General features: G+C 49.7%; 1 protein-coding gene and 1 long non-coding RNA gene across 2 annotated transcripts; one reads left to right on the top strand and one right to left on the bottom strand.

Annotated features, from left to right (window-relative positions):
• Positions 1-27,201: 27,201 nt before the first annotated feature.
• On the bottom strand, positions 27,202-117,527 carry Galnt16 (polypeptide N-acetylgalactosaminyltransferase 16). The gene is made up of 15 exons (XM_028876136.2): positions 117,208-117,527; positions 60,367-60,524; positions 57,362-57,460; positions 56,704-56,771; positions 55,791-55,856; positions 53,523-53,644; positions 50,402-50,489; positions 47,969-48,053; positions 47,564-47,667; positions 42,531-42,657; positions 40,706-40,798; positions 39,295-39,378; positions 34,365-34,506; positions 33,634-33,759; positions 27,202-29,393 (listed from the first exon to the last, which is right to left on the bottom strand). The coding sequence occupies exons 1-15, from the start codon at positions 117,382-117,384 to the stop codon at positions 29,256-29,258; spliced, it is 1,677 nt and encodes a 558-aa protein (XP_028731969.1). The 5' UTR covers positions 117,385-117,527; the 3' UTR covers positions 27,202-29,255.
• On the top strand, positions 52,752-56,124 carry LOC114697786. Its single transcript, XR_005092769.1, has 3 exons — positions 52,752-53,589; positions 53,820-53,988; positions 55,128-56,124. It is a non-coding gene; the product is annotated as an uncharacterized LOC114697786 (long non-coding RNA).
• Positions 117,528-137,462: the final 19,935 nt, after the last annotated feature.

The following is a 137,462-nucleotide window of genomic DNA, read 5'->3' as shown; positions in this document are numbered from 1 at the left end:
TGGAAATAGTCCAAATGCATTTAGTACCCCCGACCTGTGGAACATCATAACTGCAAACAACACCCTGGATGCAGTGCCTGCCTTTCCTGGCTGCCTGGTGGCTGTGGCTCACTGCAGCTTCCCAGCATCTCTACAGTGTATTAGACCTGATATCACTAGCTTGGGGAAAGAGAACTCAAAACACAAAATGTTCTCTTTCACAGCATCCTAAGTTGGGAACCCCCTGTAAGAGTCTCTGGGAGGTCCTTGTGCCTTTCTCGGAGTCTACAGCAATGACGACTAACTGCCCACTCTTCCATGGACACTATTGGGGGAGGGAGGACCACAGAAAAAGTACAAAGCCATCCTGCTTGGAGTACGGTGGTTCTGTTATGACTTGACCACACCACACTGTCCTCCGGTCGTTGCGTACACGCACACTCCTAATTCTGTTACTTCTCCAGTGGTCCCCATCTTCACACCATGAGGTTGATGGTTGACAGGGAAGCTTTGGCCGGCCTAATATTCCCCTTTCCCTGCTCCTGTCTCCTCTATTAGACCTTAAGTCTTTTTATGTTTTATGCAAAATCAAATCCAGAAATTGGTGGTTATCTATTGCAGTACTGGGGATGAACTTGAGGCCTTACACATTGAAGTCATGCTCTCTTAGCACTGAGCCCAGCCCTGCTTAATCTTAATGGAAATGTCACTCTACCATAGAGTTGACTAGGGCCCCTGACAGAATTCTGACAGAATGTTCCCTGGGAATTAGCCTGACTCTTAAACCTCCAAAGAAGTAGCTGCAGAGGTAAGTCAGGTGGCTGTCTTCTCGCAGCATCTGTCCTGACAGTTGTATTTCTCTAGTATGGTCTTGGCTTTGTTTAAGGTATATCAGCAGGTATGAAGGGAGCAGGACCCTTCATTCTCCAGCGCAAGGTAGTGTATGGTGATGGACTTAAAATGTCTGTGCCATGTCCAGTGTCACAGGAGAGGGTCCAGTTGGCCTGTCGGGGTGCTAGTGAGAGAGCTCAGCAGGTAAAGGTGTTTGCCATGCAAACCTAGTGACCCCAGTTGATCTCACTAACCAGAGGTGGAAGGAGCAAGCTGATTCCGTATGGCTAGCCTCAGACCCTCCCATTGAAAATACATTTTTTCAATTTAAAATATAATTTCTTTAAATTTAGCCATTTAAAGGTCTGTAATAAAACTTAGTGGTTTGACCCAGCTATTACCACTGCCCAGTGTTGGTAAAGATAGTTACAGTCATTGATTGGCTTTTCTCCATAAGTAAAACCTGTTTGATTTCTGCTGCCTAAGGCTGGAACTTGAAAAATAACTAATTTGCCTTGTGTTATAGACCTGAGGGTTTCTAAACTATTTCTTGATGATGGCTGTCTGTTGTCCGATACCTAATCTGGGAGCCCAGGAGTATTAAAGCAAGGTTACAACTATCTCATTTCCCTTCCAGTTCTCTGGCTTCAAATATTTGTAGCATGGGCCAGGGAAGTAGCTCAGCAGCTGGTAAAGGCGCTTGCTGCCAAGCCTGACAACCTGAGTTCAATCCCCAGGACCTCCACGGTAGAGGGAGAAAACCATCTCCCAAAAGTTGTACTCTGATCTCTACATGCACACTTGTATACCCACACAGATTATAATAACAAATTGGAGGGGGAGAAACCTTCCAGCAAGACACTACTTACATAAACTGTCGGAGTTGTAGTGTTGGGTAGGCGTGGTGGTGAGCAATTTTATGTGCAGCGAGGGATAAGCGGTTTTATACTTGTTATAAAATGGACCAGGGGTTGGAGAGATGGCTCAGAGGTTAAGAGCACTGACTGCCCTTCCAAAGGTCCTGAGTTCAATTCCCAGCAACCACAGGGTGGCTCACAACCATCTGTAATGAGATCTGGTGCCCTCTTCTGGCCTGTAGGGATACAGGGAGACAGAACACTGTATACATAATAAATAAATCTTAAAATAACGGACCAGACTGAATTCATTATCACATCAGCTTACATGAAGGTAAGCTGTATTTGTAGCTGGTATTTGATGATTGGAGTGCGTAGGACAGTTATGGGTGCTGGCAAAGGAACACTGCACTGTAGGAAGACCCTTAGGATGGATGTTTTTGTACCAGCTTGATGAGACGCATTAGCACTTAGGCCAACATTTTGCTGCTTAGGAAGCAGGGTTAGTCTTCATCTCTGCAACACAAGTAGGAATTTTTTTGAGGGGAGGGGTGCATTTTAAATACTTGGTTGGTTTGGTTTTGATATTTTGACTTTGTTTTTCCCTGAGTCAGGGTCTCCCTTTGCAGTCTATCTGATCTGGCATTTGATATGCAGCCTATACTAATATCAAACTCAAAAATCCTGCTTCAGCCGGGCGGTGGTGGCACACGCCTTTAATCCCAGCACTCGGGAGGCAGAGGCAGGCGGATCTCTGTGAGTTGGAGGCCAGCCTGGGCTACCAAGTGAGTTCCAGGAAAAGGCGCAAAGCTACACAGAGAAACCCTGTCTCGAAAAAAAAAAAAAAAAAAAAAAAATCCTGCTTCAGCCACCCAAATGCTAGGATTACAGGCATACGTGAGCATGCTTGCATTTCCGTAAAGGAAAAAATAGGACCACTCTGTATGAGAGACTCACTCTCAGATTACATAGCAGTAGACTTTGCTAGATGGAAAAGACAAGATTTTAACCTTAAAGATCTTCAGGAGCTGGAGATGCCACAAACTGAATAGCTGTAAGACAAATTGCTAAACGGTCTTACTAATTAAAAAAAAAAAAAAAAAAAAAAAAAACCCAGAGCCAGATACTGGGGTGAATTCTGAAAGATCAGAGAGACAGAACGAGCCACAGCCAACCTCACCTCCAACTCCTCAGCTAATTTTGTTTCCTCACTGAAAGCCTCTGAGCCCTCACTGGAATCTCAGCTGAACTGTTTAAAAGCCTCTAGTCCCTGGTTCTCACGCCTTACATACCTTTCTGCTTCCTGCCATCACTTCCTGGGATTAAAGGCGTGTGTCCTTCCCAAGCAAAGACGAGATCTCAAGTGCTGGGGTTAAGGGCGAGTGCCACCACATCCGGCTCTGTTCCCAGTGTGGCCTTGATCTCACAGAGATCCCAAGTGGATCTCTGCCTCCGGAATACTAGCATTAAAGGCATGTGCTACCACTATCTGACCTCTAGTGGCTGTTCTGTTCTCTAGCCCCAGATAAGTTTTATTAGGGTATACCATATATTGGGGGACACTATATCACCACAAGTAGCTGTGAGCTACATAATGTATCTGACTGCTGTCAAAGGGACCTGATCAGATTCACTTAGATGCACAAGCCTGACACTTGTTATACTTAGCACTGGTTTACTCATAAGCACACAGCATACTGACTGAGCTGTCTTACGATTTCTATTACTGTAATAAAACACCATGACCAAAAGTAACTTGAGGACGAAGGGTTCATTTGGTTTAGATGTCGTGAGGCATCCCTTTGTCAGATGCCAAGGCAGGAGCTCAGACTGGGCAGGAACTGATGAGAGGCCAAGGAAGAGTGGTGTGGACTAGCTTACTCCGCATGCTTTCTCATAGCACCCAGGACCTCCTGTCCAGGGATGGCTCCACCCACAATGGGCAAGGTGCTCCCACTTCAATCATCAAGAAAATGCCCTACAGGCTTGTCGACAGCCAGAGCTTAGGAAGACGTTTTCACAACTGAGGTTTCCTCCTCTGAGCTAACTAGCTTGAGTCAAGTTGACAGGACTAGGCAGCATGTCAGCCCAGCAAGTGTTTCTTTTCCGTCTGGTAATGTCAGCCCAGCAAGTGTTTCTTTTCCGTCTGGTGGTTCATCCATCGTCCCAAGGATTATCCTCAGCACAAAGACACAGCTCAGATACAAAAGATGACTTGTGTAAGAGCCACCGTGGCTTAGACACCTCATGCACAAGTCTTACCTCTCAGAACTGTCTAGGTGTCTTCAAGCAAGAGGTGTGCCCCAGTTGTGAGAGTCACTGTTGAGAGAAATAGCTGTTTTCCCTCCTTGAGTCTGTAATTTCTCCAGTTTAGTTATAATTGGCCATTTGAGGGTCTTTACTTACATAATAGGCAATCGTGCCTAGTAGTGCATCATTTCATCCTCAAGAATCAAGGTGAAAGCCAGCCCACAGTCAGGTTTGTAGAGCAGTTGTGTTAATCCCTTAGCTGCAGACACTTGAGCACATCTAGCCAGCTCCATGAAAGAAGCACCTTTTTCTAAGTTAGGGATTTGTTTCTGCAACATTCTCACTCTGTTGCCAAACCTAGCCTCAAGCTTCTGGGCTCACGTGGTCCTTTGCCTCTATCTCCTGAGCAGCTGGAGTCCCAGACTGGCTAGAGGGCAGGCAGTTTAAAGTGGGCTTGGAAGAACAGCAGGAAGATAGGACAAGCAGTGAGGGGATGTGGCCTTGGATAGTAAGCCATCGTGTTTGGAGTAAGGAGACCATTTGACATGGAATAAAAGCCAGGAAAGCTATGGCCACAGTGCCTTAGAAATCAAACTAAGGCTTAGACTTAATTCCATAGGCTGCAGGTAGCCTTGAAATATTTTTCAGTCATAACCTGTCAAGCCTTTGCATGAGAAGGATTAAGGACTCTGCTTTGTAGACAGGATTGGAAAGCCAGAGAATGTAATATCGCCAAAGCCAAGTCAAGGGAGCTTTTCAGTAGGTCAGGTAAGATGAGAATTACAAAAAGACTTGATTTGCATTTCAGGTCTTTTTAGCAGTGTACTATGGAAGACAGCACATTTGTAGGTAAAGACTACAGAGCATGGGGTGTGATAAATGATATATCTGATCCTAATGTTTGGAAAGTGGGGGCATGAGGATCCCCCCCCTTGAGGCCAGGGAGGGCTTCATAGTAACATCTTATTGTAACCATGCTCTCCCTCTCCCCTCTCTCTCTCTCTCTCTCTCTCTCTCTCTCTCTCTCTCTCTCACACACACACACACACACACACACACACACACACACACACACACACACACACGACACCCCTTCCCCTTCGTGAAGGACTATGCCCTCAGCTATGATCCAGTTGCTTTTGCTTTGTCAGGGATTTTTATCATAGCAACAGAAACAGTAACTAATGCAACAAAGTCCATTGAAAACTTAAAAGAGTGGTGATATGGAATGGTAACTTGGGAGGGTGGGCCTGTGTGCATGCATGCGCATGTATGCATGGGGAGGCCTGAGGACAGCCTTGGGTGTCATGCATTGCTCAGGTGCCAGCTACCTTTTCTGAATTTGAGACAAGCTCTCTCGCTGGGCTAGAACTTGCCAAAGAGGCTAGAATGCCTGCCCTGCAAGCCCCGGGGATCCACCCGTCTCTGCCTTCCTGAAGCCGGAAATCCAAGATAGCATTTGTAGACCGTGCATCCTGGGTACTGAACTTGGCTCTCAAGCTTGTCAGGCAAGCACTTCACTCACTGAGCTGTTGCCGGCCTGGATTTTTTTTTTTTCTTTTAATGAGGGAAATTTACTTACATGTAAGCAAAGGAAATGTCTAAGATTTTTATTTCTTTAATCTTTTGAGATTATAATATAATTACATGATTTACCCTTCCCTTTTCTCCCTCCAAACCTTCCCATACACCACTTCCTGCTCTCTTTCAAATTCATGGTCTCTTTTTTTCGTTAATTGTCATTACGTATGTACATGAATATATATATATATTCAAATGTGTATGAATATATATTCAAATATATATGTATGTATGTATGTATTCAAATACAACCTGAGCCAGAGGAACGGGGTTTTGCTGTGTGAATGTCAGAAACTACATCTCTGACCTAAAGTCTCACCAACACGGCTGCCTAAACATGAGCTGAACAAGGACAATAACGAACTGGGCGGCGGTGGTGGTAGTGGTGGTGGTGGCGGCGGCGGCAGCAGCAGCGCACGCCTCTAATCCCAGGACTCCAGAGGCAGAGGCAGGCGGATCTCTGTGAGTTTGAGGCCAGCCTGGGCTACAGAGTGAGATCCAGGACAGCCAGGGCCGCACAGAGAAACCTGCCAGGGGGAGGATGGAGCAGCTGACGGATCGACATTGTGAATGTGTGTAGGGAAAGGTCAGGAGGCCTCAGCCCTACACAAAGAAAGAACTACAGGCTAGTTAACTAAGGAGTTCTGAGAGTGGGAGAAACAGTTCCCCAGGGGAGAGCACAGCAACTGGTTCTCCAGTACCAAATGGTCAGCCCTGAAAGCATATAGGTAAAAGTAACACTATACACACTCAGCTGTTCATTTGTTTGCTTTTAGTATGTTGGTTTGCATGCTACCGTTTTTTCAAACCCTAGAAAATCTGAATTCAGTCAGAGTTTGGGCCAGGGAAAATGAAAAACAAAAATTACCCGGACTTCCACTTCAGCCATAACAGAATAATAAAGCTCAGACCAACAAGTAGCAGTTCCACTTCTGAGATTCTAATCAACAGGGCGACACAGAGCTGTGAACCCCGAATGAGGAGAGACTAGAGGGAGCCCCACACCTCTGCCTGGATGGATTTTTCTGGATGGCGGACATGGGCAGGGTCCTCATAGGGCCAGCCACCTTGAGAGACAATTCCGGAATCTAAGTGAAGCTGAGGCAGCTGGGAGTCACAGGGCAAAGATCTGGACAGGAGGAAGCTGCAAAGAAAAGGGACCCTCAGAGTCTCAGGGAGCAGGAGCCAAGGAGGAACTGCGGAGCCATGGAGAAACTGCGGAGCCATGGAGGAACCGCGTACTGGCTTGTTCCCCTAGACAAGCCTGGACCACCTACCCAAGGACTGCACCGCCCACAGTGAGCTGGGCCCTCCCACATCATCATTCATTAAGAAAATGTCCCACAGAGTTGCCTACAGGCCAATCTGATGGTCACACTTTCTCAGTTGGAGTTCCCTCTTCCTAGATGACTGGTTTGTACCAAGTTGACAAAATCACCAGTCCAGAGAGGGAACTCAGAACTCACGTGGGGTGAGGAGTCTCAGTGACCCGCCCCAATAGGGTCCTATCTGATTCTGTAGGGCATGACTGAAGCCCCCAGTGTGTGGCCCCTTCATAACAGGACTGAACCCTCCCTCAAAGCAAGCCTTCTCCAGACTTTCCCACCAGAGTCGAAACGTGAATCAACCGATCTGCAAATAATTCGTGTGCCAAAATAAAGGCCAACATTTATCAAAGGAAGATGAATAACATTCATATTGGTCCGACGTTTAAATTGCTAGTCAGAGAAAAACTGGGAAGACATTGCTCACAGCCAGAGATGAAAATCAGTCAGCAGAAAGTAACCTCGAAATGACAGGAATGGAGCTACCAGCAAAGGTCATTAAAACAGCCCTTATAAAGACAGATCCAGCCGGGCAGCCTGTGGAGCCTGTCTTTAGTCCCAGCACTCAGGAGGCAGAGGCAGTGGATCTCTGTGAGTTTGAGGCCAGCCTGGTCTCCAAAGCGAGTTCCAGGACAGCCAGGGCTACACAGAGAAAATCTGTCTCATAAAACAAAAATAAATAGATAGATAGATAGATAGATAGATAATAAATAAATAAACATACAGATCCTTAAAGCTAACATGATTGTATTAGAGAAAAAAATAGATCTTTCTAAATTAAAATTATTTTAAACAAGTGTAATTTTTAAAGATTAAAAAATTATATTGAGCTGGAAATCTGCTTCAGCTGTTAAGAGCATGTATTACTCTTCCAGAAGGACTGGAGTTCAATTCCCAGTATCCATATCAGGTGGCTCACAACTGCCTCTAACTCCAGCTCCAGGGGATCCTATGTCTCTGATTTCCATGAATACCCCCCCACATGGTATATACACACATATACACATGATTAAAAATAAAATAAACTTAAATATATATACATACAGATTTCAAATGTAAATTATATTGGTAGGCTTTAATTAAAAACAATGTGCTATATTCCTGAAAAAGCTTACCCCAAATCAAATGTTAGGTGATTCATACGTTAATTAGTTTGATTTAGCTATTTCATAATATATAAATTAAAACATGTTATGCATGATAATTTCATTACTCTATCAATTAAATAAGTTTAAAAATAAAATGCAATTTTAAAGCCATATTTAGAGTGTTCTGGTTTTATTTCTGTTGCCATGATAAAACACCCTGACTAAAGGCCACGTAAGGAAGGAAAGGGTTTTTCCAGGTCCTAGTCAATCACTGAGAAAAGTCAAGGCAGGAACTTGAGGCAGCCCTGCTTGCTATTTCATTTAGTACTGACCAAGCAACTCGCTTCACCATCAAAGAAGCATGGCAGGAACAGAGAGGATTCTACTAGCTGGCTGGCTGGCAAGCAGGCTATGTGCTCAGCCTACAGAATGGTACCACCCACAGTGGGCTGGACCTGCCTACTTCAGTTTACAAAGGACAGTCTTCCATGGACATGTCCATAGGTAATGAATTCTCCAGTTGAGATTCTCTTTCTAGATAATTTTAGGTTGTGTCGAGTTAACAGTTTAAGCTAACTAGGACATAAATAATAAAAATGATATATAAGGAAACACTCATTGCATGCAATTTATAGCAGATCAGACACTATAGAAAAAAAGTGGTGAGCAGTAGAAAGTGAAAGGCTGAAACACAGAATATTGGGAAAAGAAGGAGGAGGAGGTGGGGGTGAAGGGAAGGGCTTTAAGAGTGCTTCCTGCCCTTCCACAGGACCAGAGTTCAGTTTCCAGCACTCACTCAGGTGGCTCATACCTGCCTGTAATTCCATCTTCAGAGAATCTGGTGCCCTCTTCTGGCCTCTGTCGACACCTGTGCGCGCACGCACACACACACACACACACACACACACACACACACACACACACACACACACGCACATCAGTAAATATTAAAAAATAAGTAAAACAAAGGTAAAAGATAAAGACTCTCCAATGATAAATTAGGCAGATAGCAAAGATGGATGATATGAAAATATGTGAATCGGGTTTTTGTTTGTTTGGTTGGTTGGTTTTGTTTTTTGGTTTTTGGCTTTTGGTTTTTCGAGACAGGGTTTCTCTTTGCACCTTTCCTGGAACTCACTCTGTAGCCCAAGCTGGCCTCGAACTCACAGAGATCCGCCTGGCTCTGCCTCCTGAGTGCTGGGATTAGAGGCGTACGCCACCACCGCCCAGCAAATCATTTGTTTTTAAACCAAATACATCTTTATTTTCTAGTCTTCAAAAAGCCAAATTCTTCTTTTCACAAAGTAACCATCATTAACTTAGAAAAATGGATGTCTAGGGTTGAAAAGGTGGCTCAGTGGTTAAGAGTGCTTACGACTTTTGCAAAGGACCCATGATCACATCCACATGGTGGCTCACAACCATCTGTAACTCCTGTTCCGTGGGATCAACGCCCTCTTCTGGCCTCCTCAGGTACTGCACACTTGTGCTCATACATACATTCAATCAAAAACATGCAATCAAAAACATGCATGGAATTTTTTTTAAGAGAAGAAAAATAAGCATTTATCTTCAAAATATTTCCCTTTAACAGGAACCTTGGCTCTATAGAATCTAAACATTAAAAGTTTTAATTTAAAAAAAAAAGGCTACTTCTTTGCCATTGTAAGACAACAAACAGAACCCAGCATAAGCCAAGGCAATTCATTTACACTTCAGGCTTCTCTCCAGGAAGCAGCCTTGTTATACTATTCCCATTTAGCAAAATGTGACCTGATATAGTTAACCCCTGTGTCAAAGCATCATGTTGACAGTCAGCAGTCATCCAGCCCTAGAAGTGTACCAACAATTTCTTCAACATCTTTATCACAATGTGAATTCTTGATCCTACATTTCCTGCCCACAAGCTCTCCTGACAGAAGCTGCAAAGCGGGTGGGTGGCAACATTAGCCACCGTGCGCCATGCGGGGAATATCAGTGTCTTTTCATTTGAAGTCATTTACCACAAAAATAGGTAACATTGTATACTAATTATCCTAACTTAACCATTCTTCAATGTGAGCATGTCTGTATATATGGTTTTTCTTTGTCACACTCTCTTTCCAGTTCTGGGGATCAAACACAGCTTTGCACACGCTAGACTACAAGATTGTACAACCTTGTTGATTTGGAAGCTTTGAGACTGGATATGACATATTCCTGGCTGGTCTCAAACTCACTATGTAGCTGTAGATGACCTTGAACTTTAACCCCAGTACTTGGGAAGCAGAGGCAGGCAGAGCTCTGGGAGTTGGAAGCCAGCTTGGTCTACATGGTGAGTTCCAGGACAGCCAGGAATATAGAGAGACCCTGTCCAAAAAAAAAAAAATTCATGGCTTAAAGTGAAAACATTTTGGGGTTTTTAACAAGCAACTAGAATGTACGACATCATAGCTTTGGCTACAGCTCAGTGGGTGGAGTTCTTCCCTACCTAATCATGCTTGAAGCCTCTGATTCAGTCTCTGGTACTATATAAACGATGTGTGATGGCACACATTTGTAATCCTGGCTCTTGGAAGGTAGAGGCATAAAGATCAGAAGTTCAAGGTCATTCTCAGCCATATAGGGATTTTAAGGCCAACATGGACCACATTAGACCCTGTCTCAAGAATCAAACTCCTAACCAAACAACAAATAATCCACATGCCACAAATGGCTCCTGAGGAGATTCAATGGGTACTTCTTCTAAATGCTGACTGTCTGGGTATGTTACTTATTGGCCTGAGGTGAAGCAAACATTCTACATTTTGCAAAGCTTTCAGGTGACCATACTTTGAGTTGCAGCAGACTCCACATCATACAGCTTCCCAGGAAGTAACAGAAGAAACTGCCTGGTACATTTAGATGCACAGTCATTAGTGACCGGAGCAGACGAAACACGGAAAGACACAGAATCAGCTACAAAGACAGACTGGTCTTGGGCACTGTAGGGAGAGCATAAACTTTAGTACCAGGTGCTGTATCGAGTTGCTGTGGGAGAGGATGTTGGTGTGAGAGAAGAGGACAAGGGAACAGATGACCTGCACAATATGGGAAGGACAGGCAAACAGTAGGCTAGCCATTCAGGTGGAGTGACGGGTGATGGGGTGTGGAGGCGCTGAGAGTCTGAGGTCATCAGGACATTTGAGAGGCAGCAAGGATGGAAGAAGTTTCACGATGGGGGAGGGGACAGTGAAGGAAGCCTTGGGGGGATCGTTTCCTGGTGATTGACTCTTCTGTCTATTCTGATCTGCAGTTTGAGTCAGAAGCCAGCCCTAAGAAAGATGTTTTGTCTTTGAAGACAACAGCAATACTTTCTGTTACATTTCAGGGCCTGTGCCAACTCATCCTCCACACACCTTTCTCTTTTGTAATTATATACTTGCACTGGATGCCAGATTCCAGACCTACTGCGGAAAGGTTGGTCTAAAAGCCTCTTCCTGCCAAAGGTAATTTGCTTTATGCTTCTCAAGAGAACAGGGAGAAGCTAACAAGAACTGATTACATCACTTAGCGGAGACAGGCCCTGGGTCCTTGTCAACAGATGTTAGAATTTAGGGCCTCTGGACTGTAATTTAGGAGAAATGGGATAGATCATGGTTTCTTTCTCAGAAGTCTGGGGCTGGAGAGTTGCCATGGTTATGCTAACTCCCACCTCCACCTATAGGCTTTGGCTGAGGAGTACCTGCTCCACTTCAGGACTCCAGGCCTAGCTGCTGTGGGACAATCTTTGCACACTGTAAATATGCATTGCTCTCATTGTTCATAAAAAGCTGATCGGCCAACAGCTAGGCCGGATTTTCGGGACAGAGAGAATGTTGGGAAGAAGGGCAGAGTCGAGGAGTGGCCAGCCAGATGGAAAGGAAGCAGGACATGCAGGAGAGGTAAAAGCCACGAGCCTTGGGCAGCATATAGATGAATAGAAATGGGTTCGTTTAAGTTGTAAGAGCTAGTTAGTAATAAACCTGAGCTTTTGGCTGAGCATTTATAACTAATAATAAGTCTCTGAGTGGTTATTTGGGAAGAGCTGCCAGGACACAGAGAAACCGTCTACACCTAGCCGACTGTATTGCTCCCGTGGTCTCAGAGAAAGAAAGTGTGGGTGAGCCTTCCTGTGTCTGCTCCGGTGTGTCTAGACGCAGAACACCAGCAACGCTGGTCCCCTCAGTGGCCCTGGCCATCCCAGAGATAACTTTTCCTTTGACCCTTTGTGAGCCCAGATGCCCGTCAGAAACAGCTACCACTGCCACCACGATGTGGTTCCAGGAGGGGCTGCCACAGTCACCCACCACCACTCCAGTCCCAATGGCAGGTCACAGTTTTGATGACAGAGGAGTGTTCGCAGGGCATTTGAGGTGCTGGTACCAAAAGGCCGTTAAGGACAAACATTTTCAAGACTGAAAAGAAACAGCCTCTTTCTTTTGTGTGAAGATGTAGCGCCCAACAGAACTACATGTAAGAGACTTGTGTGGCCTGTGTGACAGGAGGGCATTTCCGTGGTATCACCAGGGGCAGTGTTGGTGGCCCCCAAAGTAGCTAGAGCATGCTGTCCTAGAGCTACCCATTGGAGGTCACTCTGGCATGCCCACACAGACCACCTCCTCCCTTCCAGTGAGCGGTTTCCTGAGCAGCTGCCCTTAGATCTGGTAAGCGCCGAAAGGCTTAATAGAAACATGGGGTTGGGGCTTGGGAATATGATTCAATGGGTAAAGCAGTCGCTGTGCCAGTGTGAGGACCTAAGGTTGCATCCCCCAAATCCACTGAGGCCGGGGTACGGTAGTGTGTGTCTAAAACCTGAGCTCCTATGACGAGATGGGAGACAGAGACACAAGAACTCCTGCAGGTAGCCTGACACGTGCAAACAAGACGGAAGGTGAGGATGGACACCCAAAGTTGTCCTCTGACTTTGCACACACATACTGTGGCACTCACATGTCAACACACATATTGTGACATGATACACAAAAATATATACACACAAAGAGAACGAGGGAGGGAAGGAGGGAGGGAAGGAAGGAGAGAGGGAGGGAAGGAGGGAGGGAGGGAGGGAGGAAGGGAGGGAGGGAGGGAAGGAGAGAGGGAGGGAGAGAGGGAGGGAGGGAAGGACTTGGGGAGAGGCTTTGATGCTAGCCTTCTGGTCACTCTCTGCATTGACATCTTTCTGCTTGGGCTCTAGCCCCCCGCTTGGGGTCATTCCTGCATGGTCCCCCTGCTGACCCTACACATCCACATAGGTGACTTCCCCTTCCTGTGACAGTCATCGGATGGCGGCTGGGCTGCTTCTCCTTGCCTTTGACCGTGGCTTCTTCATCTTTGGGTGGATGGGAGCTCCGTGAGTGCTAACAGAACCATCACACAGCCACGAGGCTCCTGGGCTTTTGTGCTTTATGCTTTACTAACAGTTAGTGCTACTGTTAAGTCCTCCTGAATAAACACAGTGAAGTTTGGGAAGATTCCTATTGCCATCAACTCGCCTCTTCCTCTTAGAGGCCTGGGACCCTCCGGCAGCCCAGCTTCATAGACCGGGAGTCACTTTTCACGTAGACACTTTGTGGTTCTCCCTGCGGCACTGGTTCAGGCCAGGAGGTTTGGTAATCTCTGAGGGCGGCTTTGGTTTCCTACTGTGTCATATCACAAAAGGAAGGGCTCTAAACTAGAAAGGGCTGCCAAGCACATCGGGAAGATCCCCCTGTGCAGTGAGTGCTGTCTTGCCCATCGCCTCCCGAGTGGTTCTGCATCTGCCACACCATCCTGAGAGAGCTTGGAGACGAAGGAGAAGTCAGCATCTGCATCTGGTTGCCTCAGGACGAAGGCTGCTTTGCTGTTGTTGTGAAGCTTTAATAACAATGATGCAGTTATTGCCATTTTTATTGTTTTTTTTTTTACATTTATTTATTATGTGTGCGCACATGCGTGCGAATGCTCATGCATGAATGCACGCATGCCCTACAGCATGCTTGTCGAGGTCAGAGAACAAGAGAACAGGTTACAGGGGTCAGTAAGTTCCTTTTACCATCTGGGTCCCTGGGGATCAAACTCAGGTTGTCAAGCTTGGTGAGCCAGCTCCTTCCTGTCATCTTGATTATTCTCTGTGACGTCGGCAGGTAGAGCCAAGGCAAGCGTTCTACCACTGAGTCACATCCCAGCCCCCGCACGGTTATTATTTGTTATCTTTTAGGAGATACACCGAAATATTTACAGATGCCTTGGCACAATGCCCAGGGTCCGCTCCACACACCCCTACAGGAAGGTGTAGCTGGAGTGGGTCATAAACCGATAATTGCTGACACTAGGTGGTAGGTAATCATCGCTTTTTCGTGTACGTGAGATGTCCCACCTTGACAACTTTAAGAAGGTAAAGAGGACGGACGGTGAAATTGTGCCTGCCTTGGCTGCTGCAGACCTAAGCCTTTACTTCTTACACAACCCCCTCATCCTCCCCTCTGTCCCTCCTGGATGGCAACCTAGCTAGAGGAGTGCTGACTTCTCAGAGCAGGGCCTATGGAAGTCACAAAAGGCTTTGCAGCCGGGGGGTGGGGGGGTGGGGGTGTGTCTTTTTGTTTGTGTTTGTAACAGGGTCTTGCTATGTAGCCCAGGCTGGCCTCGTCCTTGCTGTCCTCTGGCCCCAACCTCCTGAGTTCTGAGATTACAGGCATGTGCCACCACACCTGAGAAAGGGAGCTTTTGCTGTGGACTGTTGGTCTGGCTGCTTGCTGGAGGCACAGACCGGAAGCTGGGAAGCTGCGTTTCTGACACACTCCTGAGCCTCACCCAGGGCTATGAATCACACTAAATCCCGGTGACACTTAGCATCCCCTGTTCACGCCCCTCCCCAGGCTGCCTTTGGCCAGACACAGTGCCTGCCGAAAGGGGCGTTCCCCATTGTGATCTGACGGCTGTACAACGCCAGCTTTTATGATGCCACCAGCGAAGCCCAGCCTCCGTGTGGGCATCCCCAGAGCAGAAAGCCCGTGTGTCCTCTGACCTAGTCTCAAGCTTCTCAGTGTGACTCCCTGGTCTTCTGTGGTCTGGGCAGTACACAGTCACAAAGGGGACTCATAATGTCATCCTAACTTGAGGAACTCCTAACAGAGAACCACCAGTCTCTGGGGTGGTTGGGGTCACTGGTGATTTGCAAAAGTGGGTCTTTAAGACTAGCAATTAATTATACCATTTCATAGGTCACATGGACAGAGCCAGGGAGGCCAAAGACCCGGATATTTCCCATGGAGATTGGGTGATAACCTTATTCCATGGCATCGCCTCTTACCTTGAGAGCAAACTGAGCCCATCACCCCTGTCCATACTGAGCCCACCCAAAGCTGCTGCTCCTCCTGCTTCCTCAGGGGGCAGGCAGCGGCTGTTTCTACTTGATTTCTCACTTTCTTCTTCTTGTCCTCCAGGCCGGTACAGCTAACTCACTTTTGTCTCCCCACTGTGTTGAGTCATCTTACATGAGACAGGACGTGAACTTCTGGGGCTAGGAGGTAAAGAAGACAATCTTTGGGGTCTCCAGTCCCTGCCTTTGCTCTTACGCATCCTCCTACTTGGACCCCAATCACTAGGGCCTTGGCTAGGGCCCCTCATTGGTTCCCAACAGCTGGCTTCCCCCCCCTCAAGGTAACCCTGTGACCTCTAGTCAACATCCTCTTGTCACAAAGGACCAAAGCCCAAAGGAGAAAGGGGGTACAGCTCAAACTGACTCATGTAACCAAACTGTGCCTGAGCATGGGTGGATCTGGGGGGGGGGGTCAATGGAACCAGGGGCCTCCATTTCCCCAAAGCAGTCACTTCCCACTTCCCACGGAAAGAACAGCTTCTTCCTCTCATTGAGGAACGTGGCTGTCCATAGAGTCATCCAATTGTACCGTGTGTGTGTGTGTGTGTGTGTGTGTGTGTGTGTGTGTGTGTGTGTGTGTTGTTTTCCCATGGTCTTAGCGGCTGCACCTGAATCTACGATATTTTAACTGCCCTTTGGCCTTGCAGTCTGCACCCTGCTAACGTCTTGGCCTGGCTGGATTTCTGGTCCCGCCAGCACCAGCTCTACCGCTGCAGCCAAATGTAGTTTTTACTAAGTCTCTTTTGTTCTATCTACCAATAAAGACTCAGGAGTCAGATGTTGGGGTGAAAACCTGCTAGCTCAGAGAAGCCGAGAAGCAACCTAATCTTCCTTTTTGGCCAGAGACCAGCAAGAGAAGTCTCTCCAGCCATCCCAAACCAAAAAAAAAAAAAAAAGACCACAAAATGTAAGTCCCTCCTCTTTCCTGTCTGGGTGTCTTTCTGTCCGTCTTCCTGGCTCCTCAGTAATCTCTATGGCAATTCCTGTCAACTAGCTGCTGGCTCTGCCCCCTGATCCAAGGTTGATTTTATTAACACAGTCTCAGGTTTCACAGTGAGATCAAATATCCCACAACATGGGGGCGGGGCATATGTGACTTGGAGGAGTCTACTCACCTGCCGTGTGGATCCTGGGGACTGAACTCAGTTCATCAAACTTGGCAGCAAGGGTCTTTCCCTGATGAGCATTCTCTCCAGCCTCCTACATTATTTTTGAAACAGGATCTCTCACTGAACCTGAAGCTCACCACTTCAGCTAGGCTGGCCAGCAAACTCCAGGGATCATCCTGGCTCCGAACCCCTTACCCCATACCATTGCTCCCTGCTTTGGGCCAGCGTCGGCCTCTGCCAGGATTTACATGAATGTTGCACTTGGAAGCTCTTGCATCAAAAGCCAATTCCTGCCCCAAGGAGTCAGCCCTACCCCTCGAGGCCACCTTTCTAGTGACTCAGTCCCATCATTCTGCTGTATTTTCTGCCTTTGTATCTCAGAACAACCCTGTACATCTTCTAGTGCACTGTTTTTTTCTGTGCCTCTAGAATACGTGTGTCTGGAAGCCCAGGGCCCTTGCATGTATTGTTTACTATTGTTTTTGTGCCCAGAATAGTACTTGATATGCACTATTGGTATGCACTGGGTGATAAACATGTAGCACTGGGTGATAAACACGTATCATTTTATTTACTTTACCTACAGGCTTTGAACATTTCTCATATACCAGAGTTAGTTCCAGACACCAGGACATAGACGGTGAGCATTCAGCCTGGGGCCTTGCCTCAGGGCTGGCTTGTGCAGCTTTGAAGGGGAGATGCTCAATGAGAAGGCCCCACACTTGGCTTGATTCTCTGTTATTACTTTGAAATGCTCCTTCTTCCCGTGTATGTGTGTATAGTGTGCATGCACGTATGTATGCATGCTTGCATGCATGTGAACATACATGTGTGTGAGTACATATCCCCACGTGCGTGCATACATTTGGAGGTCCCTTGATTGCTCATCACTTTATTTGCTAAGCATGTTCTCACTGAATCCAGAACTGGCCAGTCCCCTGTCTCGCTAGTCAGTTTGCCCGAGAGTCTCTTTCCCCTGCCCTGAGAGCGGCAATTACAGGCTGGCTGCCATGCCTGCCCGACTTTTTGTGGGTGTTGGGCATCTGAATTCAGCTTTCACACTGGCCAGGTCAGCACTTTAATCCACTGAAGCATCTCCCTAGGGCCACTTTGAAATTCTTAAAGACACAAACTCTATGACCTGTATTCTCCTTTGCATTAAATCCCTCCAACACTTTCTGTTCCCAGAGAGTTTGCCGCATGGTCACATTTCAAAATGTCACAGTCCAGGGAAGAGGCAGTAGACCCTGAACAAGACTGTCAACAGTTTTAACAGAATTGTTTAATATTTAAAGAAATGTAAAGAATAGGTGTTTTTCAGAGAAGGTATAATTTAAGAATGAATTCTGGGAGTCAGGTATCTTAGGATTCCAGGCCCAGCCTTTTCCTGGCTGTGTGACCTTGGGTGACTCTCAGAGCCCGGATTTTTTCATTACAAATGGAGATACGCACAGGGTCCAGCCCATTCAGTTGCTACAGAATTAGATGAACTAATGCTATAAGCACCCAGACTGGGTCCTGGGCATCCTAAAGGCAGGCTCTCTCCACCACCCACACCCCCTTTCTTTCCCTGTTTCTTTTCTCCTGTGCACTCTTGGGATGGAAAATCTGGGTCAATGTGAGTTAGCTGCTTAAGTGAGAGGAATATTGACGAGAAAAAGTCAGGAATTATAGCCTACGGGGAAGCAATAACATTTCACTTAAAAATTGTTTGAGCGAAGACTGTAGACATTTGCAATCTGTATGCAAATAAATGAGACTCCTCTGTCCTGAGCTGAGACATCGCCCGGGGCTAAAGAAGGCCCCGCTTGGGCAGAGAAACCTCTGTGAGCTTCTCTCCGCTGCCAGTTTAAAGGAAAGCCTTCTCCACTTCCCCCAATTTGGAAGCTGCAGCCTTCACTGCCTTAGCCCTTTCAGGACTTCATTAGTATGTCAGACAGCTAACTAGCGAGGGAGGCCGTCCTCATGTGGGCTTTGCGCATCTTCTCCGCTGTGGAATCCAGCAACTCACGCTCATTGTCTGTTTAATCAGGTACTGATTTGGCATTAACTTGCACATGACAAGAGTCTCCTGCTCTTGATGAAAAAGAATTTGCACAGGGTCAAACCTCACCTGATTTCATAAAAAAGCCAAGTCAACAAGACAAATTAGAAGAGGAAGCCGAGAACAAGCGGGCGTGTGTCCTCAAACTCTGACTCGCAGACCCAAGGGACTGCAGTGGTATTGTCATGCGTGCCCACGCATTCATTCATCCAGCAAGTGTTTACTGAGTACCTACCGTGGGCCTGGCACTGTACTAGGTGCTGTGGCCATGCCTGTCTTCACGGAGTTTGTAATTCAATGAATAAAAAACAAACGAACAAACAAACCGCAGGCAGCTCTAATACAACCCTGACTCAAGATGAAAGAGCAGATAGCCAGGGAGCCCCCAGGAGGTCCCCTCAGCCAGGTGTCTAGCAAACCTCATGAAACACCTGCCACTTATTTATTCATTTTATTTTTGAGAAAAGGTCTCACCATGCAGCCCTGGTTAACCCGGAACTCATATAGACCAGATTGGCTCCAAACTTGGTGATCATCCTGCCGACTCTGCCTCCCAAGTACTAGGATTACGGAGGATCTCAGACATGACACCCAAGCAGCACTAGGCACGCTTGCCTTATCTCACACCACTTGTCCACCTCTTGGATCCATGGCGGCCAGGCTTCTCTACCTGTGAAGTCAACAAGCTCAATGCACACCTGTCTTTGTAAGAGGAGGCAGGAATAAAATGGTGATATTTTATTTGTACTAAAATGTGATTTGTATGTTAATAAATAAAATTTTCCGGGGGTCAGAGCTAATAGCAAGCCATCGCAGAAGCTGGGCGGTGGTGGTGCACGCCTTTAATCCCAGCACTTGGTAGGCAGAGCTAGGTAGATCTCTGTGTGTTCAAGGATACAGCCAGCATTGGAGACACACGCCTTTAATCTCAATACCAACCATAGAAGACCTGGAGGTCTGTACAGATAGGCAGTGATGAGGCGGTCATGTGGTTGGGTTTACAACCAATGAGAAGGCAGAACAGAAAGTCTTTATAAAGATAGACACACAGGAAGTAGGTCTCTTTCAGAGAGGTAGGACCACCACTAGAGGAAGGGTAAGGTTTTTAGCTCTGAGCTATTGCTCTGACCTCTTGGCTTTCATCTTTGCATTGGTTCTGTGTTTCTTACTGAATAAGACAGTTACTTCTACAGTCAGACAGTCTATGACCCAGGCTACCCTCCGACTCCCAGTGTCCTCCTGCCTCAGCTCTGTAATGCTGGGATTACAGGTGTTTATCACCATGCCAACATCAATGTGCTTGCTCCCTTTTTGACTCCTACAGACACTGACCTGGGGCTAAGGTCAGACTCAAGAAAGATATCCCAGTTTGCCTCCTGGTCCAGCGATAATGCACCCCACAAAAACAGTCTGGGGAGGAAAGAGTTTATTTGACTTACAGGCCAGAGCAGGAACCTTGGAGGAATGGACTACTCTCTGGCTCACTCTCTATGGCTTACTCAGTTTCCTTTCTTATACAACCCAGGACCACCCGCCCAGGGGAAATTGCCCACAGTGGGCTGAGCCCTCCCACATCAGTCATTAATCAAGAAAATGCCCCCATAGACTTCTCCAACAGGCTAATGAGATGGAGGCCTTTTCCCATTTGAGGCTCCCTCTTCCCAGATGACCCAAGTTTGTGTTAACTTGACAAAAAAAAGCTAACCTGCACACGACTTCTTTCTAGAAGAACCCATTTTGCCTTACACGGAGCCTCATTCATTCATTTGCAAATATTTACTGATGAAATTTTTTGTGCCACACTCTAGTGGTCCAGCTGTGAACACGGCAAATATTTTCATTTCCACGCCCCTGAAACAGGTTTTCCTTTGAGTACCAGACTCCCTTCTAGGCATTTACTTCAGTTCACTTCCAAAGGTCATCTACTTTCATCGTATCTCCAAGAATCTCCGGCAGAGGCCCAGGCTAGGACCACAGGCCCTCTTCTTGGCTTCAGGTTAGGGGATGTACATGAGGGAGGGACCAGTTCTGCACCCTCCCTGCCTCTTGGTCTTCCTCCTGGCCTCCATCTGCTGAGGCTATTCAAGGCCTGCTTGGAATAGAAGTTCACTGACCAACTTACTTCTCATGCCTCCCCAAAGATAAAAACAACACTCTAAGAAAGCTTCCTTAGTCAGATTAGCAATGGGCAGCTCAGAGCGGAAGTGGATGCCAGGTCTCTCACATTTTCTATTCCTGGCTGACCTCCACCCCCTTGGGCCACTGTGCCTGAGCTGAAAGGCCTTCCCCTGATGTTTGGGAAGGTCCTAGGCAGCTGGCAAGTCCACATGTTGTGGTTAAGCAGCCAGGGTCATAGAAACATGCCCTGATACACCCGAGACTGCTGTGCAGGCTTTCCAGGGTAGAAGCCTGCACTGTACAGTATTGCCCCACTTCATCTGCCCCCATGCCATGCCCTTTTTTTTGGGGGGGCTGAGGATACTGAGGCTCAAATATCACCAAATGGCTAGGCCAGAGCTGGAGAGATGGTTTGCTTCTGCAAGGCTGGACCTCCCCGGGGGTCCAATCGGTGGTCCCACATTAAAGCAGCCAGGAAATAATCGGGATGGATACTTGGTTCTAATCAAGTAAAGATAAGTACACAGAGCCCAGGTACCTGGTGCACACTTGTTGGGGTGATCCCACTGTGCTCCATGAAACACCTCTGTTCCCACAGGTCTTGGTGTATACAGATCTGAACAAACACAAACTAACATCTGAAGATGGACAGGCTCAATGGCAGGAGCCAAGCTAGGGGAAGGAAGTCTGGCTGGGGTGCGAGGAGTGGAGCTGGCCAGTTAGCCAAGCAGCCTCGGGGCTGAATCATTCAGGCGTTTCACCGTCTTGAGCTCCAGAAGGTACTGATGTCAGGCAGACTGCCAGCAGCCGCTTCTAGCCCTATGGTGAGGGACACGGTGTCCTCGGTTCTAGCCTGATTATTCTTTGTGTCTCTGGGCATTTTAACCTCTCCACTTGCTTCTGCCTATGTAAAAGATGATGTAATAACTGAGCCCGAAATAACTGAATCTTCTCAGCATCCGTCCAGGGAAGGATGGGATGAGGGACCCAGAGGCAGGGGAGACTTCAGTGAAAGTGTGTGAGTTTGTGTGTGGCCTTCAGTGTCCTCACCATGGGGCCAACAGCACAAGCATTCCAGGGTTGATGTGAACTCAGAACCAAGATGCTGTGGGTTGTCACTCTGTATGCTGTGAATGTGTGTTGCTCTGATTGGTTGATAAATAAAACGCTGATTGGCCAGTAGCCAGGCAGGAATTATAGACGGGGGCAACCAGAGGAGGAGAACGCTGGGAAGAGGAAGGGCAGAATCAGAAGCTGCCAGCCAGATGCAGCGGAAGCAAGATGAGAATGTCTAACTGAGAAAAGGTTCCAAGCCAAGTGGCTAAACATAAATGAGAATTATGGATTAATTTAAGTGTAAGAGCCGGTCAGTAATAAGCCTGAGCTAATGGCCGAGCAGTTATAAATAATATTAAGCCTCTGAGTGATTATTTTATAAGTGGGACTGGAGAAACCTTCTGACTACACCAAGACATGAAAATGGTAAAAAGTGAGTATCCTGGGTCAAAACAGTGTTTTTGTTTTATTTGCTTTAGGGTAAGGTCTGTAGCCCAGGCTGGCCTTGAACTTACAGGACTTCTCCCACCTTAGCCTCCTATCATAATATTATTTTTTTTATTTTTTTTAAGATTTATTTATTTATTATGCGTACAATGTTCTGCCTGCATGTGTCCCTGCAGGCCAGAAGAGGGAACCAGATCTCATTACAGATGGTTGTGAGCCACCATGTGGTTGCTGGGAATTGAACTCAGGACCTCTGGAAGAACAGCCAGTGCTCTTAACCTCTGAGCCATCTCTCCAACCCCTATCATAATTTTAAACATTCGTTTATTTTTTGTGTGCATGCAGTGCATATGCATGGCATGTGTATGAGGTCGGGAGACAATATGGAGAAGTCGGTTCTCTCCTTTCACCATGTGGGACCTGGGGCTTCTAATTCAGGTCAGCGGGTTTGACGGCCAGCGCCGTCATCTGTTAATCCATCTTCTTAATCTGTGAGCCACCATGTGGGTACTGGGAATTGAACTCAGGACCTCTGGAAGAGCAGTTGGTGCTCTTAACCTCTGAGCCATTTCTCCAGCCCCCCATCTTCTTCATCTGTTAATCCATCCTGCCGGCCCAGAGCTCATGATCTGAGCATTGACTCTGCTTTCTGTGAATTGGGCAATCTTTAAAATTTTTAAAGAGATTTTATTTTTTATTTTATGTGTATATTAGTGTTTTGCCTGCCTGTATGTCTGTGTACCATGTATATGCAGTGCCCGAAGAGGCCAGAAGAGGCATCAGATCCTCTGGAACTGGAATTATAGATAGTTGTGAGGCGCCACGTGGGTGCTGAGAACCAAATCCCCAGATCCTCCTCAAGAGCAGCCAGTGCTCTTAACCACTGAGCCATCTCTCCAGCCCTCACTGGGCAATCTTGAATGAGTGTGTTAACGCCTTGGGGAGTCCTTTCCTACCTTGTAGATGGTGTAACCTCAAAGAATTGTAAGAAGGACTGAGAAAGTTAAAGTGTGCAACTGTAAGCGTATGCCCAGTAAACAGCAGGACAGCTCTGAGGTCACTGGGTGAATGGGCCCTAGAAAGGACCCACCATGTAACTTACAGAAGCTGAATATGGTGGTATTTTATTTGTACTGAAATGTGATTTTCATTGTATGTTAATAAATCAAGTTGCCCAGGGGTCAGAGCTATTAGAGCCATAGCAAGAGTGTGGTGGTGGTGGTACACGCCTTTAATCCCAGCACTTGGTAGAAGAGCTAGGTAGATCTCTGTGTGTTCAGGGATACAGTCAGCATTGGAGACATATGCCTTTAAGACCTGGAGGGCGGTACTTACAGGCAGTGACGAGGTAGTCACGTGTTTGGGTTTACAACCAATGAGAAGGCAGAACAGAAAGACTATTTAAAGACAGACTTCTCTTTCAGAGAAGTAGGAGCACTGCAGGAGGTAAGATTTTAGCTCTGAGCTCTGAGCTCTCAGCTTTCTCTTTTACATTGGTTCTGTGTTTCTTATTTTAATCTACAGCCGATGGTGTGGCACTGATTCCTTGATGAATGGGTCTTTGGGGTGGAAGCTTGTCTAGGAGGAAGGCAGCCCCACGTGGCTGCTATGGGGAAGAGACTCATAAATCACAGAAAGAAATGCTGGCATGTGGTAGCTGGCTCGGAGGCAGCCCTCAGCCTGGACTCCCGCCCACCCCTGCTCCAGAGGGATCCATCACTGACTAAACCCTGTGGCAGGCACCCTGCTTAGCGTATGTGAGGCCACAGCACACACAGCTCGGAGCCTTCTGCTGCAGGCTGTGGCCCACAACTTCTAGTCAGGAGGTCAGGACTTACTTCAGTCATCAGACCAGCTTACTCAAAAGGAGCAGGCAAACAGGGTACAGTGGCTCCAGCCTGCAATGCCAGCCCTTGGGAAGTGGGGGTTAAGAGGAGCAAGAGTTCAAGGTCATCCTTGGCTACATGGCCAGGTGAGGTCAGCTTACGCTAGATGAGACCTTACCAAAACAAACAAAAACCCAAATCAAACCAAACCAGAAAAGCATGCATCAGCATCTTGCCAAGGCAGCCTGGCAGTGGTGGCGCACACCTTTAATGCCAGCACTTGGAGGCAGAGGCAGGCGGATCCCTGTGAGTTCAAGACCAGCCTGGTCTACACAGCAAGTTCCAGAACAGTGAGGGCTACATAGTGAGACTACTCTTGTCTCAAACAAAAACACAAAAACAAAACCTCAGCAAATATACTAACCCTGTGCTCTCCCTCCCAGTGCAGAGGACAGAAGGCCTGCAGAGGATAGACGCCTCTGATAGAGAGGAATCTGGACCGCTCGTCTAAGGCAGAACCAGAACCTCAAGGGACTCTGAGCGGGTGGTCCTCACAAGGCCTTTATTGAAAGACAACAGCCACAAGACAGGCTTGGTTTCAGGATGATTAGAGGGGATAGGAGAGACCCAGAGAGCAAGGAGAAGACAAGTGTTTCTTGGACTTCTGGATTATTCACCTCCGTTCTCTCCACCCAGGGCCACGGAGTCTCCCAGGCCTCCTTAAAGGAAAAGAGAAAAAACAAAACAAACAAACAAACAAAACAAAACTAGCCACACAAACAATCCAGCCCTGGAGAAAAGATCACTAGTTCAGGTCTGGCCTCTGTAGCTTTCTTCCAGATCCTTCTGTGGGAATGGACTGGTCTGAGCCATCACTACACTGTGTACACAGCAGAAGACGCCCAGGTCACCCAGCAAGGTGACCACTTAACCCAGCCTGGCTTCCCCTAGACCCACCCAGCCCAAGGTGGTCAGTCATCAGCCAGGATGGAACCGGAAGCTGTCAGGAAGCATCATTTTCAGAAGGATAAAGTGTCTCACTGACTCACACTTCTTTAGCAAAGGGGCCTGGTATAGAGCAGGCAGTGTGTGTGTGTGTGTGTGTGTGTGTGTGTGTGTGTGTTTACTGGCTACTCTACCAGCAGCTGCTGGCCAGGAGAGCGTAGTCCCTCTACTGCTCCATGGCCAGGTCTTCACTCCTGGCAGGGAGGTCCACTTACCATGACAGAAACTGCTTGGGTTCCCTCCCTCCTGGAAGAACAGTGACTCAGACACCAGTGTGACTCAGACACCAGGGACAAACACCAGACAGCAGTTGGGTGTGGTCCTAGGGACGTTGTGAACTCTGGCCTTTCCAGGTTTCTTTGCTGGTCCCTGGTGGGAGAGGACCACACCCCAGCCAGGGCTGTGGAAGAATACTGAGGCCTCCTGATGGGCAGTGGAACTGTCTGGATAATTTCTCACAGGTATAAATGGGGAGCAAAAGGAAGAGCCTTATTGAAGACCAGAGCCAAGTGACTGGGAGCACGGGTCGGCAGGGAGCACCTGAGTTCCGTGCTCTGTACCACGGCAGCCAGTCAACAAACCTGCCTTGAGCCAGACAGACAAAAGACAACCAACTGAAGCCAAATCCTAGGACCCACGAACTGCCTTCTGCTGGACAAGCAGGAGGCTGACCCCAGCACAGACACTGCTCCTATGTCCCCAGCCTCAGACTGTCCTGCAGGCTTATGGGAGAACTGTGATGAATGGCCAGTAGTTAGCTGGCTGTGGTAGTTTGAATGAAAATGGCCCCCTAGACTCACAGGGAGAGGCATTATTGGAGGTGTGGCCTTGTTGGAGGAAGTGTGTCACTAGGAGGTGGGCTTTGAGGTTTCAGAAGCTCATGCCAGGCCTAGTGGCTCACTGTCTCTTCCTGCTCTTGGATCCAGACGTAGAACTCTCAGCTACCTCTCCAGCACCATGTCTGCCTGCATGCCGCCATACTTCCCGCCAAGATGATGATAGACTAAACCTCTGAACTGTAAGCCAGCCCTAATGAAATGTTTTCCTTTGTAAGAGTTGCCATGGTCAGGGTGTTTCCTCACAGCAATAGAAACCCTACCTAAGACACTGAGCTAACTAGTTGATGGTAGTGAGTTGGGCTCCCAGAGGGAAAGGAAGGACAAACCAGCCCCAAGCAAAGAGTGTGGCCAGGAGCTTCAGCAAGGACCAGAGACTGTAGCCAACTTGAGTGCTCTGCAGCCAGCCAGGGATTTGCTCGAGGCCCTTTAGGTCTAGGAATCATTTTGAAAAATCCCAGACTAGCTGCCCTGAGGTGTGTGTGTGTGTGTGTGTGTGTGTGTGTGTGTGTGTGTGTGTGTGTGTTCATGTGGGGGGGGAGGGGTTGGTAGCAACACTCTGGTCTGTCCACTGCAGATTATTTTTGTTGTTGTTGCTATTTATTTATTTATTTTGATTTTTTGATACAGGGTTTTCCTGTCCTGGCTGTCCTGGAACTTGCGTTGTAGACCAGGCTGGCCTCGAACTCACAGAGATCCACCCACCTCTGCTGGGGATTTCCACTGCAGTTTATACACACACGGAGTCAGTCCTTATTTTTATCTGGGTAGGCTCAACTTCTGATCACAGAAAAGGTGGAGCTTGTCTATTGGTTTCCATGGAAACTGTTAGGTAGAGCATCTGCTACCCAACCAAGCAAGCCCAGGCTGGTGGGACTCTTCTAGAATGACGTCACTGTTTTTACCCAGGAAGGCCGCCATGCCCAAGTGTTTTCCCGTGTACAGAACAGGAGGATGGGCAGGTCTGAGGGAGTAGGATGGCTCCCAGGGAAGAAGAGAATTGTTGGAAAGTAAGCATGTCAGGATGGCCATAACTATTCTGAGAAGCCCTTGGGTTTCTATTTCTTTCTTTCTTTTTGGCTTTTCGAGACAGGGTTTCTCTGTGTAGCTTTGCGCCTTTCCTGGAACTCACTCTGCAGACCAGGCTGGCCTCGAACTCACAGAGATCCACCTGACTCTGCCTCCCGAGTGCTGGGATTAAAGGCGTGCGCCACATCTGCCCGGCCCCGGGTTTCTATTTCTAAGCAGCAACAGGGCCTGCGTGATGAAGCAAGGAACTTGGGCTCGGCCTGACACTGCTTCCTGGGTCCCAGCTTGCCCCAGCAGCAAGGCCACTAGCTGGCTCCCCTCAGAACAGCTGTGTCAGGGACAGGAGAGCACTCACCTTGCCATGTTCACCTTCATTCACTCTTACGGGACAGGGACCCGATTCCCCTCAGGCCGTGGAAGCGAGCTGAATGCTTGCAAGGTCAGAAGTAAAGGCACCGGCCCATGTGGACATGTAAGAAGTGGTTTTATTCCAGGTGTGTTTCTTCATAAAGACAGCGTCCCCCGGGACAGCTTTAGTGGCACATGCTTTGGTCAAGAAGAAAAGCAAAACCAGAGTTGGACCGAGTCCCCCAGAACGGAGAGCCGACAAGTGCAGAGTCTGGTCTGACCACAGCAAACGGGGAGAGGCCTTCTCAAGGCTCAGCAGCCGTCAGTACATTCACAGAGAGAAGCCCAGGTTCCCAGGCCCAAGGTCCACACGGGAGCAGAGCCCAAGTCTCTAGGGGAAAGCCTCTACCTTGGCCCCGGTTCTGCCCCTTACTTCGGCAGGAGGATTCCCAGGGATTCGGGGGATCCCTGGCCATTTCTGCAGAAAGCAGTGTATGAGACATTGTCACAGGAGGGGCCGAAGCTTGGTCACACGGTGAGAGGCCCCTAGGCTGCGCCCAGGGCGCACACATATTTGGCACAGAACTGCTGACAGGATGCTGGTGAGAGCCAAAGGTGAAGGAGCCTGCTGGAGAACCTTCCAGAGCTGGTACTATAACCCGGGTACTTGGCTCCTAACATCTGGCGGTGGACAAGCCAGGCCCAGCAGGGAGGGTGATGGGGGCCGGCGATGCAGAGAGGTGGCAGATCTCAGCAAGAGCAGAGGATCAGATCCTTTGGAAAGCAGGAAGCCGGGGAAATCCAGGCTCCACCCCCACCTAGGAAACTGCATATGTACGTACACATGCCACATTCTGGGGGATTTCTAGACTTTCTGGAGTCTGTAGATTCCCTATGAATGTGTGACTGTCTGGTCTAAGAAAGACTGGTTGCTCCTGGGGTAAGAGTGGCCTCCTTAGGCTGTCTTGCTTTGGAGGAAGACCCTAAGAGTTCTGGCTACCAATAGTCTTTTACCCAAAATTATACTGTGTAAGCCAGTGGGAGGGAGGCGGCCGGGATTCCAGGACGCTATCAATGTGTGTTCTCAGTAGTGAGAGAAGAAAGAACAAGGAATTCTCTGCAGGGACAGGACCCACTAGCCAGCTTCGCAGCCCACTGCAACAGGAGGCCTTTGGAGAAGGGCCTGAGCGCTAGGTTTGGCCTGGGTGACTCGGTTCCTACTGATTAGGAAATGGTTATACTCCAGGAAGGGGGTCCAAACCTGGCCAGCCACCATGCCCCAGGATGCTGTGCTTACAGAGGCAAAGACCTTTGAAAAAGCAGGGGTCCAAACAGGGAGTGAGGACGAGGGTATTCTAGGGTGTATGACCAGGACCAGTTAGTGCAGACAGAGTTACCAACTGGTCATAAAGGCCTAAGTGTGAGATCTTGGCCTGACTGACGGTTAAGCAGAGGTGGAGTCTGCTTCATAAATTATGCCCCAGATCCCTCTGCAGTCTCTTGCTAAGAATATGGCCACCTGGAGGGGCTGCAGGCGTATGTTGGACTTGGGACCTGGGGCTATCAAAGCATGGACAGGATGATGTCTTGGAAAGAGACCTCATTTTTTTTCTGGTACTTCACGCTGTGTTCTTTGAATCCCCATCCTCTTGTCCCAGGATGCATCCCTCCCTCACCCACCCGCTGGACTGAGCCCCTCAACCCTTCCTGGTTTCTAGCTGCCCCCCGCCTTCAGCCTCTTCACACATACGCTGCCACCCGTCCTCTTGTGTTGACCTCAGGCTAGCCCTGTGACCCAACCTGGCCCCTCGGTAGGCTTTCTATCCTTGTCCCTACCAGGCAACAAGGGGAAGGTCCACACACCACTGTCTGGGGCCCCCAAAGGGCCAAGAAGAAGGGCCAGGAGCAACTGCCGAGTCTCTGGCCAGGACAGCTGCACACTAACCATCTCTGCTCCCGGAGCAAGACTGGGGTGGCACAGAGGGCATGAGCATGCCCCCACCCCCTCTCTGAACGAGCTTCGGAGAAACGCACGCGCAGTAGGGGTGTGTACCGATGATCCAGTAGAAATGTGAAGAGATGGGAAACAGCCCGCTTGACACTCCCCCACCCTAACCCCTTCCAGTCCCCAAGTCTCATGCAGAAGGTCCAGGAGGCTGGGGGCCACCGTCATGTGTGTGGCAGCAGTTCCCATTGCTGGGCCTGGGCATCTGCCTGACACTTGCTGGTCACCAGCTGGGCAGGCTTTGTCTCCAGGCAGAGGCCACTGACGGAATGCTGGATGAAAGAGCCTTTCCTTCTCCATTTCTGGGTAGAAGGGAGAGGGGAAAGGAAGAAGGAAACGATTAAAAAATAACAATTATATGAGCTGGGGGTGGGACTCAGTGATGCAGTGCTTACCCGACATACCCAAGGCTGCAAGCTCTGTGCCCAGCACAGGGCCAAAAAGTAGTCTGTACCTGCGTTTCACGTGCACATACATAATACTGCATATGCCTAGGACACACCACACTCATTTATTTGCTGTGTGTGTGTGTGTGTGTGTGTGTGTGTAACTGTATGCATATGTATTTCCTGCACAGGTGTGTGAGCTTGTACATTCGCAGAGGGCAGAGGTTGATGGCAGTTGTCTTCCTCCATCTCTCTCTCTCTCTCTCTCTCGGGTGTGGTGGTATTGTGTTCACCAAAATATTGTGTACTCTAATAAAAATATCTGGGGTCAGAGAACAGACAGCCACTAGATACAAAGGCTAGAAAATGGTGGCACTCACACCTTTAATCCTAGCATCCCAGAGATAGAAATCCCTCTGGATCTCTGTGAGTTCAAGGCCACATTGGAAATAGCCAAGCATGGTGACACGCCTTTAATCCCAGAAAGCCAGCCTTTAATCCCAGGGAGTGGTGGTAGAAAGCAGAAAGATATATAAGGCGTGAGGACGAGAAACTAGAAGCATTTGGCTGGTTAAGATTTTGGCTGGTTAAGCATTCAGGCTATGGAGCAACACAATTCAGCTGAGAGCCATTCCGGATGAGGACTCAGAGGCCTCCAGTCTGAGGAGACAAGACCAGCTGAGGATCTGGCGAGGTGAGATGACATAGCTGTGGCTTGTTCTGTCTCTCTGATCTACCAGCATGGACCCCAATAACTCGGCTCGGGTCTGATTTTATTAATAAGAACCTTTAAGATTCCTGCTACACTCGGGTCTCTCACGGAACATGGAGTTCATCGATTCAGCTGGACAGGCTGGTCATCAAGTCCCAGGGATCCCCCTGGGTCCTCCTCCCCAGTGCTGAGATTACAGGCTGCACCTGGCCTTTTATGTGGGTGCTGGCGATCCAAACTGAGGTTTTCGTGATTGTACAGCAAACACTTTAGTCTCTGTGCTGCCGTCTCTCCAGCTACGCCCCCCCCCATCTAAAGCAGACAGTGACCCTCTCCAGGGCACTCACTTCTTCTGTAGGATGGCACAGAGTTACTAAACAGATCAAAGGAAGCAGCGCTGCCCACGGGCTGTGTGTTTTACTTGGCTTGCATGGCATCATTTAAAACCCAGCTTAGCTATCGCATAAAAATCTGCATTTCCAGTTTCTCTTTGGAGACAAGGCCCAGTTCTATCAGTTGGCTGGGCTGGGGCTCCCCCGGCTCTCTGTTTCCGGGCAGAGCTCTCCTTCTCCAGCTCTCTGGAGTCCCAGCTTGGTCTTGGTCTTCTCCCCTAGCAGCTTCCCCTAGTCAGTGAGCCCTGGCCTAGGTGAATCTCTTCTCGATGGGGAAAAAAAAGTTTTCATCTTCCTGCAACCCTGCGTGCCTGGCCGGGCCTACAATCATGAGTCGTAGTACCCTGTCCCCACAAGTGGGAAGTGGCCGTCACGTCTACAGTCACGCTCATGCAGTGTGGTGAGGCCGGGAGACTAGAGTCCTCACTAAAGGGATCCTAGCATTTTCTTCTCCCAAGTTTGACAAGGTGAGGGGAGGAAGTCGTTCCCATAGGACATTTCAGAAGATGACGTAGATAGAGGATGGTGTGCTATCTGGAATATGGGGAAAGGATGAGAGGCCCAGGTTTCGAGGTTTGGAGGAGATTGAAGAGCAACAGACGTTTTTATTTCTTGCCCACTTTCCTTCCGTGCAGCCACATCCCTCTTCTTACATCCACCTTACCTTCCTAAGAGGTGACAGAGCTCAGGACCATGAAACTGGAGCCCACAGAGCTCTGAGGGAGACAGTCTGTGTTCTCACTGGGCAGCTCGGGGACAGAGATGAGCCGCACTCAACTGTGGAGACGGTGTCGTTGAAATTTTGCTTTAGCTTCCTCATGCACACACCTGCATTTCCAGTTCCTCTTTGCATACTGGACTGCTCTGACAGCCTCTCACACTTAACTCCGCTGGCCAAAGCTCCAACAACGTCAAGCTGGGACTACTATGGCCTCTTCTCTCCCAGGAGAAGGAGAGGGGCCTCCCTAGCCCGTGCGTGCGTGCGTGCGTGCGTGCGTGTGTGCGTGCGGCTCAGGCTCAGTGCTGCCTTGGCTCTCAACAATGTGGTGGCTGCTCCTTTCACCTCTTTTCCAGCTTCCTCAAGAGCTGGGCCATGCTCTCCCTTTTTCTCTTCTTGCACAGGATCTGTACATTCCTTGGCACATGCACGTGATGAGCAAATGAATAACCCACTGGTAGAATTCTTACTTCTGCTCAGAACTACTAGCCAGCCTCTCTCACTCGCTCTCCCAGTCACTCCATTCTGAGTCTGCGCAGACACAGAGCAGCCCATTATTGTATGAGCGAGGGACCTGGGCAATGGCTGACCTCGAACCTCTGACTCTATGACTGCACAGTGTCTCTCAGGAACCTCGAGGACACGTGAAGCCCAGCTGGCCTTGGTTGGAATCAAGGCTCATTTGGGACCTGGAAGGAAAGCCCAGAATCCAGAAGGTACTGATGCTGGGAGAGCTGTTCACGTGTCCTCCACAGTGGTGAGAGAGGCATGATACCCGGAGTGCCGGGGGAGTGGTGGGTGAGGGCTAGCGGGGCTTGTAGGGAACACAGCACACACAGCTTGCGAACATATGGGTCCTGGGGATCAAACTCGGGTTGTTGGGATTGGCAGCAAGCACCTCTCCAATCCACAAAGTACTTATTGTAGAGGATTATTTGAGTGGGGGCTGCCTGGGCAGACACTGAGAAGCTCTGACCTGAACAGAGGTGTCAATGGGCTCAAGGATTCCCCCCTCAGGACGGGGTCTCGGCTCCAGCTGAAGGGCAGACTGCCCCAGCCCCACCACAGAAAAGAGCAGGGGTCCAGCTAGATCTTGTAGGCTGAAAGCTAGCGGAAGTGGCCAGCCAGTCCAGCAAGCAGGCTATAGAGCGCTTCCCTGCCTCTCCCACCCTGCCTCTCTCACACACAAAGGCTGGAAGGAGAGAACCTGGCTGCTTTTCCAGAACAGAATAGCAAACTTCCACTCATCCCTAAAGAAAGAATCGGCCCAGGCAAACAGAAGAAGCGTGGGAGGAAAGCTCCGCAGGCTCAGTCCGAGAGCCAGCCCCCCCCCCTTGCATGACCTTCAGCAGGCTGTGTTACCAGAGGGGTGGGCATGGAAGGACGTAGCAGCCTGGGTCTTGGGTCCCAGGCTCTGGGGAGCAGGGAGCCCTTTTAACCTGGACGGGTGCCGCAGTGAAGAGAGAGGCTGCCTCCAGAAATCCAGCCTTTAGTGCTCTGCCACTAACTGCTGTGTGCCCCGGACAAGTGACAACGCTTTTCTGGGCATCAGTTTTTGCTTCCACAAGTAAACCTGAGCTATTTCTCAGGACACATCTGAGGCTAGTCATGTGAGCTTGCAGATCACTGTATGTGGACCTCAGATTCCCAGTCAGCCAGCAGTCAAGACATCCTTGTTAAGTTCTGGCTTACGTCTGTGGCCTTAGGAGTCACACTGACCTGGGTTTGAATCCTGGCTAGTTCCGCCCTTTCCCAGCTGTGGGAGCTGACAGCCTGTGTCTAGGGAGCCCTGGCTTACTCACGGCACTGTCGCTGGCGTGGAGCCGGGCGTGGAATGCGAGTGCCTAGTGGGCCACTTTTGGTAAGCAGAACTGGCACTGCGGGATGAACCGAGCGCCGGGTCGAGGCACCCGATGCTAGTTGAGAATTATCTTACCAGGTAGCTGGGGTGGGCGGAGGGGGATGTGGGGGGGGGATGGGGGGGAAATGCGAGGATTGTCGGTGTGAGATGTCTAGCAGTCTGGGAGTCAGCTAGCTCTTATTTGAGCTTTGTGGTTATTGTCAAAGGCTGGGCAAGCAACACTGACAAGACAAATTGCTCTGCCCTCAGACTGGCAGGACTAATGTTAAATAAACACTTAGCCGCCGTGTCCGCTCATGAGTGAAACAATATGCTGGACCCAGATGACGCCGGAGGCTCCTCGGATCCTCATTCTAGAGGGTTTATCTGAGATTACGTGCCTCAAGGTGGGACTCCCCCGGTCAGTGCCTCCCATCCCCGCTCAGTGTCCCTGTGTGCTGTTGGCCCTCTGTAGCCGGGGGTTCAGGCTTTACCTGTTTGCCTTCTTTAGGGCTGCACGCTTGCAGTATTACTGGGGATCCAGGGGAGGACATTAAGGTGGAGGTGGCAGCCAGGCATTTCCCTTGCTGCTGGATGAGGTGGTCGCTGAACAGCCATGCCTGCAAGACAGGGAAAGGACAGCTCTGGCTGGACAGACGTGGGCAGACAAGTGATTAGGCAAAGAGACCGGGGACTTTTTCAGACATTTTTTCACAAATAGCTGTAGAGGCGGAGGGGGGTATGCATCAGAGAGTTTCAATTTTTGTCTCGTGTTTGGAAATGTTCCTAATCAAATATTCAGATGAGGAAGCTCAGCTGGGACCAGCCAGAAGGCAGTCGCTCCAAGGGATGCTGGAGGTAGGGAAGAGCGAAGGGACACAGGACGAGGCTAGGTCCACGATGGGGGTCTCCACTACCTGTTCTAGAGCTGACGTGGGTGTGGCACTCACGCATTTGCTATGGAGACCCACAGCCCATCACACTCATCCGAGCTGTACTCCAGCATAGAACTAGGCGGCACCTCTTCCTTTAGAAGAGGAAGCATGGGGACACAGGGCTGGAAAGGGATGGGCATGTGGCAGGGGCAAAGTGTGAGGAGCCCTGGGAAGGAGGTTTATGGAGGATGCAGACAGAGAGGACAACGAGGAGGAACAGAGAGAAGTCCTAATCCCACTTGGCTCCTGTCCTGTTCTTAGCGCTCACTCCAGAGCCCTAAGCACCTTACCTGAGCTGGTGGAGGGCTCTTAGCCGACCCTCTGCAGATCCCCATTCCAAGCAGGAGGTCACCTGCTGTGTTGGGGCCCTGGGATTCTAAGCAGTTGATGCCTTGTTTAATGACGCCAGGGAGCACTTCCTTCGCTGGGACCCTGAGGAGAAAGGCGGTGTCAGGCTGCTTCTCTGCACACACCAGCTTACCCACCCCTTCCTCCAGAGGGCAGCACACAGTCACTGAGGTCTCTGACTGGCAGGCCTGGCTGGGCGGTAGAGGGATGGGGATATGGAGGGTATGGGGGGAGATTGTTAGGGAGTGAGCAGGATTGTAAGAAGAAGAAGGAGCAGCCTCAGCTCTAGCAGGTTCTTATGGGAGTCCCAAGGCCTCCATTAGAGGCCAGGCCTGAGACCCAGGGGGACCCCGAGAGGACACTCAGGCCTGACTCACAGGACTCAGCCCAGAAGCTGATACCTGGGAACCTAAAGGTGACATCAACACCCAATCTCAAAATAACAGAGAAAGAATGATTTTGGGAGTGGATAACTTGAAATACCCAAACACACAAATATGTTCCGTCTCACTATAATTAAAGAATGCATGTTAGAGAGCAATTACTGCTTGTTTCTCAGATATCTGTGTGAGAGAATGTGCATGTATGTGTGTTTTAAACAATGCCCAATGTGTTTTAAACAATGCCTATAAGGCTGGATCTTGTCCTACTGCACCAGTTGAGAGTATAAATTGGGGGAAAGCATAAGTATGAAATTAAGCATGAAAGTCCTTAAAATGGGTACATCTTTGTCCTTTGGAGAGATGGCTCAGAGGTTAAGAGCACTGACTGCTCTCCCAGAGGTCCTGAGTTCAATTCCCAGCAACCACATGGTGGCTCACAACCATCTGTAATGAGATCTGGCGCCCTCTTCTGGCCTGCAGTCATACATACTGTATACATAATAAATAAATCAATCTTTTTTTTTTTTTAAAAAAAAAAAAAAGGATGCCAGTTTAAGAAATTTATCCCATGGGGGAGAGGGGGCAGGCTCTGGAGAGATGGCTCAGTGGCTAAGAGCACTGGCTGCTCTTCCAGAGGACCCAGGTTCAATTCCCAGCACCCACAGAGCAGCTCACAACTGTCTGTAACTCCAGTTCCAGGGATCTGACACTCTCACACAAACATACATGCAGTCAAAACACCAATGCACACAAAATAAAAATAAATTATTAAAAAAGGAAAACCTATTCTTTAAAAAAAAGAAGAAGAAAAGAAATTTATCCCTTGGGAATAAGCTTGGTGCGTTCAAAGATATTTGTATCAGAATGACTGATACTGAAAGCATTGGACAGTTCTGGTTATCCGGCCAACAGCTGGGATGCAGATACAACCACAGGATAGAAACCCTGCACCCTACAAATGACGGCGAAAGACAACCTGAAAACACTTGCCCCGCTGCTGAGGTAGGCTTCAAGCTATCCCATTATTAAAACATCTCACGTGCCAGGAGAATGCTTACATACATGTACACGTGGGCATACACACTGATCACCTCTGGCCAGCAAACCTAGGGAGGCTGCCATCTCCAGCTGACACAGGCTTGAATACTTGGTTTGGGGAGGCCCGTGGATTATGCAGCCATCACAAAGCAACAGGGAGCCAGGAGTGCTCAGAATCCGACCCCAGGCCTGATGCCCCCTGCTCCCTAGCACCTCTGTCCAGAGAGAGCCTGGACCCAGGGAGGGGACATGTCTGCCATTCCTTGATGCAGAAACCCTTGCAGGATCTCAGCCACAGCAGGTCTCCTCCAGGCTGTTCAAGAGCCCATGGATTTCCCCAGAACTGACTTGCTCTCAGGGAGCCTTGGAGAGCTCACTTCACTCCCCATCACCCGCCCGGGACTCCGCTTCAGAACCAGAGCTGTTGTACAGATCCAGAACAGAGGCTGCAACTGCAGGTCCCGGGCTGAGTGTGGCCATCAGACACATTCCGTCTGACCCACACAGAGGGGTTACTGCTGCTTTTAGTCAGTGGGAAATTTAAAAATGAGGGGGCTGGCGAGATGGCTCAGCAGGTAAAGGCACTTGCTGCTGCACCTGACAACCTGAGTTCAGTCCTAGGGACCCACGTGGTGGAAGGAAAGAACTGACTTCTGCAACTTGTCCCTATGAGCATCTAAGTCCCCACCCACATTCAATAAATTAAGGTATGTTTGAAGGCTTAAGGTGGCTCCGTTGAGGAAGCACATGCCATGCAAACAGCAAAGACCCATGCAAAGCACCCGTATGAAACCAGGTATGGTCACTTGTTTCTGTAACCCTAGTGCAGGGATGCGGGGGGGAGACAGGCAGATTCTCAGTATGCTAGCCAGCCCCGCCAGTCTAGCCAATTGGTGACTCCCAAGGTCAGTGAGAGACCCTGTCCCCAAAGATAAGGTGGAACAAAGCAGCAGAAGACATCCAGCTCTGACCTTACTCACTTCCACCCACATCTGCATGCACTTCTGCGCGCGCGCGCACACACACACACACACACACACGCACACACACACACACACACACACACACAGAGAGAGAGCTTGAGGAAGGAACTCATGTTGGGCAGCAGTGTCAAGAGCCGATGAAGCTCCTGATGTGTACCTGCCAGAGCAGTTCTAGCTGGCCAAGATGGCCGTCATCATCATCATCATCATCATCATCGTCCTCAGCTGCCCAGCAGAGCAAGCCAGCCTGTCCTGTTTACGGGTGGTCCTCTGTGTTTCCCTCAGTGGCTTTCCTCTAAGCAGGGCTGCCATTGGACGGCACAATGCCTTTGTAGAAATAGCAGTAGCAGCCACTGCTCACGCTGCCCGACTTCCACCTACTAGGAAGTTGTTAGAGCAGACTATTTTGGTTAGAATGCTTCCTGCCATCTGCTTGAAGTTATTGTAATGAGTCTACAGTGGCCACTGTGTGACTGGCACCCTTATGAAAGTGCGATTCAGTCTGCGCTGCTGTCCGGGACAGTCCTAATAAAAGTGATGGAGTAGCAGCTCCCGAGGCCCGCTGAAGCTAGGCCTGGACCCAGAGCAGAGCTGTGGCGGGATTGTAGGCAGGCCTAGCAAAGCGGAAGCTCCTTTATCCTTCTCAAACTGTGGTGACCACCTGAGACATGCAAGCAACCTAAGGATCCTCGGTGTGGAGCGGCATTGACATCACTCTGACCCACCCCTGGCCCCGTGACCTTTGAGCCCCCTAGATGGGAAGGAGCCATGGAATGAACAGCAGGGGAGTGGGGAGAGGGGGGCATTTTCTCCTGATTGAACACTGCACACTTAATATGCTGCCCTGTCTTGGAATGGATCCAGGTTTGGGCTAGAGCATTTCTAAATGGGTTCTAAAAGGACCCATTTCCATCTTCCCCGTATCCCTCCCCACAGGCTCCTCAGCTCACGCTGCCCGAGTGTCCAAAATGCCCTCCAAATGTAGAAACCTTGACAGCAGGTCAAACACCGCTACTCTCTCTTCCTCTGCGTCTCAGAAGCGCCACATGAATGAGCATATGCTCGCACTCCAGGACGCTCACTCGCTGCACTCTTCAGTCAATACTCCACACTTCTCAGCTAGGGGCCAGAGGGACCGAGGCTACTCGGCCGCCAACTTGCTTCCAAAGAGGCCGGTGCACGTTCGAATTGTTTGTTCTGGAGTTTCTTGGAAATTTCCAGCAGTCGGTCGGGGCTTACTGCTTTCCAGGCAGGCTGTATTTGGAACCTGGAGTCGTATTATCTGGGCTCAGCAGCTAGCTGTTTTCCAGGACTTGGCTGCAGCCTAACAGTGGGAACTTTGCAGGCAGTAGATAGGCCCTCGGAGAACAGAGGTCCCCCTCCTTGCAGAACTTGTAGGCAGCGAGGGGTGGAGTGTTCCAGAAAGCCAAGACAACATCATGAAAGAAACCAGCCACGGGATGAGCAGGCTCCCCAGGGGAGACTGTTCTGGAGGAAGGGGGTTAACTCCAGACACTCCCAAGTCTTGCTCACTAGAATTTATTTGCTCAAAAATATTCCTTTTAAAATATTCCTTTTACCCAGTGTCTACTTTGTGAGAGGCACTATTTTAGGGGGCCAGAGGAGAGCCCTGGACAATACAAGCCATGGCTTCTGCCTCCGTGGCTTCTAGGCAAGTGCAGGAGATGACATCAAATTAACCAGCCAGGAGTATATGTGAGATGCTGATGTAGGTTCCAGAGGGATGCTGCTATCAATTTAGTGTTCGGACAACGTCTCCCCGGGGAGGGTACAAATGAGTCCAACTCTGAAGAGCGGGAGGAAATAAACCATGTGACCAAGACACCAAGAAGGATTTAGAATCGGAGGAAGGAGCCTGTGTGCCCGCCCCCTACCCCACCCCCACCCCCGTCACAGCCATGGCCCTTTCTCCCTCAGTTCCCTTCAGAGCACACACAGCCACAACCCTGTTTGCATTTTGCTCCCTCTTTGCTAGAGCAAACATTTCCCTGTGCTTTTTTGGTCTCTGTGATTACATACTAATGGATGCATAATATTTGTTTAAATAGCTGTATCAGTGATCCACTGGGCCAGCCTAAGTGTTAGCCGCATCTCATTTTCCCCCAGCAGCCTGGCTCAAAGGCTCTGCGGTCAACAGCTCTGTGCTCTGATGACTTTATCTCCTTGGGATGAGCTTCCAGCAGAGAGAGAGAGAGAGCAGGGTCAAAGGTGATAAAAGCAGCGTGGCCTCAAATGTGTAATGAAGTGTTGTTTTCCTAGGGAGACAATATCCATTTCTAGTCAGGGAGCCAGGGTAAAAATGCAGCCGCACCACGCCTGACTGATAACTCGTGGTAACGCCGCCTCTGTTCCCTCAGAGCCTTTGAGGGGAGATGAACTCATGGCAGCTGAACGGTGCAGACTCAGGGCATCACAGGCCCCCAGCTCTGGAAGGGGGCTGCACTCACGTGAGCTCAGGATAGACATTCTCCAGGTACCAGCGGAAGGACTTGCAGTCCATCTTCTTCCTCTGCTCGATCCGTGTGGCCACACTGCAGGGAAAGACAGGGCCCAGGAAGGGCCGAGCTGTGAGGAGGAAGGCCCCGAGAGACCACAGAGGGAGACTAGCCCCCACTTCCCACGTATCTCAGGTAGTCTATACGAACATCTGACGTGATCACTTAGTTCTCCTGTATCTCCTGTGTCCTCTTTTTAATTCCTGCTGAGCTCACAGGGGCCACACTTCACCCTCAGCCTCTTACTTGTAGAGACTCCTGTTAGCACGTACAAACTGTCTTCATTTTTTTTTTGCAGAGGGTAGAAGATTTTGTCAACTTCCAGTTTAGGAGACAGGGTCTAATGTGAACATTTTTCCAGAGTTGGCGGGTCACAACCTTCTGATGTACCCTTGGGACATGTGCCTCAGTCTCCTCACCTTGCTCAGCTACACCAACCGCAAAGGCTACCGAGGACCCGGGTAACCACCTATCCAAGTAAACTGGGACTCCACCACTGACCTTGGGGTTTTGTGAGGATCAGGAGGGGACATGGGGTGCTTAGCTGAGGGGAGATCCTCAGTAAATGTTAAAAGAAGTACTTCGTGGCTTGCTGTTTTGCTTTTTAAGAATAGATAGAAATAAACAGAGGAGGGATGATTCATTTGCAATTGATCACTGACAACGTTTTCAAACTTTTCTGACGACAACATTAACTAGGTCAGCACACCTCACATCCCACGGCTACACAGGCCGAGGACACACGGGTGGGTGCACAGCCATACACAATGAAATGAGTTTCATAAAACGATACTTACCGTAGACTGCAATCAACTCTGATTTTCTAGTCTGTTCAGCACTAAACTCACCTCTGGTGTCTTTCTCATCCTTTTGTGAAAATGCTGATAATGATTCACTAAATTGGTTTCATTATCCATCTGCATTTTTGGAAATGCTTTAACCAGACAATGGTCATCACGGGCCATAACAGGAAAGCAGGCTGACAGACCTCAGGTTTGGATGGGGGTGGCGGTACCCTGCATTGTCTTCGGCAGACAACTCTGTCGTAACGACTACCTCAGACGCTGCTGTTCCTGAAGGCAGCTTTGAATGGGCTGCACTTTAAACCTTTGTGGAGAAACTTCTCTTCTTGTCTGTCTCTAGGCAGTATGTAGGACTAGGGTCTTGGACCAGGGTCTGGTCCATGCATCACACTCCCTTCCAGGGCCCACAGAAGCCAGAAGAGCCAGGACTCGGTTACTAGGGAGACTGAATGGTCTCCCACTCAGTCCAGTGTGTGCTGTCCAGTGTGGACCTACTTCATATTTGCTGGGCTATGCAAACATTGAGTGGAGGGAGGCAAATGGGATTTGGAGGGACCCACCTGCCAAAGGCCTTCCCAATGGCTGAGGGCCGGGCCTCATAGTAGTATTGCTTGTATTCATCCATCCATACCTCTGCAGTACGCTTTGTATTCCTAAAAGCAGAGAAGCAAAACCAAGTTACCAGAGAGGGGAAAGAGAGGAGGTAGGTTCTTACAGTTTTCAGGCCTGTGCAGTGGGAATGCCGGCAATCCAGGCGAACAACAAGGGCTGGGGGGCAATGAATCACCACAGTCGGTCTGGAGGGTGATCTGTCAGGACCGGTGGCAGGCTCCCCACTCAAAGGGATCTCTTCTACTGCAAGATCTGTGATGTGCAAAAAAGGACACCCACGAGAATAGCTGCTTAGGAAAACACTGGCAGCAAAATAAATGCCCTTCAGTAGGAAAATGTTTCTATACAATGGAGAGTGAGGCAGCCCTGAAAAAAAACACCAGGGCTAGGAAGGTGGAGGAGAAAGGATGGCTGTGGTATAATGCCAGAGAGGCATGCCGCTGGAAGAGTGTATGACGGCAACCTGCTAACGCAAATCCATGGCGGGTGGGGCGGGGCATGTCTCGATATACAGACTACACACGAGAACATGATAGAGCAGCAACCTACTCGAGCAGGTAGTTCTGGTTAAAGGCTTTAATGCTAAGGATGCTGGTAGTTGCTTTTGAAGAGATGAGTGGGCAAACAGGAGAGAGAATGAGTGGAGATGACTTTCGCTTTCTTCTGGAATCCTATAAAGAATAATTATCGCAAATGTGATGCTTAAATAACATCTGCATGTAAAAGTTGGTGTTGGTCCTGCCTGAGTGTCTGCAGTAAATCTATATGACTTTTACTCTAAAAATGGAATGTCAGGGGGATAGACAGGTGGCTTGTTGCTCTTACGGAGGACTTGGGTTCAGTTCCCAGCACCCACATGGTGGCTCATAACTATCTGTAACTCTAGTTCCAGGGATCTGGCACCTTCCTCTGGCCTCCTCAAGCACCAGGAATGAACATGGCATCCTACATACATTTGGGCAAATACATATATCTATATATAATATCGATATATGTATCTATATCTATATTATATATAGATATATGTATATAAATGGGGTAGGATACCAGGTGTGGTGGCATATGCCATTAATCCCAGCACTCAGGAGACAGAGGCAGGTGGATCTCTGTGAGTTTGAGGCCAGCTTGGTCTATAGAGTGAGTTCCAGGACAGCCAAGGCTACAGAGAGAGAGCCTTGTCTTGAAAAAAAATGGGGTAGGAGAAGTCAAACAAAACTTTCGGTCATTCGTTAATTAGATGTGGACAGCATTGCTCCAACCTATGCAAGCCAGCACGGCTAGGCAAGGGGGAAACAGGTCCTTAGGAGGGGATGTGTACTCAGGAGAGTTCCCCTTCCCCCCAACTCCTCCATCAGGACCATGGGTCATGGGCCGGTCTTCCAGGACACTGCTCACTCTCCTGTGAGACCAAGTGTACTCTGCAGCTGGGAAGATGCATGGTCAGGTACCGGGCCCAGTCTACATGGGGCATTGGAAACCATGACCACCAACAGAGGGCCAATGAGGACAGCAATATGTTGGTCACCTGACCATTTGTCCAAGACTGGTGGACAAGGTGAATCAAGACAAGAGAGACCTAAGGGCAATGCTCCCATTTCATCCTCTACCCTCAGAAATGCCCCAAATGTCAGACCTAGGGCAGCAAATGGAGAAACGGAGGCCTGAGATACAGGCTGGCAGCCCAAAGGCACATACATGGTGAATAACTAGCTGGGGGTGTCTAGAGTGATGAAACTCCATGCTTCCTCCAGGGTGTTTCCCATTGGGACCTACCTGATATAGGTGAGGGCATTGCCCTCGGGGAAGTTGTAGGGGTGCCGCTTCCTGAAGACATGGCCCACCCGGCTGCAGGGTACAATCTCCAAGCTGCCACCGCACATCCATACCCTGAAGGAGAGTTCTGCAGGAGATGACAGTGTCAGGAGAAGGGGGGGGGTCCCCTCCAGGTGATGGCGGGAAGGCGGGAAGGTGGGAAGGCGGGAAGGCGGGAAGGGGATGGATTTCTTTCTCTTCGGTGTCTCCCTGAAGGTATATGCTGGGATGTGAGCTCTTGTGCCAGATAAAATGGGGGTGCTTACACTCCTTGTGCAAGCTCATATCATGTATGCATACATGCATGTGCATATACATGGCACACACGCACACACACACACACACACACACACACACACACACACACACACATGCACACAAGAGCAGTGGAGAAAGCTTTGACATAACAGGAACACAGGCAGGAGATATGCAAAAATGCAGCATCTTTTCCAGCTTATGCGTACAGGCTCCAGCCAGACGTGAGTTAGGAAGACCATGCTTGCTGGCTGACTAGATCTGAGCACCTCTGAGGGCCACCAGTGGAACTTCAGGCTGCTCTACCGGTACCAGGCTGGCCCAGGCCTGCCTCTAGGCTCAGGGAGTGTGTACCAGGCTACTCCTGATCTTCCTGAACTGCATTATCTTCTGAAGGTCGTGGCAGAGTCGTAAGCGACCGAGGTCCCCCACTGGTGTCAAGAGATGCAAGAAGTGGCCACTCTGCTTCCCAGAGGGACATCACTTCTGTTTTCTACTTACCAGTCTCTTTTCCTCCACCCACCTGGCTGAGACTTAGTCTCCCTTCTGACTTCCTACTTTCTTTATATTAATTCTCCATTTGGATACTGTGTGGTGCTAAAATATCTCCTTCCTTGCACAGAAAATCCACGATTTACAAAAAAAGAGAGGGGCTAGAGAGATGGCTCAGTGGTCACTTTTGCTCTTCAGAGGACCTGAGCTCGAGCTCGGTTCCCAGCACCCACATCAGGTGGATCACAACTGCCTGTACCTCCAGTATCAGGGGATCTGATGCCCTCTTCTAGACTGTTCGCACTTTACACACACACACACACACACACACACACACACACACACACACACACACACAACACACACACAATTTGAAAGAGAAAGAGAAGTTGATGCCAGGCATGGTGGCACACACCTTTAATCCCAGCACTCAGGAGGCAGAGGCAGGAGAATCTCTGTGAGTTCGAGGCCAGCCTGGTCTACAGAGGAGTTCCAGGACACCTGGGGCTACACAGAGAAACCCTGTCTTGAGAAAACTAAAGGAGGATGACAGTGTAAGGTCCGGTGTGAAGCTTCACAGCTTCAGAATTGCTGTTCCATTGTCACAGAAGGTCACTGAGAGGTGTAGATGTTGGGTCTGGCTAATCTTGATGTGTGATGTTTACGTGCAAGTCCTTTACAATAAAGTTTTAATGGGGGGCTATGTTGTAGTCCCTGGACAGGCCTGGGGCTCTCACTGGCACGAATGCTTGGGCCCCTCCCAAGGACTAATACTGGCCATGGTAATGTGGTTTCCTTAGGTCCGCCCATAAACTGCCAGACACCCATCCCCTTTCCCAGCCAGATCTGCAGCTAACCTCGGTGGCTGAGGTTTAGAACTGGGGATAGATGACTAACTTTGTTATGTTAGTGAGGACACCTCATCTCACTCAGCCCATAGGGTACAAACGTGTTACAAATTAATATTATCTACAATGGCGATGACAGCGTCAGTAACCACCATCCACTTACTGAGTACCTGCTATGTACCGTGATGTGAGTGTCTGATTCTCACAGTAATCCAGAAGTCAGATATTATCTGTATCTTCCTGCAGTCTCCCTATTCCTTCTCCTCTCCCTGTCCCCCCTCTCCCTCCTTCCTTTCTTCCTTTCTTTGTATTTTGAGATAAGGTCTTGCTGTATATCCCTGGCTAGTCTGGTATCCTCCATGCAGCCTGTAGTCCAGGATGGCTTTAAACTCTCAGCAATCCTCCTGCTTCAACACCAATGCTCGGATTACTGTGTGTGCCATTTTTCCTTGTTTTATTTGAGATGGGGTCTGTGTTGCTCAACTGGTCTTGAACTCCTGAACTCAAGTAGTACTCCTGCCTCATCCTCCCCAGTGCTGAGACAGAAGTGCACATCATTGAACCCAGCTCTGTTTTTTTTTTTTTTTTAAGCCTCTCTAAGGTCACTGGATTACTAAATTCCAACATTGCAATATAAAGTTCACACTCTGTCAAGCAAGCTACACATTGTTTTCTTTCTCTCTCTGACTTGTATGTGTGTGGCATGCATGTGTTTGCGGCATGCATGTGTTTGCATCTGTGTGGGCACAGGGGTTTAGGTGCATGTGTGTGTGCATGTGTGTGTGCATTGTGTGTGCATGGGCTCCAGGGGTTGATGTCCACAGTCTTCCTCCACCGCTCTCTAATTTACTCACTAAGACAGGGCTTCTCCCTGTTACAGCTACTGGGACTAGCCAGCTGGCTCCAGGGATCCCACCTCTACCTTTCAAGGACTGAAATTACATGAGGGCCATTACACTCACTTGGCTTTTATGTGGGCTTCGGGGATTTGAACTCTGGTCCTCACAGATGTGTGGGCAAGCACCATGTGCACTCCCTAGCCCAAGCCACTCTTGAGCGAAGTTCTTTCGTTCATTCGGCCAATGTTAACTGAGCATCTTTTTTATGTGTCATACACTGTTCTGGATTCTCTTACGTGTATGTGTGCACACACTCACATGTTTATGTCTGTGCATATGTGTGTCTGTATTGGGGGTAAAGTTCATGAAAGTGGGAAACAAAACCCACAAGTAAACAAGAACATGTGTAGCATGTGGGGGTGACAAGTACAAGGAGAAAAACGCAGCTGGGTCGGGGGCTGAGCAGGACAGTGGAGCGGGGGTGGGCACACTACATTTTTAATTAGATTACTCAAGAATTTTTCTTATTTTGTTTTGTATGTGTATGGGTGTTTTGCCTGCATGTACGTCTGTGTACCAGATGCATGCCTGATGCTCGAAGAGGCCAGAAGAGGGTGTTAGATCCCCAGGGACTGGAGTTATAGACGGTTGTGAGCTGCCATGTGGGTGCTGGGACTCGAACCCGGGTCCTCTGGAAGAGCAGTGCTCTTAACCACTGAGCCATCTCTCTAGGACCCGACTTGAGAAATTTTCAACTGAAAGGTCATGCAACTCTCAGGGGAAGGATTTTCCAGAAGGGCGTAAACCCAGAGGTACAGGCATGGCCTGTGAGTTTGGGCATCAAAGGCCTGTGGAGACAGGGCCAGAGGAGAGGGAGATGAAGGTGGAGTTCATGTGTGGGTTTCCAGGAAGAACCTAGGAGCCAGCAGGAGGCCTCTGGGTGTCCTGTGAAGGACATGGGAGTCCCTGCAGAGTTTGAACAGAGGAAGAAACCTAAGGTGACTTTTAAGGTTTTTGGATCTGCCAGCCCCACTCCAGGTGGCCTCTGAGCTCCTGCCTCTCAGGGGACACAGGAGCATGACTCGGTTTGGGTGGCTCCTGTCTTTCAACAAAGGAATTTAAAAAAAAAAAGCTAAAGCCATCAGAGATCGGAGTCTCGGGGCTCAAAACTGGCCCAGCTGCTGACCCTCTGAGGGCCACAGCCAGCCTAGACACTTCTTTGAATTTCTTCTGAGGAACAGAATCCTGGCCAGAACCTCTCACAGCTCTGCCTTTCAAGTTCCCCAGCCCGGGAGCCCTTGCCTTAGGCAGAGTTTGAAGTGAGCTATTTGATCATTCACTGGTTTCTCTGTCAGTTCCCAGCCTGAAAAAACAGAGAAAAGAAAGGAAAGGAGAAATGTCTACCTGCAGGAAGGCTGGGCCTTTTCCAGCCTGCTGGGCCGGCCGTGGCTTCACAGCAAACCTGTTTTGCCAAAGCTGCCTTCCGGCGGAGACCAGGACACAAAGCAGGTCACTAGGACTCCAAACGCAGGAAATGGGATGAGGATGCAAGGGTCACTGTGCCCCAGCTCACAGAATTTACTCCTGTGAGTGCTGCCTGTACACTTTTGAGAGAAATCCAAGAGGAGAAAAATCCTGTGCCTATTTCCACTTAATTAGCCTCTCTGTGCACCTTGTTTTCCTGGGGAGGCGAGAGAGGACACCTTAGTGAACAGCCATGCAGCAGGGCCCTGCATTTGAACCCTGCTGAGGCCTGGCCAGATATACCCAGTCTCATGCCCATTTCACCAGGCCCCTGGGAAGGAGGTCCCCCCCAACCCCCCCCCCACTCCCGCTTCCTTCCTTGTTTTTGTTTTTCCCAAGTGAATAAACTGAGGTTCCCAAAGTTGACTACTTCTCCCAGTGACCCAGACCACCTGTGCTGGAGCCTGGGCTCTGACCTCACTTGGTGACCTCTCCATGGTGCTCTGGGGCAGGAGAGCAAACCTCTGGCTCTGTTCCATCTCCCTCTTGCTGTTCCAGGCAGCCCAGGAGTTCTCATCTGCAGGGTTCTGATGGTCTCACGCACAGCAATAATGGCCACAGCTTCAATCACTACTCAACAAGCTCTGGAGGAAGCTGGGTCCCAAAGAGGTTCAGTTTGCCCAGAATCAAAAACAGATTGAAGAAGCCAAGCCGGGGCCTGCATCCAGGCCCTCCCTGCTCACACGTGACCATTATGCCTGGTTGTATTCCTTCCTATCCCTTTTGGTAGAGAAACAGCCACGTAGTTAAGCTGTATTCAGTCATGTGTTCCTAACACACATGTCTGGCCATCTGGCCACATGCTCCCCTAGACACACTAAACTTTTTTGTCTACCTGAGTGGACCTGAACAAATAGCTCTCTGTGCCTGTTTGAATCAGTAAAATGGAGACAATTGCCTCAGAGGGTCCTTATGATGATTAAAGGTCTCAACAAGTGTCACATCTTTACAGACCAGGACCTCAAATGTAGACTGCTCTCCATCTGAATTATTGGTATGGCTCTTGTCTTTTCACTGTTATTATTTATCAACTCACCGAAATTCTCTCCTCCCCAGATGTCCATCTGGGCGTCATACTTCCCCAAGTGATTAAACCAGGACTTGTCAATCACGAAGATTCCTCCAGCTATAACAGGTGTCCTGGGGAGACAGAGAGGGAGGGTGCAACCATGAAACATGGAAACCAGGAACCTCTCTTCTGGCCCCAGCTCCCTACCTGCAGAGTCACTGGGGCAGGAGGGCTGGCCAGCTCTCAGGGCCCTCACAACTGCTCCCACGATCTCGGTCCTCTCTGTCCCTACGGGCAGGTCTGATGGCCCAAACAGAGTCAGCACCTAGACTAGGAACCCTTGGGAACCCTAGTGATGATGCACCCTCCCAAGAGCCTCCCAGACCCCTGATCCAGGAAGGAGAGAGCTTCCCAGAGGCCAAGCAGCCTGACCTGATGGGTTTGGTGGGGTCTGTCCGGGTCATCTTCTGCTCCAGGGGGATCTGTTCCCACTTGAAATGCAGACTCCAGTCGAATCCTACAGGAAAGCAGGGTGGGGGTGGGCCCACTGAGGGCTTTGGACCTTTTCCTCCACCCATCAATCTCTTCTGATCAGAGCAGGGTGGTAGAAGCCACTATTCTGTCATTCACATGGAGACATGTGCCTCCCTCACATGCTGTCAGCCTACTGACAAGACAAAGACTAACAAGTGTATGATGTGCCCATAGAGATTGACAGTGTGCTAAAAACGAAAACTAAGATGAGGTGTCCATATTATAGTAAGGTTGGTCAGCAAGGCTCACCCACAGGTTTGATTTTTTTAGTAGGGATCTGAACGAAGGATGCAATCCATACAGACATCTGGGGAAAGGGAATTCCAGACAGAGGCATCAGCAAGTGGGTGGCGTTCTGAACGAGAATGACACCAATGGGCTTATGTATATCTAAATGCCTGATCCCCAGATGGAACCGTTTGGTAAGGATTAGGAGGTGTGGCCTTGTTGGAGGAAGTGTGTCACTGGGGGTGGGGTTTGAGGTTTTAAAAGTTCATGCCAGGCCCAGTCAGCTACTTCTGCCTCTTGCTTGTGGATCAGCTGTAAGCTCTCGGCTACTGCCCCAGCACCATGCCTGCCTGCCTGCCTGCCTGCTGCCAAGCTTCTCACCATCATGGCTATGGACTAATCCTCTGGAACCATGAGTCCCAAATTAAATGCTTTTTTTTTTTTTTTTAATAAGTTGCTTTGGTCATGGCATTTTGTCACAGCAATAGGGAAGTAACTGAGACAAAGTACAAAGGCCCTGAGGTGACTTCTCAGACGGGAACTGGCTGGCTTCCCTTAGAATCTTACCCAACTCCAAGGTCTAGCTCCTGGCTGGGTCCACTTAGTGGGTTACCAGGCCCCAAGGAAGGACTGTCCCCCACGCCCCCTAGCTCCCAGTACCAGACTCTCGAGAGCAGTGGCATCCAACAGAACTTTCTGTAATGACAGACATGATTTGGATCTATAGGGTTCAGTGGGGACACCAAAACCTTGTGTGGCTGCCAAAGCCTCATGTGGGTTAAGCTCTTAATATGTAGCCAGGACACCCAAGGAAATTAACTGTAAATCTTGTTTAATTTTAATTAATTTAAAGAGCCACATGGGGCAACTGTCATCTGGATTGGGCAGCCCAATGCCAGGGTCCATACTTGTCCAAAAAGGATGATAAGGCAAGTGAGCCACCAACTCAAAGCCACATACATACGCCACGTAAAATAGTCCAGAACGGTCTAGAGCGGTGGTTCTCAACCTTCCTAATACTGTGGCACTTCCATACCGTTCCTTACGTTGTGGTGACCCCCAACCATAAAATTATTTTCACTGCTACTCTATAACTGTAATTTTGCTACTGCTGTTACAAATCATGATGTAAATATCTGATATGCAACCCCAGAGGGGTTGTGGCCCACAGGTTGAGAACCACTGGGCTAGAGAGATGGCTCAGCAGTTAGGAGCATCTGAGGTTCTTCTTCTGTGGACATTGCATGCACATAGTCCACATAAAATATAAATAAATGAATTAACTAATATTTTAAAAACCAGTCCATGCTGGGCGGTGGTGGCGCACGCCTTTAATCCCAGCACTTGGGAGGCAGAGGCAGGCGGATCTCTGTGAGTTCGAGGCCAGCCTGGTCTACAAAGCGAGTTCCAGGAAAGGCACAAAGCTACACAGAGAAACTCTGTCTCGAAAAACCAAAAAAACAAAACAAAACAAAAAAACCAGTCCAGGAGTTACATGGGGTAAAAAAAAACAACATGAGGTTAATTTGAATAAAACAGTCTTAAGACCGTCCATCTAAAACATTTCAAGCATGCAATCAATACAAAACACCCATGAGATAGTTTACATTTGTCCGCACTAAAATCCTGCCCACTCCTGTGGGTATGATGTACTTAACAGCCCATAGCAAATCTGACCAGCTGCTTCAAGGCTCGCTAGCAAATGTGGCGAGTAGCTGCTGGGACGCGCCTGTGGGATGTGTGTGAAGAATTCAGGCAAGGCCACAGGCTCTTGTTCTTCCTGTCCAGACAACGTCTGCTCTCCAGAAGACTCCCCCGGGGCCTTTGGCCAAGCGCTCTGCGCCCGCAGTGCCGGGAGCGATGTGCCCATGATGAGGGGAGGGAATGAAGAATGACCAGCTAGCCCCACCTCTGACCATGTGAGGCACTTCCAACCCAGGGCTCTCCTTGTCCTCCTCTTCGGGGCGGGGGGGGGGGGGGGGGAGGGGGAGGATGGGCAGGGCGAGACTCAGGAGAGCCCTTGAACCGGGGCTTTTGCCTGCTTCCGCCCTGCCTCTTTTCAAGCCTAGACGCTGCCCTCTCGGAGGAGCAGGAAGGACCCACCTCCTCGGAGATCCGCAGATGCTGCGAGGTAGGCGAAATTGTCCAGGCTGATGACATCAATGATGGGGCTCACCACCCGGGTGTGGTCCTAGGAGGGGAGGGTGAGAAGGTGCGAGGTCAGGAATGTCTGCACAGAGGCCCCCCCCCCCCCCCCCCCCCCCCCCGCTGCCTGCCCCGAAGAGGAAACCTCTGGAACACGGGGTGCCACAGCCTCCCCAGGCTCCTGGAAGACCCTAGGGGCTGGACGAGATCACCACACACCCAGTTCCAGGCACAGCACTACTGACCCAGCCTCTTCCTCCTGTGTCATTTTGAGCCCTTCTGGGATGTCACCCGCTGGGATGCCCTCACCACCAGGGTCTAGACGGGACAGCCACTCAGCCGCTGTCTGTGCTGGCTCTTCTGCGGCAGGGTGGGCCCTTCTGGTTCCTGTTGTTCATCTCTCTACCTTCTGGAGTTGAGGTTCCCCAAATGGGCACCGACAGCTTAAGGCCAGGGACCTTATGGTCCCTGTATAACACAAGCCTCCCTGATTTCTTGAGTTGGGGTAAATCATGTTGTACACCCCAGGGAAAACCTAATCCCACTTGGGAGACCCTTTTAACACTCCACTGAGGGGCACAGATTACACACCCCCCCCCCCCCCCTTTCAACTCCAATTCCCTCTTATCCGACCCAGATGTGATGATACACACTTGTTTACTCCAGCACTCAGAAGGCTGAGACAGGAGGATGGTGTGTTCAAGGCCAGCCCGGGCTACCCAGCGAGACAACAATAACAAAGCCACTCTTCAGAAAATTCTCTTACACTCTAAAGGTTAAAACCACCTTAAAAGCTGATGATGAGAGATGAACAGGAATGACCACACAGGAGTTAGGAAAGAAGATACTAAATAGCCCTGGATGAAAGTTTTCTGCCGGGCGGTGGTGCCTTAAATCCCAGCACTCGGGAGGCAGAGGCAGGTGGATCTCTGTGAGTCGAGGCCAGCCTGGTCTACAGAGCGAGATCCAGGACAGGCACCAAAACTACACAGAGAAACCCTGTCTCAAAAAAACCAACAACAAACAAACAAAAAACAAAAAAGGAAAAGAAAAGAAAAAAGAGAGAGTTCTCCAGAGGAGAAGCAAGAAATAGCCAGTGAGAGCAGAGGTGGGTGGGGAAAAAATTATCTTACAGAGTCTGGAGACTCTGTGGTTAAGAGCATTGGCTGCTTTTCCACAGGTCCAGGGTTCAATTTCCAATAACCATATGGCAGTTTACAACTTTCTGTAACTCCAATTCTAGAGGATCTGGCACCCCCACACAGACATACATGCAGGCAAAACACCAATCAAAATATTGAATCAATATTGATAAAATAAAAATAAATTAATTTTAAAATTCTTTTTACATATATTTTTATCTGTCTAACTGCCCTACCTACCTACCTACCTACCCACCTATTCATTTACGTGTGTGCATGAGCATGCCGTATCATGTATGTGGAGTCCAAAAAATTTGAGTCAGTTCTCTTCATCTACCAGGTGGGTCCCAGGAATTGAACTCAGGTCCTCAGGTTTGAGGACAAGCAGCTTTACTCACTGGCTCCCAAGACCCGCTGTGCATAATTGGAAGTCCCTTAATTCGCACATGGCTCAGGTATTCAAAGCCTGGGTAGTGACCAGGGAGGTTGCCTGGAGCTTTTCTGTGCTCCCCAGGGAACTAGATAGAATTAATACACTACAAAATTGATATATCATATTTGAAAGTACAATTCAGAGGACTTCTATGTTCACACAGTAGACTAACCATCACCACCTTATTCTAGAACACTTTCTCTCTCTCTCTCTCTGTTTCTTTCTCTCTCTCTCTCTCTCTCTCTCTCTCTCTCTCTCACACACACACACACACACACACACACACACACACACACAAAGAAACTAACCTACTTTCTATTTCTATGAATTTTCTGACTTTAGACCTGTTCTGCAGATGGCATCATATAATATATGGCCTTCTTGACCATCTTTCTTTCATCTCACAGGTTTTCAAAGATAATATACATTGTAACACATATCAGTACTTTATTTGTTTTCCTGGCTGCATAATATTCTACTATATGGATATACCACAGCCTTTTGGCTATTTTAGCAATGAGCACATGTATAGTCTTTGTGTAGTCATAGTTTTTTTTCCTCCAGGGTTTATTTGAGCAGGGGAACTTTGCCAGGCTGTCCTCTAAAGTTCCTGTATTATGTCACACCCCCACCAGCACTGCGGGAGGGTTCCTATGAACACACATCCTGCTGGCACTTGCTATTGTCTGTTTGACTACGGCCATTCTTGCAGGTAAGCAGCACTATCACGGTGGGGCTAAGGGACGCCCTTCCCGAACGGTGGACAGATGAGCACTTTTTATGGGTGTGAGATGTAAATCTTCTTTAAACAAGTGCTCTCTCGAATCCTTTGCTTGTTTTAGAAATTGGGCTGCTTTTCTCCTCTTTGTCTCCCCTTCCTCCTCCTTTCCCTCTTCCTCCCTTCTTCCTCTCACTATTTAGCCCGGGTTAGTCTGGACTCATGATCCTCCTGCCTCAGCTTCCCAAGTGTTGGGATTGGAGTATAGGCACCCATCACCACACCCCATCACCACACCCCATCACCACACCCCATCACCACACCCCATCAGCACACCCCGCTGGGGCTATCTGCCTTCTCATGGTTCAGTTGTGCCTGCCTCATCCTTTTCTGCCCTCCCATCCTGATGAACAGCAGACACATGGCAGGGGCCTCCTGCTCCCTCTTCTTCTTTCTTGAACTCCAGTCTGTCCTGTTTTCATCTGCCTATCCAGCCTGACCACAAACTCCCCCTCCCAGGACCCTGTCTTCCTGGGGAGACGAGCGGCACCCATCACAGTCTGAGCGTCTTGGCTCACCAAACTTCCATGCAATGTGACTCTCACACCCGCAGTGGGGACAAATATGACAATTGTCCCCACTCTCGGGTGAGACAGCTGGGTGGGGTGGGGTCTCTCAGGGAAAGCAGATCCTGAGGCCTCCCACAATGCCGGCCTAACTCCTCAATGCCTGGAGCGCCGAGGGCATCCCCTGAAGGGGTCCAGCTCCCACAGACAAGCGACTCACCTCCATCACCCGCTGCAGCATGGGCTGCAGCCACTCCACGTTCACCTCACAGTGGCTATCGAGAAAGGTGAGAACCGTGGCTCCCGCCACATCTGCCCCGCGAACCCGGGAGCGGATCAGTCCTGCGAGAGGAAAGGGAAGGGCTGAGCCAGTAGCCTACCAGTGTCCCCCCAAGTCCCAGGGCGCTCCCTGCTTCAGGGGCTGAGGTGCTGAGCTACAGTGGCTGGCCTCTTCTTCGTGCCTCCATTTCTCCCCCCGACCCCCGTCCTTGTCTCCCTCACCTTCATGGTCACCCAGGGTCATTCCCCGAGTGCCCTTGATGCTCTAGATACAGATGGGCAGTCAAGCTGAGTGAGTGGGGCTGGAGTTTGCTACTGACGGACCGGATGACAAAATCTATCCCCTTGAGACCCTTCGTGGTTTCCTCGGGCCACACAACCAGATGTGACCGGGAGAGAATCTTAACGTGAGTCTGTGTGCCAGCCCTTCACGCACTTTGAGTATGTTGTTTAACCTGTCTGAGCCTCCGTTTCCTTCCCTCCCTTCCTTCCTCCCTCTATCCCTCCTCCCCTCCCTCCCCCCCTCCCCTCCACCCCTCCTTCCTTCCCTCCCTCCTCCATCCCTCCTTCCTTGCCCCTTCTTCCTCTCTTTTCTTTCTTCCATCCTGGGGATCAAACACAGGTCTTGTACACGCTAGATAAGCATCCTTCCACTGAGCTACGTCGCCACCCCTAAGCCTCCGTTTCTTACCTATAAGATTAAAAACCACATAAGCCAGCCTGTCACAGCAGAACGAGAGCGCCTGGTACCTCAGAACCTACGCCTTAGGTTTTCCTCTCTCCTGTCTCCGTTTCCTGATGGCGTCCCTAACTGCTCACTAACTGACTTTGCTGTTGGCCCTTCTGCTGAGGGCTGGGACGCGGAGGTGGGGGGGGGCGCTGTCTGTCAGGATAGCAGAGGCCCAGCTGGTTCTGCCCTGGTCAGAGCAACCGCCCATGTCCTGTGAGCTGTGGGAAGGGAAGGGCCTCATGCTGAAACCGCTGGATAGAGGTCACTTTCTGGAGAGACTTCCCTGACCACACCTTTGCTCATCACTCTGCCTCTAACCAAGCAACTGCCCATCAGTCCAAAGGGCCTGAGTCCCACCTTTCTACTTAAAGGTACGGGGAAAGCATCTGCTGGTAAATTCTCATTCACTGTTGGCAAAACCCCAGGACAACTTATTCCCAAGTCTGACAGTCCCTATTTTAGTGGCTGGAGAGGCATTTCTCTTGAAGACTTCACTCACCAATATCCTTATGGCTCCTAGGCTTAAATGGCCTTTCTTATATAATACCTAGCACATATTTAGTTCTCTCACTCTGGCTCCCTGTTATCTGCCGTATCAATTCTAAGAGTGGTCTTCTGGCTTTTCAAGGTCTGCTTTCATTTCAACCCACCCGTCTACTGCCCCCGTTGACCAGGCCTGGGTTCTCACAGGAAGGAACAGTACAGAAAGGGACTAAAAGACTGGCCTTTGAAGATGTCTCCCAGGCCGGAACCCTGGCTCCTCTATTCACTACCTTTGGCAAATCACACCACCTCCGTGTTCTCCGTTCTCCGCAGGCAGAATGGGAACAATGGCTGTCACGGCTAAGTTGGAGACTGTCAGCCAAGCCGATGCCTGCCACAGTCCTCCAGCGAAGAAGGGCTGCGAGCACCATGTACCTGTCAGCTCCTGCCTTCGGCTGCGGCTGCTCGGCCTGCCATGTCCTCCCTGGCTCTCCGTCACCTGTCTCAGGAGGCGCCGGCTACTCCTCCCCACACTGAGGCCCGCTCCTCCAGAGATGTCCTTCCTGCTCATCCCGCTCCCTCTCCTCTATCTTCACACTTTTCACAGAGGCATAACCTGCCTGTGGTGAGGGTCATTCTGATCCCCTGGGCACAAACTAAACATTACTAGGACAGGAACCGCACTTGGGGCTTCTCGTGCCCCAAGCTGGACACTACACTGCGCTATCACAGATGGTCTGAAACACCCTCTGATTGATTGGTCATGCCTTTCTCCTTCCCTTTGTTTTTTTTCCGGAGCCCTCTACCACTAGCCTCTTGTTCATCCTTATAGCAACCTTAGAAGGCAGAAAAGTGCCAGCACTGCCCCATTTCTCAGAAGAGACAACCAAGGCAGCCAGACAGGCTTTAGGATAACACAGTGCCCAATGGGAGTGGGGGAGGTGAGAAGATCGCCATGACCCAGCTCCAGGGTAGGAACTCAGATCCAGCACTCACCTTCCCGCCTGTCATTTCGAAGGCACTTGACCTTGGGGATCCTAGTCAGAAGCAAGCAGTCTTCAGCTGAGGGCAAAGAGGGGGGTGGGTAAAACAAGCTCATTTAGATATGGGCATCAGATCACAGCTGAAGGGTAGCCCTGTCCCCACTCCTTGGCCAAGTGAGGAACACCAGGGCCTAGGAACCCAACTCTAGCCCAGCGGGCACCAGAGAGCACCTGCCATATTTAAAGGGACTCTTCTTCCTATGTAACTATAAAGGATGCTGTGGATATTGTTCCAAGGGTGTGTGTGTCTGTGGATATTGTTCCAGGGGTGTGTGTGTGTGTGTCTGTGTGTGTGTGTCTGTATCTGTGCAAGTGTGCTTGCCCGTGTGTGTAGGCATGGAGGCCAGAGGTCAACCTCGGATGTCTTCCTCTTTGTTCCTGACCTCTTGACCTTATTTTCTGAGACAGCTTCTCGCATTGCACGTGGAGCTCACAGTTTAGGAGACTGCCCGGCCAGTGAGGCACCCACCACCTACCTATCTCCCTCCTCTGAGCACCGGGTGGCAGATGCACACTCTGGCGCTTGGCTTTTTATACGTGGGTGCTGCATGTCTAAATTCAGGTTCTCATGCTGTTCGATCAAGCGCTTTATTTACTGAGGCCTCTCCTCAGCTCCCTCGTTTCAGTTTGTTTATTTGTTTGTTTGTTTTAATATCATATCACGAGTGTATCCTTAAACAGTGCCGTTCTTTCCCTTTGTTGGGGGCCAGGACGGGGAAGCGTCCTAGGAAAGACCAAAGACTCCCTTCTTGACAGAGAGGTCAGTGTGTGAGGACCAGGGTGGCCGCAGAGAGCTCACCTCAGCGTTTCGGGGAACGGATAGGGTGAGGCGTGGAGGGGCACACCACCGGGAGGTGAATACTTACGGTCGGAACTGAAGTCGTCCACCAGAATGATCTCCTGGATCAAGCTTGCAGGAGTGCGGTTCAGAACACTGGAGCGGCAGTGGGAACAGAACACTGGAGTCAGCCGTTCGCTCTTACACATCCCTGGAAGAGCCCCTCCCGCCATGGAGGCTCCCGCTGCCCCCCCCCTCGAGGTTGGGAGGGGTGTCTGTCTTTCTCGGGGAAAGGCTATCCAAGCCAAGAAGTGCCACTGGGCACCCCTCAGGAAGTGGGACAGGTGCAGGTTAAACTGGCCCACCGGCCCAAGCTTAGATGGGGGCAGCAGGGACATGTCTCTCTGATTCTGTAACAGGCACCTGCTGTGTTGATACCCACCTTTCTAAGGCCTCCTGTCCATCGCTGCCTCCCCCCACTCAAGAGACTGCTGCAGGTCTAACCCTCATTTGACCTTGGGTTTGCCTGCTGTGGCCTTTCCCGGGTCTCCCAGAACATTCACCAGGCCTAGCATCTCAGAAGGACAGGTCTCACCCTCCCTGTGCTCACTGGTGTCCGCCCCCCCACTGCCTGGACACCATCCCTAGCAACGAGGTCCTGTTTAGTTAGAAACTCCACGGGCCACCCGAGAGACCTCATGGGGCAGAGCCACGGAGATGACAGCCCGTGGGGGTGAGGGTCTCACCTCTTCACCGTGCGCAGGAGTGTGGAGCGAGCCTCGTTGTGGAAGGTGATGATGACACTGGTGGGTGGCAGGTCCGAAGAATAGGACAAGGAGGGGCAGCTGGGAAGAGACCGGGAGTCAGGGACGAGCTGTGGGGTTAGGCTTAGGCAGGTCCAGCTGCCTTCTCTGTATCCACTTTGCTGTGCCCTGGGACAGCTCTAAGGCCTACCTCCCACAATGAGGTGCTCCATCCCACATGGACCCAGCACCCACATGCAGCTTGGCTCAGGGTGGTCCAGGAAGGAAGCAGCAGATGGAGGGGTCGTCCCAAGTCTGGGGCGTTCCATGCCAAAGACCTAAAGCACCAGAGCACACACACGCACTGCCTCTTGGGGAGGGATGGGGTTTATGTATAGGCCCCAGGATACAGCGGGGAGCCAAAGAGCAATATGGCTAATGGGACAGGCCAGTGGTCCACGGTGGTGGAGGGGGAAAAACCACCCTCCTTTTGCCTTCTCACACCCTGGTGCTTTTTTCCTTCCTGTCTCCCAGCTCTGGTAGGATCTGGCCAGAAATTCCTCCCACTCTGCCTGCAGGGTGGGAGTAGAGAGACTTCCCTCCCTTCTCCTCCCTAGCACTAACCAGCTCTGCAAGGGCCCTCAGACTGCAGCAGCAGCAGCAGCAGCTAGCCCGCAGGATAGCAGCTTCCCAGAAGACACCAAGGGCAGTTCCTGACAATCAGCCCCCGCCTCAGCAGCCCTGGGCTCCCCCACCTTCAGTACCCTGTCTTTGGACCCCCCGACCCCCGGTCCTCAGGAAGGGGAATTTAAAATCCTCATTCTGTCAGCCTTCCTCCCTGAATGTATTCATTCCGGGCCCCACACCGCTGGAAGGCAGCCGCCTCCGCTGGTTTTCCTAAGCGATGTTCTTTATTACAACCGCTCCAGACAACCCCGGCAATGACTATTTTTTCATTACAGCGTTCACCCCGCTGACAGTTGCCCACAGTCTGAATTCCCAGGCCCATATTCTGCCCTGCAGAGGAGCCGGGTTAGACAGGCAGGGAGTCCCGCTAGGGTGAGACCTCAGGGAAAAATCCCAAGGAGCTTTCAAGTAGCTCTCCTTGAGGGGGCTGTGGGGGAGGGGTGCTCTCTGCCCCCAGAAGCCAAGCTGGCTGTCCAAGTGCCTGTTCCCAAAAGGGCAGGGGTCAGGGGGACTGACTTGCGCTTGACTAGCTGAAAAGGAACCTCCTCCTGGTGCCAAGCCTCGGAACACAGACCTGGGCCCCAGTTCTCTGCGCTTGTCCCCTAGCCATTAGATGTCTAAGGAGAGAGACTGGATAACAACGTCTTTCTCTCCTTGAAGGAGGCAAGCCTCCCACACTTTTCTGGAAGGCGGGCTTGAACTTCCCACGGCGGGTAGGGCTACCCAATTCCCAGGAGCCAGGAGTCATCCAAGAGGCTGTCCCATGCCTGTGTTTGTGGAGGTTTTCTCATGGTCCTAACAAGTCAGTCTCGCGTAGTTTGTTTCCCTTGACAAGAGCACCCTAGACAGAGGCCAGGAGCAGGAGCTAGCCTGCAGCAGAGTCCAGCAGAAGCTGTAGCCTGGGAAGGCAGGGTTTGCACCAGCACACTGGCTCTACCAGGCCAGCGCCTCCTTTGCTCCTTCTGCAGGAGTGTGCATGTGCACACACGCACACACCACGATCCACCTCAGCCCTCCGAGAGGGCCCAGCAGCAGCACATGGCACCTCATCAACCCACCACCACCCTGGATATGATCGCTCCAGCACCATTCAGTCTTTTAGCCATCAGAGAACAGTGACTGAGGAGGTCAAGGTGGGGTGCAGTAGGAAGGTGGGCAGAGATGGTCCAGGCCAAGCCCTCAGTTTACATATGAGGTCAAGGCATAGATTCCCCAAAGACCTGACGCCTAGGTTAGCCATGATGAGGGCTGTCCACCAAAGGCCTTGAAGAGCAGCACATGAACCTATCATTGCCTCAGAGGGGAGAGGGGAAGTTGCCCCCAGGCTGGTTGACAAAGGACTTACACACAGGAAAGAAGCCACAAATGTCTGCTCAGTACTTGAGAACTGAAGCAGGGAGTGAGTTGCAAGCTCAGGGCTAGCCTGGGGTACATACAGTGAGTTCCAGGCCAGCCTGTGCTACAGTGTAAAACCTTGTCTTGCACCCCCCCCCACCCCCCCACACACACACCAAGGAAAGGAAAAGGGGGAAAGAAGGACACAGGAACATCCCATGCTAACTGAGGGGTAGATGAGACCAGGCACGAGGGACCGGGTCTCTGCGGAAGGAAGAGGATGAAGGTGACGGCAGGAAGTGGGAAGAGGTGGAACACATACTCTAGACAGGATAACATGGGAAGAACTCAGGAAGAGGGCTGCTGCCTTGCCGGGGTCCAGTCCCACTGAGCTGGGGACTTGGGGGAAGTCTCACTGCCCCTGGTCTGGGATGTTGCCCACCTCCCACAGAAGACTAAGGAACAAGACCGGGCTGTATCTGCAGGAGCTGCTGGGGGAGGGCGGAGGCAAGGAGGAGATGGGGTAGTTGTGCACAGCCTTTCACTGCTAAAGGGGGCAGGGCTGAAGACGCCCTTCAGCTGTGCCGCTCGCCTCCTCGGACGTGCTTGAAGTTCCCTGGCAGGCTATCCTTGCTGGGATGCCTGACCGAGGGACTGAGGAGCTCATCTGGCTCCAACTGGGGGTTTCCTTGACCTTCCCGTTGAATCACAGAGGGCAAGAGAGTGCTAAGGGTGAGGTCGACTGAAAGTCTAAGTCACTAGATGGAGAATGAGGGTGTCTTCCATATTTGTAAAAAAAAACAAAAAAACAAAAAAAACCCCATGTGATTTGCATGTGTGCATGTTCACACACAGAGAAAGACATGAATAAAATAAATAAATGTAAAAAAAAAACCAATAGAGCATACACAAATAAAATAAAAAAAAAAAAACAAGCCAAACCACACTGGTCTTTGCTCAGCCCTTCCTTCCAGTGGATGTCCTACCTGTAATGGCGGGTGTCCCGGATGGGTCGGTCCGGGCTCAGCTTGTCACTCTCCAGCTGGTTGAAGGCATGCTGTCTGTATGGGTCCTCTCCAGGCTTCAGCTGCTTGGCTGACAGGTACGCCTTCTCATCAAAGCCTTTGGAGGGTGTTCCTGTCACCTGAGACAAAGCTCAGCATCAGAGAAGGCCCAGGCAGGAGGGTGCCACTGGTGGTGACTGGGGAAAGATACAGTGAGTCCACGCCAGGAGCGGGCCAGTGGGGCCCTCTCATCTCTACCCTGCCTCCCTTAGAGAACCGGTAAATTATAAATCTGGATCCAAACTAGCTGTTATTATTTTTTGGGGGGGCGGGGAGGGTGCACTTGCTACTGTGCGTGTATACACGTGTGTGGAGGCCAGAAGATGGTGCTGGGTACTTTTTGAGACACCGAATCTGAACTGATCCGGCCATACAGGTTGGCCAGTGAGCTTCAACTTGTTTCTGCCTCTCCTGCGCTGGGGTTACAGGTGTGTACCACTACATCCAGCTTCTTTATTCTTTTCTCTCTCTCTCTCTTTTTTTTTTTTTTAAAAAAAAGATTCATTTATTTATTTATAGTGTTCTGTCTACATGTGTCCTTGCAGGCCAGAAGAGGGCACCAGATCTCATTACAGGTGGTTGTGAGCCACTATGTGGTTGCTGGGAATTGAACTCAGGACCTCTGGAAGAGCAGTCAATGCTCTTAACCACTGAGCCATCTCTCCAGCCCTATTCTTTTCTCTTTCTTTCTTTTTTTTTAACTTAGGTTCTGGGGGTCTGATTTAAGGTCTTCAAGCTTTGTGTGGCAGGCATGCTATTAGCTGAACTATCTCCCTGGCACCCAAACCGGCCCTGGTTCTAAAGTCAATGCTCTCTGCTGGATGTGGAGAGGGTATTTCCCAGAGAAAACTCAGTCACCTGGGATGAGGTGTTTTAAGGAGACTAGAAACTAGAGAGGGTACTCTGCAGATGGACTGTCTCCTAAGAATGCACTTGAGGCTGGCCCTGGGTTGGGCACATATTAGGCTGCCTGTCGATAACAGCTAGGGCTTGGACAAGCTGCTGCAGAGAGTTCCCATTCACATCAAGCCATTACACACTAATGCCCCAAGCTGGCTGGACCAAATGTGTTAATACAGTGCTGGAATTCTCTGCCACGTCTGCTTGCTGCTTCAGTGGCCCCACGTCCGAGGCACTGGGCCCGCTGGTCTAAGTACTAGAGAGAGAGAGGGATCACTGATGGACCCGCCTCATACTCCTTAGCCACATCCGACTCTGTGCAGCCAGAGTCCCCAGGTACAGGGGACGACACATCAGAGATGAATGGATGGATACATGCATCCTGACATCTCATCATTGGAACCAAACTGTAGGCCAGATGTTTCCAGGAGGGCTAAGACACTCCCAACTGTGGCTGCATCCCAACTCTAAATCGGCCCAACCAACAGCCCTGGAGGGAGCAGAAAAGGGAGCAAGAATTGTCCACTCACAGATCCAAAGACTGAGGACTCTATTGCATGCCTCATTCTACCTTTTAAACAACTCTTTATTGACTCTTTGGGACTTTTACATCATGTACCCCAATCCTGTTCACCTCCCAGTCCCTCTGTATCCGCTCCTCACCCCTACAGCATGCCCCCCAATTAATTAAAAACAAAAAATACCAACAAACAAACAAAAAAAAAATCACCTTGCTCCGCCATCTTTCTAACACCTCTTCATTCATCCTAGGACCTAGAGCTGTGGTGTATCACGCAGTATAACCTTTTGGTCCAGTCAACCCCATCCACAAAATGGTCCTTGCAATGAGTCATTGGTCTGGCCTCTGGCACACCATCATCACTGGACCCTCGCTGAAACTCCTCTCAGATGTCCTGGTGTGGCCGTAGTCATGGAGATCCTGCCGATACCATGCGGCAGGACCAGTCCCTTCACGCACTCCAGCAGGTCATAGATGGGGTAGATGTTAGCGTGGGCCAACCCGAGGCCCAGGATATGAGTCTGGGTGGTGGCTGAGCTGGTTGGTCTGGGCCACGGGACTGTCCCCATTGGGCGAGGGGCAGAGCCAGCTCTCCTTCGCCCGTGGTGAGGGGTGGGGCCATCTCTCCAAACATGCCTCATTCTAGAAGGGTGGCCCCAGTACAGCAGCGGAACCCGTAGAAAGGGGGACTATTTTGTAGAGTGACAGTCAGGTGTTTCATCAGCGGATCAAGGTATCCATGTTCCCTTGACAGCTTGCCCTCAACCTCCCTGGAAGAAATGCTGAAAGACCTGGAAGGCCCCAGCTCCTAAGCGCTACCTCTCTGTGGCACTGCCACGCTCTCCAGTGGCCTCTTGTCCTAGGAGCCTGCTTGGGGAGCCTAGGGTTCCGAGGGCAGGTCCGGAGAGGGAAATCTTCTTTCCTCCAGGCCTTGTCCCAAGCTGGGTTCAGCTGCTTATGGTGTCCGCCCAGAGGTGGCACAGCTGTGGCCCTGACATTCTAATATTCTGAGTCAGCACCACGCCAGGAAATGAACAGAAGCAACAGGTACCCCCCCCCCCCCCCCCCGTGGGCTCAAAATCCATTTCAGCCAAGAGAGGAGGTAAAGAGGAAGCAGAGAGAGGGGGAAGGAGTGTTCCGGCTTGGGCCCCGAGTTTCTAGATCCCGCCTCAGCTCTGAGAGTGAGAATGGAAAAGCAGTGAGTGGCTTGTGTCCTTCCCACCTGGGACAAGGATGGTGCTGACGCTGGTCCCTCCTTCCCCCAGCTCTGCGTCAGGGGAGTGGAAAGAAGCTGCTAGCTCATGGCTGAGGAGCTAAAATTAAAGACAACCGCAGAGGAAGAGTTTTTCAGACTCCCAAAGGGAGTGTATATCACCTCATTATCCTGAAAGCTGCCTGGGGGGCAACAGCCACATTTATTTATTCAGGACTTTCAGCCACTCTGTGGGCTTAGGAAACCTCTGAGCCTGATCCCATGCTCACCTCCTGCTCATCCGACACTGACTGGGAGCCATGTGCCTACCTGCACCCCTCCTAAGGTGCAGGGCTCGGGATCACCTGGGCTTACGTTTATGAATGTCTGAATCTACCCATTCACTCACTCATTCACTTCTCCAGTCCCCAGAGCACCGCCGGGTACCAGAAGAGGGAAGGACACTTCTGAGATTGCTCCTTGTCAGCTGCCTTCCCATGTCTCACCCAAAGCCTTCCTCAGGCCTCAGAGAATGTTCTGGAAGAAAGCCCAGTTAGGCTAAAGCCCTCTAGACTAGAGGCCTCTCAAGTTAGTCTCAAAGCGTTCTTCAGAAATGTCTTCTCACACAACCCAGAGCTACTGTGTGGCCCGGTCCAACTCCGTATGGACCAGGGTCTGGGGTGAGACCCTCTTCCTGAGAGAGGGATTTGCAAAGAAGGAAGCCACAGAACACAGACCCGCTCCTCCCCAGAGGTCTCTGCCGTCCCAGCAGTCCCCCGGGATGTGGCTGGAACATCAGTTGTCCCTGAACCAACCAGGTGAAGGGAGACCGAGGAAGGTAGGATGTGCCTTGTGGCAACACCACGATCTCTGTAGGGCTTCACTTTCTTTATCCTCAGAGCACCCCCAGCTGCCATCCAGATACCACCCCAGCCTTTCGACCTCCGATGTCGAACTCCTAGTTCGGCAGCCCAGACCATTACTCATTTCCTTGTGGCCCTCCGACTCCTGCTTTGACCTCTGATCTTGAGACATTCAAGCCTTTTCAGGTTCTGTGCCTCTAAAATCGTGTCTCCATAAGTCCCCCCACTCTCTTCATACTCCACGCGCTTCTCTGTGCTCTCTGTAGCCGAGACAGGTGCTTCCACCTCGGTCTGCCAAGCTACAAATTCAGGGTCATCTTGGTGCCACCGCAATGCTCTGCAGTCTAATTTAGACCTCTGCCTTGGATTTCTCAGTGGTACCCTACGGCTGTACCACTGGCACGAATACACCGAGTACTGTGAGAGGCTGGGCATACAGAAGTAGAAATAGAGCTGTGAGGGTGGCCCGGTTGGTAACGGGCTCGCTTTGCAAGCACAAGGACCTGGGTTCAATTCACAGCGCCTGTGTAAAAAAACTGGGTGTGGCTGTGTGCCCTTGCAATCCCAGTGCTAAGGAGGTGGAGACTGGAGGATCCCTAGGGCTCACTGGACAGACACTCTAGCCTAATTGGAGAGCTCCAGACCAGGGGGAGACCCTGTCTCGAAGCACGTTGCGCTCCAGCATCCACACACACACATGTACATGCATTTGCACATGCACCTTGCCCACCAGTACCCAAATATACATATATAATCATTTTAAAAGGCTTTTGGCCAGCAAGATAGCTGAGAGGGTAAAGGAACTTGTCTCCAAGCCCGACAATCTGAGTTCGATCCCTGGAACAGGTAAAGACGGAAGCAGAGAACAAACTCCACAGAGTTGCTCTCTAACCTCCACATGTGTGCTGGGGCATGCACACCCCCCCCCCCAGCAACTAATTCAAAAAGAGAATGAGCAAAAGGAAAGAAACACAGAGCAGGGCAGCCCCCCGAGAGGCACCTAGTAGCCATCTGGTTCTTTTCTTGTTCACCTCATGATAGGCATGGCTAAGGAGGGTCATGAAGAAGAAACCCCTACTCCAAGGCAAGGATTTATAGCAGAGCGGCTGGTGAGATGGCCACAGAACCTGGCCGCACAGCAGGCCAGCTGGGCAGTGACCATGCTATTTCCTGCCTCTTCCCTCCTACAGGGGAACTGCAGTGACTATCCACGCTTCTATCCCCCTGACTTCTCAAGCACAGCAGGGCGGAGGGGAAATGCATCTTTTGGTCCTTGGCTACAAGGCCATCGGGAGCTATCACCCTACGAGCCTGAAACTGCAGGTCCTGGGCATGGAGCCGTTTCCAGAGCAGGTGAGGGCGCTGTGCCATGTGTGGAATTCTTAGGTCAGCCTGGGCACCTATCACGGGACACTGACATTTGTGTTCTTCTACTAAAGGGAGGTGCTAATGGATGGGGAGGGCCTCATGAGGCCCCAGATGGCAGTTACTGAGGGAGAGAGGACTGTTCTTCTTTGAGGGTGCAGCCATAGGTTACCCATGTTCCAGTGGACAGCCCCACAAACGTGCGCAGTGCTAATTGGACTCTGTGAATTATTTGTTTAACGAGGACATAAAGTTGGGAGGGGGTGTTTTGGAGAGCAGGGGGGAGGTGAGTAGGGGGTAAGATCAAAATATATTAAATACATATATGAAATTGTCAAAAATAAATAAACAATGCTATTTTTTAAGTGCTGCTCATTGCCAGGTGGTGGTGGCGGCGGCGGCGGCGGCGGCGGCGGCGGCGGCAGCAGCAGCAGCAGCAGCAGCAGCAGCAGCAGCGGCGCACGCCTTTAGTCCCAGCACTCAGGAGGCAGAGACAGGCCAATCTCTGAGTTCGAGGCCAGCCTGGTCCACATAGCAAGTTCCAGGACAGCCAGGGCTACACAGAGAAACCCTGTTTTGGGGCAGGGGGCGGGGGGGGGGAAGTGCTGCTCATCTGTGAGTTCTCTTACATCTGGCATATAGTAGGTACTCAGCAGGTGCTCACTGAAAAAAAGGAATGGATGAATAACTGAATGAAAAATAAATATTTAAATACTGTCCTTGCTCTCAAACTGATATAATCTCCCCAGCATCCACATGGCAGCTTATGACCCTCTGTAACTTCAGTTCTGGGGGATCCGACGCCCTCTTCCAGCCTCCATGGGCACCAGACACCTACAGCATCCATGCAGGCAAAACACTCGTACATGGAAAATAAGAATTTCTTTTAAATTAGTATAATCAACCAGGAAAGAAACTAGCAAACGAATGTGATCCTTGGATACTACAGAGCCCCAAGGGGCAGGGTCCTGTCTCTCCCTGGACTCAGTCTCTCCTGCTGCTCCCACAGGCTTTGCTTCAGCAGCAGCAGGGGCTCTCCTCCCAGTCTGCAGGTCTTGTTCCTCGGCCCCCCCTCCACCCCTCCCTGAGCCGCCTCTATCCACCCCGTATAAAAGCCCAAGGCCACTCCATCCTACCTTTTCCCTACCTCACTCACCACCACGGGGAATTCTGTATGTATTTTATATTTTAATCTTCTTGGCCACTTCCTGCTATAAGAGTACAAGTTTCACCAAAGCAGGGCTTGCCTGTTTTGTTTAGTGCTGGAACCTAAAGTCCACAGTGGTGTGTAGTAGGTAGCCATTCCAGCTTTGATCTGGAAGTTCCAACCCCCATTGAGGCTTCGGTAACTGTCACGCCTACAAGGCAGGGCCAAGAGAGGGCCCTGAAGACCCGAGATCTGGATGCGCTGGCTCTCTTGGTTCCTGGACCCTGGACGCTGGAGGTAGACTGAGTAGAGTTCTCCAGAGAACACCGCTGGACTGCGCCACACCTTTCCCAGACCCTGTTACCTATCCCTTCACTTGTAAATTACCCTACAAAATAAACCTCTCTTTTAACTACGTGGAGTGGCCTTAATTTCACCAATAGTGGTGCCTGGGTGATCATAGGCGCTTTAAAACAACGGCTAAAGAACACGTGAGTAAGGAATGATAAGTCCATCTCTCCAGCCCCTCACCCCACATTTGGACAAACACCACACTTTGGACAAGCAGGTAACAGGGTAGCTCTGACTGCTTTATGTCTTTCTTCCCCATTTTCCCAGCCAGGCTGTCACTTCCTTTCCCTGTCCCAACACCCCAAATATTCACACAGGAGTAAGCACAGGACTTTGGGTTAGGCCAATCGTATTACTTCACGCCTAGGTACATCAGTAGATTAATGGGTTCAAGATTGGTCGTTTGACTCAATCTAGACCAAACAGAACCTTCCTTGAGACTTTTCTACATGATGAGCTCTCTAGCATATTCCTTCTCTCCCCCTCCCACACCCTCTCCAGTTAGTTTGAATTGGCTGTCCTGTTCTAGTAACCGAAAGTTCATCGACAGCAGCCCTTCAGTCCTTTTGATGAACAGAAAAACAATCTCTAAAAGGAAAAAAACAAAAACAAAAAACCCGAAGCCCAGCAAACGAGCCACTGATGTCTACGACACAGCGTGCAGCTGTCCATCCTGAGACATCAGGCTGGTCTCGGTCTTTGGGCCAGTGGCTGTGGTCCAGGGCTCGGTGGGGCATTCCCACCATTCCCTAGAAGGCAGGGCCGTGTTCAGCTTCCAAGATGGAGCTTCCATATGGACCACCCTAGAAGCCCTTTTGTGTTGCCATGGTAAGGCATGAAGGCCGAGTGAGGGGCTGATGGGCTTCTCATTGCCCTCCAGCCCCGGGCAGAGGGTTCCTGGCTGGAGTGTAAGCAACCACCCCTTTCTTCAGTCTTTGTCCTTTTATGGAATGCCAAACCCGGCCCTTGCTCGCTCGGTAAGGTCAATCATGTGAAACTGCTTAAGTTGAAATAGTAGCTGTGCTGGAGAGAGAGAGAGAGGATCCCTCATCTTGGAGAGCCTTCGCCTCCATCCATCACTTTGATTAAACTTTGAGACTTGCCTCCCTCGCCTCCGTCTTTTTCCATCAAAATTTGCTTATTGCTTCCTGCTGCTAAAATTAGGACACACACGGCAATGGGCTGGGGGGAGGTTAAAATAAGAAGGAACTATTTTCCATGTCACTTTCATCAAGAGCAGTTCAGGCCTCCACCCGAGCCTGGCAAACCTTCCCTTCAAACATGCACAGACCTCCACATCTTCAATGTAAACAACTTCAACCCCCTTTAAACAACTGCTGCCCAATTTCCTTTAACTACCAGTAAAACAGGCACCTGCTGGGTTTCCCTTTCACTACATTTCAATGAAACTACATATTAAAAGGCGGTGGCCCTGTTTTATGGATGGCTCCTGACTTTCCTGCTATAAACTAAAACCACCTGGTGAACAAAATGTGATTCCTGCTCTCTCTCTCTCTCTCTCTCTCTCTGGCCCCGAGAGACAAATCCCATCTGATGCTCTGACCCCTGAAGAAAGACTGCCATTCATTACCAGAATTGGTAAGCACATCATTCAACAACTCCGCTGCTCAAGGTCTGGGACGGGGTCCCCCAGGGCTCCCCTGACATCTGCCACTACTCTCATCCAACAGAGATGCTGTGCTGGTGGCACAGGACCTGGAGCTGGGGACCCGGGAGCTGGCCCAGACTGGTCCCATCTTCTACTGTGCCTTGCCTCGGAAGCTGTCAATACAGTGGCGGCCAAGCTGGCCTCCCAGTATCCGACTGCCTTGGCACGGCACAACAGCTCCAGCTGCTCTGTGACCTTGGGGACGGACTTACCTCATCTGGAAAATGGGAATTCTGGGGATTACAGGAAATGACTATACGATGCATTTAGCGCGGGGCCTGTGATAATAATTACTACTGTTATTAAATTACGTCACCTGCCATTTTTACCAGTGGTCCCGAACCTCAGCTTTACCACGGAAGCACCCAGGAAGATTTAAAAGGCCCGATGCCCAGGCTGTACTGCAGACCACTCCAGTCAGTCGCTGGAGCCGGGACACAAGCCTCCCGACTCTGAAGCCATTCACTCTAGTGTGCGTGCCCCACAGCACCTTAGCTGTGGCTTTCCATGGACAGCTAACGATGACGAGGGACTGTCGTAAGCTGGTGGGACCCCGGGATCTTATCACTGTGGAGGACGTAGGGGCTACCTCCTTATGGCCGCCCTCACCACGTCTCAGCAAAGCTTGACTTCGGGTTTCCAGTTCTTGGCCTCTGTTTGTATTGACCTGGAACTTCACCACCCACAGAGCCCCCAGCAACCAAGCTTGAGCCTAGTTACTATGGAGACTTACCACTGTACAACAGGTCCACTTCCCTGGAGAGGGGAGACTCAAGATCACTTACCTATCATGGCTCCCCTGACGCCATTTCTTAGCCTGCGTTTCCTATTACTCTTCCAGGGTGCTGCTGACCACAGCTTTATGGGATGTGTGCTCTCACTTAAGAAGAGTTCTAGTGCATTCCGATGGTTCTAGCCATCCAAGACAGCCAAGGGAGGCCCTCTGTACATTCCTTCAAGCACCTGAGCCAAACGGGCTTCTCTGGGCAAGGCTGGAACACGAAGTTACGGCATCAAAACCTTGCCTTACCCTCTCAGCCACAGATGCTGCAGCCCAGGGGGTGAGGGCCACAGGACCTCTTCCACGGTGAGGGAGACACACTGCGGGCCTACTGTGAACCCCAAGCTCTGCTAGGTGCTTATTTCCATTCCCAAATGCTCCTGTACAACACGCTCTCTTCTCGTCCACACTTTATAGGGGGCAAGGACTGGAGAGGCACATCAGCACGGCCCGGTCACAACACACCAACTCAATGACAGGACTGGGGCTGGAGGGATGCCCACCCGTCCGCAGAGCCTCACAGAAAGCCTCTCTGTGCCTTCGGGCCATTCCTGGACTCAGAGGAGCCTGGGGACCCCCTTCTCATGTTGAGGCTCTCAGCTCGGAGGCAGGCCCCCTCCCTGGCTGCCTTCCTCCTTGGCTCATGATCAGGGTATCAGACTGCGGCTCACCCAGGGACATGCCCAATGCTGTCACTCTTGGCCTGCACATGGGCTTGGAAGCACTTCTTTGCTTATGGTTCAAAAGAACATGAGATTAAAAAAAAAAAAAGAAAAGGGGAAAAAACGCAAGAGTTTGTGTTACTTAAACCAAAATAGCCCATAGCCAGACTTTTCTGGATCATTCTGGGCCCTTCCGACTCTTTCCAGCCAGGGACACCCTCAGAATCCTGATAATCCTCAGCTGCAGACAAACTTAAGAAATGACAAAGGCAATTCCCGCTTGGGGTCTGATCTGTCCCACTGTGTCACCCTCCTCCAAACAAGCTGGCCACGCAGTGCGGCTAAGAAAGAGGGAGGCTATGGGAGAAGCTGCTGAGGTGAACCAACCTCCAGGCCCCCAGTCTCCACATAAGCTCTTCCAGGCAGATGATGCAGCCTCTCTTCAGCTTTAGTCACAAGAGCAAAGTGTCAAGGTCTACACAGTATCCTCTCCCTCCAGGTGTGGCACAGTCTGAAGCCACTGAACTTGGACCTGCCAGACATCCACTAAAAAAAGAAAAGCACTAACAGGCCACACAGCACATACGGTGTGAGCCCGGCAATAGAGGTGGCAGTCCCCTGCCCCACCGACTGAGGACCAAGTCAGCTGAGACAGGATCGAATTCAACCAACTCGAACTTAGCAGCAGCCCCGATCAGCTGCCGATTGTCTCAGCTTATAACACTTCTCAGAACAAAGACAACTCGGGGCTGGGGAGATGGCTCAGTGGATAAAGTACATGCCATGCAAGCATGGGGATCCCAGTTCAGACCCCCAGAACCAGTACTACCTGTAATGCAAGCACTTGGAGTCAGAGACAGGGGACCCCAGGGCAGACTGATTAATTAGACTGGCCAGAATCCACGTGCTCAGGTTCAACAACAGACCTCACCTCAGTAAATAAAGCAGAAAGGGATCGAGGTAGGCATCTAGCATCAATGTCAGGTCTCTACGTGCGCATACATGTGCCCACACACAGGAGAACACACATACACATAGGAACGCACAGCACACGTACATACAAGTGCAAAGAGAAAGAAAGGAGAGAAGAGAAAACCAAGAGAGAGACATCGGACTAGTGGCTGATTGGTACCTTACTGGCATGCATTGTGGGTCAAGCAAGACGTGGACTTCTGTGGTCCATGACTAACAATTGAGCTATTAGATTTTATATATGTGTGTGTGTGTGTGTGTGTGTGTATTACATACACACATATAATGGAACATAAAGACAGACTTTTTGAATCAGATGTAGCATTAAGAAAAGGTGAGGGGCCGGGCAGTGGTGGCGCACGCCTTTAACCCCAGCACTAGGGAGGCAGAGGCAGGTGGGTCTCTGTGAGTTCGAGGCCAGCCTGGGCTACAGAGTGAGATCCAGGCCAGCCAAGGCTACAGAGAGAAACCCAGGAAAAAAAAGAAAAGAAAAAAGGAGAGAGAGAGAGAGAGAGAGAGAGAGAGAGAGAGAGAGAGAGAGAGAGAGAGAGGATGTAGCCTGCCTCTGGTGGGTCTGCCATGGTTTGAATGTTGGACCTGTATCCATCCCCATGGTGCTGATATTAAGAAGCGCAGCCTACGAGGAGGGGATGTGGCCCCATGAACGGACTATGGCTCTGGTAATAGAGACTTCAGAGAGAACTCACCCCTTTTTGTCTTTCCACTGTCCACCACGTGAGGACAGAGCATCACCTGTGCGGCAACAATGTGCCATCCTGGGAGCAAGAGAGGGTAGCCCTGGCGAGACACTGAGCCTTGCTCTTTGCCGCCTGCCTTCAGAACACAGAGAGGTGAACTTCTCTTTGTTTCTAGGCTACCTGGTCTGCGGGGTTCTTCTACAGCAGCCCGGGTGGACTAAACCAGGTCTGCTGCTAGCCTTGTCCCCCCAGGAGGAGCATGGACTGGCCCATCACAACCCCCTGTCCGGCCCGCAGCCCAGCATTTTATCTAAGAACAAATGAGACGTGAAATCTGGAAACAGGAATGAAATGAATATTTGTTCTTTACAGACAGAAGAGCCTTTTTATTTCTTTTGGGAAACACCACAGTGTGGTTTTATTCAACAAAATAAATAAATAAATAAAAGTTTTAAATGTTCTGTGTGGTGATATTGTGCCCCCCAATATATTGTGCACCCTAATAAACTTATCTGGGGTCAGAAAACAGAACAGCCACTAGACAGACATAGAGGCTAGAAAATGGTGGGGCACACACCTTTAATCCTAGCCTTCTGGAGGCAGAGATCCATCCGGATCTCTGTGAGGTCAAAGCCACACTGGAAACAGCCAGGCGTGGTAACAAGAGCCTTTAATCCCAGGAAGTGATGGCAGAAAGCAGAAAGGTATATAAGGCATGAGGACAAGAAACTAGAGCTGGTTAAGCTTTTAGGCTTTTAGCAGCAGTTCAGCTGAGATCCATTCGGATGAGGAAAAAAGATCGGCTAAGAAGTTGGCGAGGTTGGGTTGGGGATTTAGCTCAGTGGTAGAGCACTTGCCTAGCAAGCACAAGGCCCTGGGTTCAGTCCTCAGCTCTGGAAGAAAAAAAAGAAAGAAAGAAAGAAAACAAAGAAACAAAAAACCCAAAAAAACAAAACCAAAAACAACAACAACAAAAAAAAACTGTTGCCGGGCAGTGGTGGTACATGCCTTTAATCCCAGCACTCAGGAGGCAGAGGCAGGTGGATCTCTGTGAGTTCGAGGCCAGCCTGGGCTACCAAGTGAGTTCCAGGAAAAGGCGCAAAGCTACACAGGGAAACCCTGTCTCGAAAAACCAAAAAATAAATAAATAAATAAATAAATAAATAAATAAATAAATAAATAAATAAATAAATATAAATAAAAAAGAAGTTGGTGAGGTGAAGTTGGATGTGGCTTGTTCTGTTTCTCTGATCTTTCAGTATTCACCCCAATATCTGGCCCTGAGTTTGTTTTTATCAATAGACCTTTAAATATTCGTGCTACAGTTCTGGTCACAGAATGTCACCGATACACACACAAGGTGTGGATGGACATACAGCCTTCACCGCAGCCACACGTACGCACTTCTCATGCGGTGTCCTTTCTGGATATCTACCCTGTATTTTCTGTGACCTGAAGGGGCAGACACAGTTTACTCTTGAAAGACTCAGGGATGAAAAGACATAAATCCTCCTTGACATAGTAAACAAACCCGGGGCAATCCTGAGCCAGCGGCAGCTGTGTTGAGGGAAGGAAGGGCGTTTCAGCCCTTCTCTCAGAGTTAAATATGAGAGAAGTATCGGGAAGTTTGGGGAAAAAAAAGATGAGCAAATGAACTCGTCAAATATTAAAGACATTAGGAAACCATGGGCTTTACACAGCAGGATTTCCTGGTCTGACCCAAGCGGACCAACTGAAGACACGGGCAGGTCAGAAACAGCCGCCAGAACCGTGCTGGGAGGGGCTTGGCCAAAGTTAGAGGGGAGGGCCAGGAGCCGACCCCATTACGACACATTGTATCCACACAGGAAAATTTCAAAGAGTGAACTAAAAAATATATTTAAAAATTAAAAAATAAAGTTTTTCCCACCAATGACAGTCAATGTTGGAGAGGATGTGGAGCAAAGGGAACACTCCTCCTCTGTTGGTGGGAATGTAAACTTGTACAACCACTGTGGAAATCAGTATGGCGGTTTCTCAGAAAATTAGGAATCGAACTACCTCAAGACCCAGCCATCCCACTCTTGGGCATCTACCCAAGGAATGTTGATTCATACCATAAAGATACATGCTCAGCTATGTTCATAGCAGCACTATTTGTAATAGCCAGAACCTGGAAACAACCTAGATGCCCATCAACGGAAGAATGGATGAAAAAAATGTGGTACATATACACAATGGAGTACTACTCAGCATAGAAAAACAATGAAAGCATGAAATTTGCAGGCAAATGGATGGAACTAGAAAAAATCATCCTGAGTGAGGTAACCCAAACCCAGAAAGACAGTTATGGTATGTACTCACTCATTGGTGGATTCTAGATATAAAATAAAGAACAATCAGACCACAACCCATAGAACCATAGAGGCTATATATATATAGCATGGAGGTCCCTAGGACGACTGTGGCATATAATAAATTTCAGTTTTACTCAATTATTGAAAAAAAAATAGCCAAATGAATGGAAACACATGAACTATGAACCAAAGGCTGAGGGGCTCCCAGCTGGATCAGGCCCTCTGAATAGGTGAGACAGTTGATTGGCTTGATCAGTTTGGGAGGCATCTAGGCAGTGGGACCAAGTCCTGTGCTCATTGCATGAGTTGGCTGTCTGAAACCTGGAACTTATGCAGGGACACTTGGCTTAGTCTGGGAGGAAGGGACTGGACCTGCCTGGACTGAATCTACCAAGTTGATCACAGTCCTCGGGGAGGACTTGTCCTGGAGGAGGTGGGAATGGAGGGTAGGCTGGGGGTAAGGGGAGGGCGTGGGAGGGGGGAGAATAGGGGAACCCATGGCTGATATGTAGAACTGAATGGTATTGTAAAATAAAAAATATATATCAAAAAAAAATAAATAAAGTTTTTCCTTCATTAATTCACACACACACACACACACACACACACACACACACACACACACACACAAAAGGAAGGAAAGAAGAAAAGCCATTGGTGAGCTGACGGGATCTAGGGCTGCCCCTTCACACCCCACTCGAGTGACGGCTATTCCGTGGTCAGTGCTGGGAAACTGCCTTAGACAGTGCAGAACTCGAAAAAGCTGAGCTCACTTCTTAAAGGACTGCCAGGAGGCTCACAAATTTATAATTGAAAAAGAAATACAAAATATAAAGAAAAAAAAAACCTTTTTTTTCCCTCTCCAATCTTGGCCATAAAGACCAAATACTATGGGGGAAAAAAAAGACACTAGATAAAAGATTTAATATTTTTAATAAAACAAAAATGTCTCAAAGTCAAATACAAACCACCCTGTGAAACAACAGTAGCCAAATGATCAAAGGAAAACGGACTAAGTTTCTTTTCTAAAGATTTATTCTTGGCTGGGTAGTGGTGGTGGTGGCGGCGGCAGCGGCAGCGGCAGCGGAAGCGCACGCCTTTAATCCCAGCACTCGGGAGGCAGAGCCAGGCGGATCTCTGTGAGTTCGAGGCCAGCCTGGTCTACAGAGCAAGATCCAGGACAGGCACCAAAACTACACAGAGAAACCCTGTCTTGGGGGGGAGGGGAAACAAAAGATTTATTCTTAATTATGTGGGGAGGGGTGTGGGGGGAAGAGTATGGGAACAAGGGCCAACCTGGAGCTGAGACACAGGAGGCTGAAAGCTGCTGGATGTGAGGGATGGGAACCCAATTGAGGTCCCTGCAAGAGCAGTTTCTGCTCTTAACCTCTAAACAGCTCTCTAGTCCAAGACTAATTTCTTTAGTATATAAAGAGTTCTTATCAATCAATGAGAAAGGACCAAAACTCCAAAAGATGAAATAGAGGCAGGAAGATCAGAGTTCAAGATCATCCTCAGCTACTTAGCAAGTTTGAGGCCAGCCCGGGCTACATGAGACCCTGCCTCAGAAGTAAAACAAAACATACAATTCAAAAGAAACAGACGTAAAGGATATGAAAGAGTTAGAAAAATGAATTTAAATAGCTAATTATAAGTGAAAAGAAGTTCAAACTCATTGATTATTAAAGAAGTGCAAGGTAAAACCAGATATAATTTCTTGCTAATTCATCTGAGGAAGTTCAAGGGTAATTATCAACACTCGGGATCTTGACAGCCCGGAGAAACATGAGTGCTCCTACGTTGGTGGATTATTAATTGGTATGACTGTGATTAAAAAGCTGTTTGGCAACCTTAGCATTTTAAAATTTTTGACTAAAAGAAATTCCATTTTTAGGTAAAAACACACCTGCTTTCCCACGAGACAGTCCCAGGTTACACCTGTGCTCTCAGAGGCCCCCCCAAATTTGCATTTGCTTTGCTTTAGGGGATCAATTATCGCATCACTTAACATCTCCAGGCTTTAAGTCTGCAAATTAAACTGACGAGCGTATGAAATGTACTAGTTCAGCAACCGTAAGAGCTAAGAATGCTAAATGAGCAATAGGAGGCATGGGGTGGGAGTCTATAGCATGGTTCATTTCATAGAAAGAGTTCAGAAGTACATGTATTTGCAGAGACCCCCCCAGTCTGCCTGGAAAGCGAGGGACAGACTGCTATGTGCATTGCCTCTGCAGACAGTACAGGATTAGGGAATAAACTCAAGAGTTGCACCTGCTCCTTTATACGATGGCTTCATGCAAATACATAGACATTCCTTATTCTTCTTCTCCTCCTCCACCTCTTCTTCTTTCGATTTTTGAGACAGCGTTTCCCTGTGCAGCCCTGACTGTCCTGGAACTGGCTCTGTAGACAAAGCTGGCCTCGAACTCGCAGAGATCTGTCTGCCTCTACCTCCCAAGTGCTGGGACTAAAGGTATTTGCCACCACCACCCAGCCCCTCTCCTTCTCTTAATGCTCCATCTGATTAAAAACATTTATTCCTTGGGGGCTGGAGAGATGGCTCAGAGGTTAAGAGCACTGACTATTCTTCCAGAGGTCCTGAGTTCAATTCCCAGTTCAATTCCCAGCAACTACATGGTGGCTCACAACCATCTGTAATGAGATCTGGTGTCCACTTCTGTAAACATAATAAATAAATAAATCTAAATAAATAAATAAATAAAAACATTTATTCCTTTACAATTATTTTTAATGAATCTTAGGCTGGGTATGGTGGGATATGCCTTAATCCTATTACTTAAAGAGGCAAAGGATATATATTTAAACCCAGCTTTGGCTCCACAGCCCATCTCAAAACAGAATCCTTAGCTCCATTTCTTTCTTGTTTATGTGTGAGCCCGTGCATGTCATATGCAGCGGTAGAGGAGAGAGGCAACTTCTCAGGAGTCATGTCTCCTTTCAGCACACTGGTCCTGGAGATCCAACTCAGGCCATCAGGCCCACAGCAGGCACCTTTACCCGCTGATCCAATCTCACCAGCTCCCCCCCCCCCTTTAGCTCTTCCCTACCTAAGACACATTCGATATCTCTATTCTGGGAGGGAGTTTAGGGGATGAATAAACCGATGTGCTGTGGGCCACACCTCCTCAGCTGCTACACCTATGGACAAGGGTGCCTCTCAGAGCAGCTGCTCCAGATGTCCTAGATCAGAGGAGAAGCAGGGCAGAGGTGGGAGGAGGAGGAAGAGGGAGAAGAGAAGCAACTCATGGTGACCGGACCTCAGTGAGGGTGGGCGTGGGATTGCAGGTGGATTCTCTGGTTAGTGACTTCTAAAGTTTAACTGGGACAAAGGGAGGCTATCAAGGGTCTGCATGCCACGTCCACTGTGGCCACGTCTATCCACACTCGCAAAGCTGCAGCATCAACCTGTGTTCACCCACGGATGGAGAAAACGTGGCATGTGTATGCAATGGGATGCTGTTCGTTTTTCACGAAGGAGGAAATTCTGTCACTTGCAGCAACCTGGAGGGAAGTGGTGGGGAACAATCTGCTGGGAGTGGGGAACAAGGAGATGATACGCAAAAGGTACAAAGCTTCATGGGAAAGAAAGAAGTCTGATTTTATTTTATTTTATTTTATTTTTTAATTTTAGCTACCCTATAGCAAGGTAGATAAAGCTAAGAGCCGAGTACTGTTGTATGGAGGGTGAACCTCCAGTGTCCCCATCATGTCAAATCTTGGGTATGATAGGTGGATTAATAGCTTGATTTGGCTATGGTATTAAAAAAATCATAGTGAAAGCCGGGCAGTGGTGGTAATATACACCTTTAATCCCAGCACTTGGGAGGCAGAGGCAGGCAGATCTCTGTGAGTTTGAGGCTGGCCTGGTCTAAGAGTGAGTTCCAGGACAGCCAGGGCTACACTGAGAAACCCTGTCTCGAAAACTAAAACCAAAACCAAACAAATCATAGCGAGTATGTGCTTAGGCAAGTGTGGGGAGTAGTTAAACCACCCGGGACTCCACTCGACTCTGCACATACCCCACTCCAAACAACAAAGCTAGCAACAGGTTGGCAGCCTAGGACCCCCTCCCTGCACCAGGCTGCTCATATGCTTACTTTAAATAATGAATAAGCTATTCCCCTTGGCCAATCATTGATAACACCCTGTTATGAGCTATGAGCAATGGGCCTATCTGGCCTAGTCCAGTCTTGGGTTCCTGTGCAATAAGGCAAACTGTCCTCTGAATGAGTCCCCTCTTTACCATCTCATGCCTACAACTAGTTGGGTGAGCATATGATTAAAATAGGATGCACCAAATCAAAACAACTCTGAGTTACCACCTCACACCTGTCAGAATGGCTACGATCAAAAACACCAATGACAGTCAATGTTGGAGAGGATGCAGAGCAAAGGGAACACTCCTCCACTGTTGGTGGGAGTGCAAGCTTGTACAACCACTGTGGAAATCAGTATGGTGGTTTCTCAGAAAATTGGGAATCGATCTACCTCAAGACCCAGCCATACCACTCTTGGGCAGATATCCAAAGAATGCTCAATTATACCACAAAGATACATGCTCAAATATGCTCGTAGCAGCACTATTTGTAATAGTCAGAACCTGGAAACAATCTAGATGCCCATCAACTGAAGAATGGATTAATGTGGTACACATTCACAATGGAGTACTACTCAGCAGAGAAAAACAATGACAGCACGAAATTTTCAGGCAAATGGATGGAACTAGAAAATATCATCCTGAGTGAGGTAACCCAAACCCAGAAGAACAAACATGGTATGTACTCACTCATAAGTGGATACTAGATATAAAGAAAAGAACAATCAGACTGCAACCCACAGATCCAGGGAGGCTACATAGCAGGGGGGACCCTAGGATGATAGTGGCTTATTATAAGTTTTGGTTTTACTCAATCACTGGGTAAGCCTCAGTGAAACATTTCACTATTAGTATAAGAATTTGTACTGTATCAAGCTGATAATAGAAAAAAATAAATAAATAAAAATGAAAAAAAAAAAGAGAAGAAGAACCTGGAGACTCCATTAAAGCACTATTATTAGAACAAAGCCAGCAAAGCTATGAAATATAAAATCGACTTACAAAAATCAGCATGGCCGTCAAATGCCGATAGTGTATCACCTGAATCTTAAGACAAAAAAAGCAATGGCATCTACAATAAGCACCAAATACCTAGGGATGATGAAAGAGATCAGCGTTTCTGTAGTGAAAACTGAACTGAAAATAATACATCACACACAATGGAAAGACGGGTTAGAATAATCAACACTGTTAGAACATTATTACAACTGGAGCAATGTACAGATTCAGTGTGTTCCCTATCAAAATACTAACGGTGTCATTACACACACACACACACACACACACACACACACACACACACACCCTAAAATATGTATGAAACGTCAAAGACAGAAACAAAAACACATTTAAAAACTTCAAATCTGGAGCTATTGAGAGGCGGGAACCTCAATTGAGAGATTGCCTCTGTTACATCTAGCTGTAGGCAAGGCTGTAAAGCAGGGGTTCTCAACCTTCCTAACGCTGAGACCCTTTAACACAGTTCCTCATGGTGTGGTGACCCCAACCACAAAATTATTTCATTACTACTTCATAACTGCCGTTTTACTACCATTACGAATAGTAATGTGAATATCTATGTTTTCTGATGGTCTTAGGTGATGTCTGTGAAAGGGTCGAGACCCACGAGGTGAGACTGCTGCTGTAGGGCAAATTCTTAATTAGAGATTGATGTGGGAGGATCCAGCCCATTGTGAGAGGTGCCATCCCTAGGTTCGTGGTCCTGGATGCTGTTATAAGAAAGCTGGATGAGCAGGTCATGAGGAGCAAGCCAGTAAGCAGCACTCCTCCATGGCCTCTGCTTCAGGGCTGCCTCTAACTCCTGCTCTGACTCTTTCCTTGAGCTCCCCAGTGGACTGTGATTCGGGATATGTAAGCCAAATTAAACCCCTTCTCCCTGCCCCCCCCAAATAGGATGCAAATCATAGAAGGGGCATGTACAATGAGCAAATACTTCCATAATCCAAGTCTGTTCATCACGAGGGAGCTGCCCAGGCTAGACCCCCTAGCTGCCAAACTCCTACTCTCCTCTCCAATCTCATAAAAGGAAGCCCCAAACAATAACTTGGTTCTTAACTATCTTCTCTCATTGTGGTCTGCTGGCACTCCTGACGGCATATTTGCTGACCTGTACTGTTGGTTAGCTTGAATAAAATTGCCCAGCTACTTTTGCAGTCTGTGTGAGCCTTTATTTCAATTCCTTGAATAAGAGGCCAAGAAATACCCAATCCAGACTCCTGCTGCTGGTAACAATAGCCTCTCTCTATGACCTGTAAATATGTTCAGCTGAAATTTGTTATAAATAGTAACAATATCATCATCATTAGAGCAAGGAGAATCAAGAAGGAATCCCAGTCAATTGTCACGGGGCCTTGCTTGTACTGAAGACCCTGGTCACCTGGCCTGATGAGGTTGGTACTTAGGCAAATGGGTGATTGGTGCCACTTTTTGTCCATACGAAATCACCTTTTGTAATACTTCTGCTGGTGAATGCTTAACTTAGTAACTCAGCCGGAGGCTGTGCACAAGCCACGGAGAACTGAAAAGAGCTCTCAGCCGAGACCCTCAGGCTGGCCCACAAATCATTCTGCAGGCTGGTGAGCAGTTTCCACAGCTGCGGAGGGTGGTAGTGATACTGCCTGGGGATGTGTGAAGCCCTTAAATGGAATCTCAGGTTGGAGTCCCAGGAGGGCATTGAGCAAACAGATCTGGAAGGTTCTGGACCATTAAGTGGTCAGTAATAGCTGCCCCTCATCTCTCATCGGCTCATGCATTTTTATTGCAGGTCAGGAGCAAACAGCACCAGGCCAGGACTGTGGGGAAGGTCACTGAAGAGCACAGAGTTTCTCTGCGTGGGACCTAATTTTGTGCTTGACACTGTACAGGTGCCCAGGCATGTTACACATGACACATTGTGCCCCAGTGGCCTGGGGAGAGTCTCCAGCAGCTCCGACGAAGTGTCGCCAAGATGGTCCCTCAAAGGGTCCTGAACTTTGGACAGCAACTAAGAAAACAATTGATCTCCGGGAAGAGGAGCCCCACTGTAAGTGGCCCCGGCCAGGTGTATGAGCTGGGCAGATGAAGTGTTGGCTTAGGGTTCAGGAGGGACAGAAATCTGTCTTATCATGGTCAAAAGGGCCCCTGTGGAGAATGACTCTGTGGGTTAATGGTGAGAAGTGCTTTTCTTCTTCACCTATTATCTCCAGTTTTACTTTGTTTTAAAGCCCCTTCAGTTAACTTCAGTAGCCAAATTGTTTTAAAGCCACTTCAAACAGATACGAAATTGACACCCTCTGGAAAAGTCTGGCTGTGCATTTTAGTGCTAAGTCCTTTGGCACGGGCCTTTTCCATGCGATTCTGTCACTGCCCTCTCCTGTCACAGCAGAGTATCCCAGACCATATATATCCCAGATACCCACGGGATTCAACTTGAACCTTGGAAAGTGGGAGTGATATGCACAAACGCGTCCTCTTAGCTGGATGCTTTCTCGGTTGTTGTTGTTTTCTGTGCCAAAGATTAAGCTTGGTGTTTCCCACAAGGCAGCAGAGTGCTCCCGGTTCCCAAGGTTCCTGATATTTCGTTGTTTTACGACAGGATCTTGCTGGGTTCTTGGCCGTTGGCCTTGAACTTGAGATCCTCCAGTCTCCATCTCTTGAGTGCTGGGATTACAGATGTGATCAAATACCATGCCTGGCTTGAGGTGCCTACTTTTTAATCACAATTCAAACCACTGAAAAAAATCAGGTACAAAGGTCTTATGTATAGAAAGGAAAACTAGAAAAACACCTAAATACCAACAGCAGGGAAAAAGTAAGTAACTTGTGTTCTGCCAACTAAACAGGATACCTGGCAACCATTCACAGTATCTGCTGTAGAGAAGGATTAGCAGAGAAAGACAGTGGAATCAGATCTGAAGAGAGAGCACCATGCTGATGTTCATTACAGCACAGTGCAGCTAAGAGGTGGAAATCAGCACCCACAGACAAATGGATGAAAATGGGAAGCACACCCACAGCTGAGCATCACTCAGGATGGAGCTCGAGGACATCGCTCAGTGGAATGAGCCAAGCACATACATACCACGCAAAATACTACTTACAGGAGATTCCACTTACACGAGACATCTCACATAAAGTCAACTCTTTTAGCACTGAAATTTCAAAGGCGTGGTTCCGGGACTGTGAGCAGGGATAAGTGGGGATGAACACCCGGGTACAAAGTTCCGGGGAAGCAAGATGAACAGACTCTAGGGAGCTGCTTCCCAACGCTGAGCCTGCAGTCAGCGATGAGGCCCTGTGCACTTCAAACTCTCTTTACAGGGTAGAGTCCACATTGTGTGTGTGTGTGTGTGTGTGTGTGTGTGTGTGTGTGTGTGTGTGTGTGTGTATGCACGCACAGGGGAGGGAGGCAGGCTGTGGGAGTTTGAACGAGTTGGCTCCTACCATCTCAAGCATTTGGATACTTGATCCCTAGTTGCTGACACCATTTGGGGAGGCTGAGGAGGGGTGGCCTTGCTGGAGGAAGTATGTCACTGCACATAGACACTGCAGATAGACTCCGAGGTTCCAAAAGACCCATGACATTTCCATCGTGCTCTCTGTGTCCTGCTTGAGGTCTGAAATGCAAGCTCTTAGCTTTCCCTGCCTACAGTGACTGCCACCTGCTGCCACCCCTTCCTGCCGTGATGGACTTTTATCCCTCTGCAATTGTAAGCCCAAATAAACCCCTTCCTTCCACAAGCTGCCTTTCTCATGGTGCTTTATCACAACAAAAGAAAAGTAATGAACACACACACACACACACACACACACACACACACACACACAAATAAAAATAAATTTGAAAATGGAAAATGCGATAACTGAAATGAAAAGGTTTATATCTTCTTATTCATTGACATGTGATGTATTGGAAGTTCCTTCAATTTCCCGGGTCCCTGTCTCTTCATTTATAAAGTTATATCATCATAGGGTCTAGAAAAAAGTTATGGGGCGCCCTTTAAATGGAATGCATTGCAGTTATTACGTAGAGGACCGGGGATGTAACTCAGTGGCAGAGCACGTGCCTAGCATGCTCAAGGCCCTGGGTACAATCCCTGGCAGCATAAATCTCATCAATAAATAATGCAGAAATGAAAATTTTAACATGGCATGATGTTCACCATGCAGAGTTAAAAAGGGAGAGAAAACAAGCTACAAATTAATATGTGTGCTATGATTCTGTTTGCTTATCTGGATGCTCTCATTTGTCCTAATGAATAATTATTACCTCTGTCAAGGAAAAAACATTATGAATGATATTAGCTCTGAAAACTCTCTGGCAGCTCAGGAAACTACCTCCGAGGTTGGGGGTAGGGCAGGGCGGGACTGCGCACGCTCTTATGGCTGTCGTTACAGAAAAGTTATGGACCTTGACAAGAAAAGCCTAATGAAGGATAAAAACTGTGACTGGTTAGGATGGAAAGATTATGGGTGATTTAATGCCATTTTATGTTATCTGTGTAATTTTTAAGTCAGGAAAGAAAAACTCTTTGGGGCCGGAGAGACGATTTGGTGGTTAAAAGCACTGGCTGCTCTTACAGAGGACCTATGTTAAGTTCCTGGTACCAACATGGGTGACTCACAGCCATCTATAACTGCAGTTTCAGGGGACCTAATACCCTATTCGGACTTCCAAGGGCACCAAGCACATACATGGCACATATGGCACATGCAAACACATGCTTCAGGCAAAACACACATCAAAAAAGTAAATATGCCGGGCGGCGGCAGCACATGCCTTTAATCCCAGCACTCAGGAGGCAGAGGCAGGTGGATCTCTGTGAGTTCAAGGCCAGCCTGGTCTACAAAGCAAGATCCAGAACAGGCACCAAAACTACACAGAGTAACCCTGTCTCAAACAAACAAGCAAACAAAAAGGTAAATATATTATTTAAAAACAAACCCCCTTTCATACTTGTTCCTCTCCAGCTTCCGCTGTCTTTGGAATGACTGTAATGGTCACGGCTGCTCACCACAAACAGTGCTTGCCTGCTTCACAGCTCATTGCTGTGTGATACATAGAAGACATGGCTTCTTCAGCTGGGGCTGGTCCTGAGCCACATCTCTCTCATCTCTATTTCTTACCTCTCTGACCCCTGACCCCAAGCATTCAGGTGTTGTTTTGCTGTCCAGCCCCCCTCCCTTTGGGTTCTCCAGAACATCTGGGCCCCACTGTTTTGGCTTTCTTTGACCTCGTAGAGCAAACTTCTCAGCCTTGAAATTTCACATCTCGGGGCCTTGCTGGAACAGAATGGCAAGTTATTGCCATCTACTAGTAATGGATCCTTGTGTATTTACCTCCCTCTGTGAACCAGGCTCTCAGAAACAGCTCTGAGAGCAGACTCTTTGATGGGAGCCAGCTTTGAAAGGTAGCCAAAGGCTTTTAGATGTTCACAACCTCTGATCCAGCAACTTTGATTCTAGGATGTTACAAGAACAATACAGGTATGATGTGGATACAAAGATAAGCCATCTACCATTCCAAATTGGACTTATTTATTTAGTGTGTAAGGGAATCCATCTGCATGCATGTCTGTGCACCATATGCAAGTCTGCTGCCAGATAGGAAGAGGGTGTGGGAGTCCCTGGGACTGGATTAACAGACAGCTGTAAGGAGCCGTGTGGATGCTGGGAAGTGAATCTGGGTCGTCTGGAAGAGCAGCAAGTGTTCTTAACTATTGAGCAGTCTCTCTAGCCTCACACTTATGCTTTCAAGAGCAAGAAATATTTCAAGCACACGGAAGATCATACTGAATGAGAAATACTGAATTACCATCACTCTTTCATTAAATCTTAACATTTTGCCATGTTTACCCAAGATTGTGTTTTACATTTTTTTTTTTCTGAGACAGGGTTTCTCTGTGTCGCTTTGGAGCCTTTCCTGGAACTCACTCTGTAGACCAGGCTGGCCTCGAACTCACAGAGATCCGCCTAGCTCTGCCTCCCGAGTGCTGGGATTAAAGGCGTGCGCCACCACCGCCCGGCCATGTGTTTTACAATTTAAAGAATAAAATGTTATATATATATGACAAAGTCATATTAAAAATCAGTTTTTGGAGCCTGGGGAAAGGCTTGGTAGGTAAAGACACATGCCGCCTAAGCTTAACAACCTGAGTTTGACCCCCAGGACCCATGTGGCAAAAGGAGAGAACCTGCTCTCCAGAGCTGGTTCTCTGATCTCCATGTGTTTGCCATGGTGTGTGTGTCCCCGTGTGCGCATTGAGGGGCAGCTAGGGAAGGAGAGAGAGAACAAAAGACACTGAAGGCCAGCTGTTGAGCTGAGGATATAGGATGCACAAGGCCCTGGATTTGATCCCCAACAATGGGGTGTGTGTGTGTGTGTGTGTGTGTGTGATTATCTGAGTGTTGGGATTTTGAGTGGTTTTTGGATACTTCCACAATGAACTAATACTTTAACAATCTCTGTATCTGTAGCTCTTAAATCTGGGAGTGATGCATTTTCTGGGGACCCAATGACATTTATGCTCACAGAGTATATTTAAACAAAATGTTGTATATAGTTCCCCCACACACATCTTGTTAAGAAGCCCACCCTAAAGCATGGATTCTAGAATGCACTTCCTTTAGTTGACCCTATTTATATGGCTACTTACCTCATTTCTGAATGGTCCCTAACCATTTGCGGGTAGGTGGGTGGGAGAGATTCCCATACCTGTTCTGAGAGTGCATTTCTTTTTTTGCATTTATTTATTTATGTGGGTGGGTGAAGGATGTATGTGGAGGTCAGAGGACAACTCTAAAAGTCGGTTCTCTCACTGGGTGTTGTGGCACACGCCTTTAATCCCAGCACTTGGGAGGCAGAGGCAGGGAGATCTCTATGAGTTCGAGGCCAGCCTGGTCTACAGAGTGAATTACAGGACAGCCAAGGCTGTTATACAGAGAAACCCTGTCTTGAAAACCACCAAAAAAGAAGAGAAAAAGAAAAAAGAAAAAGTCAGTTCTTTCCTTTAAAACCATGTGGGTCCCTGGGATAGAACGTATAATCATCCAACTTGGTGGCAAGCGCCTCTTCCTAACTGACCCTATTTAATAGGGCTTCAGGGGCCCGATTAAAAGTGACAAACTCTCCCTCAGGACAAAAAGCATCCACAGGTAAATGTAGTCCTCACCCCTCCTCAAGGAAACTTGTCTTTGCAACAGACAGAGACCACCACAGAACACCATACCAATCAAAATGCAGAGTGGCGGAGCTCAATCCCATGGATGTATCTACAACTCCTGTACCTAAGGCTCAGGGAACAGTGTGGACGAGACGGGTGGGAAGACTGTGAGAGCCAGAGGGAGGTTGCTGTGAGACTGTGTCTCCTTGGAGTATCAGAAGCTGCATCCAGGAAGTCTCACCAACATGACTGCCTAAACCTGAGTGAGCAAGGAGGACACCAATAGACACGCCAAAGTGGACGGGGAAAGACCCTGGGGCCTCAACCGGATACAATGGGTTACAGACAACTATAGAATGCCGAGAGCTGGGAGAAACAGGCTTCCCCAGGGAAGAGAATGCCATTTAGTTATCCAATACCAAATGGTCAGCCCTGAAAACATATACATACAAGTATATGTACCGAACAGCTTGTACTTTTGTATTCACACACATATATGCATATAACAACAATTAATGAAAAAAAAAAGGCCATGAGTTTAGGAGAGAGCAAGAGATTATGGGAACAGAGAAGCAGTGTACAACACCTTGCCCTCCAAAAGCACTTTTTGGGTGGGCTCCACAGACAGGGGCCAGCCCGGAATGGAACTCCGGAACTGGTGCCTCTTGTTCCCCTGGACCTGGGCCTTTGGGTGTCAAGAGACAGGCAGGGCAATGGAGGAAGGCCCAGGAGTACTGCTTCAATTCCAAGCTGGCTGGCAGCCCACTCTGAAGATCTCTCCATCAGCGGCATTGGGCACCAGCCTTGTGTATGGCCAATGGCCCTGAGTTCCTTGCCAGCTGACAAGCCAAAAGAGACTTTGGGGACTCGCGGGGAGGAGATCCAGTGGGGGAGGGGGCAGCAGCTTGGCAGTAGTAGCCAGATGTTCAATATGTATCCCCGACTGATGCTGTGTGGATTCCTCAGATAACTCTGGCCAGTCCTCAAGGAGGCATGCAGGATTCCTTGAGCAGGCATCCCTGAGTAGGCAAACACAGACATGCTGTCCTGACGGGTGAGGATGTCACATGGGCCTGGAGCTACACAGCACCCACAGCCATGGCTTCAGGTCACCCTGACTCTGGTCAGCAGTTCTCCTTCTGGGTCTGTATGTGTGTGCCAGCACAGATGTGACCCTGGGTGTGCAGCAGTGTGAGTGGATGGCACACGTGTGCCTAGGTGTTCACATGGTCACAGGCTCTGGTGTAGACATTGGCCTATTCGTGTATCAGGGCATGTGTGCATGTGCACAGGTGTGCTTCTGGATACGGCCCAGATGCACACATATGTACGCACACAAGTGTGCATATATTTTAGAGATAAAAGCTCTTGCCGGACCTGGTGGTACAGTCCTGCATTCCCAGCCACGAAGGAGACTTGGGCAGGAGGATCCCAAGTTCAACATCTGCCTAAGCAACAAAGTGAGTCCAAGGCCAGCCTGGGCAATTTAAATGAGGTCCTCGAGTGATGTAAAGGAGGAGCTGAGAACATAACTCAGGGGTAGAATACTTGTCTAACAAGCACAAGGCCCTGAGTTCAAGTCCCAACCCTGCAAAAATACTAACACTCGCTCATTCAATGGCTCTGTGTCCAGGAAGACACATGGGTTTCACCCTATTAGCTAATGATTCTTTTTGCTTCAAGTTTTTTTATTTGTGTGTGTGGGGGGGGGGTGCATGTGCCATGATGCAAATGTATAGGTCAGGGGACAACGTGAAGGAGTCAGTTCTCTTCATCTAAGTGTCAGTCCCCAAGATCTAACTCCGTTAGTCAGTCTGGGCAGCAAACACTTCCACTCACTGAACCATCCCATCAGCCCAAGATTAGCTCACTTTCTAATGGACTTGGTCCATGAAACGTCTGAACAGCAGGAGGGGTAGCAGGCAGCGGTGGATGAAACGTCTCTCTCCCTAAAGTTTGCACAAGCGCTCAGTGTAGATGCTCGGAGGCTAGAAATGAGACATCGGTTTTTCTGGACTCTGAGGCTTCATTTCGCCCCTGGGGCCACTTAAATTACTGTACCCTCTCGGGGCAGTTCTAACAGGCACGGACGCCTGTGGTCCTAAGAGGAGATTGGTCCCTCTGCTCCCGACACCACCCGCAACCCACCTAGAGCCTGCCATTCCCACAGTGAAATGGGGCCTAGTGCTCGGTCCAGGGGAGGGTAAGTCACAGGGTTGGGCACAAGTTAGAAGAGGATGGGCAGCCAGTCGGGCCATGTAGTGGAAAGGAAGGAGTTATGTGTTTGCCTGGCCTGGTGGTGTCCTTGTGTCTGTTTGGTGAAGGATGTGGGGTTGTGTTTATCAATCCAGGCCCAAAGATCAAGGACAGGAGGCCATCCATTAAGGAACATGTAGAGAGACAAGCGAACACACATGATATATCATCCCACCCTCTGAGGGTTTGCACGTTGCTATTCTATTAAACAAAGGTGACCCTGTTGTGGGCCTTTCAAGACTGGATTCCTGCAGCTTTGTAAGAGGAGCGCAGGGCATGTGTGGGGGCCAGAGACTGACATCAGCATGCTTCCTCAGTGGCTTCTCTACTTTATTTCTTTTGAGACAGGAGTTTTCACTGGACCTGGAGGTCTTCCTCGAGGCTGGACAACCAGCTCCACCCCTACCCCAGAATGTGTGTGGTCTCCGAGACACGCCATTGCCATACCCGGTTAGATGTGGTGCTGGGGAATCTGAACTCGGGGCCTTTCTTTTTGTGGTTGTTTGTGTCTGCTTGCTTTGGAGTCAGAGGTTCCCGTAGCCCTGACTAGCACAGAACTCACACGGAGCTGAGCATGGCTGTGCACCCCTGATTCTCCTGCCTCCATCGCCCCCTAGTATTAAGATTATAGGCATGCATCATCATGTCCAACTCTCAGGATATTTTAATTTTATGTTTTTTTGGTTTTTTTTTTTTTTTTTTTTGGTTTTTCAAGACAGGGTTTCTCTGTGTAGCTTTGCGCCTTTCCTGGAACTCGCTTTGGAGACCAGGCTGGCCTCGAACTCACAGAGATCCGCCTGCCTCTGCCTCCCAAGTGCTGGGATTAAAGGCGTGCGCTGCCATCACCGCGTGGCAATTTTATGTTTTAAATAAAAATTTTAGGACTAGTAAGGTGGCTCAGGGATAATGGGGCTTCGCTGCCAAGCCTGGTGGCCTGAGTTTGATCCCCAGGGCCCGCGTGATGGTGGGAGAGAACCAACTCCTACGGATTGTACTCTGACCTCTATATGGTTACTGTGTCACGTGGGTGCACATGCACACGTGTAATTAAATAAATGCAAGAAATGTTAAGTAAAATAAAACATTTATTATTATTATTAGTAGTAGTAGTAGTATATACATATGCATGTGTGGAGGTTAGAGGACAACTTTGGGGAGTTGGTTGTCACTTTGCAGCATTGGTTCTGGGGACCTAAACAGGTCCCCAGCAGGCACTTGGACCCGATGAGCTCTCTCAGGACCACCATCTTTCTGAGGTGGTGTGCAGCAGAGTTGAGGCTGGGGTTCTGGCCACCACCACAGTGGGCCCGAGTCTCAGCTCCTCACACTGAACAAGATGTAGAATGTCACCTACCCTTGACCTCTGTACCCGAAAAATGCAGACGATGACAGGCAGTCCCTCCCCGTTGAGGGGATCAAGACGACCTCCTGACATAATGGCCACCAAGCACACTCGGTCCCATCATGTCATCGAAAGCCTTCCCCACAACCTGCTCAGAGCTCAGCTCTCCCTTACACCCTGGGCTCTCTCCTCCTGCCAGGAATTCATCCCAAGACCCTGCCCAGAAAATAAATGTGTTGCTGGGAAACCTGTCTCTCCCAGGCCAATTCCTGGGTAAAAGAAAAAAAAAAAAAAAAAAAAAAAAAAAAAACAAAAAAAACAACATCAGAACAAGCAAGATCAATAAGCCCCAGCCCTGGGCCTCTTCCAAGGGTGAGGGCTATGCATGGGGAGATCAGTCAGGTCAGTGTGGACTCCAGAAACTAAGAGTGACAGAAGAGGGAGTGGCCAGCAGCGTCAAAAGTGGCCACAAAAATTGAGGCTGAGGACCGGGAGCTATCAGTGGAGTCTGATTCCACGTGGAGGTCACTGGATTCCTATACAGGAGCTGTTTGGAGGAACAGTGAGGACAGAATACGGACTGGAGGGCTGTGGGTATCGCTCAGTTGGTACAGTGCTTGCCTGGTACACATGAAGCCTTAGGTTTGATTGCCAGCCCCATAAAAACCTGGTGTGATAAAGCATACCTGTAAGGTAGAGGAAAGAAGATCTGGAGGAGTTCAAGGTCAGCCTTGCCTACATATGGAGTTGAAAGCCAGCCTGGGATACCTGACATTGGGCCTCAAAACCCATAAGCAAACACAAATACAAACACAAACACAAACTTCTGACTAGATTCCAGAAAGAATGAAAGGAAAGAGCCTACCAGTCTTCTCTTCCTCCTCCTCTCCTTTCTCATTACCCTCCTCTTCTTTTTCTTCTGTTTTTGTTGTTACTGCTTTGTTGTTTTGTTTGCTCATTCATTCATTCATTCATTCATTCATTCATTCATTCAGAGACAGGACCTCACTATGAGGCCCTGGCTGGCCTCTCTGACTTGGCTACATAAACAACCAGGCTGGGCTCAAATTCACAGAGATCCGCCTGCCTCTGCCTCCCAAGGGCTCTGATTAAAGGTGTGCACCACCATGCCTGGTCTGTTTTTCTTTTTCTGTTTTTGAAACAGAGTCTTGCTAGTTAGTTAGTCCTGGCTGGCACTGAACTTGTGTGTGCCACCGTACCTTGCTACACAGAGTTTTGCTGTTCTAGCCACAGCACCTTGTCAGAAAAACAGGGCTCTCTTCCCCCTAGGACTCACCAGCTGCTGAGACCCCAGGAGGACAGCTGCCCTGCACTCTCGGCTCAATTTCACTGACATCTTTTGGGCTTTGCCCAAATTCCTCATTTGTTCTCAATGGGAAGGAAGCTGGTTCTCACACTCACAAGCTGGTTCATCCTAGTGAAAAGCAGACGTGCCAGCCAGGCCTCAGCCACCAGCCATGCCCCTCCAAGTCTCAGACTCTCTGGATCTTTGAAAACCTAGGGTCCGGATCTCCCATCACTGGACAAAAGTCCCAGCCCCCCGGTGTCACCGACACCTTCCTCCCACACGCTCTCTGGCTCTGTCGGCAGCCCAGCCTGCTGCAGTGCCTTACCAAACAAGATGCCCAATAAAGCCTTTACCGCATCTTCACACTGGGTCCCAGGATTTGGTTTATTAAATTGTCTTCTGCCACAAGGACCACTGACTTACAATAGCTGTTGCCACAGCAACCAAGCAGCCAGCCCGCTGTTCTAGCTAACAGCCATGAACCTCCTGCTGGCAATTTGGCTTAGGGACAGCAGGGGGGGGGGGACATCCTGAAGTCTTCTAAGAGGCTGGAACAAGGAGGGAGACTCAGAAGTGAGGGAGAGGGAAGGGCAAGGAATTCTCGCCACGCGCCCAGCTCAGCACTTGTGGAATTGTTCTACAGCTCAGGGTGGAGAATGCTGCAGGGGACTGGCACCAGAGGAGCCCCGACATCATCCGGTGATGCTGGCCACCCCTCTCGGATACCTCTTTTGTGAGAGGGAAGGGGCCTGGGGCAGGAAAAGGGCCACACAGCAAAGAGCGTCCTGCCAGCACAGGACACCCGCCGACCCAGGGGCAGTGTGCCTTGGGGTAGATCTCGAGAGTCATGACCCCTGTGCCCATTGACCGCTTCCTAGAGAAAGGCTGCTTGTGAGGATATCTCCCATCTACAGTACAGTTTATGAGTAGGGGTTGTGAAGTCCCACGGGTATGAATTCAAGCCCTGGAGTCTCCACTTGCGAACTGTTTAACATTAGGCAAGTAGCTTAACCTCTCTGAGCCTTCCCCTGCTTAAAAAAAAAAAAATAGGGGCGAACACAGTACCAAACTCATCCAATGAATTCAAGGATTGAGGCTAAGTTCGGAAAGGAGGCAGGACCAGGGCCAGGCACACGGCGAGCACATGCTCAGTAAGTGGGAAGATTAATGTTACCACTACTTGGACCATGGACGGCGACTATGTCAATTAGCAAAGTCAGAGACCCGGGCCATAAACAAGAGACTGAAGACACTGAGAAGAACTACAGTGGTCCTCAGTAATGGGACATAGAGTAGAGTGTCGTTTTTTTCATTCTTGCATGTTAAAAATAAAGTTACTAGTGGTTGAGAAGATGGCTCTGTTGGTGAAGCAGCTGCTTTGCAAGCATTGAGGACCCGAGTTCAGATCCCCAGCACGCATGTAAAGCCCTGGTGTAGTCCTGTGTGGGTACGTCACCCCAATGCCAGGGTGGTGGAGATGGGCAGACACCTGCAGCTTGATAGCTGGCCAGCCAGCCTAGCTGAGTCAAGAGCTCCAGGTTCTCAAAGCATACGGTGGGCAGAGACTGAAGAAGACATTTGATGTCAACTTTAGGCCTACACACAAACACACACACACACACACACACTTGCCTGCACGTGTGTACACACCCCACACAGACACACACAAAATTGCCAATGAGTACTTCTAGGTGATGGGGCTGTGCGGTTTATTGTTTTATTTTCGTCTTTGTCTTCTGGCTTTTTTTTTTTTTTAAACAGCTTTTTAAAAATATGTAATCCAGGCTGGCTTTGAACTCCTGATCCTCCTGCCTCAGCCTGTGATGCCGAGGCTCGGAGGGACTGTGCCATCACATCCGGCTCTTTCCAGCTTTTCTGAACTAAACATGTAATAAATACCATTTTGTTTGTTTGTTTCTTCAAGACAGGGTTTCTCTGTGCACCTTTGGAGCCTGTCCTGGATCTCGCTCTGTAGACCAGGCTGGCCTTGAACTTACAGAGATCCACCTGCCTCTGCCTCCCAAGTGCTGGGATTAAAGGCGTGCCCCACCACCGCCCGCGTAAAAACCTTCCTCAAGGCTGCAGGTGAACTAAGCAGTAAAAACCACTGAGGAGGGAACTCTGCTGTATCACATTTATCTGTTTATTTGTGCGTGCTCAAGCGTGTGTGCACGTGTGAGCAGAGCTCAGAGAACACGTTTCGGGAGCGAGTGCTCTCCTCCCACCGTGTGGATCACGGGGACTAAACTTAGCTTGTCAGCCTGTGTGACAGGGACTTTACCCACTGAACCACCCCACCAGCTCTGACTGTTTGATTTGTAGTCCAGGCTGGCTTTGAACTCACTGCCCCTGCCTCCTGAAGGGATTATAGGATGGTGTACCAGACCAATTCAAGGGTGCGCTTTGAATGGGTGAGCTGAACAGTACGTGGGTTAAATCTCAATGAAGCCATGCTCTTTATTTTTAAGCCTTAAGATATGAATCAAGGGATGTAGGAACCATCTCTCCAGTGGTCCCACTGCACCAGACCTGGGCTCCTGCAGTCCCTACTCTCAGGAAGCTGAGGCAGGGGGATCACAAGAGCTCATAAGTTTGAGACCAACCAAGGCAGAACAGTGAAACCCCTATCTCAAACAAACAATCTCATCGTGTGATAGTTTTATACAAACTAGAAAATGAGGCAGGAGTCGACAAGAGGACTATTATAGAGAAGTCTGAGAGGCGTACAGCTCACTGGACTGGGAGGTCACAGGGACCCGAGCTTCCAAACATACAGAGTAGAAATTGGTACAACTGCCGAAGAGGGCGGAGCAATGAAAGTGGTGGTGTTAGACACACACACACACACACACACACACACACATACATATATACACACACACATACATATATACACATACACACACATACACACACATACATACACACACACATACACACACATATACACACACACATATATATACACACACATACACACATACATATATACACACACACATACACACATATACACACACATACCTACATACACACACATACACATATACACACACCACACACACATAAATATACACACATACACACACACATATACACACATACATATATACACACACACATATGCACACAAACATACATATATACACACACATATATAATATATATACATACACACATATACACACACATACATATATACACACACATACACACACATATACACACACATACATATATACACACATATACACACACATACATATATACACACACATACACACCACACACACATAAATACACACACACACACACATACACACACATACATATACACACACACACACTTAGGGCTGCAGCAGCCCTGTCTTCAGAAACCAATGCCATGAATATTCTGTTGAGAGAAGGGATGGATGAGAAAGACAACGATACAGAATGAATTACTTATGCAAGCGAGAGGCTGGAGACAGCCGAATGTCCACCAGGAGCTGGTTGACTGGTTGAGTAACTTACAGTGTGGCCATACAACAAAGAAATATGTAACTATAAAGACAAATGAATAAAGGAACAATTCAGAGTGGAGCCCAGGAGGTAGTTTAGTGGTAGAATACTTGCCTAGCATGTGCAAGGTCCTGGGTTCAATTCCTCAACACAGGGGGGCTGTCGGGGTGGAGATAGAGAGATGGAGAGGGAGAGAGAGTGTCAGTCCTGCAGGGCAATGCTCCCATATATGCCTTAAAAAGTATATATGTATATATATGTATATAAAATCAGAGTATAAACTAACAAAACGTAAAATGTTTTCAGACTGGGTCTGACTATGTAGCCTGGGATTCTCCATCCTCCTCCTCAGCCTTCAGAGCTCCAGGATTATAAGAGTTAACCATCATGCCTGGCCCCCAGAACAATGGGGTAATATGTTTCTTTGTGTAAAAAGTGAGATAAGATGGTGGCTTAGGTTTTTGGTTGGTTCCCCCCCCCCCATTGCTGTAATAAAACACCCTGACAAGAAGCAGATTCAGGGGGAGAGGGTTTCCGCTGTGCTCTGGCTCACACTTCAGGGTGCAGTCTGAGGCTGAGCAGCAGAGAGAGGGCATGATGGTGGAGGGGGCGGGGGCTGAAAACAGCTGGTCACAGTCAAGGAGCAGAGAGCGTGGAGAGTGCTCAGCATCCTTTCTTCATTTCGACAGTCTAGGATCCTCCGGTCTCACACCATTAACATAATCAAAATAATCCCCAGCTTTGTCGCCCAGGTGATCTGATCGGTCAAGCTGAAATGAACACTGTCACATGCAATATGGTCATATTTTCTTACATGCGGGTAAAGGGATGCTGGACAGCTACAGGGCACAGCGGGTGGGGGGACAGTACTTTCTGCAATGACACCAGGCACCTTTCTGTGATCTCTGTCTGGTCTTAGGATCCTTGTTAGCACATTGCCTACTCAACATTAAATAGAAACTCACATACTTCCAGAGGAGTTGAGAGCACAAGGAGGTAGGTAGCTGAGGCTTGCTATAAAAGACTTCGAGAAGAAAAAGTGGAAGTCTTCATGAAGCAGCAACGGTAGAATGTTCATGGTAGACACTGGTGGTTGCTCACAGTTGAAATATTTCATAACGTATTACAATTTCAAAGATCTCCACAAAGGCCCAAGTACAGAAACAATTCAAACGTCTACGAACCAGTGAATGAAAAACAATGCGTCCGGGTGAGAGAAGGCTGGTGGGTAATATGCTTGCCACACAAGCATGAAGACTGGAGTTGAGATCTCCAGAAACCAGGTAAAATCCTGGAGGGCCCTGAAGACGGGAGGACTGCGTGTAATCACAACATGCAGGACACAGAGACGGAGAACCCTCGGAGCGAGCCATCCAGCCAAGGGGTTGAAATGGTGAAAGCCTCGTTCGGCAAAAGGCTCTGCCTCTACATACAAGGTGGACAGTGATTGAAAAAGACACCTGGTTATCAACTCCAAGCCTCCACACGCATGCACACACACACATCCACTCAGACCTATGTATGTGCTACACACATACATGAAGGAAAGGAAACAGTATGCGCTGTATCCACACAGCGGAATTCATCCGCTGGAAGGAATAGAGCACAGAGGCTGAGGCTGAGGCAGGAGGATAGAGAGTTTGAGGCCAGCTTGAGCTACATATTGAGTATGGAGACCCTGGTGTTGTTTGTTTGTTTGAAAGTGGGCTGGAGAGATGGCTCAGCAGTTAAGAGCAATGGCTGCATTTTCAGAGGACCCGGGTTCAATTCCCAGCACCCACACGATGGCGCACATCCATAGCACAGCTCCAGGGGATCCAGCACCTTCTTCTGGCCTCCGTGGGCAGCAAGTGTGCACGTGGTGCACAGACACACACGCAGGCAAGACACCTATACTCATAAAATAAACATAAATCTTTTCTAAGGGCAGAAATGGGATCAGGATCTCAAGGCCAGCCTCAGCTACAAGGCCAGTTGAAGGCCATCCTGGGCCACGTGACCCCCTGTGTCAAACAACAACAAAGGAACTAACTAGTAGCAGAAAATGGATGAACCGTCCAACCTTATGGGGACAAGAAGGCAAGCAGAAAAGCCCGCGGTGTAGGCGTTCACTAACAGGAAGTCCTCCAGAAGTCATCTAGAGACGGTGCATGAGGCCTGCCTAGGCTGGGAAGTGACCGTGAGTGGGGAGGAGGGCCCCTTCTGCTGGACATGTTCGATTACAGTGATGGTTGGATGTCCATAAATTTAGTGAAAGTCATTAAATTGGGCCAAAGCATGGCGGTATACCCCTGTGATCCCAGGTGGGACACTGGAGCAGGAGCATCACAAATTTGACTTCAAGGAAGACGGCGTCTCCGAAAACACAAAGGCTAGTCTGGTGGGTCAGCAGATGAAGACGCTTCCCACGAAAGCCTGACATTCCATCCCCAGAGCCCACAGGGTGGGAAGAAAGAAGGGACTTCCACAAGAGACCTGCACCCCCATAAATAAACAAATATGGGGAATAAAAAAGCAAGGTCACTGGATGGTAGGTATGAGAGGGGGTGGGACCTTCATGACGTAAATGACAACTCAGTAAAACAAACAAGTCCTTCGGTTTTCTTGCGTGTATGGTGTGCTTGAATGTGTATGTATTGAAGGGGGTGACCATAGAAGGGGTACACATGTGTGGGGATGCGTGTTTGTGCCTGAGGTTGATGCCAGGTGTCTTCCTTGATGACTGCACCTTATTCACGGAGGCAAAGTCTCGCAGACGTAGTTCTTATGCTGGTGTGCCAAGAGCTTTAACCACGGAGGCATTTTCCTAGCCCATGGTGGGGGGTTCATTTTGCTTGATTTTGTGTGTGTGTGTGTGTGTGTGTGTGTGTGTGTGTGTGTGCACGCGTGCGCGCGCGCGCGTGAGGGTTGGGGAGGGGATTCACTTTGATGTCCAGGACGGGGTTGAACTCATGACAATCCTCCTGCTTCAGCCTTTGGTGTGCTGGCATTAGAGGCATGAGCTAAGCAGTTTGGGGGGCTGGGTTGTTGCTGATGGTGTTGTTTGTTTTGGTAACGGAATCAGGGCTTCTAAGAGATGACAGTGGTTAAGAACATAAGCCGTGGTCTTGGACTCAAGGGGTTAAAATGCCATCTCTCCTTGTGTGGCTGGACAAGCTATTCCTCCCAATGGCCCCATCCTAGAGTGTCCTGCTGATAATTAACGCTTCTCCTAATGCAGGTACTGTTTCAGGTACTTTGCATATGATAGACCAGTTAAGCCTCACAAATCTCTGGTTACAGAGAGGTTAGAAGACTAACACCCCCCCCCCAAGTCATACAAGTCACCCAGCTAGCATTTACCTCCTAGTGACATCTGACATTACCTAATGCAGGCTGCTGAGAACTGAATGAATTCTCACCAAGTGCTGACACTCATGGCGCCCCGTGTGCGGGATAGGGAGAAAAAGCCACTATTAATGGAGTCACATGGCTTCGGTTTGTCTGATTGTATTTGAAGTGTTCCGGGAGAAAAAGGACAAGCCCACTTTAGAAACAGTATGAAAGAAAAGTGCTCAATTCCACCGGGCAGCTGTAATGAATCCCTTTCTTCTGTGGGCCAGACGTTGAAGGATGGGATTGTACATCGGAGTCAACACAATTCCTAGTGGACCTGCTTCTCTGGCAGGCAGGCAGGGAGGGAGGGAGGGGGCTGAGGATGTGGAGTCCGGGCTCCTCTAGCTGTTTGCCCATCGCATCAGTGAAAACACACCTGCCTCCTGCTGAGACTCAGATTCCTCCTTGTAAAACTGGGAAACAACCCAACAAACCCGGAACAAACAAACAGCTCAGTCGCCCGTGTCCTGAGGATTACATGTGGTGACTGGGGCAGACCCAGCATAGGTTTATGGGATACACTCAGGGCCCGGTAAATGGGCAGTAACCTCCAACTCATTCTTCCTTCTCTCACTGAGGAAACGGAGCACTTCAGAGGGAGATGACCGACTCTCCCGCAATGAGAAAGGATTGGCTAACAGGCCCTCTTCTCATGACCTGGAGGGGCCATGTGGGACCATCTCTCACTGTTCCCAGGAGGCATCTACCAGCCTCCCCTCAGGGTGGCCTGTAAACATGGGCCAGGAGTAGCTGCCCATCTCCCTTGGCCAAGAGGAAGATGAGGCATTCAGGAGCTTAGGATATATGTATAGGACCCATCATTCTCCATCTCCCCAGAGAACAGGGGAGCCACAGGGGGTAGGTCTGAGAGGGAGGCTCAAGGTTGGGCAGGAAGAAACACCTGCTGTGGGCCATAGATAAGGGCATGGAGGGAGCCTGCCTGGTGTCTTCAGGAATGGGGATGAATCTAGCAGCAATCGGGGGTTCCCCTCAAGCAGGCCCCTGGACGCCACTCCCACCCTCTCCCCTGCCCTGTCCTCACCGGCCCTGGTCTCTTCTTCCATCCGGGAACAGAGCCTAGCAGGGCAGCACCCTAATGCAAGGGACCTGCTTGTATCTTGACTCAGGACAAGTCCCACTGGGAAAAGAAGAGATCCAGAGCACAGCAGCGAAGAGCATTAACTCAGAAATAAGACAGCTTGAGTGGGGTGTCCCAGCTCTGCCTCCTACCAGCTGTGCGAGCCAGGGCGGGTTATTTAACCTGTCGGTTCTTCAGGACCTACCCCACAGAGGTGTGGGAGAAGAAAATGAGGTCCTGTGTATGAAATGCTTCTTCATGCCTGGGTACAGTGAACCTTCTCTAACTCACAGCTACTAACCACTCAACTAGCGTTTTGTGAGGCAGAGACAAAGCTATCTACAGGCGGCCTTTCCCACTTGTAGTTATTATCTTGAGGACAAATCCAGAAGCGTGCCCTGAACCCCATCCAGGTCAGCAGAGTCTATGAGGTCATGACCAGAATACCTTCAACAGGAAGGCCATGGCTCCTTCAGCTTTTGCAGCCCTGGATGGCTTATGTATTTTTGGTCTTTTGTTGTTGTTGTTGTTTTTGTCTTTTTTTTTTTTTTTTCCAGAGCTGAGGACCGAACCCAGGGCCTTGCACTTGCTAGCCAAGTGCTCTACTACTGAGCTAAATCCCCAACTCCACCACCACCACCACTGCATGGTTTATAAGGCAACTTGATGTGCATATTTCAACATGAGCTCTTGACTGACCAGCCTGCACACATTACCATAACACCCACTTCACAGATGAAGAAAGGGAGTGTCGGGAAAAGCTAGTGAAGAAGAAAGGGTGCCTGCCCCACATGACCTTGAGCCTTCCTGGCAAGGGTGAGGCTGGTCCTACCTAGCACACACACTCTCCTCCTAAGTTTCTTGCTTGGTGGTTGGTGAGGGAGGAGAGAGTCCTGCAGCCTGGGCGTGTGTCTGACCAAGATCAGAACTGGACAGGTCCCAGGCTCACTGGGTGATGTCTACACAGCTGGTTTTTTTGGGGTCACCCAGCATAGATACACAGAAAGGTCGGAGTTGAGACCCCACAGCACGCTTTGTGTGTGTGTGTGTGTGTGTGTGTGTGTGTGTGTGTGTGTGTGTGTGTGTGTTTCGAGACAGGGTTTCTCTGCGTAGCTGTGGAGCCTGTCCTGGAATACTCTGTAGTCCAGGCTGACCTCGAACTCAGAGAGACTCGCCTGCCTCTGCCTCCCGAGTGCTGGGATCAAAGGCGTGCGCCACCACCGCCCGGCCACAGCAAGCTTTGGAGGTCAACCTCCAATGTTCCTGTACTGGGCTAGGGATGTGACCTATTGGTTTACCTACCATGCACCAAGCCCTGGGTTCACTCCCCAGTACCAAATATAAATAGATATATTTATGCATGGTGTGCACAGCTGTAGTCTGGAGGCAGGAGGATCAGAAGTTCCAGGTCATTCTTAGCTACATAGAGTTTAAGGCCAGCCTGTGCTACATGAAATCCTATCTCAAAAACCAAACCAAACCAAAACAAAACAAAACAAAAAACCCTACATAAAATTTGAAAGACCAGTAAAAAGATAACCACAATATCCCACACAATATCCCAGGCACCATGAGTATGTTTCAGGGAGCTTATGCGTCCCAGATGCTGTGGGGGCCTTCTTGGGTGACATTAACTTCCTCTAACACTGTTGAATTGTCACCTGTCAAAGGACCTGAGTGGACAGCTGGGTGTTTAACTCTCTCCAATGAGGGCTGAAATTGCATTTTCAGTTTCCAGCCTCAATGTCAAGGGCTGGTGATTTTGGGGCCATTACCATTCAGGCTGAGGCTTTGCTGTGAGCTCAGGGCTGCAATATTCAGGAATTTCCTCAAACTAGAGTGAGTGGCTGAAGCTGCCTTTTCCTTCTGTTTTTTTTTTTTAGATTTATTTTATATTTCAAATTATTTATCTATCTGTTTGTTTGTTTGTTTGTTTATGTGTTTGGCTGTTGTGCACCGTGTGTGCAGTGCCTGTGGAGGCCAGAAGAGGGGGTCAGATCCTCTGGAACTGGAGTTAACAGACAGTTATGAGCCATTATATGGATGGTGGGAGTTGAACCTGGATCCTCCAGAAGAACAGCTGGTGTTCCTGACCACTGAACCATCTCTCCAGCCCCTAGACGCTCCTTTTCATGGAGTCTGTCACTCCCCAGCAAGCATCCTGGGTCAGTTTCTGCCATCTTTTGATTTGCCTCTCAACAACGCTAGTCAACAGATGGTTCTAGAGCCCATCCCTCAGAGCGGGTCCAGTGGAGGGCAGCTGGGACTCCGGTATATGGATCCGGAGGCCTCTCCCTCCCTCTCCTTCCTATCTGCTGCAGAGTGAGAGGCAAGGCGAGAGCCAAAGGGTCCCTCTCGTGGGAGTGCAGAATTCAGGGAAGGTAACTGCCTCCCAGGAGCTCACCTGGACAGGTGCGGGTCAAAGTGCAAACTCCGGGTGTCTCCAAACACATGGGATTCGCTCTTTTCACCATATGGATCTCGGGGACCAAACTCAGGTGGTCAGCCTGGGCAGCAGCTGCCTTTACCACCTTGATCATCTAGCTGGCCTCAAGACAGGATCGCATGTAGCCAGGGGTGGCCTCAAGCTCACGATGTCGCTGAGGATGACCTCGGACTCATGGTCCTTCTGCCCCCATCTTGTGGGTGCTGGGATTACAGATGTGTGCCATCACATCTGGCTTCCAACTGTTACACAATTAGATCCCTGATAGGTCAACACAATGTGTTCACATTCAGTCCGTTAATAAAAATAACTGGGAGCAACTGAACCTGAGGCTAGGGAGGCCTCAGAGCCACCCCCTCGTGCTGGGAGCACTGGCTTTCTGACAGCTATCCCCCAAAAACAACCACACCAGGAAAGTAAGGACAGGAGTTGGCCACCACTGTGGAAGCCAGAAGGTACCTCTGGCCACTTCTTCCTGCCAAAAGGCAACCACAGGACCGCGTGCTCTGGTTTGAGCTGTGGTCCTTCATTCTCTAAGTACCGACATGCCCACACTCAGACCTGCTGAGGTTTTAAAAACCGATGCCAGGGAGACCCGAGTATTAACCCCTCTGTGGAGTTCTGGTTGGTCAAAGTCTACTGGTACCTTCTGGTCCATGGGGATGTGAGGGCGGAGGGCTCTTGACTCTACTTATCTCAGAGTAATTGCAGATGTGAACTAGCCATGTCTGGGCCGTGCTCCCGGGCATGGCTAGGTGCTCACTCCATGCAAAAGGAATGAAGGACCACACCACCAGTCAGTCCTGGGGAACACACTGTGCTGGGGTTCTTGGCAGGAAGGCCATGTTCCTCATGGGGGCAGGCACAGCACAGCCACAGACATGAGGGTGGACAGCGTCCCCACTAAAGTTCACCTACCACCAATTGCGTCAGAGGTTTCTCTGTAGCAGGGGCCAGGCCTGCTCCAAATGATTCTGGTTCATCTTAACGCAGAGCAAATGTCCTGTGGCTTTTAGAAGCAGCACTGTGTGGCTCTGCTTCTTCCTGGGGATCGGGGATGTTTGGCTGCACTGGTCCACGAGGGTGGAGGGAGCAGAAACGGAGAACAGGGTCAGGATGGCTGTGGGTACACAGGAAATTTCACTGGGGAGGGAGGGAGGGAATCTCCATGTTGCCGAGGCTTTTGGAAAAAGCTACCAGGCCAGGATAGACTGTAAACTCTGACCAGCCAGCAATGCCTTCCAACAGCCGTGTGTAGTGGAGAGAATAGGAGGAGCATGAAGCCCAGAGGCTGGATTCAGAACTCCTCTCTTAAGGGAGCTGTATTCCTTCAAGCAATGGCTACTCCTTCCTGAGGTTCCCGCCCTGTCCGTCTGGTCACCAGGCAGCCGTCTAGACCGTTCCCTCCTCCTGCTGGGTCCTGTTAGATAGCGGTGAGCAGGGCTCTCCGGGGGCAGAGGCAGACCCACAATCAGTACACCCCTGACCAGGCAGTTCACTGATTCTGGAAAACATTTTCACATCCGAGAGCCAGGCTTCTAGAAAGGCTTCCGAAGACTTCAGGGAGAATTCAGGACCCCCGGTGCTGGTGGGGCTTTCTCTGAGAACTCAGAATGTCCCGAAACGCCCAGATCTGACAGCATGGGAAGCTTCCTACAGGACTGGTCTCTGGTTAGCATTTCTTAACTCAGAAACAGCTTCGTCATTTCCAAGCTGTACTTTCACCTCAGACTGGAACACAAGCTCAATGTGACCTAAGAGAAAGACATATGGTGGCAGGGAAGGCGAGCTCTGTGTTGGCCTGCTGCCTGGCAGATTGCTGTTTGCCCTTGGGCAGGTCACTTAACCTCTCTGATCCAGTTTTCCTGCCAACAAAATGAGAGGTTGAAAAGAATTCCTGTTCGTGTATTTCTTATGTATTCTTAGTGTTATTAGATACAAAAAAAAGAAAAAGAAAAAGAATTCTGAGCTCATGAAAAGTAAGGAATGGGTGGCCTTCTCCCTCCAGAGGAGGGGCCCAGCCTCCCTGAGCAGTTGTGATGGCCCCTGGGGAGCACCCTCCCCTTGGTCCTAGGCACTTGATGAGAGGATGCTTACCCAGCAGTCGGAGGAGCGATGCTTTTTCCTGCACGGAAGCCCATGAGCCACCCATCTTCACACCCAGCCAGGCAGACACCAGGTCTGTGGCCTCTGCCCTTGAGGAGCCTACAGGGACTTCACCCTCTGGGACTCCTGCCGCAGAAAGGCCAGCGATGCCAATGTGACTGAACAAAAGGGGCCCCCTGAGAACACAGGAGGCACAGGGACAACCACAGATCCCTTCTACAAGACCTGGTGGGAGGCGGGGACTTCGGGAGGCCAGGAGCTCTGGGTGACATGTATGTCCTAGAAGCTCAATTATTTCTCGACCCTCCCTGGGTTTTGACAGGAGTTAGGTCCCGGCTAGCCAGATGTCTGGCATTCTGCAGAGCGTAGGGCACAAGTATTCTGCACTCTGGGCTGAAAAAATGGCAAACTGTGGTGAGATTCTGGCCAGACCTCCTGTTCACACTCTTTTCTTCCTTCCTTTTTTGTTTTGCTTTGTTTGATTGGTTGCTTTTTGTTTTGTTTTTTTGAGACAGGGTTTCCCTGTGAAGTGTTTTCTGTCCTAGAACTCACTCTGTAGCCCAGGCTGACCTAGAATTAATAGAGATCCTCCTGCCTCTGCCTCTCGAGTGCTGGGATTAAAGGCGTGTACCATCACTCCCCAGCTCACACTCCTTTTCTTTATCAATAAATTATTATTACAAGTGTGTGTGTGTGTGTGTGTGTGTGTGTGTGTATGTGTGAGATGGTATATGAAGGGTGTGTGTGTGTGTGTGATGGTATATGAAGGTGTGTGTGTGTATGTGTGAGATGGTATAAGAAGGGTGTGTGTGTGTGTGTGATGGTATATGAAGAGTGTGTGTGTGTGTGTGTGTGTGTGTGTGATGGTATATGAAGAGTGTGTGTGTGTGTGTGTGATGGTATATGAAGAGTGTGTGTGTGTGTGTGTGTGATGGTATATGAAGGGTGTGTGTGTGTGTGTGTGTGTGTGATGGTATATGAAGGTGTGTGTGTGTGTGATGGTATATGAAGGTGTGTGTGTGTATGTGTGAGATGGTATAAGAAGGGTGTGTGTGTGTGTGTGATGGCATATGAAGGGTGTGTGTGTGTGTGTGATGGTATATGAAGGTGTGTGTGTGTGTGATGGTATATGAAGGTGTGTGTGTGTATGTGTGTGATGGTATATGAAGGGTGTGTGTGTGTGTGTGTGTGTGTGTGTATGTGTGAGATGGTATATGAAGGGTGTGTGTGTGTGTGTGTGTGTGTGTGTGTGTGTGTGTGTGATGGTATATGAAAAAAGCCCTGCCTGCCCCTTTCAGTGGTCACAACTATCACTGGCAGTCTTGCAGCGAACGGGAGAGGCTCTGCTATATTCTCAGCCTCTGACCGAGGGGAGGAGAGAATGGGGGACTTCACAGAGTCCTGGGGAAGCCTGACCCTCTCCCGTAGCCTGCACAGCTGGAAGAAAAGGGACTTTGGCCTTGAGATTGGTTTCTGGGTTCGAGTCTTGATCTGCCCAGACCAACTGTGGGATCTTGGCAAAGTTATTTATTAGCAGGTCATTCTTCAGTGACCGGCTCCTAAGAGGGAGGGCCAGAGGGTCAGAAAATAAAGAGACAGGAAAGCTTAACATCATGTGGGGAGGTGTCTTTGTTTGTTTGTTTATTGGGACAGTGTCTCCCAGAGCCCAGGCTGGCCTTGAACTCACTACAGAGCTGAGGATGACCTTGAACTTCTCACCCTCAGGCTTCTACCTCCCAAGCTGGGACTGCTGTCATGGGACACCCTGGTCAAAATCTCATCTCACTGCCATGCTGAGCTGGTTCCTTGGTTTTCCCACTGCACGGTATCCCAGCCCGGGTGGAGGCCTGCTCCTTTTGTGTAGAACTTTCTGGGCTTTAAGGAACACAGAGACTTTCTCTGGCCACCGTCAGAGGCTGGACGTTTGAAGAGGTTGAGTCACCCTCAGGGACTCTTGCCCTCTCACATCCTTACAGTCCATAAGACCTGCCGACCTACCCAGTCCTTCTACCGCCCCCCCGCCTGAGCGCCTGCTAAGATCACCTCTTCTTCACCCTGTTCCTTCATTTGTGCCATGAATAACTTCCCCGTGCCCATCCTGACTTCAACAGACAGGGCTCCCTTTCCCCTGTGGGTTGTTGTGACATCACAGGGCAGCCATCATGACATGTAGGTGTCTCCACAGGCCTGATGCAGGAGACTCTGGATCTAGACTCTGTTATCTCTGACTGAGGCTCCTTATCTGAGAAATGGGGACAGTGACGCGCAGCTCACAGGCCTGCTGCGAGGGTCAAAAGGGATGGAGCAGGTGTACACTGCCAGTCAAAAGTGCTCTGTTCTTGTCCTTCCTCGTCTCTTCTCAGACCAGCAGCTCCCAGCCACCTCCCAACATTCCAGCACTGACCCACAAGCCAAGGGAGAGGCACACTAACAAACGATGATTGTCTGAAGCCTTTGAGTCTGGGCGAGATTCGTAAGATAACACTAGATAATGAATATACGAGTTAACAGATTACATCCACTTATGATCACTAACAGCTTGTACAGGACTGCTCAGAGCCACTCTGCCAGGCTGCATCTTCGTCAGAGCCCTAAGAAAGTCCCAAATGTTCTTACATCCACGGCAACCTGCTCTCAAGGAAATAATTGGGGAGAGAGGGAGAGGAAAATGGAGCGCTTCTTTCTTCCTACATCTTGCAGGTTCCTGCCTACCATGGTCTTCTGGCCATGTCCTGATGACCGAGTTCAAGTCACAGAACCCATGGTGGGAGGAGAGAACGAACTCCCAAAAGTTGTCCTTTGGCCATCACGTTTACTGCGGCAACCACACATAGGATCCCCCGCCCCCGCCCCACACACATAATAATAATGATAAATAAAATAGATGCATTGGTCAGTGTATTAAAGCACATCCAGTCTGTAAAGTGGAGACGAGTCACTCAGCAAAGACCACCTCACATAAACACTGAACTAGTTCCTGCAAGGCCCGCCTGTTCAACAGCCCCTTTCAGACATAGCCAATCGATCCCTTTCCCATCAGGCTTGGATTGGGACTTCAGAGTCCTCAGCACAGTGCTCCAGCCACCACATTCCCCAGGGCCTGAGCCAGAAGGACAGCTGAGGCCTACCTGTCATAATGGCTTTAACAGGACAAAGACGCAACACCCAAAGCAGGAGACGGGGTGAGTAAAAGGCGTCCCCCTCCACCGCTCCCAACCCTCCTCCAAACCCATGTTCACCACAGTGAGAACTTAGAAGACACGGAATGGAAACACTGATCTTAATGATGGCATGAGGACTAAGGCCCGTGCTGAGAGGAGCGCTGTGCCCACAGACGGTGGTGAATTGGAAACCTGCAGTCAAGGTAAGCAAGGCATGGGCCTCACTCTTCCCTGGATGGACCTCCTTCCTCGGACAACCTCCTAGCGCCTGAGAGGGTCATGAACCTATGCAGGCCCCAGAACTTTCCAGTGGAAACAGGACAGAAGCCACACATGCAGTTCAAACTCCTCTAGTAGCCAATTTAAAAAGGAACAGGTGAAATGAATTTTAATAGTAGGCGGGGGCTGGGGACTCAGCTCATGATAGAGCATGTGCTTGGCATGCATAAAGCCTTGGGCTCAGTCCCAGGAATTTGGCACTGAGATGCCAGATTCCTAAGATATACACATATATCTTAGTCCCGAAGCTCCAAGCAGTACCGTTTCAATACAGAAAAAAAAAAAAAAAATTAGTGAGGTTATTTGAATTTCTTTTTTTGATGCTGTTTTTGAAATCCAATATATATTTTTATAGTGTGTTTCAATTTAGATACCGAGATTTCACTAGAAATAGCCTGTCTTGAGAATTCATAAAAAGTTACAGATAAAAATGTAGATTCCACATATAGATATTCTTTTAAACAGTCCCCAAAGTTTCCCAACAACTGAAATCAGTGTCTGTTTTAAAGTTTAAATCAATAAAAATTAAATAAAACGAAAGATTCGGTTTCTCGGTTGCGGTAGTCACATTCTACGTGCCCAAGAGACGCAAGCGCCCGGTGATCTTCGAGGGCTACGCGAGCATGGGTGTGTGGCTCTGGCGGAGGCAGCTCTGCCCACCTCCACAGAGGGGCCGGCCTTGCTCCCGACCTTGTCAACATTCTCAGGACCTTGGGGTTGGCTCCCCTGCTACTCTTGTCCGGCCTGTTGGCCCCATCCTGCTGCCCCACCTCTGTCTAGACCATTGCTTGGCCCACCTACGTGCCCATGTTGGCTTCCGGCTCCCTACTCTAAATCCCCAAACAGTCCCACCCCCAACCTCACTCTGAACCCCAGCCCGGGTCCCTGTTCAGGTGTGGTTCAGGGACTCTGCTTAATCTGGGTTATTCAAGACAGGCTATAGCCTGCTAAACGAAAAAGGGGAAATTGGCAGTCTTGGAGGGCCCCCAGGAATGCGCCATCATCCCGAGACTTCTAGTGTTCTGGGAGGAAGCCCTGGCAATTTTCACATTCTCATGAGGTGGTACCAAGATGCCATCTGCGTTCTCCCCGGAAATTCCTTACAGCTCGTTGTTCTGCGATACCCTCCAGGACCGTGAGGTCTTGACCCCATCTTTTGGCTGCTTCTTTATCTGCTGTCTTGGGTTGGTGAACAATTCGGAGGTTGCCCTTCATCCTAACCACTTCACTTCTCCAGGCCACCAAAACCACAACAGACGTCACTTCCATCACATGGTCTCTCTCCACGAACCTCAGATTGAGCTCTACCTCCACCCCTGGGACGCTGCCCCAAAGTCCTGCCCCCATAACCCAGTCCCAGAAAGAGATGTCACAGGAAGGAAATAAAGACGGCTCCACGCAAAGAAGCAGGCCCCAGATGCGAACAACAACAAAAACCCTGTCAACACGCAAACCCCAGCTCCCCGTTCCTGTCCTCAGAGCTGACTGACTTGGTAATGTTGGAGAATAACACAGGTCCCCTCCGGCAGTGGCACCTGCAGGCCAGAGCTTCAGAATTACTTGCAATGAAGGGCCCTGAGACATCAGCAGCTCTCTCCAGCTTCATTAAAAAAGCAGGGAGCCAGAACTGCAGTGGAAAAGTAGAGATAAAATTGAACTCTTGGGAAGCAGTGTCTGAAAGGCAATGTTGGACTGTCACTGGTCTGCAACTGACCTGTGTGACCTGGACCCCCAAAATAAGGCCTTGCAGCCAGCCAGGGACACACAAAGCCCATCATCCATCACATAAGCATTGGGGAAGCCAGTTGAACCTGAAGGGATGCAGCAGCCCCTGCATCCATAGCTCACTGAAAACAGCTGAGCGGGATCCTCTGTCCTGCTGGCCTTGGGTGCCCTTGAATAAGTGCTACCTCTCCATCTGGGGACAGCCTCAGCCCTCAGAGGCGCTGGCAAAAGAAAGGCGAGAGAATCCCGAGGTCCCTCATTGCCAGAAAACCTATTTCAGAGTCTCAGCTGTACCTGAGGAGAATACCACCAACCAAACGCAGAAACAAAGCAGGGCTTGATCAGACACTCTCCAGCCCACACAAAGCACTCTCTAGAGACAGGCCTCCTATCCTGCCCCACTCCAGTACTTCAACAAGGACCCCTTTCTCCTGAGCCATTTACAGGCACCAGCACCCTCCCTTCCCCCACACGAGTCCCACACCACACATATCACACACACACACACACACACACACACACACACACACACACACACACGACAAAACCCATGAGACCACAGGACACAGGTCACATCACACACAAACACGTGCGTGTAGAATGCGCTTGAAACATATGCCCCACACCCACACACTGTATGTAAGTATTCCACTAATCCCACATTCTAAGGACAAAGTGTTCCAAGCCATAGAACATTAAGAAACAACACTTACAAATAGATTTGATCATCTTGCTGGAAAATGATTCTGAAATGAATGACACAGTTCCCTGGCTTACCAAGCCGGCACACTGAATATAATTTGTCACTTCTTGGCGACTCAGGGATGTATCTCTGAACTTGTCTTTACCACGGCCCTGGAAGCCTAAGGATCTAGCCTCCACCTCTGACTGTTGACTCCTTGCTCCGGCTGCCCTAGCCAAGGACGCCAAGGATTGGGCTTACACTCAGCTGTCTCTTCCTAGACGTCCGCATGGCTCAGTCTCTTTCTATTCAGGCTCAAATCCCAGCTTACCAGAGAGACCCTTCCTGGCCTCCATCCACCCAATTTTCTGCCCTCTTCCATCGCATTCCAATTTCATTTTCACGGATTTCCCGCCGCCTTGTCCGTGTGTTTATGGCCTGCACCATCCCCAGGACCCAAGCTCCTCGAGAGCAGAGACTACACCTGTTTTGTTGTTGTTGTTGTTTTAATGCTTGTGCCAGTCCTGGCACACAGTACGTGCACGGTGAACAACTGTCAGGACAGTAAATAAGTGATGCGCTCGGCGTTTCGACCAGCCAGCGCGGTCAACAGCAGTCACTTCCATTTCTGGTTGGCCCTTGGCTGGCCGTCACCTGTCACTCTCCAGTATGTCTGCAGCTCCCAGGGATTCCGTTATCTTTGTCTGCTGAGCTGCTGTATGTGTAACCACGGAAAAGCTAACGGTTGCCAAGAGATGACCAACCTGCTCAGCGACGAAAACTCATTTTTCTAAACCATGTTTCTTCCCAGGCTCTGGCCTGAGGGCAATCAAACGCCGGTCTTCTGCTAACAATGCTCTGGGTACAGGTCTTTGCAGCTTCCTTCCGGTTGTGAATTGTTGAAAGGTCTAAGCCCACTGGGGACATTTCTACAAGCACACCCTTGCCCATCCCAGAGGCACTCAGACACCGTCAGCAGAAGCCGCCACATGGCTCCCCGCCAGTCAGCAGGAGAGTATGTTCCTTATGGAGATGTCAAAGTTTCCAGCACTTCAGTAGACTGGCTTTGGTACGCCTGGCCCTCTGGCCTTATTTTCTCCTGAATTTACTAAGAGGAGGCCTTGAACCCAGGGGAAGGTCTCCCTTATCTTTGCAGTCTGAGCTGGGCAGGATGGCTGAGAACCCGGCCTAGAGAGTGGGACCACTCACTTTGAGCATACAAGCCTCTCGGCTGCAGGGCTGGTCTTTACAGTGGTCCCCCCGGACATCCATTCACACCCTCTCTACACCTGCACCCCATGCACCACCTTCTCAAACACCAGCCTCAGTTTCTCCTGGGGCCGGCTCCTCTATAGGGCCATCAAGGAGCCAGGGAGAGCCCAGGATGGCTGGTCTCACAACTCTGAGCACATGAGCGGTGACAAAGTTGCTTTTGACTTTCAGGGAGTCACATTGCAGCTTTACGGCAAGAGGAGGCTTTCCTTGGAACCAGCTTACTTCCATGCCAGCCACATGTTGCCCAAAGAAGCCTTATGTAAAGCATAAAAAAAATACCCAAGATTCTTCTGTTTGTCCCCTTACCCAAAGTACCCCCAATCTCCTGATCATTCCTGGTTCAAGATGCTCAGCAAAGTCCTTTGGGTGGCCCTGAATCTCTGGCCAGACTACCCATGGGTGTGGCTGGAACCTGGAAAGTAAGGGCACAGGCCATCCTGAGCCTGTGCCCTGCTGCCTCTTCCCTAAACCAGCAGTTGCGGGGGTGAGGGCGTGGTGTGGTGTGGTGTGGTGTGGTGTGGTGTGGTGTGGTGTGGTGTGGTGTGGTGTGGCATGGTATGGTGTTGCCAGTCTGCATTGCCCTGGAAAGTAAAGGCCAAGACCCTGATAGAAAGAACCGGCAATGTGTCAGGAAGCACGTGTGTGGGGGGGGGGTGCCTGAAACGGCCGGGCAAAAACACCAAAGGAGGCCCTCGTTAGTTGTCTGGAGCTGGACATTTGCTGAAGCCCCACCCCCTGGCTATTCAGCCGAGCCGGGGACCCCGCAGGCCTCCCCCTCCCTCCCTCCCTGCTGGGCTGCTCTGAAGTCTCCGAGGGGAGGAGCACACAGCAGCTGGAGGTTCCTTTATCCACCCCCCTCCTCCCGAGCCCCCGCCCGCCAGGCCAGCCCAGCTTCTCAGGGCGCCAGGTCTCCCGCTGTGCAGTAATTGGACCCTATTTCAAGACAGTGAGTCTTTTTTTTCTCCCCTACCTGCTGCTATTGGAAGCATTTATCTGCTGACTTGAGCCTGTGGAGAGACACCCTGGTGGGCCTTGAACTATGTAGGCTGGTTCGGGGGCCGGAAAGTCTTACCTTCCGCTGCAAAGAAATCTCTCTCTCCCTGCAACTGCACCCACTGGCCCGGTCTAGTCCCTGGACCCCAGTCTCCAAAGGGAGTTGGTTCTAGAACCACCTCCGGGTGGTGGGGAGACCAACAGCTCAGCAGCAGAACTGGACCTCACAGTGGCCACTGGGCATCCATTCACAACCGCGTGCTTGCGGGCATGTGCACGCGCGTGTACACACACACACACACACACACACCGTCCCACACACCCACCTTTTCAATAGCCTCTGTTTGCATCCTGGGTCTGTCTTTCTGCCAGTCTATCAAAGAGCCAAAACCCAGTGAAGCTCAAATCTCTTATATATAGTAGGAAAGAACACTGTGCCTGCAATCCCAGCCCTTGGGGAGACTGAGGCAGGAGGATTTCTGTGAATTCCAGGCCAGCCAAGGCTACAAAATAAGAACCTGTCTCAAAAATAAAATAAAATGGCCAAGTGTCTGCATAACCTTCTGCATTCTTTATATTATACCCGGTTTCTCTTTTAGGATTTTATTTTTAATTATGTGTATCTGTGTGTGTCTGAGTGTGGGTTTGTGCAATTTGAGTGCAGTGCCCATGGAGGCCAGAAGAGGTCTATGGATCTGGAGCTGGAGTTACAAGCAATCCAATCTGGTTCCTCTGCAAGGGCAGTACATGCTCCTAATAGCTGGGCCATGTTCCACGTCTGGATTCTTACACGGTGATTACAATGTAAATGTGAGTAGTCCTTCTAGAGTATCGTTTATAAAATGACAAGGGGCGAAGCCTGTGCTGCTCAGGACAGACACAATTCCTCCTCCCCCTCCTCCTCGCCCCCGGCCCCCCAATATTTTGACTTGTGGTGGTGAATGCACGGATGTAGATCTGAAGAGATGGGAGGTGAGGGGAAGTCAACCAGGATCTCGCCAGGGAAAAGCCAGCTCAGCGGATCTAGAGTCTTAAACACCTCTAGAGCACTCACTCGACATATCATGGATAAGCCTGAGTTTACTCCTGTGTTAACTGCACATCATGTTGGCACCTCGCTCACGAGGCTGTTGAGGGTGGGAATTCAGAGCTAAAGCTTGGGAAGTACTTGTTCAGTGTCAAAAGTATCAAATGCATGTAGCTATCACCCAATGTAACACAGAGCAGGTAGCTATCACACAGGCTGGACTAAGTGGCCTGAATCAGATGTCAGAACAGGCGGAGCACAGGATGAGACTGTCCAGTGCAAGCCTGGTGTCTAAGTGAATCAAATTTGGTGCCCCGGGGGTCATGAATTGACCTCACAGGAAAGCTTGTTGTCCCTGCTCATTTTCTGGAGAGCTTGGGTCTCGGTCCGTGCCTTTGTACTGCCGCTCATGTGAAGGTGCTCTGGGTTCCCTGAAGAAGCAGGCTGGGCATACATCTCCAATCTTCTAACTATAATGGACAGCGTGGCTACAGGCTCCCCTCTGACCTCAAGGTGGTTTCTTCCACTACAGCATGACAATTCCCTGGGCAGCTGAGGCAGTCTTGCCACTCAATGCCCCCCCCCCAGGTCCACCTTAAATGGTATTTTTTTTTCTACCTCAGAGCTTCCTCTGCTGGATGAACCGACAAATATAACCACCACAGAAGGAAGCCAACTCCCTCGGGCCTCCCAGCACCTAGTGGGGAATCACCGGCTGGTGGGGGCTGCTGTTACTGCACAGAAATAATGGGGTTGCTGGGGGAATGAGCAGCATCCTAAGATGCATCCTGTGCCCTCGGGCCTCTGGCATCCCCGTGAGAGCTCTCTCCAGCCTTGGCTGCCTCTGAGCTTATCCCCACATTCCACAGCCCAGGAATCGAACCCATGGACACTTTACATCTGAACATGCTAGAAAAGGGAATTGTGGGTATTAGCGGTTTCCTCTCCCTAACCTCTTTCTCACATAGGGCACCTAGACAAATGAAATACAAAATCATTTTCTATCATTTAGGCAAATCATATTCCCACAGCTCCAAATGTACACACATTATAAATAAAATACAAATCCGTTCGACTCTTATTGAGTCTTAGTTCTCCGCAAACAGCACCAGAAAAGCCGCCAACAGTATCCCCTTCTATTAGTGAATGGAGTTCCCTGAAAGATCTAAAGGCAGCCTCTGCCAGTGTAGATCGGCGCAGATTCAAGGGGATGTTTCCAAACACGCCGCCGCCTTGCCCAGCCCAGCAGTAACTAGCCTTGCCACGCGGTAAAGCTACCAGAGGGATGGAGTCCCCTTCTCCCTTGGATCTCAGCTTCCACAACCAAATCTTCACATCTGTGACACACAGGCTGAGCGCAAGACAGAATATCGAGACTCAGGGCCTCTCTGAGAAACTTGGCCATGGGGTTGCCATGCCGACATCCCACAAGGCCGAACAAGCTCTCCAAGGTCCAGAAGCAACTTGGCTAGCTTTGAACAGGCCAGGGTGAAGGCAGAGCTGCTGCCTCCAGGCCCAGACTCTCACACGGACCCTCCCTTTCCAGTTTCAGCTCTCCGGCTCCCGGGGGAGTGGTGATGATGTCTGTCTGAATTTGCTCAGCCTCTGACAACAGGGCTGGCCACCTCATTCTCGAAGAATCTGAAATTATGGCCCAACTCAACAAAGAGATGTTTGGAAATGGCCGACAGCGAGTCGTTACCAAAACTTCTAGAGAGCAATCAAATCTTCAGCGGCACCTGCCCCCTTTCAAGTTGAGCAAAGGGATCACCTCCCGAAGACGCTCAAGCATGTGTTTGTTGCCTTGCCTTTCTACCTGGGTCAGGTTGGAGCTGTGGATAAGTAATGCAGAGGTCTGAAGCTGAAGCCGTTCACTGTTCCTGGTGAGCAAAAATCCTGCTGCACTCCTTTATCAAAGAGGTACTTATTAAGTCTTGCTGTGTGTATCAATGTGGGGATGCAAAAAGCATCCAGCCTGGTCCCTGCGTGCGCAGCTTGTGTTCGGCTGAGAACCACATGGAAGTGAATTACTCAACATAGGGATACAATGCAAGACAACCTCGGGTGCAGCCTGCATGCCATCAGCCCGGTGCTGGCAGAAGAGACATCCCAGGCTAAAGCCTAAGAATAGAGAGTGCTCTGGCTGTGTTCCCAAGTAGCAAGTCCTGCCACTCAGCTCCCCGGGAGTTCCACTCTTGGCTTTTTGTTCTGTACCTTCACTCGCCCGCCCCCAGGTAGCCCCCTAATTCCCCTGCATACTTTACCCGGAGCTCCCAGTCTCGGCCCCTTACCAGCAACAAGTTGTCTGGAGGACTGAGGGGCAGGGAAGTGTTCACTAGTGCCCCGCCCCCCATAACTTCTAAATCTCATCCCTCAACATGTGTGCTGGATCCCAACGGTGTCCCCAACGTATGCACATCCCATCCTGGGACTCTCAGCTGAGAGGCTCAGGAGATGGGGGTGTTCCAGCCAAAGTCGGGGTTCAGGCTTCTGCATCAGGAGCTACAGAAGGTTTCTGTGTGGTCTCCACTCTCTTCCCTGCCTCCCCAACCCTTAGCCTCCTCCTCTTCTAGATGACAGCCACCTCCTAACAGGTCATCAGAGAAAGGGGTGGGGAATCTGACCAGCCTGCCTCACCCCTATCTTGCTGGCCTTAGGCTGAGACCAGGGCTGAAGTCACCCAGGACTAAGAATAGGGCAGCCGAGATTCACAGTGTGGGAACTCACTGGAGTCTCGAGGCAGCAATGTTTTTGTTGTTCCCGTTCCAAGCAGCCAGTCCACACGGATCTCAGGGCCCTAGCGTGTACAGGTTATGGTGTGTGTGTGTGTGTGTGTGTGTGTTTTCCATTCTGTCCAAACAGTGGTAGGTGCTTTGGAAGCCGTGTCCTAGGTACCAGACAAGGGGACCTCCTAAGTATTGTTTGCAGAAATGCACCACAACCTGGAATCTAGGTTAAAACACAAACCTTAGGACCTAAGATCTCTTCCCACTAGACCCAGAAAGTGATCCCATCGGTAAGTTTTTGCTTCCTTTTTGTTGTTGTTGTGTTGTTTTGTTTTTGTTTGGCTGTCCAAGGCAGGGTTTCTCTGTGCAGCCCTGGCTGTCCTGGAACTCACACTTGTAGACCAGGCTGCCCTCGAACTCACAGATTCGCTTGCCTCTGCCTCCCAAGTGATGGAATTAAAGGCTCAGTCCACCACCACCTGGCTTACTTTTTCGGTCCAGTGATGTGAGAGCATCTGTGGCAGATGGGACTGTGGAAGGGTATCTACGGAACCATCCTCATATTCTTGGATTTCACTTAAAATGCCTTGTATTCTACTGGGTACAGGTATCAGTACTCCTGACCTTGCGCCTTCCAGAGGAGCTCCTGTCTCCTCTTCCCCCAGGTTCAGATCTTCCCGGGTCAGAATCGCACCCTCCCCTACTCTCCTACTCCCTCACAGTTCTTTGCTCTTCCTTCTGGTCCTGGTCGCACCAAGCTGCCCCTGCCCAGCAATGTGTCCCAAGAGGTCACCTGCCCCCACAGGAAGAACACTCCCTTCCCAGCGGTCTCGCGACCAGTCCCAGTCTCTTTCCTCAACAGGTGCTGGGCCTGGTCACACAAAGCCATCACCAGTCGACCAGGTGGAAGCGAAGACAGGAACGCCCCCTGCAGGCTCCTCAAGCCCCCATGGGGGTCTATGGTGCAGCTAAGTCCTGCCCCCTCCCTTCCCGCCCCTGCTCTGCCGGGGCTCCTGGAGTGCTACACCGCTTTTGTTTCCCCGGCTCGCTCAGACGTCAGGAGGGTGATCTCATGAGAGGGAACTGCCCAGCCCAGGCGCAGACACTGTCCGCTTCTTCTGCAGACCCTAGTGTCGGGGGAAGCACCTACGGGACAAGCCTTCTCCCGGTCCCCGGGAAGCCAGAAAACACCTCTGGGGAAGAGTGGGGTCAATGCCGAAGAAACGGATCCAAGTTGATCTGGGATGAGGAGGCGCTAAGCCAAGGGCAGCGCTCAGCGACCCTTCCCTACCCACGCCGCCACCCGGCGTCCTTTACCCCAGAGGCTGGAGACCGGGTGCGCACCGCCACCTCCGCGCTCTGCTCCCACCACCCGCTCGCTGCACTCCAGGGCCCGCCGCCTTCTGGGGATGGCAAGGCGCCCGCAGCCCCCTCGGTCCCCAGCCCCCGGCGGCGCGGGGCCGCGAGAGCCGCCACGTTCCCAATCGCGCGCGCACGCCGGGCCCACCAAACTTGCAGCACTTTCTCCCTGCCCCCACACGCTGTCACCCTCCCTGCATCCAAGCACCCTGGCCCCTCCGGGCCAGCACGGGTTGCCATAACAACGGGCAGGAATTCTTGAACATATACAAAGCCTGAACGGTTCCCGGGGCACGCAGCCCCCGGCCGGGCCCCGCGTCCTGGGCTAACAGCGCGGGGGCAGAACGCGAGCCGCCCGCCGCTCACCGGGTACGCAGAGCGTACTCACAATGAGCGGGATGGTGCGGTCCTCCCGGAGCTGCTCCGGTCTCCCGCCGGCCCTCTGCGCGCCGCGGCCGCCGGAGGATGCTGCATGGGCTCGGTTGTCCTGCCATAAGTAGTAGAAAGTGCCCAGGATCCAGGCTACGGTCAGGATGGCGATGGCATTGGCTCGGATCTTCCTCATGGTGGGCGGACGGGCGCCCCGCGTGGGGCCCGGGGCCGGCGTGCTCTCAGAGCCGGGGCGGGGGGCGCTCACTGCCCCAACTGTTTGTTATCGCTCGCGCCGGGCTGCTCAGTCCTGCAGAGCAGAAAAAGGAGAGAGGTGGTGGTGGTGATGGTGGGGGTGATAGGAAGAGACAGGAGCGCGGAGCGATCCTCACGGTCCTAATGCCCTTCAGCCCCGAGCGCGCGCGGCCCCGGGCGCCCATTCATTCGCGCGCCTAGCGGGCTCCGCGCTCCAGACGCCGCGGGCGGCCCGGGCCACTGCGCACCGGCTGAAGAGCGCGCCCGCTGGGAAGTAGCGCGGGCCTTCCTCCCGCACCCGGGGCCTCGGCTAGACAGACGCCCGGGCGGAATGGCGACGGGCCAGAGCCGGTCTCGGATCTCAACGCTCAGCTACCCCCACTACGGTCCGCTGCCCCCGCGCGGCCCTGATCTGTCTCTCCACCTCCACCCACCCCACCGCCGAACGGCCCTGAGTCACCGGCGAAGATGCGCGACCCCTGGCCTTGGCTCGCGTCGCGTAGCTGCAGTTCCGGGCGGCGCTGTGAACTGCGCTCTGGCGTGGGGTTCAAGGTGTGTTCAACGGGTCCTTCGAAGGGGCCAAGGCTGGCGGGGAGGCAGAGTCCTCGCTCCGCACCGGAATCCTCGGCAACTCAAGATTCCCAGCCGCCTCGGGGGCCCGAGGCGGAGGGTGGTGGAAGCTGATGCACTCGACACTCGCGGAGAGCGAGGTGAAGCTGCGCTGCCACACAGCCAATGCAAGTGCGGGGATGCAATCACTGGACATCTTTCACTAGCCCGAGGCTCCTAGCTTTCTTGTAGCTGCTGCCTTCCACCCCGGCTTTACTGTTCCCTGAAGAATCCTGAGGCATCATCCCCATACCGTTAGAGTGAAGGGAGACCACAGAGGCCAGGCCAAAGGGCTAGATTCATGGGCAGAGCCCCGTCTGCAAGCCTTCTGACAAAGTGCAAAATAAAGTGAGAGACAGGACAGACATCATTGAGATTCTGATTCTGCGGAGGCCCTGGAGTGGGTGAGAGGTGAGAAGCAGGTGTGAATAATTCAGGCTCCAGGCAGAAGACAGGGCTGGCTAAGGCCTGTCAGGCATGGGAAGACACTCAATGAGTAGCTGTGAGGTACCCAAGTAGGCACCGCAGAAGAAGAAACAATTTATTGCAAAGCGGTCTTTAGTAAGGAACTATAGAAAGGATTCCCGAAAGTATAGGCTTGCGAAGTGGTCTTTAGGATGGCTTCTCGGAGAAGGTGGGTAAATCCGGGGGTTAGAAAGGAACTCCTAAGGCAGAGAGGAGTGAGGAGAGGGCAAGAACAGCCAAGGCCCCGAGGATAGTACTTCGGGAGGCAGAGGCAGGCGGATCTCTGTGAGTTCGAGGCCAGCCTGGTCTCCAAAAGCGAGTTCCGGGAAAGGCGCAAAGCTACACAGAGAAACCCTGACTCGAAAAACCAAATAAATAAATAAATAAATAAAAAGGATAATACTTCATGTGGAAAGGGAGAGAGTCCTGGATACTGGCAAAGACCTGGTGTGGGTTAAGACTGGCCAGACTGGGCAGGTCTGGATTCTGGGAGGTCTTGAATGCCAGAATGGACAGGGTGGTACTTTTTGGATGATGTTGGTTCTTTGGAAAATCCAAGACGGACAGGCTTGCAAATGAAGTCATCTGGGGGATGAGGCAAATAGTGAGATCACAGCATGTCCTGCCTCCCACATCAGCATCAGCACCACTGGCAGCCACTAGCGAAATGAGATGATGTTTCTCTGTATTTCCAGCACTTGGCACTGAACCCTAATAGAAGCTTGCTACGTGTCTCCTGAAGTGAAGGAAATCCCAGGGTTCTCTTTAGGAAAACCCAGGATCATTATAGCAATAGTGATACTCGGCCTTAGAGAAATGTCCAAAAACAGGGCCAGGCACGGAACCCGCCTGTGACCCAGGTCGATGTAGAAGAATCAAGAGTTCGATTTTAGCCCTAGCTGCATAATGAGTTTGAAGCTGTGGGACCTTGTCTTGAGGGGAGGTCTCAAAATGGCCCAGTGGGCAATGTGACCCTCAGTAAAGACCAAGTGACAGAGGAGCCACAAGAAAGAGCAGCGGGTCTGAGGCAGGACCAATGTGGTAGTAATCAACAAGAGAGGGTGGGCCAGCCTTGTTCTCCTGGGATTCCTTCAGGGGGTGTTGAGTCATACCGTGTGAGGGCCAGGGTGCATCGGAATCTCTAGTTGCTTTTAATTTTGAGAGCTCATGGTGAAAGGCTCCCAACTCACCCCTATGTGTAGGAGCTGGAGCTGGGCCAGGTCAGACCTGCATCAGGTTAGTGAGGTTCTGATGGCACCAGAGGGGACACTTTATGAGGAGGAGTTGCCAGCGGTGGTGGCGCACGCTTTTAATCCCAACGCTCAGAAGGCAGAGGCAGGCGGATCTCTGTGAGTTCAAGGCCAACCTCATCTACAGAGTGAGTTTCTGGAGAGTCAAGGCTACATAGACAAACCCTGTCTCCGAAACAAAATGGAACAAAACACTAGGAAGAGGAGCTGGAATTGGGTGGGGGTTTCTGCCGGTCTTACCACTTACTCCTCAGGACCTCAGAACTCAGGGGCCAAAACCGTTACCTCTTCCATCCCTAGGAGAAGCCTCTCCACCACCAGCTCCACCACACAGGAGCACTACAGTGTGGTCTTGCTAGCACAGCCTCAGGCGGGCACTTCCCTGAGCACGGAAGTGGTGATCCCACCTGACAGAAAGTTGACCTAAAGGTTGACTCATGTCCCCTTCAGCCGTGGACACTCTGGACAGGCAGGGGACTAGGAGCCGCCACCTCAGATACAGCTTCTAACCTTCCAGGTTCAAATCCCGAACGGCCCAGAACAGAGCCTAGCTTAGCTCTCCCTGGGATTTCCCTGCTGATGTTAGGAGTGGGTCCTAGCAGAAGCCTAGAGTTAAAGTCGCCCTGAGAGACCTGCACACTCCTCACAGCCCTGGAATTCTGAAAACACCAAGAGTCCTCATGATGCCCAGAGGTGATCTGAGGCTTCCCGGTGGTGCACTGGGCCAGCCCTCCATCTATGCTCTGCAGAGCTCCCACACTCTGAGCTGAGCTAATCATCACACTAGCAGATGAGGACACTCAGCCCTCAGGAGGCCTGCAGGTGCCCCTATCCAGAGACCAGTGGAGAGCTGTGTGTGCAAGGGACCTCACTTCCACCCCCAGCCTGTTTCCTCCTGGGTAAAGGGAGGCACATGGAGAGACGGGATCCTCTGTCACTTCTGCAGCTTCTAGTACCTAAGGCATCTTCGGCCATTTGGCATTCCTCTCAGACACAGTTCACCTCTTCTACAGATGCCAAAGCCACTACTCGGAAGTGAGCTGAGCAAAATGTCACCAGCTCCGGGTTCACAGAGGCTCCAGAGCTCTCCTCCCCTCCCAGTGCAGCTGGGTGGGAACTGAGAAGAGTGGGCAACAGAGGGGGGTCCAGATCAGCATAAGCCCTTGCCAGGTAGCAGGCCAGGTAAACTCAGTGTTGACTGTTACCTATTAGGAGGTGGCTTGAAGGGTCAATTGTCAGTCTGTTTTCTCAGCTGTAGAGTGAGGGCCGCTGACTGTCTGCTGCATGGTTGGGAAAGATGGGATGAAATAACACATGAAAACGGAGAGGGTCACCCCAGGGCTCTACAGGTCCATCCCCATGGGCATGCTGTGGCCGCCTCAGGGGAGTGGGGTCTGGAAGGGCCCCTCCCTGAAGCCTTCCCAAAGCATATACAAAAGGGCTCACCACCACTGCCAAGAACAGACCCCAGGGCAGCTTCTCCAGCCACACCTCACGTTACCACCAGGGCGGAGTGCCCTGCCCCCAGATGAATAGCTGCTTCTTTAGAGCTTCTGCTAAGCCGCCTGGAGACAGTGGACGGGAGAGCAGGACCCTACCCTCTCTGGGCCGGTTGGTCACCTTTGAGACCCAGAAGCCTCCTCCCCACGGCCGCAGTATCGGAGGCCCAGAAGACAGGTGAGAGAACCCGCTTTAAACCCTCCCTTCCCACCGTACCTGTCTGCTCTGAGCCGGAAAGAAGGCTGGAAGCACAAACAGACCATATGTGAGCACGTAACACACAGTGCTGACACAGAATCTTGGAATCCTACCCCTTGAGAAGGCTCTCCCATCCCCCCCAACAGTGAGGAGACCCATGCCTGCAAAGGTCAGCAGCCACCCACTGGAACACTTGCTCGCTGGCCGCCTAGCCACACTCAACACACCAATTGTCGCTAAGGGAAAGGTGAATGCTGAACTTCTGGAGACCATTGCAGATGGGGGAACCCGGCTCTCCGAAAAGGCTCTTCCGGGCCTATCAACCATCTGCTTCCTGTTTGTCTTGAAGCAATGGCTTTTATTAGTTTCCACCATTGGAGTGTGTAAACTTCACGAGAACAGGGTCCATCAGGCTTGTGCTCTCTCTCTCTCCCTCTCCCTCCTCCGTGTGTATAAGTGTGCATGTGTATTGCATGAGTGCACATACATGCTTGCCTGCACACACTTCAGTCTCCCACCTTGTTTGAAGCAGGGTCTCTAGGTTTTACTGCTGAGCTGCATACTTCAGGCTAGCTGGCTTTGAGTTCCTGGTCAATCCCCCGTCTCTGTTTCCCATCTCTCAGTACAAGTGCTAGGATTATATGTCCTCCTTTTTGACATGGATTCCAGGTTACTGGACTTGTTCGGCAAGTACTTTTACCAGCTGAGTCTTCCCCTTGGCCCCTCATAGATTCTTTCTGTTTCTTCTTTTATTTTCCACACTTATTAATTCGGCAGGGGGTGGGCACAGCACATGCCATGGTGCACATGTGGAGGTCGGTTGTAGGACTTGTAGGAGTCGTACAACGTGTAGGAGTTGGTTCTCTTCCTGTGTGAGGTCTGAGAACAGAACTCAGCTGGTCAGGTTTGGTGGCAAGTGTCTACTCACTGAGCCACCTTGCCTCATAGATTCTTACATGTGTTCATCACTGCTTGCCCAGTGCTTATGGGAATGGCATACAAAACATGCTCTTCAGGGTTGGGGGATTTAGCTCAGTGGTAGAACACTTGCCTAGCAATCGCAAGGCCCTGGGTTCAGTCCTCAGCTCTGCGGGGAAAAAAATGCTCTTCAAACATTTGTCGATGGAAAGAGAAAAATGGGGCCAAAACAAGCATGGACCTCTGATGCATGGACCTCCCTAAGTCAAACATTTGAGAGATGAGTATAGGACCAGAGTCCAGAGAAAAAAGGCCACTTGTTGTAGGGGCAGGGACAGATAATGAGTCCCTAACTGCTTCTCTTGGAGCAAGTGGCTCTGTCCTCCAATCATGAGTTAGACATTAAACCCTGCTGTCTCAGGATAAGGGGATAAGAAAAGTTTTAGGGTCCTGAAAATTGATATCAGGATAGTGGGGTATTGCTGTGGCAGACCTGATCATGTTGTTTTGGGAAGGTTGTGCAAGAACTTTGGAACTTTGGACTAGAAAATCCACTGAGTGTTGAGAGCTCAGTTATTTGTCTGTAGGAGCTTTGAAGATGAGACTGTCAAGAGCCATGTGATGATGGAGGCCTGACTTGTGAAGAATCAGAAGCAAAGATTCTACTGGGCCATTGTGTGAAGACTCTGTGGAGTCTGGTCAGCTGGGGCTGAAGAGTCAGCTGTGATTAACAAACACTAAAGGAAAACACTTTTGTCTTCCTAGGACAATGGATGCTGGTCAGCTGGGGCTGGAGTCAGCTATGACTGAGAAGAGACCACCATCACTGAGGTGAAGTCTTCTGGAAAGTGTTTCCTCAGGGTCAGCACACAGACTGTGCTCCAGGGGCTACAAGATTGTACTTCCTGCTGGCAGCCAAGTTTGGTAGTGTAAGAATCACCCAGGTAGTGTTGGTTTTGAAGGCATGAAGGGGTCATGGAGAGCAGCTGAGGCTTGGCACTGGGAGAGCCCAGGAGAGGCCATTGGTGAAGGTGCAGCCTCAGGAGCAGTGGAAGCCCCAGGATTGAAGGGGGTCATGCAGAAAAGCTGAGGCTTTGCACCATCAAGAGAGCCCCGGAGAGGCTACTGGTAGCTGCAGCAGAAGACCCCAGCATTTTGGAGATGCCAGTACCATGGATGACCACCAAGAACAGCAGCAGCAGTGGAGTGGAGACGGCCAGGCCTTGAAGACAAGCTGTGTGTGCTGCAGAGGGCAGAGCTGGAGAAGTGATCCAAACCCCTTGGAGGAGCCCAGAAGACCATGAGTGAATCCCAGACATTGGACATTGAATTATTTACACTGCTGGAGTGGGGTTTTCGCTTTGTTCAGATTGTGACTGTGCCCTGGTTCTTCCCTCTTGAAGTAAGAAAATATTTAGCCTTTTTTTTTTCTCTTATAGGAGCCCAGTGTTGAGAAACATTGAATTTTTGAAACAGATTTTGCATTTTAAAAGAGGCTCTGGATTTTTACAGAGACTAAATTTTTAAAGTGCTAGACTGTGGGCCTTTTAAGTTTGTAATATGTTTTACACTTGTGATATTTATTAATCTGAGGTCTTGGGGATTAACCAAAAAAAAAAAAAGTTATGTAAAATTAGCCAGCACAATTTTATGTCAGCTTGACACAGTCTAGTCATCTGAGGGGAGGGAACCCAATTGAGAGAATGTCTCCATAAGATCCAACATAGGCAAGCCTGTAAGGTACTTCGTTAATTAGTGATTGATGGGGGAGGACCCAGCCCATTGGGGCTCTTGGACTACTGGGCCTGGGTTCTATAAGAAAGCAGGCTGAGCAAGCCATGAGGAGCAAGCCAGTAAGCAGCACCCCTCCATGGCCTCTGCATCAGCTCCTGCCTCCAGGTTCTCGCCCTGTTTGAGTTCCTGTCCTGACTTCCTTTGATGATGAGCAGTGATAGGGAGGTGTAAGCTGAATCAACCCTTTCCTCCTCACATTGCTGAGGTCATGGTGTTTCCTCACAGCAACAGCAACCCTGATTAAGCCAGGGCCTAATCAGTTAGGGAAGGAATGACCTCCATTCTGGTGGGCAACCGACAGAACAATGAATTGATTGTGAACTGAGCCAGCCCTTGCACTGGGACCAACACTGCTGCAGAGGCCTTGCACTAATTTGGAAAGTGCCAAGTGTTCTTTACTAACAGCAAAGAACGCATCTTTAAAAGAAATGCACTAGTAGAGCCAGTAGTCAGAGAACTGGTCCTAGAGACCAAGTCCTTCTCAAGGCCCCCAACCTCCCTAACTCTACCTCCTTTGCCTCTCCCTCCTCCACAGCCTCTACAGGGCTGAGTGGTCAAGGTTCTCAGAGAGCACATGGCCCACCGTGATGCCAGGCCAGGAGCTTTCCTCAGCATACTGTGGGTTTCTGGCACAGTGCTGAACAACATCTCAACATGTTCTAAATATCTGGGCTTGGTAAACAGATGAGCGAATAAAATGATCAGGGGCAGTCTGTGGCCATTCACATGCCACCACTTTCTGTCTCATTAAAATGTCAGTAGCCTCCTGAGATTGTGCATGGGTGTCCATTTGCCTGCTAAGGTGGTGTTTCTAGACTCTTCCTTTCTTTCTTGAGTACTTACCACGCCAGACCCTGCTGGGTGCTATGAATAAAATTTGGCTCTAGCCTTTGAGGGGCCCTAGAATTAACAGCAGAAAAAACAAACATATAATCACAGATGACAAGGATCTATAAAGGAACAGAGGGGCACCGTTGCCATTCGGAAGTCACTGGGAGTTGAGCCTTAGGTGACAGACTCACCGTGTCTGGGATCACAGGAATGGGGCACATGGCTGAAAGGACAGTAGTGGCAATGTGGCGGCCGTGGAACAATCTTCAGGACCCTAACAAGAAATCTGTACATGTTCAGGAAAGCCAAGCTTTTAAAACAGCGTGAAGTTCCCAGGTGTGAAGTTTAGTGAGTAGGCCAAGGACAATTGATGGAGGGTCACAGTGACACCACTGTCCCTTTCCCAGCAATGTGACCAGTCTGGATGAGGGCAGTGACTGCCCAGAGCAGGGGAGAAAGGGTAGACTCAAAGGATTTGGTGATGGCTGTGGGGGTAAGAGAAAGGATTTCAGAAGAACATAAATGTCCTGCCTAGTAGAGAAGTACTTTGGCTCAAGGCAAGGGGACTGTGAACTGAAATGAGCCCCGGAGGGGAGGTCTGAGAGGGCTGTTCAATTGAACTTGAGCTCTCAGTTGGGCTATCTAGACCTCAGGAAGAATGCATGAATCGGTAGGGTGGAGATGAACAGTCAGACACACGGGAGGAAAACTCAGCACTGAGTGACTACCACGTATCCAGCACCCAGGCATGAGGAGAGGCCAAGCACATCACAAGTTAGGGCTTCTGGATCCCTGGGTGAGGATGAAGGACTGTCATTCCCCCCTCCCCCCCCAAGTCTGCCAGATGTCCTGCTTCATGGCCCTGGATTCAGGTTCTTAGGAATGCTTATTTCTTTACCAAGGTTCTCATCACCTGGAACATGAGAACAGGCCCCTAGCCCAAGGGCTTGCAAACTTGGTCCCAGGGTCAAAGAGATCAGGCCTGAGACCCAAGAGAATCTAAGATAAAGAGGTCCACACTCTTGGTCCTGCATTCTTCCAGTCCAGTGGCACCTATAATCAACGCCTCCCTTTTCTGTGTGAAGCTGGGAAGTGGACTCTGGGGTGGGTATGTATTCTGGAGCTCTCAGTGACGACAAGAAGATCACCAAGGTATTCTGAAGTATCATTTCTGTTCCCTTGCTGGTCAAAATAACTGAACAGGAAGATAATGCTAATGCAGGAGGCAGGTAACACCAGACCCACACTGCCTGGAAATTCGCCGTTCAGAGAAATTGAGGGTTTTACAGCCAGTGTTTACAGCTGTACATGTCATCTCTCACTGAAGCCACTTCCAAGGCCATCAAAAGGCTCATCAATCTGGCTTGGACACTGAAATTGTTCTCACCGTCTGGAGCTGATGCCATGGCAAAAAGACTTTTAAGAGGCATCTTGCCATTTTACCAGCATATACATCGCAGGCATTTCCTCACGTGGTGGGTGGGTGGAGGGAAACAGCTGGACCTTCTGTCAGGGCTCAGGGCACGGAGCTCAGAGGTGGTACTGTCAGGTACTTCTCCTCAAGCCCTCTCCTGTCCCTTGGCATCTCCGCCTATGTCCGTTCCCAGGCTGTCCTCTTAGTCCAGATTGACACTTCTCCTTCCTCCACACGAAAATACCTGCCTCTGCTTCCCACTCCGGTGGGTCGAGGGCTGTAGTCCTTAGGGGAGGCTGGGAATGCTGTGCCTCTGCTCGGCCCCAGATCTCAGCCTGGAGTCCAGCAGGAGACAGACAACAATCTCTTCAGATGGTGGCTGTTGTCCCGGTCCCTTCCAAGGGCCCGTGCATCCAGATATGTGTGTATGTAGGAATGTATGGGGTCTGTTTTTCGATTAGAAGTGGACTTTACAGTTTCCCTTAAACGACTGATTTCTTTCCTGTAATTATTAATGTCTGGTGACACATAATTGTCCACTGGAGAAAAAATTTAAATCTGTGTCTAATTATTTGTTTTTCCATCTCTGACTCGTATATCTTTCCGAAGGCCACTGTCTTAAAATGGGGGGAGCTGTAGCAATTGGGAGGTGGAACACCTGTCGTCACCCAACCCGATGACCCTGGAGAACACACCTGGGCCTCTTGCATTTAAAATAGGACTTGGTTTGCAGGTGTTGGTGCACACTGGTACTCTCAATGCTTGAGAGGCTGAGACGGGAGGGCTGCTGTGGCTCTAAAGCTGGCCCAAAAAAGGGAGAAAGGGAGGCTGGAAAGATGGCTTAGCAGTTAGGAGTACTGTTGCTCTTGCAAAGGACCCAGGTTCAAATCCCAGCACCCACAACCATCCAATGTGTGTGTTCATACGTAGAATACATTTGAAAAAATCTTTAAAAGAAAAAGAGTGGTACTTTGTTTCAAGTGCACTTGGAATGGCTTTTCTAGGACTAACATTTTAAGATCTCATTTATTTAATATTAAATCATTTCCTGTCCTGGAAAGAATTATTAGCACTAACTGGAATGCAATTTTCTTTGTCCTTTGATTCCCCAACCTCTTCAATGTGCACACATGTCTGAATGATTTATAACATTCTACTTGATCAAGAATCTGGACGCTGGGGTGGGACGATGGCTCAGTGGTTAGAGTGCCTGCCATGTCATCAAGAGGAGCAGATTTCAGAGTTCCAACCCCACATAACTGCCAGATGGGGCGTGGCAGCCCGTAATTCCAGCCCTGGAAGGAGGAGATGGGATAGCTGGGGCAAGCTGACTAGCCAAGTTAGTAGATGAGGTCTCGGTGTGAGCGATCCTGCCTCAAAGAGCAACTGAGGAAGGTTCCCATTATCACCCTTGGACCTCCACATGCATGTGCACAGACATGCATGTGACCCTGCACATTTGTGTGCTTACACATAGGCGAACATGCATATATACCACACATACACATACTCATGAAAAAAAGGCAAAAGCAAGAAAAAAGACTGAAATCTTTCAGATTATACCAGACCTACAAAGGAGACACTGGAAAAACTTCACTCAAGAAACTGGAATGTTCGGGATGGTTCTGAGGAGGGAACCTGGGAACAGGAATGGGAGCAAGTCTCTCACTGCACAGCCCTTTGTGCCTTTCTGTTTTGTTTTTTAACCTTATCCCTCTACCTAAAACCATTTTTTAAAGTAAGAGTCTCTTCTTTCCCTTTCCTCCACCGTAGGCCTTCGCACAGCCCCATCACTGCTGGACCACCCCCACTCCCCAGCCGGGGCGGCCTGGAGAAGTCCGATGGATTCCCACTGCTGCTGGCTACTTGGCTGCAGGCACTCTGCTGGGCTTCTGAGCCGCACAGGGACTCTACCGAGGTGCTCTAGCAAGGGGCTGCTTCTCCACGGCTCCAACAAGCCACTGGACCAACCAGAGTCAGCAAGGGAGGAGTACGTCCGACCCACTATTCCCTCTCAAAGGCAGATCGCCCTTTTGTGTTTTCTGATGATGCAACATGAAGACAGACATATAAAAGAAAAAGAGGTAATAGAGCTAGGGATGCATGGGGAGGAAGAGTCACAGAGGGGCCTATTTTTCCTGGCCTCACCCCATACTGCTTGCCTCCACCTGACAGGGCCAGTCTGCTGCATCTCAGGCCAAGTCCAATGCCCTTTTTTTTTTCTCCTCCTGTACCAGCTCCCCATCAGTTTTTCTAATGACCTTGAACCCTCGCCCAGCCTCCTCCGCCTTTCTCCTTTTCTGACTATAGTCTTGGATGGGCACTGGCCATCACTTTTCCGTCCCTTACCTTCCTCTGCCCTACTCTGGTTTAATTCCGCATATTGCATTGGCACATGGCCAAGAACCAGCTGCCATCACTGTGGTCCATTTCCCAGTCTGCAGCTGTCACTGGCCCACAGCTGAGAATGCTCAAGGTGGGTAATTCCACCTTAACTCTGTCCCCACTCTAAGTAAAAACCATCAGCTTCCCTCCATGAATTTATTAGGAATCTAGGGAACACCTTAAGTTACTTCCACATCTTGTAAGTGGCCTTCAGAACATGGCCTAGCTTCTGAACTCCATCTGCAGTATCCTGGCGATGTGATGGGGCACTCACTTGACAAAAGCCTTCACCCACCGGTCCCAGGGCCTCTCGATGCAGTGGGTGGACTCTTCTGCCCCCACCAACTGCATACGAGCCCCAGAGGGCCTTAGGCTGTCCCCCAGGGGGGCTATGGGAAGTGGGGGGGGGCAAGAGGACAAAAAGCCGTGACAATCGGACAGGCGGCAGCAGATGGAGATGAGTATGTGGCGGAGCAGACACAGACCACAAGGGATGGAAAAACAGCTCCAGGGAAAGACAGAGCACAAAAGCCAATAAAAGTGTAACAAACACAAGAGCCAGACAAGCCTGGGGAGAAACCATCCAGAGAGGCTGGCTCCCATCCGTGGAGTCAGGTCAGAGAGGGGGCTGTAGGCTCTGGAGAGGCGCTGGAGGCAAGAGCACTGGCCCAACATAAATCTCCTGGGAAGGGTCCCTCGCCTTCCAAGCTGCTGTGCTTATTGGCTGCAGCAAGCAGAATCTATTTAAAACAGACCAGGCACTTTGCCTCATTCCATCTCCCTGCCCAGAAAAGGCTGCCGCCAAAGGCTGAGGGAACCAGTCCAGCACACATCACAGGCTGAGTGGGAAGAGCCCACCCCACCTCCAATGACCCCTTCTTTCATGCCACGGCACCCCCTAAGCCACCAGGTCACCCCACTGTTAGCATTCTGAACACGGCCTCAGAGCCTCAAAGACTTTCTTCAAGCTTGTCAGAAGGCAGACGCTGCTCAGATGGGAGGGGCGTTATGTGAGGGTTCGCTCAGAGGAGCAGCCCAGCAACGAGGATGTTCTGGAGGATGGAGGGATCCGGGCGGTTACACAGAGGAGAGACGTACAAGGACAAGAATAAAAGGGCTCAGGAAGCCAAATGGTCTTGAGTGGGAAGATGCCAGCAATGCCACTCCCTTCCCCGGGCTGTGTGAGTCTTTGGAAGTGTCGACTTGGGAGAGCTGACCCCCTAGCCACCTGCCACAGAGGAAGTACAAAAGATGGCTAGGAGGCAGAAGTGGCCATACAAAGTCATACTTGCTCCTTTCCCTCCTGGGGGAGGTGGGAGAGTGCGCTCGCGCACACACACTTCCCTGGCTCTCTGGGAATACTACTCCATAAGGCTATGTGAGATTTATGTGCTTAAACCTTGTTGTACAAATCAAAGTCTCCTTGCCAGAGACATTGGCTTTTCAAAATAAATTTTAGGTCAACCCTATGTTCAAAGAGAAGGATGACTTGGGAAGGGGAGTAGTTATCCCAGCTTGTATTTGTAAATTTCAAATCAGAATGTCCGGTTTTAAAGGCAGGGAGAGGGGTTCTGTCTAGAGACCCACCTGTACCTTGTTTTTAGAGGCAGCTAAGCACTGCTTAGCAGAAATGCAAGTGGACGTGCTTCAGGAGAGACTAAGGAATTCTGAATCTGTAGTGGGAAATTTCAACATACAGAACAAAGAGGGGCTGAGGAGGTGGGTCAGTGGTTAAGAGCATTGACTGTTCTTCCAGAGAACCTGGGTTCCATTCCCAACACCCATCTGGTGGCTCATAACCCTTTGTAACTCCTAGTCAAGGGACCTGAAGCTCTCGTCTATCCTCTGCAGGCAGGCAAAAGGCATACACAGGGCACACAAACACACACGCAGGCTAAACACCCATACACATTTAAAAGATGAAAAAAATCTAGGTGCACATAGCACCTATTTTTAAGTTGACTTACTAAAATCAAACTTCATGAGGTTTTGCTGTAATCCCTAAATGTGGAGAAATGCTTAGATTCTGAATACCCAATCTTTAGCACTTCTGACCTGGATTTCCTGCTTGAGTTTGCTCGGGTTAGTAAATATACAACCTTCCAGTCTTTAGAAGCATATAACATAAAGAGAGCTGAAACTCTGCCTTCCTGCCCCCTTTTCAAAACCAGACTAGGGCCTGAACCCAGGGCCCCAGCACGCTAGGCAAGCCCTCCTTCCCCGAGCTATGTTGCCAGTCCTTAGTACTAGTTCAGATTCTTTTAAGAGAGGATCTTGCTAGTCCTGGCTGGCTTGGAACTTGTTTTATAGACTGGGGTGGCCTTGATGTGCACGGATGCTCCTGCCTTAGCCTTCCAAATGCTGGGATTATAGACATAGGCCATGCCAGATTTCAATTCTAGCCCTTGACAGTGATATGGGCACACACACCTGACAAAATCCATCCAGCTGTATTCTTCAGATGTATGTTTCTGCTATGGGGGAACTACATTGCACTTCAATATGGTATTAACAGACCCCAGCTCCGTGTACAGATGAGCCGAAACATCACCAGTCCGAGGTGTGCTGGGTGGTTCAGGGAACGCTGGCTGCTGTTTTGAGAGAACAATGCTCCTAGCGCTTTTGCAAACTTGCTCCTTGGAACTGGCCACCACAGCATGTGCTTTTGGTTAAGCATTCCTCAGCTGAAACGCAACTCCATGCTGAAATGCCGAGAGGATGAGGCAAAATCTTGGCCAAGGTCACGCTCTGCACTTGTATAACATTTTAAAAAGAAATACTAACCCCCAGTCATCGTCTGAGGTTGTTCCTTTTCTGAGCCAGCTTTGGTCCTGCTCGTTCTATCCAAGAGCTTGGAGGAAGCCCTGTGTTCTACAACTCAGGTTTACAGACCTCCAGGGCCAAATGCTGCTGCTATCTTGATTTGAGAGACACAGAGCCAGACCAGGGCTTTCAGTGGCTCTATGGGATATAACAGGATAGGTCAGCATTTTAGATGCAGTAAGAGACCCTCTATAGAAGAGGGCAGAAAAATGCACTTGAGTCTTCTTTTTGGCCAGCTGGTCACTTTTCCCTGGAGCAACATAAGGACTCCATTTTGGTAGAAACTCAAGGCTTGTGTCTTTCTAGGAGACTGTGAAAAGAGTTTCATATGGTGCACCTTGGTACAAATCTGTGTTACACAAAGAAAAGCCAACACACTCTTTGGGACTGCAATGAGGCACGGGATGGAATAGGAAATGTACTTTCTGCCAGATCAGAAGGAAGGACATTCATAGAGGAATCTTTGCACAGCTAATAATGCAAACATTACCTTTATACATGTCTGTCTAGCTGATGCCCAAGTACGGGCAAAGGTGAGGAGGACACAGTCACTGTCGAACCAGGGTTACACAAAGCCCATAGCCGGAGACTCTTCCCAGGCTCCCTGTGAGCTGCTCACAAACTAGGGCTCATGGATGGACAAGATGTTAACATTGTGGATGCCTCATGGGTTCTCATGAAAAAACAAACAACAACAAAACCAGAGACCATTTTTACCTATTGGTTTAATGTGTTCCTTTCAAAGTGCCCAATTCTAGCCAGGCATAGTGGTGCATACCCTTAATCCCAACACTCAGGAGGGAGAAGCAGGCAGATCTCTGAGTCTAACTAAGGCCAGCCTAGTCTACAAAGGGAATTCCAGGCCAGCCAGTGCTAAGTAGTGAAATCCTGGCCCTTCCCCCCCAAAATGGTGGGATGTACTACAGAATGCTTGGACTTAGAGGACTCTCATTTGACACATTAATATATATTTCATCAGTATAGAAAGTTAAGTGTTTAGTACAAAGGCCTAGAGCTGATGAATAAAGTCATCAGCCTGCTCCTCACTGAACCTCTATTGTATGATAAACTGGGTATAGGAAAAAGCAAAATACCCAGTTAAGTCTATGAGTGGACCTACTCAGGCCCACCACCTGCAGTACCACCACATGTGGTTAAATCTCCTATCTCAGCCCCTTTGTCTTACTGCTAAGTTCAATTTTTTAAAATTATTGTGGTTTTGTTGTGATTTCTGCTTTATTTTTTGTTTTAAACTTTCGAAATTTTTATGTGTATCGGTGTTTTATCTATATGTATGTCTATGTACCACTTGTGTGCCTGGTGCCCACAGAAGCCAGAATAGGCCACTAGATCCCCTGGAACTGGAGTTCCAGTGTGAGCTACCATGTAGATGATGGAAATGGAACCAGGTCGTCTGGAAGAGCAGTTGGTGCTCTTAACCACTGAGCCATCTCTCCAGCCCCCTTTTGCTTTTCTGAGACAAGGTGTTACCCTGGAGCCCAAGCTGACCTCAAACTCATAGTGATTCTCCTGCCTCAGTGTCCCAAGTTCCAAAAATACAGACGTGAGCTACCTATTACTTGTGGATAATCTTGTTTGGTTTTGGCGTCCCTTTGTGCTTGTTTTTAAAATATTGGTATTTCCAATAGTGAAGTCTGCTGGGTTTTCATTTTCCTATGCTGGGGAATGAACCCACGGTCTTGTTGCACACTAGCAAGCACTCTTCTTCTGAGCTGTATCTCCAGCTCAAATTCCTGATTCTTATCCAACACTTGATGGACACCCTGATGACATGAGGAGTCAGAACGCCAACTGTGCCTCATCATGTTGTAGCCTGAGAAGGGAGATCTCTGAGAAGCAAAATATAAGAAGTCACTCCAACTAAAAATATCCCGAATCACCATTGTGCTTGTAATAATGCTGACTCCAAATTCAGCAGATTTTTAAAAGGGAGATAGGGTTTATTTGGCTTATAATCCCAGGACACAGACCATTATTGTGGGGATGTCAAAAAGGAACTAAAAGCAACTGCTTATATCTAGAGTCCAAGCAGAGGGAATGTGTACAAGATGCTATGTGTGCTGACCTTACCTTTCTTCATTCTTAAATAGTCTGGGATTGCAGACCTGGGGAATGGTGTTGCCCGTAGTGGGCTTTGTCCTTCCCACATCGATTAACACAGTCAGAATCACGCCCACAGGCCCACCTGATCTAGACATTCTCTCAGTGAGACTCTTCCCAGGTGACTGATTAACTGACAATGAACACTGTCGTCCTCGCCATATTACACCATTTTCTTTGCATTCTGACTGGTGTCACACTGAGGTCACACCCGCTCCGGCCTCTTCCCATCCATCTCTAGTTCCCAGCTACCGTGAGGAAAGCAGGTCTTCTCACCATGCCCTCTCTGCCAGGATATTCTGCCTCACCATGGGCCCAAAGCAAGGATGATGTTAAGAGAAAGGCAGCAAGCTACCTTCTCAGTAAGGGAGAAAAATTCCAGGACTAATAACAAGGAGGTGGGAAGGAGAGCAAATGGTCCAGGTTAGTCTAGCACCCATCAAACACACAGAGTGGCCTTGATGGCAACATACACCTGAGCAAAGCCACAACCCAGGTAGCACAGACTAGTCCTATACTAAGGAAGTCAGATCTTTTTTTTTTGTTGTTGTTTTTTTTGAGACAGGGTTTCTCTGTAAAACAGTCCTGGCTGTCCTAGAACTCACTCTGTAGACCAGGCTGGCCTCAAACTCACAAAGATCCACCTGGCTCTGGTCCCCAAGTGCTGGGATTAAAGGCGAGTGCCACCACTGCCCAGCTGGAAGTCAGATTTTAATTATCTCCAAAACAATGATCCATTTGGTCCAGTTACCCATAGTGCTGAGTTGCCACCAATCAGAGATGGCCACAGATAAAGTGAACAAGGAAATATGACCAGTGCATTTTCCATCATCTCAATGACATCCTGGCCTCCGAGGAAGTCACTACTGCATCTCCTCACAGGAGGCTGGGAAGGGAGCTTTAGACTCCGTGGGTCACACCGATGTATGCCTGCATGCACCATCACTGTGCTCCAGGACTGGAATGGGTACTAAGTCCAGCCTAGGGGAACTTGTCAGTAGAGTAAGCCAGATTCCAAAATAAAAGCTTATGTATCTTTATACCATTCATGCTGTTAGTCATAACAAGAACCACCCCTTTCTATCCTCCTTTGCCCATTTCTCCCAAGAAAAACTGATTCTGAGTTTTTGAAAAGGTCTAAAAATGACCATTACCTTTTTTTGAAAAAACAAAAGACCAGGGGTGGGGGAGGATTCATCAAATATATCACAGAGAGTATTACAGTTAGTAATATAATAATCATAAACTAACAAATCTTTAGGGAAAAAATGTCTCCCCAGCTTGCCCACTCCCATTCTTGGGGGGGGGCGTCCCCTTAACAAGTCATGAGAAGGCTCAGTGGGTAAAGAAAGGCATTTACCAACAAGCCTGCTGACCCACACTTGACCCCTGGAACTCACAGGGTGGAAGGAGAGACCTTATTCCTGAAGTTGTCCTTCGACCTCTACACATCCACTGTGGCACCCACGAACCCATACACATACAAACACCTCATACACAAAAATGTAAAATATATTTTAATGAGACCTGAAAATGAGACCTAATGATGAGAAATAAAGAATAAACGAAGGAATAAAAAACCCCGAGGCAACGGAAATCAAGAATTCAACCATTAAAGAGGCCAAATAAGAAGCTAAAGGCAAATGCTCTCTTCCTGCTGGGTTTCTAAGAGCTGAGAATGGGGGATTAAGATGGCTTTAGTTCAACAAAACACATTTGTCATTTGATCTCTCCGTGACCTGGGTAAGAATAAGTAACGTAGGGCAGCAAATCCCCGAATGCATGCTTCATTCACTATAGAACGACAAGTTATTAAGCATGAATCTATTTTCAAAAAGAATCTGTCCATAACCTTATTTTAATAAAAAGATGTTTTTAATTGAAAAAATTTACATTTCAAAGAATTTAAATAAACCACTTCCCAAAACCACTGACCACAGAGGTGGAGATGGAGGCATGGCAATGAAGAATGGTAGACAAAAGGAAGCAGAGAAATAGCCAGGAGTCAGGGCGCACACCTTTAATCCCAGCACTCAGAGGCAGAGGCAGGCGGATCTCTGTGAGTTCAAGGCCAGCCTAGTCTATCCAGGACAGCCAGGGCTACACAGAGAAACCCTGTTTCCAAAAACAAAACAAAACAAAACAAACAAAAAAATACAAAAAAAGCAAATGAAGCAGAGAAGCAGCCCAAAGCCACCAACACGACAGCCAGGGCACGAAGGGACCGCTCCATCTAACAGAAGCTCAATGTTCAGGACACTTGGAGCTTAGGGGTCAAAAAGATGAATTCCCTTAACGTGTACTCTACTTCTACGCTGATATTAATTAGTACTCACTGCCACAGTGACACCCTCAATTCAGTTTCTAGAGTTCGGTCCTAAAGGAATTATCAAGGACAGAGTAAGAAATAGACAAGAAAGCTCATCTTCACATAACTGGTAATGAAGGATTCGAAACAACAGAGTATGGGGCTGTATAACCAAAGGAAGGAGAGCTACCAGAAATACGTTAACATTGATTTTCATTGGTTTTCTGTTGTTGTGTTCTGTTCTGAGACAAGGGCACATGTAGCTCAGACTGGCCTTAAATTCACTATGTAGCTGAAGATAACCCTAAGCTTCTGATCTTCCTGCTTCCACTGTAAGGGCTGGCGTTACAGGCATGAGTCAGCACACTTGGGTAGAACTTTATTTTCAAAGATAGAGTAAATTACTTGTGATGCCATGTCAGTGAATGAGGAAAAAATTAGGATGCATACACACACACACACACACACACACACACACACACACACACACACATATTCTGTTTAAATATTATATACTTCGTTGTTGTTGTTTTGGGGAGGGTTGTTTTTCAAGACAGGGTTTCTCTGTGTAGCCCTGGCTATCCTAGAACTCACTCTGGAGACCAGGCTGGCCTTGAACTCACAAAGATCCACCTGCCTCTGCCTCGCAAGTGCTGGGATTAAAGGTGTGCACCACTACATCTGGATGAAAATTCTTAAGCATATCACCAAAGCTTAGCTCTGCTCTAGACAGGAGGATGGATGATTGCTCTTTTTTTTTTTTTTTTTTTTTTTTTTTAGTTTATTTACTATGTATACAGTGTTCTGCCTGCACACCAGAAGAGGGCACCAGATCTCATTACAGATGGTTGTGAGCCACCATGTGGGTGCTGAGAATTGAACTCAGGACCTCTGGAAGAGCAGCCAGTGCTCTTACCTCTCAGCCATCTCTCCAGCCCTGATTGTTATTCTTTCTTTAGGCTCTTCTCTAATGAGTATGTACTCATTGGGTAATCCAAGCTAGCTTTGAATTCAACCTCCTTCTGCTTCTTCCTCCTGCATACAGAGACTACAGAAAAGAGCCACCCGCACACGGCTTCATGTACTTTATACCAGAAAAATAGATTTAACCTGAAATTTCTCATTTAAGATGGCAACTTTCACTGGGCAGTGATGGCTCCCAGCACTCAGGAGGCAGAAGCAGGCAGATCTCTGAGTCTGAGGCCAGCCTGGTCTTCAGAGGGAGTTCCAGGACAGCCAGGACTAAACAGAGAAACTTTGTCTTAAAAAAAAAATTTAAAAAAGATGACAACTTTCACTCTTAGGAAAAGGCTCCAAATTTCACGGTGGCCTCAGAATATAGATTCCAACCTAGAAGGCAACACTCTTCCGGGAAGGGAAAGGACCTGGGTGCCGCAGACTGG

The sequence above is a fragment of the Peromyscus leucopus genome, chromosome 14 (genome assembly GCF_004664715.2).
Source record: "Peromyscus leucopus breed LL Stock chromosome 14, UCI_PerLeu_2.1, whole genome shotgun sequence".
Classification (NCBI taxonomy): Eukaryota; Metazoa; Chordata; class Mammalia; order Rodentia; family Cricetidae; genus Peromyscus; species Peromyscus leucopus.
The sequence above is the reverse complement of the archived record's forward strand: the minus strand, read 5'-3'. Positions and strand labels throughout refer to the sequence as shown.

Excerpts from the sequence above, each read along its gene's own strand:
- Galnt16 (XM_028876136.2), bottom strand. The coding sequence starts at position 117,384 with ATGAGGAAGATCCGAGCCAATGCCATCGCCATCCTGACCGTAGCCTGG. Across the intron at positions 60,525-117,207 it reads ACCGCACCATCCCGCTCATT|GTGACAGGAACACCCTCCAA; the intron begins GTGAGTACGCTC and ends GCTTTGTCTCAG. Across the intron at positions 53,645-55,790 it reads TCGAAATGACAGGCGGGAAG|GACTGATCCGCTCCCGGGTT; the intron begins GTGAGTGCTGGA and ends TTCCTCTCGCAG.